At 45.3% G+C, this 118,515-nt stretch overlaps 1 protein-coding gene and 1 long non-coding RNA gene across 8 annotated transcripts; one reads left to right on the top strand and one right to left on the bottom strand.

Moving 5' to 3' along the window:
- Positions 1 to 14,833: 14,833 nt before the first annotated feature.
- Positions 14,834 to 27,604, bottom strand: NR2F2 (nuclear receptor subfamily 2 group F member 2). Of its 3 annotated transcripts, none has more exons than XM_033100029.1 (3): positions 27,195 to 27,604; positions 18,976 to 19,503; positions 14,834 to 16,297 (listed from the first exon to the last, which is right to left on the bottom strand). In XM_033100029.1, the coding sequence occupies exons 1-3, from the start codon at positions 27,235 to 27,237 to the stop codon at positions 16,023 to 16,025; spliced, it is 846 nt and encodes a 281-aa protein (XP_032955920.1). In that variant the 5' UTR covers positions 27,238 to 27,604; the 3' UTR covers positions 14,834 to 16,022. The 3 variants fall into 3 exon arrangements, with proteins under 3 accessions (XP_032955920.1, XP_032955919.1, XP_032955921.1); XM_033100028.1 differs by lacking the exon at positions 27,195 to 27,604 and adding an exon at positions 21,105 to 22,197; XM_033100030.1 differs by lacking the exon at positions 27,195 to 27,604 and adding an exon at positions 19,746 to 20,442.
- Positions 26,326 to 105,457, top strand: LOC117018817 (uncharacterized). 5 transcript variants are annotated; one of them, XR_004422330.1, is made up of 5 exons: positions 54,791 to 54,872; positions 61,458 to 62,966; positions 64,713 to 64,843; positions 87,834 to 87,940; positions 104,614 to 105,457. It is a non-coding gene; the product is annotated as an uncharacterized LOC117018817 (long non-coding RNA). The 5 variants fall into 5 exon arrangements; XR_004422331.1 differs by lacking the exon at positions 104,614 to 105,457 and adding an exon at positions 90,521 to 90,623; XR_004422332.1 differs by lacking the exons at positions 54,791 to 54,872; positions 104,614 to 105,457 and adding an exon at positions 26,326 to 26,552 and having other exon boundaries at positions 87,834 to 88,107.
- The last annotated feature ends 13,058 nt before the right edge of the window (positions 105,458 to 118,515 follow it).

Genomic DNA, 118,515 nt, shown 5'->3' with positions numbered 1-118,515 from the left:
CGCCCCAGACGCACTGTGGTCCGGAGTCAGCGAAGCCAGCGACAAGGCACACAGGCCGCAGAGAGCGAAGGGCCGCTCCCCCAAGGCCGAGCGGGGAGACGCACAGTCGTGTGTGGCAGAGAGAGGGGAGAAAATCACACGAATCGCACCCTCCTTCCAGTCCCCCAATTTGCGATGCGTCCAAAGCCTAAACCTAGCTCCTTAGGCCACTGATTTCTTCCCGACTCCCTCGCTCGAGCTCTATTAGCTGCAAATTAGGCCAAGGTTTTGGCGATTACGGCACAATGCGGGCCTCGTGACACGCGCCGCTGGGCCTGCGCCTGGGTCCCTCGCCCCGAAAAGTGATTAGGAAGCAAAAGGGGATGGGTGGATGGATTGACAAGACATTTGTCATTTTTAAAGGGGTCCACATCCAAGAACATCCACCAGCCTGGGGGCGGGGGAAGGGGACAGACGCGGGGTGGGGAGGGTCCGGGTCGCGGCGCCGCAGGTGATCACCGATCTAGGCGTGGCTCTTGCCGCTGCCCCAGGGGCCTGCTGGGGCCGAAATGTCGTTTGCAAAATAATAACAATAGTATTACTATTACTGCTGAGAAGAATCAGGAAGGCGGAGTTATGTTTATTTAAGGTCCTAAGAGGACTTCCGGCTACCTGGCGCTGTACGTGTCTCCGACCACTCATTCCCAGGCCGAAGAAAGGCTCACCCAAAGAATTGTTTCTAGAAGAAAAAGGTGTCATTCCGATGCTTCTGACTCAGCTACTGCTGCGCGCCCTGCCTCGGCTTGCCCCTGGTCCCCCCACCTTCCAACACACACACTTTTTCTCACGAAAAGTTCCCTTTTCCGTTGTTTGTTTTGAAACAACGAACCATTCTCGCCCCCCCCCCCCCCCGGATGGTATTGAGCCGAAATGCCCCTCCCCCGGCGCTGACCTGGGCGGGCGCATTCGGGTCCTGCTAACACTTGCTTCAGGCCCGGGGGAGGGGGAAGGCAGGGCAGAGGCCTGGGGGGGTTCTTCCGGCGTGTCAGGGGTGGGGGGCCGTGGCTGCAGGGCTCAGAGCGGCAGAGGGTGGACGGCAGCCGGCCTCGGGTCCGTCTGGGACACATGTGTGCGGGAGAGCAGCTCACAGAGCAGCCAGCGGTGCTTACCGCGCTGACTGAGAGCAGCGGCCGCTAACGTTTATTGAGTGCTTACTATGTGCCCGTCACGGCCTCCGTGCTCCTGGGCGCCTCCAAACCTGAGGGCAAAGCACGAGGCCAAGGGCAGGCGTCCCAGTGGGAGGCGGAGGTTGGGGGGGCAGCTGACTGGGTAGGGGGGATGGCATGGCTGGGGGCTGAGGTTTCTCGCCCGGAGAGGCAGGGCGCTGCGGGCAGCCAGGAGCCGCGCCAACGTGGCTTTGATCGTCTTCGGACAACTGGCCTGCCCCGCTCCGCGTGGCCATGCAGTTGTGTGGGCCCCAGGCCTGTGGCCGGGGACAGCAGAGACCAACAGGTTCCAGGGGCGCTCCCGCTGCTGCTTCGTCGCTCTGGAATGCTGGAGAAAAGCAGGCTGGGCCGTGAGGGCCGCGGAGGCCGGGTCTAGGTCCTGGCCGTGGTGTTCCAGGGTGATGCGCCTCCCTTGCGGTGCCAGGGGCCGCTTGACCGACCCCGGGGCCTTGGGAGCCGGAGGAGGGAATCTTGGGCCTCGGCGACCTGGTGCGCACCCCGGGGCAGGAGCAGGGCGCGGGCCCGGCCGCGCTCCTCGCCCACCCCGCCGGGGTGCTCCAGCCTCCGTCCCAGGCGGGAGTTTGGCTCCGTTCACCGCATCGCCTTCCCATCCCCCTAAAGCAGGCGCTGAGACTCGCTGGTGACCCCGTGCCGTGCCCCGAGAAAGAAGCTGGCGCTGCGGCGCTCTGTGTGGAGACAAAAGGCTTCGGCGCTCAGGCTCCTCCGGCCTCAGCCGCTGCGCGTTTCGCACCCGCTTCCACCTTTGCAGAGAAGGCGGGAGCAGGTGAAAGTGTCTTTGTAGGGGTGGCTCGGAGTAGAGAGCCTTGAGTGACCCCCCCCCCCCCAAATTGGACACCTCCAGAAATTGGACATACTCACCGCCCAGAAATAGAGTCTGTCCCCAATACCCCCCCCCGCCAGCCCCCATCCAACCACCCTCCTGTAAAGGGGTCCCCTGGCTGCTGGCTTTTTCCTCCTAGTCTCACAGCAAATCACTTGGCAGCTGGAAAACGCTTGCTCCGCTATCGACCTGCAGAGGTTACCTCTTTCCCTAAAAAACGACTCTGCTTTTCCATCTACTAGATCCGAGGGAGAATTCACTGGTTTTATCATTTAAAAAAGTCTTTAAACTCTCTCTGGGTGTGAGATGTGGCGGGAACGCGGGGAGACTCCTGCTTCCCCGCCCGGACTCCCAGCCGCACCTGGAACGCTAGTCCTGCGAAGAAGAAACGGTCTTTCCCTGCAGTCTATCGTTTCGGGATTACAAATAAGCACCGCGGAGCCAGCAATACCCCCGGCCCAGGACTATTGATAGATGATAGGAGCGATATTCAGAATCGATCGTTTAATAGGCAGACGTCATCGATCACGTTCAATTCCCTGACAGCACTTAATAATATAATTAAGATGAAAACTCAAGAGGTAGTGGAGGCAGCCGGTATTGATAGCGTCAAAAAAACTGCATTCTGGATATGATGGTGGGAAGGAAAAGGGCCTTTGGAATATATCACCCCCTTCCCAAAAGGTCTTCTGGGCGCTCCAGAGGTGGGAGCCCTTTCGGCCCGGCCCCCTCCCGCAGTCACACACCTTTCCTCCCCCCACCCCACCCCCCCACACACCACTAATCCCCAAAGAGTAAGACCGCTCCTTAGAAATGGTATCCGGAAGGATAAGGAGAAATAGGGCTTGGCTTGGGTGTGTTTCCTGGGTTTAGGAATCTTTTTCAAATCCATCCCTTTAGCCTTGAATCTGAAGGGGAAAAAATGTTCCGGGAGACCTAGGTATGCAGGTCGTTTGGTTCTTTTCCATACAATTAACTTGCTCGGCCCTGTTTTCAAAATTACATGTAAATCACTGAACGTAGGCAGGTCTGCGGTCCACACCCCCCTTGCAGTTCAGCTGCCTGTGAACCTTTCTAATACTGCTTCCCGGTCAGAATTCTGGGCCTCGGGATGAAAACCAAAACTTCACATGAAGAGTAAAAGCAGAGGGACAGGGTCCATGCTCTTTGCCTCGTGGGTAGAGCTGACTGTCAGAGCGGCTAAAATTATTTCAAAGAGTGGAATATTAATCAAATCAATCAGACCTGACAAATGAGAAATATTTGAAAGTCAGTGGTAATTTACTACTTTGTTATTAGTTAAGAATCATCTGCCTTGTAACAGTAATTAATAATACTTAGAAGGGAACCATTTGGAAACCACCACCCCCCCCCCCCCGCCATTCTTTTTCTTTTCCTCTTTCTCTTAAGGAAGGAAAGAGAGAAAGGAAGCAAATGAGTGATCAGTAGAGACAGGAAAACCAGTGAGCCGGCTATGGGGAGAACAAAACTGGAAAATATAAAAGAAAGGGGAAAAAAAAGATTAGCCCCCTGGGAGGTCATCAGGAAATAAAGAAAATATAGGAGGAGGGGTAGGAAATCAGAAAATGAATTCTGTAACCATACCCCCAGGAGCGGGCTAGCTAAAGGTTGAATTTCAAATGGTCCAGAAACCCCATGAAAATGAACAGTGCTGCTAAAAAATCTTGAAAGTAGCCCAGCTCCGAGTCAAGGCAGAGCCCAGGGTATTGTCTGTGGTGCCCTAGTTAACAATGTGTTTCTTTACAGCCCAGGAGCAGACGTGTGCAGGCTCTTTCCCCAAATTCCATCCCCGGAGACCCGACTGGCTTTCATGTTGTGCTGTTAACTGTCCCCTTGGTCACCGACGATCCCCTCCCCCCAGCCTTCCATTGATTATTAGATGGTCTCAGCCCCACCTAAACAACACACCAAAATAATGACTTGTTGAAAAACTATAAATCATTTTAGTGTCTGAGCTTAGAAACCAACCCACTTTAGTCAACAGGCTTGTTGTGAAAAGGTAAAGAAATTCCAACCTTCTGCTCTGGCAGGAAATGCGCCTACTAACCTAAACTTTTATTGGCTGGATGGGGGCATTTTTCAGGGTTGGCAAAAAAAAAGGATGGTGAGGGAAAAAGATAATAACTTGGGCAAACTTTATCTGGTCTTTATTATAATCCCCAGTCTTGTGTCACCAAGCTCAGGCTGGGTCTACAAAAGGTATCTAGAGAAGGAGATATATTGGTCTCTAAATTAAAAGATTCATTTGATATAAGAGGTTAACTGAAAGTCCCTATACCATGACTGGTTTCAGCAAATGCCACTGTCCAGTCAGCACAAAGGCAGTTCAAAGAAACCTTAAAAACACACGCAGATACAGACACACAAACACATTCGCCCACTTAAGCTGCAAACGCAGTTCTTTTTTCTTTGTTGTTTCTTCTGTCATTACAAACCCCCTGCTTCTTTCTAGGTGGCTGGGATGGGTGGCTCCGCCCTGGCACATGCAGCTGAACTTGGCCATTTTGTAGCTTTTGCTTTTATTTAAAGAATAAGGGCGGGGGAGAGAAAGTAAAAGGGGGGAAGTGAACTAATTGAAATAAAGCAGAATATGTTTCTGTAAATGACGAGCATGGAGGACAGAGAGAGACGTGGATGGAGGAAAGGAGCGCTAGGATGAAAATAGGCAAACTGTTTGGAAATCGATGGAGTTTCAGTGATTAGTCTAAGGACCCAATAGGAGTCTGGCACAGTGTGAGGTTGTGAAGAGCGGACCTTGAGTGAATATTCGAGAGGGAAGCAGGGAGAAGACAGGGCCCAGATCCGGGCAACAGCAAACTATGGAGATGCTAATGAGGGAAAAATTAACCTTCGGGCTGGGTCTGTGACATGGGCCCTGCGTTGAATGCTTGACCCAGGGGCTGCAAAGGGGCTGCAAGCGGTTTTGCTCTGCGCCAGCGAAATGAGATAATCGCCCTGCAACCCAGCAGCCTTGGTGCAAACAGGCTCTGAAACCCTGTTGTGGAGGGTGGACAGTAAGAGCACCTCCTCCAAAGAGAAGGAAAACAAATGACAAGCAACCAGAACCACGACCAGGCAGAGGGAGCAAACCTAGGGGCGTGGGGCACCTTTGCCCAAAGTCCGGAGCCCCTCCAGGCTGGCACTTTAAAGAAAACGGAGGAGCAGGGCCTGGGGAACGAGAAATAGCTTCATCTTTGTTGCTCCAGGCTGTCACCAAAGGCCCAGATAACTGGGGGTAAATGGATTTTATCGCCAGGGCTGTGGCCACTGGGCCTGCAGAGTGTTGCTTAGCCTGAGAAAATGTCTGGGGGGCGGCGGGTGGGAGAAAGAGGGATAAAGAACGGAAATTGAAGAGGACAGACACTAAAGCAAATAAAAAAATTCAAAGGGACATTTTAAAAGTGGAGTGCCTGTGGTTACACGTCATAGACACCCAGACCTTAAAAAACACCGGGATTTTATTAAACAAACAAGCCAACAACCAAGCACACATCAAAACTCCATTAGCTTCTGCTGTCCTAGGGGAAGGGGGTTTGAAAGGATTGTGGGGTTCTGCGAGGGACCCTTCTGGCAGAGGTTTCTCTCTCTCTCTCTCTCTCTCTCTCTCTCTCTCTCTCTCTCTCTCTCTCTCTCCCTGCGTTTTCACAGAAACCCTGAGCTCCCTGATGCAGAAGGGGCCTCGCAGAAACTATACAGGGAGGGCTCCCTGTTGGAGGCGGAAGGGTCGTATTTCCAAGTAGAGACATCAACAAACCGCAATCTTAGTGACAATGACAGCGCAAAATTATGTTTAATGTTGCCAGGGGGAAAGGGGAAATATAAAATTAGTGCAGAGAAAATGTTTCCCAGACCTTCCTTCCAATCAGGGCAGAGCCTGTGGGCGGGCACAGCTCGGGTGGAGGCAAAGGTTCCTGCCGCCCCAGGTGCCCAGGAGGCCACGGAAGCTTCTGGAGAGAGGTTCATGACACTCCACCCAATCACTTCACTTGGTTCAGAATCTTTTTTTTTTTTTTTTTTTTGAGACCACAGGATGTTGTAGACGTCCATCCTGGTAGAGATGACAGTTGAACGACTGGCCTGGTCAGTCCCAAAGCCACAGTGTTTTTAAATTAGCCAGGAGGCGGTGAAGGGGTGGCTGGGCCTGGAAAGCAGACTAGGAAATGGGGGGGGGTCTTTGCGCAGCCCCTCCCGTCCACCCACCTTCCTTTCAGGGAACCTGGGTGGCTGTCCGGAGAGGATGCTGGGGGAAGTAAGAATTATTGAATATATTAGCAAGCCCCTCTTTGGAACTTGCTATCAGCTGCCGGGTACAGGTGGGCAGGACCCACAACCTTCTCATGAGCCCCCAGTCTCCATAGGTGCACCCCCACCAACAGCCAGGGTCAAAGGCAGGAAGACGGCTGCTAGGCAGCCAGAGGATTGCCTGAGAAAGCCAGGCAGTGGGAACAGTGGCATTTTCGAGGAGGAAGCAGTTTCTGGTCAATGCAGGAGATTATTTCCTAAGATGCTTTATTTAAAGAGACAGATGAGAGATGCGGAGTGGGGGGGGGAGAGACTATACCCCCTATCTCTGTCCTGTTGTGGTTATAAAGACTATAATTTGCCTTTGTCTGGAAACCACTGTATCATTGTGGTTATTAACATAGTTTTCCTTCTTAGTGTCAGGTAAGGGGAAGAGGATGAATGGAAAAATTCATTTTCAAATAATACAAATTAAAAATCAATGTATTTTTAAAAACTAAATCTGGCTGGTAAAGGCAGGAGAGGAGAGACTGCAGTCAGAGCGAGACAGGGGAAAAACAGAAAACTGTGTGATTTTTTACAAAAAGACGAACCTGTGCAGGGTAATCAAGAAAAACACGTTGGGAAGCCATTGACATGTTGTGTGTGGTGGTTGCAAGACTCCAGGAAAAATGGGGACGCAGCTATAGGTGGGGGCTGCAGTTCTACACTTTGATTTTAGCAACAAGTATCCAAAGATCTAAACTAATTGATTGTCAAGTTCCTTGGCCCTTCTCCAAAGAGCAATATAGATTTAATTGTATGTTGCTTAAAACTCCATCTCTCGAACAGTGTGAAACATGTAATAAAAGTCATAAACCCTATCGGGGATCCCCCCCCCACACACACACACACAGATACACAAGCACAAATACCCAACTGACACTTGGAAATCTTAGCTAATACTCCTAATGGGTTAAAAAACAAAACGGCCTCTGAGAAGGGTAGCCACATAATAAAATCTAAACCGTTCATCCATTTTAACTCATTCAAAAAGAACCTGCGGTTGTGGGTGGGATGCTTTTCAGGGGAGGGGTCCGGGGGGGGGAGACCCCCACATCAGACGTCCGACTGGTTCAAACGCGGTCCAGCTAAACCGCACTCCCTCACAGAGACGCAAGCCCTGGCCTTCCAAAAGCCACCAGAAATGTGTCTCCCCGGGAAGCCGGGGCTGAAAGTTGCAGCCGCACGGCCTGGCGGGCGCGCGCTCTCCTCGCTCTCGCTCGCGGAGAGGCTGGGACGCCACCGGCAGCGCTGCCGCTCTCAGCCCGGCTTCCCCCGAGGGAGACGGGCGACTGGCGGCGGGCAGAGCGCTCCAAATCGGCTCTGCGAACCCCCCCCCGCCCCTCCCAGGCAGCCTCCCCGCATTGTCCGCCGTTCTCGGGACCCCCGTGGCTGTTGGCGTCTAGAACCGGCCCCCCGTGTCCCCCCTCCCCTGGCCCGGGGCATCTCGGAGCAGGGACGAGCCCCGGCCCCGCCTCCGATTCGATCCGAGATCAGGCGCTGCCGCCAAGTTCGCCGCCGTGCCCTGGCGTGGCCACGCGGGCCGGCTGCAGGCGGAGATCTGTAAAAACCCACGTGAGCCGCCCCCTCCTCCCGCTGCCCGCGGCCCCTGACACGGCTGCATTGAAGCCCGCCCGGAGGTCCCCGAGGTCTCCGAGTGTGACAGTACTCAGCATAGCGGGTAGATGGCACAATTTTCTAACATTTAGAGAGAGGAACCCACGCTGGGAGCAATAAGTCCATTTAAAAGCCCTTTATTTAAAAGGAACAAAGATAAGTGACAAGCGAAGCACAGAGACATCTCAATGAAATTTCCAAAGAAGAAAGAGAAATCAGAGGCCAAAGCAAATGCGAACTGGCCTTGATGGAACAGGCCAGCACTTTCCTCCCCCTCCAAGAGAAAGATAAAAGACAAAAAGAGAGAGGGGGTGGTCACTGGGGCCGTGCGCATTAACGCTCACAGTCCAAACCAAATTCTAAAAATCCACAGCCACAGAAACTTTGAAATGGCCGGGTGGGCTCTGCCGGGGCAGGTGGGCAGAAACCTGGGCTGCTCAGGGGACGCGTCTTGGAAGTTCTGCCTCCGTCTTCAGGCTACACTCTAACCTTGCATAACAGCCGCCTCTGCTTTGGCTTGGCGGGGTCCAGGGAACCCAAGGGGAGCGGACACGCAAGGCTCTGGGCACAGCCGGGGCCCCTCCGCGGGCCTGGGGACCCACGGCCTCCGTGGCCGGCCGCCTCCCCTAGAATGGTACCCAGGGCTGGGCGGCAGGCCCAGCGAGGATCCCACGACCTAAGATTCGGTCAAAGCCAGGGCCCTCAGGAGTCCCCTCGCAGACTCAGGAACAACTGTGACCCTTTCAAAACCAAGCGTGGCACAAGGGCGTCCACTGAGGTCTCCCAGCAAAGCCCCGGCAGGCCGCACGTCACCGTGCGCTCTCGCACCGCCACCACCCGCTGCCCACCTCTCAACCTACGTGCCAGGTCCCCCACGCCAAGCCACCACGAGACCCGCAGGCCGAAAAAAGGGACAGCAGAGGGGAGGGGGCCGTGGTCCTCCAGCTCGGTCCAGGCCCGCCAGGCGGGCGGAGGAAGGGGCGAGGCGGCTGGCGCCCGCAGGGGACCAAATGATTGTATTTGGGTGGGTGCTCGCCGACATATTTGCTGAGTAAACCTCCCTCGCTGTGCCGAAGGCGAATCCCCGTTGATAAATCCATCATTACCGTTCGGATTCAGGGAGGCAGCCGCGCCACTAAATTCATCTTACATTTGTAGCGCTTTAATAGACATTTATTAAATGCTTTTAGAGAGAGGCATGGGGCGCGTGATTACATCCTAGTTATAGACAGAACATAAAGACCCACGTTAACACCCATTTGCAGGAAGGAAGGAAGAGGCGGGGAGGGGGGAGTAAGGCCGAGGGATGAAGCAAGGGGAGGCCAGGAGGGGGGGGGGCTGGCGGGCGGGGGCACAGAGCCTGGGCGTTATGAGCCAGGGCTGCCTGGCGGGGAGCGAGGGGAGAGCCGCGGGAAGCCGCGGGCCGCAGAGGAGAGAAGTCCCCGCTGGCCTCGCAGGTCCCTAGGCATTCCCTTCCCTTGCACCCCTACCCCACACGGTGTGGGGGGCTCGTGTTCTCTATGCCAGGGCACAAGGGACGTCCGCGCTGCCTCTGACGACCCCTTTCTGCCCCCACCCCTCACATTCATCCTTCACTTTATTCCAGTCCTCTCCAACTGAGATTCCTTGGATCAGCCAAACTAGGGAGAGAGGGAAGGGACCCCCGCACTTCAAGGCCCTAAGAGCTGCTTTAAAGCATCCTCTCTGGCTCAGCCACCCCCAAACCAGTTAGCCAGAGAGCTGAGCCAGGCCTCCCTCCGCACAAAGCAGACGCCTGGCCACGGGGTGGGATGGCCTCGGCGCTCCAAGGGTTCCCTGGCCTGACACGCTCCGCTCGTGGATCCCTCCTCCGCCCGGTGCCACCTTTGCACCTCTGACCATCTTGGACCTTGGGGACCTGCTCTGGGCTTGTCCCGCGCCCCCGCACCTCAAACGCTGGGAGCTGGGCCTGCAGGAGTGTCTGGGCCTCCAAAGGGCCTAAGGCCTTCCTGGTCACCCCAGGGCCTCGCCTAATAGGCCCAGTCCCCGAGCTCCGTCAGTTCTGCGCGCGTCCTCGCTCCCCGGGGACGCCGCCACCGACCTGGACCCGGAGAGCCCGGCCAGGACTCCTGGCCCTCCCTGGCTCCTGGTAAGGAACACTTCCGCTATCTCAAAGTTGCCGTAAGAAAATAAATACAAGTGACACTGTGCTGGGCCAAAGCTCATTAGTTCGTTGTCCAGGCCTAATAAAGGAACAGAAGCGCAAATTATAGAGTTCAGCTTCAACACACGCTCTGTCACCCGAGATCAGCGTACCTCGAGCCTGATTCCAATTGCTGCGAACTTACTGCGCAGTTCGCCCCCCACCCCCCTGCTCGCGAGCAGGAGGTTGGGTGGGAAAATATAGTCCCAAAGAGGGTAATGATCAAGCTTTTCCTCTCGGAAGCCTGCGCCACCTCATTTCCCATCAGTAATCCCAATAAAATTAACGTCGTGGCTGCAATTGAAAAGAGGAGGGCCCGCGACACTCCTGAAATAACACACTCTCCCCCAGCAAAAGGTAAAAACCAAAACGGCCCTTTGTTCAGCTAATTAACGAAGGCCCAACTCCGAAAGCAGATGTGTTTGCTTAGCTAATCACAAGCATGTTTCTTTCAAGGAACGTCATTTCGAGGGGGCCTACCCCCCAGGCCCTCTCTGCCTCAGGGGTGTCTCACCCCAGACTAAATCTCGAGGCTGAACCCAGGCAGCCCATCTCTCACACCTTTCTCCCCCTCAGCGCTACCCCATTAGGCACCTCGGCACTCGCCCCAACGCCAGGCCTGCAAGACGCAAGGGAAGAAAAAAAAAATAAAAGTTTTAATGACACAGATGCCATATTAAATGAGGCAGTTTTACAATTCACTTTGAATAGGACGCTAACTTATTACAAGTGTGTTATCAGAAGGACGATAAGATTTATAACTCCAAGAGTCAGCTTTTCGCCTTAATGACAATGGATGTGAAAGGGAGGAAATCTGTTCTCTATTTGAGACGAGAGTCCCTTCCCTGTTTTCGGGCATTTACAGATGCGTCCAGGGGAGCAGATACCAGGCCCCTTTGTGTCTCCTTAGGAAAAATTCTCCCCTTTCTCTTTGGTTATCAAACCAGGTCTCCTTGCTGGGTTAGCACCTCGCTCAGCTTCTGAGCCTGAGCTTGGGAGAGGAAAAAAGAGAGAGAAGGAGATAGAAGTGGGGATGGAAATGGAGGTGGCGGGAAGCGGCTCTCAGGCCTGTGGTTCACGCAGCAAAACTATTTCCCCGTCTTTCTTTGCCATACAAAAGATGGCTTTCCCCTAAACCAACACAGTAAGCAAACTTTAAAAAACTGGGGTCCTATTACAAACCAACGCCCAGCACTAACTGCTTTAAAATTACTGCATAATTAGATTTAGTTGAATTTCACCATTAATTAGGCAGCCGCACTGCAGGGAGCCTTTGAAATCTGAGAAAATGGGAAAAATCATCTGAAGCACGTTTTTTAAACCCAACTTCAATAAATCTTGATGAGGCCCGGAATTCAGAGAGTACCTCGCTTCCCTCCCAGGCGGCTGAGGGTAGGGGTCTCCAGGCCCGAGCTGAGGCTGGAATTGGATGGATGGGGCAACTGCCTCATCCGCTGAGAGTTCGGTCTCTGCAGAGGCCCTCGGAAGACCCTCTCTGGGAGGCCAGGTCTCTCCCACGGCCGGCCTCGCCCTCTCTCAAAGCGATTAGAGAACGGGGACCCTCCGCTAAGAGCGCGCTCCTGCCAGGGGCGCCGTCCACGCGGGTTCACACTTCTCTAGGGCCTGCGACCACCCGCTTGGAGCTGACCCTCAGCCTCTGCGCGCCCCCAGCCAGCCCTCCGCCCGGAAAGCCACCGTCACTACAACTTTGACCTGCAAGCAGCAAGTTCTGCTCACGTCCGGCGGGGTCCGCAGCCGGGCCCCCACCCCCAGCTCGGCCCGCGCAAAGCCCCGCGCAGCCCCTGCATTAATGAGCTCGAGAAGCCACCGAGGTCTGCACACACTGGCCTCCCCTCCTCCTCCCCCTATAGCATTAAAACACTTAAGATCGTTGGAGGATCCAGACTTTCGCTTTTCCTACTATGATGCTTGTTGAGAGGAGAGGCATGAAATAAACTCTCCTGCTTATTGGGGGCGGGGGGCTGGGGGCGAAAAGAGCAGGGGACCCTGCATGACCACTATTTCCCCTACGAATTCTGCTGCTTTAATTACAGAATCACCGAGGACCGCACTCCTCGGCCAACGCGAGTTTAAAAGAGTGCTTTCCGCCTGCAGATGGAATGGCCTTTAGCCGCCCCCCCACCACCACCACCTTTTTTTTTTTTTTTTTTTTTTTTCCTTCTGTTTGGGAACCAATGTGTTTCCTATTACCCGGCCCTGCCGTGCCTGGCAGCCCGGCGCTCGCGGAGCGATGGGAGACGCCATGTTGGCTCAGCTCATAGCACCAAGTCAAAAGCGAGCTTCGAGGCAGAGTTTCACACGCTCCGGCTCCCCCTGACCGCCCCCCGCCCCCGCCCCCCGCCTGCCGCCGCCGATCGCACAGCCCCGGCGTGCAGCTCCGCGCGCCCGGCACCCCGGACTTTCCGGGGGCGCGGGCGGAATTCCGCCGTGCGTAAGTGGGGGGTGGGGGGTGGGGGCGGGGGCGGGGGGGGCAGGCGCTTTCCCGCGGCTGCTGCCAAGTCCAGGCCCCCGGCCCCGCTGCCGCCGGATGCTACCCCGGCCGTGTCCGCGGAACCGGCCCCGGACGCCGCCCGCTAACTTTGCGCCCCGGCCCCTGGCGGCCCGGCCCAGGCAGAGCTCCCGGTGGAAAGGCCGAGGCTGGGCGACCGCGCGCCGAGCGATCCGGCTGGAATCCCCCCCGCTCAGCCGTCCCCCCACGTTTGTTTGAAAGTGGCGAGAAGCAGCGATCGCCCCCCTCTCTCTCGGACTATTGTTGCCTTTCGCGTCTAACTGGGTTCTCTCACACCCCCGAGCGCCGAGAGGAGGAGGGGGAGCGGGGTTGGGAAAAGAAATAAAGCGAGCTCAGATCAGATGGGGGAAAAAAAAAAACAGCAAGGAAAAAGAGACACTTAAAGGGAAAGAGTCGCCATGTTTAGCAGCTTTTTTTTTTTTTTTTTTTAAAGATCTCGTCAATTTCACACAGAACGCACTCGCTGGGTCCCAGCCCTCGTCTTTTTTCCAATTCAGTCGCAGCAAAGATCTTTTGTTCTAACTCAGCGTGAAAAGAAAAACTTTCTTTAAATGCAATAAACTTAAACCAAGCTCAAGACTCTAAACAGATCCTCCTCCGGCCACTCTAAACGTATACACGGGGTTTTGTTTTAACCGTTTGAAAAATTGGGGTTCCTGTTTTTCTCCCTCGCAGACCCCAAGCTGACTGCTGAAACTTAGTGAGATTCCCAACGTCTAGAACACATGCTTAAAGCATAATAAAACAGGGACTGTCTTTTGCTTTGAAAATCATAAATTATAATTTAATGCCAATAATAATTTACAACAAATGGCTGTTTACAATAAACTAACACAAAACAAAGAAGGAAAAGGGCCTGTGTTTTACTTATTAGAGAAACTTCACACACTCACATGGATAGCACTTGCAAGAGGAGAAAATAAACAACCTACAAAACCTCCATCTAAAGGTCAGCGATATCCTGTGGTAAGAACACACTTATATTTGTGTATGTATACGTCTACAGAAAGAAGCTCAGGGTCAGATGGAGAACTGCTCAAATGCACAAATCAGACAGATTTTTCTCGTCTACAGGTATTGACTGGAACTGAGTACCAAAGTTTGATACGCTTTACAAAATGACCCCTTTTCTTTCACCCACCCCTTTTAAAATTAAACCACACAACATAGTGAAATATGGGGAGGAGGGTGGTGGAAAGCCTCAATAGGAACCAAACTGCACGCTCCCACGAACTGAGCTTTCTCCAAACCAGGAAAAGAGAATGAGGGGAGGGAAAAAAAAGAAAGACTCCACAACAAAATAGTTCCTATTTCCAAGTCAGCATACCCTGTAAAGTTTCCTTCCTTCTTTCTCTCTTTCTCTCTCTCCTTTTTCTTAATTTGGCTTCTAAGGACAAAGGATCCCAAGAGCAGTACAGATTGTATCTACACAATCTGAAATGTCAAAATGTCGATGTGTTTTTATGTACATAACTCCAATGGAAAAGATTCTCTTGACCTGTGGTCATGCTTTCACAGAATGAACGTAAGGGGGGGAGGGGACAGTCAGACCAACTGCGGGTTATATATACATTAAAAACAGACCCTTCAGCGCTGGAAGCTGTATCACTGAATTTGAAATCTCTCAACAACCACGCTAGATGAGAACCACAGAATATTAAAAAAAAAAATCACACCTACTTCAGGAAAAACTCATTGCAAACAACTGCCCTCTATTTACAATACCGTGATTAGCTTCCTTGAACCGTCTTCTACATAACTGTCAGAAATGTACAAAACACTTTTTTCTGATCATAAAATAGATACTGATCTCAAGATTTCTAATACTTTCACAATACCTTCCCTAAGCAGGCACTTAAGTGTGACAAATATAAGGGCCTTTTTTTTTTTCCTGGAAAATCCATTTTTAATTAAAAAGAGGATTAGGTGAATGGGGGTGGTTTACTATATCAGTATGGCACTTCCTAAACCATAGATAAACCATTAACTTCAGCTTCCCCCACACACACACCCAAATTAAGCAGACAAATACACTAGTCCACCTTTGAACAAACTGACTGAGGATCAAAAACAAATGGACCTCCCAGCCCCGCTCAGCAAGAGCTCACAGGGGCCCTTCATAGAAATACAGTGAGTGGGGACAGCCAAACAGGTTTCAGATATCAAATAATATTTTAATTTCTGAATACTTTCAATTTTCCTTGGAATATAACACACAAAGACTCGACCAAACAGTTCAGTTATTATAACTTTTACAGTATACAGAAATGTTGCACTTAAAAAAAAAACCTTCAGTTTTTTTTAAAACACAAACTGTAAACTCTAAGATACTGAATCAATCACATTACCTATAAGTGCCAACAGTGTTATTTTGTCATGCTGATTTCAATGGTATTTTTTAAAAAGGGACAATATCAACAATTATAATACAAAGGGTTTGCAAATATACAAACAGATATAGGATTTTCATAACAATTCAAGAACTAAGCGGGACCCAATTCAAATTACAAAAGTTCACTTTTTATTCAAAACCTCAGCGTGTGTCTTGGACACATTCCTTGGCTGCCAATAAATTCCACAGTTCATTCTCTTTCTTAAAATATTTTTTAAAAAGCTAGGTTTGTCATGGTGTCTTTTTGGGGGGCAGGTAGGGGGAGTTAAGTGTTGTAATGTGGTTCCTCCAGTTCTCAAATTAGAGAGCTCAACTTCACCTAAATTTTTTGGTCACCACTTGTAAGTGCGTTTCCATCATCTGTGAGTTGCCTTCTAAAGTTTTATGTCTTCCTATGATATTTTCATGGACTCAGTTTTAATTCTTGCAGAACATATATTTTAAGGATACACAGTTTTTAAGAAGCCAAGATTATATCAAAACTTATTAAAGAACCACAGAATAAACTGGTTTGGAACCAGGAAAGTACAAAAAAGAACAGCTAGAGGTACATAGACACAGGACAATTAATAATTTGGAAAAAAAAAAAGACTTACTTTCTCCATTCTGCTAATTTTCTCCCAATCTCCTTAAATGCACTTTTAGCAATATTTTTCAAAAATTTACCAAAAAAAGAAAAAAGACTAATTTCCTTTTTATACAAAAATGATAAGTAGCAAGTTGTTCTGACCGACACAGGAGTTTTTTTTTTAATGCATTCTGTAAAAGTTCATTTGACAGTCTTTTAATTTTTTTGAAATTCACAGTCCATTAAATTCTTCCCCTCTCTTCTTTTAGCAAACTTGTAACATCCTTTTACATCCTTCCTTACAGAAGGAATTTAAGCAAACAAACCAGTCTTTTGCCTTTTCTTTCTCTCTGTTTCGCTCCCCCTTCTTATTTTGATTTATTTATTGAATTGCCATATACGGCCAGTTAAAACTACTCCCGGATAGTAACATATCCCGGATGAGGGTTTCGATGGGGGTTTTACCTACCAAACGGACGAAAAACAATTGCTCTATGACTGAGGAGGAGACGGTGCGGAGGGAAGGGAGACGAAGCAAAAGCTTTCCGAATCGCGTTGGCTGGTTGGGGTACTGGCTCCTAACGTATTCTTCCAAAGCACACTGGGACTTTTCCTGCAAGCTTTCCACATGGGCTACATCAGAGAGACCACAGGCATCTGGAAGAAAGTTTAAAAAAAGAGAGAGGGAGAGAGAGAGAGAGAGAAAGAGAGAGAGGGAGAGAGGGAGAGGAAGAAGAATTTAGTCATCAGATTAAGAGGTTTGAAATGGGTCACATGAAGTGTGTGTACAGTGCTGTCCAACTGCCCCGACCAGGGTTGGAGCAAATGCCTATGTACTCAGAACTTGGGGGGTGGGGGCGGGGAGAGCATGAAATGGTCCTGGGCTATTTGCTTAAAAATAAAACACAGCTCAGTACGCTGCATGCTGTCACCGTCCCAATCCTCAGGCTTGGTCACTGGGAGGCCCAAGCAAAGTGCATTGGGTGAAATCTGGCCCAAGTCAGTAAACAGAGAGACAAACAGATGAAACCCAAACTGCCAGCACCCCTCCCCTTCCTCTTCTGTAAATAATAGTTAGGCTTATAATTATATAGTGTGTGTGTGTTGGGGGGGGGCAGCAACCTGGCTCAGCCCCGAGTAATGGCGTCCACGACCCAGCTTCAGATTCTCCCCAAAGAGGGCGACTCATTTTTCTCCAGTCTTTGAAACTGATTTAAGTGGCCCTTTAAAACTGATCTTGTCAGTTTAGCCTATTGAAGGGCAGCCATGCAAACTGTGATCTCTCTGTTCATTTGAGCTGTTTCTTTCCCCCCTTTTCTTCTCTCTCCCTCTTTCTCCTTACCACCCCTCCCCGTATTTTTTTTTTTTAAAAAACCCAGGGCCCTCCAAGAAGGATTCCCCTCCCCGTTATCTTCAGGAAAACACTTTTTCGGATACGTGAAAAGACAATGCGTGCCTTTGAAATGAGGCGCGTCTCAGGGAAGATGGTGCAGGTTGTGAGCTGACCTTTCGGGGCTCCCCACATAAGACATGCATACTGTGAACCTCAAAACACGTCCTCGAAAACAGCCGCTGCCACCGCCACCCCAAGGACCAGAACACATGGGATCCTCTCTGGGACTCTCTGCATGGCTACAGGCTGTCTAGGTGTGAACGATCAGGAATGGACAGATCTGTTTGCACAGGACTCCTTCCCTCTGCATCGGCCTCTGAATCAGATAACAGGGACCTTTATCTCTTTGGGGGGTGATTTGCATTCTCCACATAGGCCTCTACATTTTGCAAATAGTAAGAAATTAAAGTGTTACGACAGTACTAGGCATCTTTCCTTGAAAGACCAAGGGTAAGGCTAAGAGCTAATATCAATGATATCAAGAAATTAACAGCCAACCCCATCAGCTGGGATGGTAGGCTGGGTCGTGGGGTCGTGGGGCTGAAGGTGGCTGTGGGGTAGGGGATACCCTGCTCGTACATTTGCATCAGGCAAACGTTCCAGCTATGACAGGTCCCCCGAGAAAAATCATCCAGATTCTAGCCTCTGCATACAGCTCCAGACACTGCCCTTTAATTGATTACCCAAGGACTTCTGAGGGCAGACTTTGGGGTGGCTGCGTGGGGGTTTTCGGGAAAAGGCACCAGTGTATCAAAGACAGTGGGTTAAGGGCTCAGAACCTGCAATAGATTCAGCGAATGACTTGGGTCCCCAGATTTCCTTCGAACAATAAGGAAGAGATTGTGGACTTTTTGTCTGCCACATGAACTACAAAGCTCTCTCCTAGTGTCCTGATTTCAAGCTGGAAAAAACAAACAAACAAAAAACAGTGGGTGACTAGGTTGCAAGCCCCACCACTGTCCAAATGGTCGTAATGCTGAATTAGGAAGCTGAGAGGGGACTCTCAGCTGTGACAAAGGGATCAGCTGACAACTTCGAACAAGAAGGTGGGGGTGGGGGTGGGGGTGATTTCCACCCACCTGGGCTAGGCTGCACGCGCAGGCTGGAGGCAGCCAAAAGGCTCAGGTGTGGCCCAGAGTGGAAAGCCAAACACCTTCAAAACTCATTTGGTCTCAAGAGTTAATTAATATTAGATCTATTACCCACACAGGTTAAACTACATGCAAACTAATTAGATTTCATAATACAGACAATGATGGTTTTATATCTCCGGCAACATTCATATCCAACCCAAGTTGGCAGACACTTTGGGTTGTTTGAAAATTGCCTTAAGTGTTTGCCTGGGCAGGAGAAGCAAGAGGCCAGAGTCTTCACCCCCTGCAGACATGCTGAAGAGTTATGATGCCCCTTTCTTCCTCTTGCCCCTTCCGGGCGGTCTGCATTGTCTTAATGAGAATAGGATTTGGAAAACTGGTGCCCGTCAGGTTGGACGTGCCTGGGGCCCCAACTCCTACTGGGCTAACAGGCAAACTCTGCCCCTGCACGATGATGCCAGTCCGGCCCAGGGCATCTCCCAGAGGCTCAGCCAGGGTGGCAGACAGAACCATGGGGCAGAGAAGATTCCACAGGCTTAGCGGGCCCAGAGGGCCTGGGCTGAGGGAGGTTAGCAGGGGGATGCATCCCAGCCTGGCAGGAGGGGGCAGGCCCGAGAGGCATCCCCGTGGCCCATCTGAGAGTCTGTGTGGCGCATCACAGCCTTCCTGTCCTCTCCCCGACAGGCCTGGTGGGGCCCAGCGCTATGCAAAGTTCTCACTCCAAGTTGCACTCAACAGTTTGGCCTCTCAGTGGGGAGCTTGGGCTGGCTCTGGGGACTCCCAAGTTTTCTGGGCCCTAACTCCGGGCTGGGAGCCCTTGGGCGGGAGGTGGCAGGGCTCCTTCCTACCTGAGGTGAACAGGACTATGGCCTTGAGGCAGCTGTACTCAGCGGAGTCAACGTGCAGCGCCTTGAGCTTCTCCACTTGCTCTTGGAAGATCCGTATGTGGTCCATAAAAGCGACCACCCGGTCGGCGGACATGGGCGAGGCGTGTAGGCCGGCGGCGGCCAGGAGCGGGGCGACGTGGAGGGGCATGGAGCACTGCGCTGCGTTCAGCACGAACAGCTCGCTCCAGGTGAGGCGAAGCAGGGCCACCTGGTCGGTGATCTGCAGGTCAGGGAAGAAGGGGATGTTGCGGGCCCACTCGACGGCGCTGAACAGCATCCGCGCGGCCAGTTCGCAAATGTTCTCGATGCCCATGATGTTGTTCGGCTGCATGCACTGGCTGCCGAAGCGCGACGTGGGGTAGGGCTCGGCGCGCAGCAACAGGGAAATATATCCGGACAGGTACGAGTGGCAGTTGAGGGGGTCCCCGTTGGTCAGCGCAAACTGCCCGTGGGTCGGCTGGGTGGGCGGCATCCTGCCTCTCTGTACCGCTGTAGGGAGGAAAGGAGACGGTGCGACGTTAGTGGCCAGCCTTGGTCCCCAGCGCCCCTGGCAGGGCCTGCCCCAGCCCCACCCCCACCTGACCCAGACCCTGCGCCTAGAAAGGACGGGCCTGCCGGCCCCTCCAACAGGCGTGCCAGGCCGCACAGCTCTGGGAGTCGCCGGGAGCCCGGCAGCACTCCTCTCCCACCACCACCCAGGCCAGCTCTGGCAGCCACAGCGGCACACTTGCCTCCGAGGCCCGCTCGGGGCTGGGTCGCCGAGGACCCAGAATTGGCCACTTTGCCTCGGGGTCCCCGGCACGGTGGGTGGGAGGTAGCATTCTGGGGACATCTTTCTTCTTTACTGCTAAACAGCTGATATTTCTTATTGATTGGAGGAGAGGGAGCGGGAGGGGCGAGTCTGGGGAGGAGGAGGGAGAGACGCTTTTGCAAAAGACACAGGGCTCACCCCAGACGGCCTGAGGCCGCCCCAGAACGGCTCTCCCCCAAACCCCGCAGTCCCAGCCCCAGCCGGGCGGGGACTCGGTGAGAGACGAGCAGAGAGCCGAGGTCTGGCGGCAGCGTAATCAGTGCTCGGAGAAAGGGAGACGGAGGGAGAGGGCGGAGAGAGGCCGGCCGCAGCGAGAGGAAGCCGGGGAGAGGCGGGGAGCAAGCGGCCGGCGCAGCCCGCGCAGGGCCCGGGAGGGCCGGGGAGAGCCGAGGAGGCTCGGGCCGGGGCTGTTATCTGACGCCGGACCGGGAGATCCGCTCTCCCAGAAACACAAAGAAACCCCGGAGATCGCTCGCCCCAGCCCGGAGCCCGCGCCCGGAGCCCAGCGCGCCATTGGCCGAGCCCGGCTCGCCGCACTCGGCGAAATTTTCTATCACAAAGACCCAACTCGCGCAGAGCGAAAGCAGCCGCCGAGGGCCCTCGCCCACCCTTTCCCTACTCCCTATCGCGCTCTCCTCCTTTCAAAAGTGAAAGGAAAAAGGAAAATAGAGGATTTTTTTTTTTTTAGCAGAATGTTAATCCACGGAGGGTCACATGAGCGGGGCCCGGGCGGCAGCGTTAATACGGCGAAGTGCATAAAATTGCCATTTGTAATTTGAACCTCCTGTACAAAAGTACAATCTCAGGTTGTGTGTGTTTTTTTTTTTGAGAGGGTGGGGGCTGGGGAGAGGGGTGGGGAGGAGGGACATATGTTGAACATGCAGGAAAAACCAGGAGAGAGAGAGAGAGAGAGAGAGAGAGAGAGAGAGAGAGAGAGAGAGAGAGAGAGAGAGAAGTAAACCAGGCTTTAAAACAACAACAGCAGCAACCACCACCCCGTCCTTTGCAGAAAGGCGAACTCGAATGAACTCGCAGTCCACGCAAAGAGCAGGAAAACGGCCCAAAGAGAGAGTGGAGGAGGAGATCAGTCGGCCAAAGCATGCGGATCTGGGGGGTCTGGGCTCCAGTGCAGAACTGGCTTCTAGTATAGAACCCCTTCGAGCTGCAGGGGAAGAGAGGAGCTTGGGGGCTCCAGCGTCCTTACCCAGAGCAGGCTAGCCAAACGCACCCAGGGCCCCGGGACCCCAGGCGAGGAGGGGGACAAATGAGAGGCCGATACCTTCCCGTCTCATGCCCACTTTGAGGCACTTTTTGAGGCGGCAGTACTGGCACTGGTTGCGGTGGTGCTGGTCGATGGGACAGTTCCGGTTGGCGCGGCACGTGTAGCTCAGGTTCCTCCGCACGCTGCGCTTGAAGAAGCTCTTGCAGCCCTCGCACGTGAACTGGCCATAGTGCTTGCCGCTCGACTTGTCCCCGCACACCACACACTCGATATGCTGCTGCTGTTGCTGTTTGTCGCCGCCCGGGCCGCCAGGGCCGCCCTGGCCGCCGGCCGCCGTCTGGGCCGGCGTGCTGGCCGGGCCCCCTTGGCCCGGCGTCTGTGGCGTGTGCGGGGCGCCGGGCGGCGGGCCCGGCACGGGCGGCGCCTGCGAGGCCTGGCTGCCCTGCGAGCCGGGCACCTCGTCCTGGGGGTCGCGCCACGTGCTGACTACCATTGCCATATCTATGGGGGCCGCGTCCGGACTTCCTGCTCCCGGGTCGCGGGCTCCGGCGCGCCGCCTTTTGTGTGCGCGCGGGTGCGGGAGGGCGCGGGAGGGCGCCCCAGGGGCTCGGAGGGGGGGCTGGTTGGTTGAGGTTGGTTAGTTTTTCCTTTTTTGTTTCTGCTTTTGCAAAGTTTTGTCGATGGCTTGTCTGGCCCGGTGTGTTTGTTTTGTTTGTGTCCCTCGGCTCAGCTTGGTTGGTTTCGGGGGGCTTTCCGCCGGGAGGGGAGGGGACGGGGCCGGGGGAGAGCGAGTGGGAGCAGAACGTGGAGAGAGAGGGAGGGGAGGGAGAGCTGCAAGTCGATTGTCTGGCTTCAAGACAGAAGTAGGAGGAAAAAAAAAAAAATCTCTCCGAAGACCTCGCTCGCTCTCACTCGCTCCCTCCCTCTCTCGCTCACGCTGTCGCTCTCAGAGCTGCGGTGCCGGAGAGTCGGAGCAGCAGGAGGAAAAGGAGGACAGGCGACTGTCCGGGGGCCAAGTCCAGGGCAGCCCACAGTCAGCCATTCAGGAAAGCCATCGCAATCGGGAGGACTAGCAGAGCGGAGGCGCCGGTCGCGGGCGCGCCCGGAGGGCCGGGCAGGCCGGGGCGGAGGCCGGCGGCCCGCGGAGTGGCCGGAGCGCTGCCCGGGTCCGGGGGAATCAGCATCAAAGTGGTCCGCGTCGGGCGCTGCGCGGCGTCGTCCTGGCGCTGGGCCGCCGCCGCCGCCCGCCTGCGCCGGATGGAGGCCGCTCGCCGCTCCCTGCGGGCCGCCGGAGCCGCCGGAGCCGCCGCCGAAGCCGCCGGGTCGGGCCCGGAGCCGCCGGGTCTAGCGCCGCCGCCGCCGCTGAAGCCGCTGCTGCCGCTGCTGCCGCCGCCGGAGCCGCTGCTGCTGCTGCTGCCGCCGCCGCCTCACACACATAGGGAAAGAGTCAACTCGCCGGCGGCGCGGGAGAAATGATAAAAGAGAGAGAGGAGGGCAGATCACCACCTAGAAGCACATCCTTCGTGCGCAGAGCGGGGAGAAAAAGACGGAGAGAAAGAATGAAAGAGGGGGAAAAAAGGCAGCACGGCACCCAGAGAAAGGAGGCAACTCGGGGAGAGGAGGAGGAGGAGGAGAAAACACACACGCGCGCACGCACACACACACCGCGGAGAGAAAAGAACAGAGAATCAAAGTGATCAAATATGCTAAAAAGGGGGGCGCGGGAGGGAATGCGATTTATAGGCGCCGGGGCTGGCAGAAGTGGCTTCTCCGCGATCAGCTCACTGAGCTCTCTATATAGTGAACTTTGACACGACTGCTGCAACTTAGCGCACGTTGCCATGGCGACGGCGCGCCTTATAAGGCAGCAGCCGGGGTTGGCCTGGCCAGGCGCGCGCGCGCCGCCCCCTCGCCGTCATTGGCCGGAGCGCGGCGGCCCCGCCATGGCGGCCGCGGGCTCAGCTCGGTCCTAGCGCGAGCGGCGTAGCGGCCGCGGCGCGGGGCGCGCGGGGGGCGCAGGGGGAGGGGAGGGGGGCGGCCGCGCCCCCGCCGCCCCCGAGCGGGGGATGGGTTCGGGCCAGGCCGGGGCGCGCGGCCCCCGCGCTCTCCGCGCCCGGCACCCCGCACCCGAGGTTTCCGCCCCGGCGGGGAGAGGAGCGCGGCGCGCACACACAACGCCTCTTAAAGGCTCCGCGAAAGGCTTTGGATGGAATCGAGGACTTCGCCTCTCGCAACTTGGCGATGCCACGAAATCCGCCGCTCGCGCACCACCCGGGACTCCCGGCGCACGATGCCAGAGAAAGAGCAAAGTTGCCTGGTTTCTTTGCAGAGGGGTAGTGGGTGGGGGTGGGAAGGTGCCGCGACCCGAGCTGGCAGGCATTTTCCAAACGCAAGATTTGGCCAAACCCGGGTGACGGTAGACCCTTTTCTCAGTCAACTCTTATCACTTGCTTGCTTTGGTGACTTTTTTTTTTTCCAAGAGGAAAAGAGCCATTCTGTCTTTTCCTTTGTAGGGTTAACATTTCACAGGTATGTGGCCTGACATTTTAATTGCTCAAATAAAGCATCTCGGATGCTGAGAAGCAGAAATAGACTTCAACTCATTGTCATGACGCTATTAAAATCAATTTTCCTCAACTTTAGCCTCTTTCGTTGGTTTTGGCGAACTCTCCAGCCAACGTCCTGCCACGCAGCCAGTCGTGGTGACAGGGGAAAAGAGCGACCTGCCCGCTGACGGACAAGCAGAGGCAGCCCCTCTGAACACACATGTAAGCGCACACGTATCACAGGCTCGTTCGTCAATGTACACAGACAAAGACTTCAGCCACTATGCTTCTGGGTCATACAACAGTTGAGCACGGACTTGCTTGCTCCTCAAGTTTCTTTAAAGTATTCATATGGCCATGAAAACACACCCAGAGGTCCTGCCCTAAATTGGGAATAAGACCAGTCCAACTCACAAGAACCTCACACCAGCCATATTCTATGTCAAGAGAGCCAGTGCAATAAGACCAACTCCATAGCCTCTGCCATTCTGCTCAATGGGCTAGAATCATCTGGAAGGTTGTGTCTCTGAATTCCAGGGCATTGGGTTTTAAACATCAAACATCTAGAACTGCACCCCAGAAGGCACTCTGTTCCAATGCACTAAACTTTCTCTTTGGTTAGGACAAGTTAGTGGATTATGAGTATTCCATATTCACAGAAGAAAACTGTGACTCCATCATACACATTTTGCACCAAGAAAAAAAAAACTGTACACTGGTAAGCCAACTAGGTTTATGAACAATTACACAATATTTTACAAAAGATACGGTGAGCTGCAGAAAACATGAACACATAGAAATGGTAATTAACGACCCGAGGAAAGCATCTTTGATAGTTCAAAAAACCGAGACGACGGATTTTTAAAAGAAAATAAACCGTACATAAAACTGTCACGTGCAGATTGCATTTTGCATTCACTATCCCTTACAGACACAGGCAGAATACAAAGGTAGGGACCAAGTGGCGAGGTAGGCAGATAGGGAATAGATTTTAGGGAAGGAAAAATCCTCTTTCCGCTTCATTTCTGAAACCTTAGCTCTCACCCTTTCTCCTCTGAAATCACATATTTCACAAAAGCTGCAGGTGTTAGGATTATTTGAAGGTTGTTAAAACACACACACACACACACACACCCTATAGTGGACACTGAGCTATCATAAGCCTGGTGAGTAAAGCAATTGCCACAGAGCGAAGCCAGGCTGAGAATTTCAGGTTGATTAGAGACTCAGTATAACTTTCTCCTAAAGAGAACAAGAAGGATGGAAAAGAAATTATTTCAGGGAAGGTTTTCTCCCCCCCACCTTTCAATCTCCATAATTCGAGAAATTGACTAATTTTACAAATGTCAGTAGATTAGGGGCAAACTCAGCAGAGTTGTGGTGGGGCTGGGGTTGAAACAGGAAATCTGGTGGGTATTCCCTTCTCAATGTAACAGAAGACAGAATAATTGGTTATAGGGGAATCTTTATCTTGCCTGGTTGTACAGACACTTCCATGGCAAGATCACACTTTACAAACATAGAGTGGGGAAAATTTTGAGGAGGAAGAGTTTTCCCAGTCTACTTAGAGACCTTCGGAGTTTGATGAGCTCAGATTTAAAATGAAGAATTTCCCAGCCATCTCCAACACGACTGGAGCCGGCTAAGCACACAACCACAAAGCTGCCATGAAGTCAGAAGTGTTTCACTCTGTATTAAAAACTGTCCATCTACCCATATGTATCAATATATAACTATATACATACAGATGTATATATATAGCAGTTAATGTTACTGCATAGGACTGCAGACTGAGAAGAAAAAGGGAACAAGTTTAAAATGTCTTTTTTAGAGATGCCCGTTTCCCCTGAACAGCTCTAAGACTGAGTGATAAATATCAATATATTGTTACTGTTCAAAAAAAAGAAAAAAAAAAAGAATCCCAATCCAGTCTTTTATTGCAGATGTAAATTGATTTTAATGAGAGGAATGGCAAGCTTTAATTTGGCTGGAGAAAGTTAGAAGAACATTTGTCTTACTCTGGGAATGAAAAGAAAATCTGCCCAGGAATATTACATATATATATATATATATATATATATATATATATATATATATATAAAATTTACAGAAAGCGAGCTGACGGTTGTGATTCTCCACAGATTAAATCACGATATGAACACAGACCCCACCAAATGCCGAGTGTAACTCTGAACTCAGTAGAAACCAGTTCTGTCCACCAGGATTCATTCAATTCCTCCTTTCCCTCCATCCAGTCCGTGTGTGTTTTTCTCTCCCACCCCACTGGAGCTCCATGAATAGGAAAAGGGGCTGCCATTGTGTGCCTCTCAAGTTCCAAGTCAATGCAATTTTTAACCACTGGCTTGTGGTACTTTGAAAATCACCAGGGGCTGTCAGAGTTGGGTCCTCTGAAAAATTTACAGTGCTAAATCAGAGCATATGCTGGGAGGGAAAAAATTGCTTAAGATTGGAGCAAGTACAGTATCTGTCTGCCCCCTAGTGTAAGAGTCCTCGCTGCCTAAAATTCAACTTTAAAAGAAAAGAAGCTCTTAAAGGGAAACGACTTGAGGTTCACGTAGGCACAGGAGAAGGAAACTTCTGTACATTTTAATCTGAATAATTCTCCAGGATTTAAAATTAATTGGCTCTGGCTTGGTCGGACCGGACCTGGGTCTCACCACCTCTAGAGTTTCCCGAGTCACTGGCGGAGAGGTGATGATTTTTTTTTCCCCCCTGAACTGGGTTTATGTGCGTCCCCCTCACCCCCTCCTCTTTTTTTTCTTTCTCTGTCTCTGTCGTCTCTCTCGCTGGCTTTTTAAAAATGAGGAACCATTCCCTGAACGTTCTGGACAGAGCCCAGAATTGCTTCTTAAAGTCAGCCCGACGCGGTTGCAATAGACAGCCAAAAGGTACACGTTTGCCTGAAACCCGCACGCCAGCTCCATCACCCCGCCCGACGGTGAGTACCCTTCTCGTTGCGGTTCCCCTTGTAGCTTAACCGAGCTCTCGCCTCCCCGAGCCGCGGCCGAGGGCGCCGGGCACAGCTTGCCTCCCTCCCTGCCTGGCTGGCTGTCAGTTGCACAAGGTTGCAAAATGCAGCTCAGTGGCAGATCGAACAGTAAATTCTGATACTTAGCGCGAGCCTAGCAGCTCCTTCGCTAGAAAACCGAGTCGTCTGTTGCTTGGAAAAACACGCTTAGAGGACTGGTTTGCAGTTTGCTCTATCGGAGGCGATGAGTTTGAGCAGACAGGACGAGCAGAGAGGGGAGGCACCGCAGTCTTTACGCTTTGGTTTAATCATATTTTGGCAGCTTTGCAATTGTATTTTCCCCACTCTCCTCCCTCCTTTCACACACATGTAATAAAATATGGCAATGCATTGAATTGACTGTACCCCCTTCCACGAACCCCTTAAACCACAGTCCTAGGCATTTCATACACGATAGCAATCCGGTTTTTTGAAAAACCCCAAGTCACCCCCAACCCCACAGAGCACAAGGAGGAAAGTGAGAAAGGGGAGAGAGAGAGAGAGAGAGAGAGAGAGAGAGAGAGAGAGAGAGAGAGAGAGAGAGAGAGAAATAAATACTGTAAGTAAACATACCAAAACCATATTTGCTTTGTTCAAGGTCCCAAATTGCTTGCATCTTCCTTCTAAACTGGAATAACTCTCCTTTAGTTTGGCGGGTGAAATAAGCGCTTTGTTGGACCCCTGAAAAGATGTGTCTTTGATAATTAAAGAGACTCTCTTCCTCGGTGTTTATCTAAGCGATTGTGCAAACTGATAAAAAGTAGGCACCAAAGGAGAGGAGGGAAGGAGAGGAAAGATCTTCCACCTTAAGGAAATGCTTCCCCATGTATCAGGCGCTCTCAGCCTTGGAAAACCCTGCACACTAACTTTAGACAGAGGAGGTTTCAGGGAGCTTGTACATAGCTGCTGAGGAATGCAAGCCTCGCCTTTAAGAAAAAAACCCCCAAACCGTAGGTAGGAGATGTCTGGAGTGATCCTCGTCTCTCATCTCATTCCTTACAAGGAAGAGTGCGTTGTTACACCTTGTTTGGGGCTGGAAAGACGAGACTTTAAAAACACCCGTCCAATTGAAAAAAATCTCCCAACTTAATGAGTTTAGTCGGAGGCTGGAGCAAACGGCTCAGCCTCAGCAGAAAACTGCCAACAACTCTAGGCGATATTGCAAAGCAAGACGACCGGAGGCACAGCCAAATTCCACTGTTTGGGGTCGAGAGGGACGGAGGCTAACCTAAAGCAAGTTGGAAAAAAACAGAGGTGGGAGAGGAGGGGGAAAAGCAGCAGTCTTGCAGACTGGCCCCCCTCGCCCTGGATCAAAGATAGAACTTGAAATAGGAGGGCTGCGTTTTTTCCTAGGAATCCGTTGGAATCCTCATTTTCTACTTTTAACTCAAGTTCCCCCAAGTGATTTTTTTCTCTTCCCTGTAGATTCGTGCCCCCCTTTCCCCAGTCCCCATTCTAGAGCTTTCCTGAAGAGGGAACCTATTTCTTTGGGGGGAGGGGTTCCCCATTTCTTGTGTTCAGATAATGGATGCTTAATTCACCCCTCCTTGCCTCCACCCCCCCCCAAAAAAAATGAATAAAGGAAGCAGGAATACAATAACTAGAGAAAATGAGAATAAAGTATGCTGCCTTTCGCAGTTTAATACAGTTTTAACTAATGGATTTTTGTTTTGTTTTGTTTTAAGAGAAGAATAATGGGGAAACACGGATCTTTTATTTTAGGAAACTGTTATGGTAAGATGTATGTCAGACTTGACAAATGGAACTAGAGCTCTTGGCTGCTTCTTGTCCTCTGTCTTAAACAGGAATTAAGTTAAACACAGCGCTGAATGTTAATTACATGTTTACTGGCTAATGAAAATTACAAATGGTTTTGCCACCTCAAACAATGATGAAAAGTCTGAAGACACTGTAATTATATACTTTGAGGGAAATAACTCAGAATATTGATCATAAGACGTGTAAATCTTTTTTTAACTATTCATTAATACCATAAATATGGGCTACAGAAGTTTTTTCTTGCGGTTTGTCTCATCAGTTATACCGAATGGATGGATGGTGAGGCTCCTCCGGGAGGGGGCCACTGGGGTAACTCGGGGGGTGCCCCCTCCTTTCCTGTCCCCGCCTCCTTTAACCCCAGCCCAGAAGGTCGAGGGGCAGTTGAACAGGGGGCTGGGCTCGGGGCAGGTGAAGGTGATCACAGCCCAGCCTCTCCTCTGCCCTTCCTCTCCCTCCTCCCTTCCCTGCCAGGTCTGATGGATGACCGCCTTCGTCAGCCTGGGCGCCTGTCGGATAACCTGGCGTGCGGGTTTCTAATGCAGGACAACTCACTGCAACCCGGCGATGCTGCCCTGACAACTTCAGTTTCCTCCTGCAGAGGTGGCTAGGGCAGTTCATTGCAAACAGAAGAAGAAGAAGGGAAAAAAAAAAAAACTTGAGGGTGGAGGTGGTTCCTGGATGAGGTGGCTCAGGCGGCGGAACCACCGCCGGTGTCCCTGGGTTTGGGACTAGAGAAATATTTTCTGGTTTTGTTTTCACTTCGGCCTGAATGGTGGCTCCGCACCCTATGGCAGGCACTCCGTTCTCGGGGGTCAAAGGTGAGGGCTGCACTAACCCCAAAAGGCTGGTCTGGCCTGGCGCGAAGGCCGAGGCCCGGACGAGTGGGGGTTGTCAGCCACACACCCGGGCGCTTCCGAGGGGGTGCCTGTGAAACCCGCACTGGGGGCACCGCTCCGAGAGCGGGTTTTAAGTGCAATATTGAGGATTCTTAAAAAGTGCCCTAGGCTTTTTCCCTGAGAATTCCCAAGGCGCTGGTCTTTGTCTTAGAAGGAATGGAGTGTCTGAATGGTGTGAAAGGGACAGAGAGGGTCGCTTCAAATCGATTTTACTTGTCCTTTCTGTCTTTTCGGATCAACGCCCTTCAATGGGCATAGAGGTGCTCTTTCAACCAAAAACTTGTGCTACATTTTCTGCCTGTATTGGTGCTAAATAACAATGAGTACTGGGCAGATTTTTTTTCTTTGCTCTCCAAAGCAAGAAAGCACCCTAATTAAATTGTTTTATAAGGACAGTCAAGACGGACCAATTAAGTATGCATTAGTATAAAGATATAGTCTGCAGATAAGGCGGTTTAGAAACTCATGTATGAGACAAAGGAGAGGGCAGTAGCGTCAGGCAGGGTGCGTGGGCCCCGCGAGGTCGCTCACTTTCTTCCCCGGGCCCCGGGGGAATTGCAGAGGCCCGGGCCCCAGGTGAGAGGGACAGGCCCGGTAACAGGTGGGCGATAGCGTCCCGGGCCGAAGAAGCTCAGGGGCCTGAGCTACATTCTCCTACTCGGACAACGTAGCCGTCCCAGGTGGAGGGTCCCGCAGGAGGTGGCGAGTGCGTGCGGAGGCCCGCTCTGGGTCGGGCCTTTGCTTGGGGTCTAGGTGCAGCGCGAGGCCCTGAGATAAGGGGAGGCCAGCAGGGCCGGGGGACACGGACACTGCCACTGTCGCGGCCGCAGCCTTCTGGCAGCCAAGATCTGGGTAGGATCCTTCCAGCACCTCCAAGCTAAGAGCTTTTTCGCTTCTAAGGAAACGGGAGCTCCTCGGTGAGGAAAGTAAAGTTGCCACCCGACGCCATCTGGCCCAGGGACGTCGAGGCCCAGCTGCAGAAATGGGGGGATGACCGAGGGCTGGAGAAAAGGTAGCGAGGAGAGCGGATCAGGGTTGGGGGAAGCAGCGCGGGGCTTCTCCACTCGGTCTCCGCCCTCTGAGGTGTGGGCGGGCGGAGTGCATCTGGCCCGAAGGCCACGACCCCCAGAGCAGGGCCTGGGCCTCCCCGCGTCGCAGCGCAGGGCTGTGATAGGTGGGTCCCTGGCCGCGGGGGCGAGAGCGCAGCGCGCTGCAGCACGAAGGGCGCGCGGGGCGCACAGGGCGCCCTGGGTCGGGGGCGGGCTGGGGGGAGTAGGGGCGAGAATTAGAGCCTGGAGAGGTGGCTGAATGTCAAAAGTAAAAAGGTTGAAAAGCCAATTTTCCAGGCGCGCTTTCGCCCCCCTTTGCTGGTTGCAGAGGCCGTAAATCAGCGGCCGGCGGCGAGGGCGGGAGGAGCCCCCTCGGCGGCCCGGCGCGGCCCCGCCCGGACCGTGCGAACCTCCCGGTGGGCCCCGAATCGATCCGAAGCCTAGCTGAGGATGTCACCGCACTAAATATTTACTGATCACACACAAATAGCAGGGCTCGAACGATTTTCCTCTGTGCGGAGCGCGCAGAGACAAGGGTAAATCATTTTATTAGTGTGGATAAAGCCCAGAGCACACTCCGCGCTGGAGTGTTTTAAGATGTGTCTTCAACGGGATGAAAAGAGTTAGGGAAATCGATACCGAGTGATTAGAAGCCCCCGGGGTGACGAAGGGGGCCAGGGCTTTCAGGGATTTGGAGAGGCTGAGAGGGGGGAGTGAGCCTCGAGGGGGGCGGCCCGACCACCGCCAGGGAGCTCCCGGGCGCAGGCCCTCGTCCCTCCCTCCTCGACGGGGCGCATGAAGCGGCAGGGCATCCGCCACCGACCGGCTGCGTGGGGACGCATGAGGGCTGCGAGGGCAGCGGCGGGGCCGAGGGATGGGGAGCCACGGGCTCCATGCTTCGAGTGCAGTGGCCAGGTGGCCACTGGAGTGGATCGCAGGCCCGGCGCGGGGACCCAGGCAGGTTCCCCCTCGGCGCGCTCTCTCCAGGCAGCCTCTTGGAGCAAAGGTGTGGCCCAAACGCGTTGCATTTCTCCGCGGGGCCGCAGCATCCCCGAACTTTCTCCTAGACAGATCTCTGTCCCTCACCTCCCTGCATGTCTCTGAAGAGGATGCAGCGGCCCAGCCTGGCAGCTGTTTCTCCCTCCCGCCCATCAGTGTCCAGAGCGGCCGCGGGGTGGCGGAACCCGCTGAGGACCGCAGGGCGAGTGGATTCCAGGTTCCGGGCTCCAGGGTAGGTGGGAGGAAGTCTGAGGCCGAGGAAGAAGGCAGGGGCCGGGGGACACACAGCAACGAGGCTCCCAGGCCGTCTCCGTTCTCTCCAGGGTGGGAAACCAGCTTTGGGGGGGATCAAAGCCACCCTCCAGCAATGGCAGTCGGTCTGGGGCCCCAAGGCGGGGTGCAGGAACCTGAAAAGGTGTAAAGGCTGCAGGGTTTGCAGAAGTTAGCAAGGCTTTGGGGGGAGTTTGCTGGGAAGGGGGGAGACGAACACCTTCTCCCCGAACCCAGGCAGCAAAATCCTGGGGCTTTTGCATATCTGGAGGCGGGAGCCTCGCTGGCTACTGTGCACCAACCTTGAGGTTTCAAACAGCTGCAAAGAATCAGGGAGGCACTAATTTTTTTGGGGGGGGGGGCGCAAGGTGAGGAAGTGGGAAAATCTTTTTCGTTTCTTCTTCCTTTTCCCACTCCTGAGTTTTCCCTAAAAATCTGCTCTTCCTGGAGAAACTGATAGCTTGATTGATTATTTATTTATTTATTTAATTTATTTCTCCCCTAATTGCTCGATCTTCTCGGCAGCTGGAGGAATTCAGTTCAGGCTACCGTATCTGGCTCCTCGGTGCAACAGGACGTATAACTGCTGATCCAATTAATCGTTTTCCAGAAGGGAGATTTTTTTTTTTTTTAATGGATTTTCCCAGTGGTTTGGAGCGAGCTGTTCAGGTGTGAGGTGATTGGTGCCTCGAATTCCATCCCTGGTAATCTTCTAATTCCTGCGATGGAGCTGGGACATCGCTGCCCTGGGGGCTATCAGGAACCAAACCTCCATTAACCCTTCTTGGTCTTGGCCAGCGAAGGTTAACTACGCTAATATACCAAAGGGGTTGTAGAAAGAAAAAGAAAAAGGAAAAAAGGAAAAAAAGAAAAAAAGGAATAAAAAAGGAAGGAAGGAAGAAAAGAAGGAAAGAAGAAGGGAGGGTAGGAGGGAGGGAAATCCCTTCTAGCTGCAAGGATTTTAGCGTTCTCGGCCCTTCTCTCCTCCTCTCCCACCCCCACCCTTCCTGTGACAACCTTCTCATCCATCAAGGCAGCTCACGTCTTGGAGATGGACTTTGGGGAATAAGAAAACATAATGTAGAGAAATATTTTCTTCCATCTAACTGACCATCCAGTTCACTTAAACAATATTTCTCACATGTGTACAACAATAGATTATTGTGCGTGTGTGGGGGGGAGGGGTTAAAAGAAAAACCCAAACCCAGTACATATTTTACCTCCTTTCACTTAAGCTAATTTAGAATCTTGTCAGCAGCCAAATTATAGCCATAAAATCTGGATAAGATTAGGATATATTCTGCTGGCTTCCACCCTGGTGGCATTTAAATGCGTAGTTATGTAATAGTTATGTGTGTTACGTACGTGTATAAGGTGACTGCACTTGGGCGTGTGTATATTCTTCTGGTGTTAGAAGTCCCATGATGGATTAAAGGTCCATATACCAGGCACTAGATAGAGGCTGTCACTCATGTGTACATGCGGGGGGGGGGTCTCGATGAGCCCCTTGGAGCCATCGCTATTGTTGAAATACAAGCTGAAACAACTTAGCAATGGTAAAGCCACTGTACCTTGCAGAGTCATGGAAAGTAGGAATAGAAAGTCATTCAAAGTAAGAATGTCAATTTTCAGTGTGGTAGCTTTGGCAGGGCATTTAAATGAAAGATGACCATCTTTTGCCTGATATATTGATTTAAAAATTCAACAATATGCTACTCTGTGTATTTTACTTTTCAATGAGTTGAAGACTGTAAAGAAAATAGGCTTTAGCTAAAGATGATAAGGAGCTTGTTGATCATTTAACCAAGTCAGATGTGGGCTATCCATGCTTTTAATATTCTATTGCAAGGCTACTCCTGCTGAGAAAGTTCTAAAATGACATCTGAAGCCATGGGGCCATCAGTTCTTATTTAGAAGTGGACAGAGTGAGGAAAGATCGTCTGATTCTGTGTTTTTCTCTTTCTCAAGAACCTGGTAATGAGATCTTTAAAATGACAATTCATTTTTGATACGTCCAGAAAAGCATTAATCAAATGGTATCAAATGTCAGCCATTTAAATGTGAAGGTGTTAGTAAGGCAAATATCCAGAGAAATTAATACTGTTAATTACTTGCATCCATGTACTTAAAGAAAACACAAACAGAACAAAAAAGGGGATTTACCTGCTTTAATTTCCTTCAACCACAGATTCAAGGTGAATTTCAGGAGAAAAATAATTTAAGGACTATATTGGTTTTTAGAAGGCGGAAAAACCCAGTTTATGTTGATAAAGCATATGATTAGAGAAATAAGTAGAAGGACAAAGACAGACACGCTGCCATACTAGAGAAAACTTAGGTGTGACTTTAGAAAATATGACTAATTATTTAATTACCAACTGCATTTCTCCTCTTAAAAGGCTGACTTCTTGAAATGTTGAAGGTACACATTAAAAATAAAAGAGTTATGTGCAAAATTAAGAGTAGGCTGTTGAACATAATATTCAGCTTCTTGACCAAAGGAAGTGTCTGCTTGAGAGTTTACAAAGTGTAACCTTTAAATAAAATTTATATATTTATTAATTTTAAACACAGGATAGAGAAAGGTACTTTTCCTATTTGTCCATTACAATTTATAATACATTAATCAACCTTATCAAAGAGATTACGAGGTGCCTGACTGAGGCAAATTGATTGAGATGATATCACTTCAAATAGTTTAAAGCAAAAGTGAAAACGTAAAAGGCAGGGAATACTGACTTCTGTGAAAACTGTCACATTAGGTATTTCTTGACAGGACCACATCATATCACATGTCAGGAAGAAGAAGTTAAAATTAGGCAGCCTTTTTCTCTGCAGAAAGTAGATTAATAACTTATTTATTGATTCCCAAAGTTATGTTGCAAATTTTTATTTGCATATACTTTTGTTGCTCTATTATCAAGAAATTAGAAAAGCTAGCTTTGTGAAATTTGAACAGGGAGAGAGGGGTGGTTTAAAAAGATTTTTTTTTCTTAGTCTCCTCTGACTTACACTTATTTAGTCATTGATTTTTCATATGATTTTGGTTCCTTTAATGGCTTTTAAAATGATATCCTACTTTGCTGAAATCTACATTGTCTATAAATTAAAAACAAATTCAAAGGCATCAGATCTTTTTCAGAAAGTGTACTTGTCCAGTTATTGAAGAGTCACTATTTAAATTTCCCAGGTTCTGTTAAAAACAAGCATACACATAAACACCTCAATGTATTCTTCTTTCCCAGCAACTCTTTAAAATTGCAACTGGCTTGGCTGTGGATGGATATCTTTATATAGGAGCTTTTAACCCTGTCTTTTTTCTTTTTTTTTTACCGTTTACCCTGTCTTTTATGCTTAAGAACTTTAAAAAGCACTAGCTAATATGCAAGAATTATTCACCCCCCTTTAAAAACCAGTGAATAAAAATTCTACTCACAGAAAAGCGGTGTGATGTTTACTCTAAAGTTACAGGAACATATAAAGTTTTCTTAATAAACTAGAAGAAACTCTACCCTAGATAAACTTAAATAGGGCAGCTGTTGGGTATGGTTTATATCCGTATCCTTCTGCCTCTTGGCTTTGGCGTTACGGTATCTGGGATTTTGTCTTCACACACTGTCTATTGTTAACAGAGTGGATTTTTGAGATTAAAAACTATTTTCAGATCGTCTTGCCTTTATACCTTAATGCATTATTAAATTGAAAAACAACCTTTATTTCTGGGTTCAAATTTGTATGTCCAGGCAATGATGAGGTGAGGTTCTCTACACCCAAACCAGAAAAGCAAAAGCAAAAACATTACATAGATAGGCTAAAGAGGTTTCAAAAACAAAACAAAACAAAACAAAAAAAACCCCTTAAGATTCAGTGTATTGAAAATATAGGCACATTTTTGTTTTTGTTTTCAAAGTGGAGAAGGTTTTTTCCATCTTAATTCCCTACCAAGATGGGACACTTCAGTTTTACATATAAATTTTGAATCTTAAGCAAGTTTTGACAACGTATCATCACAGGCTTTTTGAAGTGAAGGAAGATTTGAAAAACAAGCCTCCAAAATGAAAGTCACAGTAAAGTGACAGGGCACGATGGCATGCCTCAGTTTTTAGAGATGTTACAAAAGTTTTACTTTAAAAATTACAATAGCATGCTGTTTTCACTGAGTGCAAAATGGGATGATAATAGGAGAAAAAAAGAAGAAAAATATGTTGTCCCACTCTTCCGCGAGTAAAAACCCAAACCACCACAACAAACACCAAACCAAGCCCCAATCGTAAGCCCCTTACCACTGTAGGGAAAGTTTCTGGGTAACTATGGGTCATGCCAAGGCTGCCAGTTGGGCTACTTGTCAAACGCTGGCAGACGGTGGTCAGACTGTAGTCAGCAGCCTGGGGAAGCAGGCCGACTCTCACAGCTTGACTGCTGAACACCTACCCAACTGGGGAAAAGCCTTGGGAAGCAAGTGTTGGAAGTTCACCTCTCCTTTCCAAAGGAGGTTTTCAGAGGCCAGGCAGTGAGAGCTGATATAACCAATTTTATTATTTTCGAAGGCGTTCCTAACTTTTATGATCCCCCCCCCTTCCTTTACTATCTATCTTTGTGCCTCTAGGGCCAGTGAAAGAACAGGGCAGATTCTAGATTGCTTTTCAGAGTTTGCCTTCTCTGATGATGGATTACCATGTCAATTTAAACGGCACAGGATTAATTTGTTTCAATGATTTCTCTTTAGGCTGAATGCCAGCCGTTTTTCTATCTTTCCCCTTGCTCTTCAGAACAACCACCACCACCAAAAAAAAAAAAACCAAAAAAAAAAAAAAAAAAAGACTTCTTTCCATATTCTAAGTTAGGAGACAATAATAGAAATAGACAAGTTAGGTGTAATGTTGCAACACATTTATAGGCCTGAGTGTTTTTATCTCTGCCTAAGAGGCTGAAACATACAGTCAGTCACATTAAAATGAAATTGGACTCAACATTTATTCAATAAATACTTGTCTTGTAGATAATCCAGTGCCGAGTGCTTTTGACACATAAGGACTTAATTTGTCTTGGATAACAAGTTATTAATATGGCACATTTAAACCTGCCACCTGCAATAAGGTTACTGAGATCGATAACAAACTCAAATGATTATTGTGAAAAATAATTTGCATGATAGAGGGAGACATTTTTGATAGTATCTATCTTTATCATATATATAGATACACATACACACATCCTAGTAACACATATATATTTCAGGTCACGTATGGACAAAAAAGTTCAATGAAGTTAAAAAATTCCATTCATTATGCAGCTGTAGCTAACCTTTCCAAAAATAAGAATGCGTCAGAGAGTTTTCCCTTTGGAAAGATTTTTTAAAATGCACAAGAAAAATGCTGTGCAAATCCTATTTCTTTGCAAGATCAACCCCATTACGAGGTTGAAAATGGCACAAAAAAGCACTTAGGTGCAATCCAAAATCCAACACCCGCTCCGCGTTTTTCACCTAGACTAACCTTGCAGCCAGACAGAACATGCTGCTTGGAGAATAAAGGTGATTTGAGTAAAATGGTCTGTCCCTAGAGTGATTGTTGCTTTTCCTTCTCTAACGGGATGTCCTCCAGCAGATGCGAAGTTTCATCCTATGGACCGAATATGTTGAGTGCCTGCAGATATTTAAACACAGGGTTTCTTTTTCACCACCTCTTTTCCTAATTGCTTCTTCTTTTCCCAGAATTCCCCTGTACTGAAATTAAACATCACAGTTGAAGGTAATAAATTGCGCTCTGAATATGAGCACAAATGGATTTTATAGCTTTCCCCTTCTCCTAAGCTCTCTCAATGCATGCACGGGCTTTATTTGAGCAGGTTTTACTTTCTACAGACACACAAAATCAGAGGCCAGTGACTGTCAGAACCGGAATCTGAGCAATTTTAATTTGTAAAAAAGTTGTTGTTGGTTAACCTTGGGGGAGATTGTGCATCTCTGAGAAACCACGTCTTTGAGAACTCTCCCTTGGAAATGATGTTACACATGAACAGAAAATCCAGGCAAGAAAGGCTAATTGAATGAAGAAAGAGAATTAGGTTAAAAAATAGAGTACAATCTAGTATCACATTTTCACTAGTGTAACTTGAAATGAAGGTGTCTTCAAGTCGCCAGTGATGCCAGAGTGTTTAGATGTTGGCCACAGATGGGGACACCTATTGAAATGTGTCTGAAGAAGATTAATAGGGCTTGTCATTGTTGGGAAAGCACTGCTTTGCTGTAAATTTCTACCAGCACAAGATGAATTACCGATGAATGCCCACTTATCAACTCCATCACTATGGTTCGACACTAAATCAAATTGAGAAGTTATCTGCAATCAGAAAATTTCTTTTTAAAATAGACATACACCTTTAGGCCCCAAGTCTTTAATAATCTGCTCTGAAAACAATTCCCCATCCCATGATGCCTTTTTTTTTTTTTTTAGCTTAAAATGATATCTCCATAATGAATATATTTTTAAGTTCCCTCTCAAGGGACAGCTAGTCAATAGCAAAATTTGACAGTATTTTAGCCTGGGTCTGAAGGCTTCCTGGAAGCTACCATTTACTATCGCATAAAATGTGTTTACTTTGAGGGATTTCTCTCCTTGGCGGGCAAAGAAGAGAGTAGGTTTGTGTTTTCCTGTTCTAAACCCATCCCTGCGAACTAATTGTCATCTAATCCTCTGGTAAGATGAAATTATGAGAGAACAGCAAGTTTAGGTAGAGAACAGGAGAATAGGATTACATGCATGACAGCGATAATCAAGGAAATGCATTTATTCTTGTATGATTTCATGGTGTTTCATATATCTCATTTCTAGGTGATTTGTTTGAGAAACAAATCAGTGGCATTGTCTCTTCCATTATCTGTTAACTGACTCCAGAGGCTTTTCAATGTAGCAAGAATAATGTTTCCATACAAGCCACAACCCTTGTATTTTTATAGGGCTCAACCTATTTAAAAACTTATCTCACATGCATAACTCATTGGATTTTTACTGAAATCCTGTACGGGCAGATATTTTGAATTCCCATTTTGCTGACGAGTACACTGAGGCTCAGAGAGTTATCTGAGGCCAAGAAACTAATGGGAACACAGTCAGAATTTTGTATGTAGGTCTCCTCTGTTCCTTTCAGGATCTTTTTACTCCAAGTCATTATGTAAATGGCGAAGAGGATACTAATAGCAACTAGCATTTACTATGTACCAGAACTATGGTAAACATATACATATGTTACTTTATTTAATCTGCATACAACCCTCTGAGGTAGATACTGTTATTATTTTCATTATCCAAGAGAGGGGGAGAAAAACAACAACAACCAAAAAAACAAGGTCATGGGGCTTAGGGACTTGTCTGAAACTGACATTGCTACTAAGTTGCTGACAGGTTATTCAAATCCAGGAAGTCTGAATTCGAAGCCAGCGCGCGCGGTGTCCTGTGTTTCTGTTTCCAATTATACTGAGAGGTCACAAGAAATCCCATTCATTTTTGGAATATAATAAGCTGAGGTTTAAAGTCTAACTTTGCCAGTTACTAAGTACGTGAACGCAACACCCTCGGCCTTGACTTTCCTTATCTCTAAAATGGAGTGGTTAGGTCAAACGAAATGATGGACATTGCTCCGGGGTGCTTCCTTCTGTGATGGTCACTAGGAGGAAAGAGGAGAGGATGAGAGAAGCAATATCCATCCCTGAGCAGGCGCGTGGGGACGAGTCACAATGAAGACATTCTGAGAAGGCCTGGCTCCTGTCTCTGAGAGACTGGCAGGGGGACTCTAGGCATTTGATGATGGCTCTGCGTCTGGAGAGCACTGGGTACTTGACACAACGGTGGTGCTTTAGAAAACTGCAGAATTTAAAATCTTACAAAAATCTTTACCTCCCTTATTTCACAGATGAAAGCAAGAAGAAAGCCCTGAGGCCTGGAGAGGTTAGGTGACTTATGTAAGGTCACCCAGCTAGCTGTTTGGTGACAGAGTTGAAAGTAGAGACCCGTTTTCTCTTGGTCCTCAAACCAGGAATCCACCCCCACTGTCCCCCAAACACCCCCATGCTATGCTCTCTCTCTCATTCTCTCTCTCTCTCTCTCTCTCTTTTTAAACAAAAAACATACTTTAGTTCATCTGGTCGTGTCCATATTGTAACTACTTTTCTATTTTATGATATGGTAACTTGTTGGTTGTAATATGAAATCTTCCTAAATCTCTCCCACAATAATTTTTCATAAAATCTATTAGGCTAATCAGCCAAAGAGTCAAAGCTGCAATGAAAAATCACACAATAATAAGAATATTCTGTAATTTCCATTAGGTCACTCTAATATTTCAATCTGTATTTATTACAACCCTCCTCTGATGCTTACATAACCAAAATTGCTAGATTTATATTGTCTAATGGTTCCCCAATGGGAAAAACCTGTGTTTTTTATCTTCCCTTTCCTGTCCCAAATCACCCTTCCACATACATTGCCTGCTTTGGGAACCCCCGTCTGGGTTTAATCAGAAGTTGCAAGACAAAATGTGCATTATTAAGAAATATAAATATTTTCAGAAGCAATCAAAAGGATGAAAGATTGATTCAGCATGTAGATTGGACTTAATTCGAAGCAGCTTTGTCCTAATGAGGGCTACTGGGATACAAAGTCAGGAGCTGCGGTGGCCACCAGTTGGAATTTCTGAATCATTACAATCACGTCAGGATTTGTCTTGCTAGGTACGCTGAAATCATTTTTGCCAGGGGTATTCTCTAGTCTCCGGGGTGAACCCCCTTTCTTGCCACCCTCAGGGACTTGGACCAGTTATCTTTGAGAAATTATGACTAATTTCTTCTTCTCTTTAGAGTTCAGATCAGTGAATACCTCCCTTTTCACAACTCAGGAAGTTGGCTTAGCGTTAACTTTCATAAGAACATTTTGGCCCGGAGGCATCTGTATTACAATTTCTTGCTTGGCTTAATAAAAGGTATCATATTATCTACCTGGTCCATCTCTCCTGGCTTTCAAAATAGAGACATGGAAAAACCTAATAAACCTCATTAGGATATCTGCTTTAAAACAACAGGCTGCCTCATTTAGCATGTTGCTTTGAAATGTCCCAGCAGAGATGGGTGGCCACTGCTTGAATATAGGTATTGCTAATTTGGGATCTTTGTCAGTCTGGTAGCTCTGGAAAAAAAAGAAAGCCTAATGTGTAGGTGGAATTTTAACACACAAGGGATCAAACCCCGATTGTTGTCTTTTGTTTTTGTTTTCTTTCTTTCCTTTAATCCCACTTTTTGTCCACATGGCCATGTGTGATTTTCTTGATACGGTTCACCCATCCACAGCTGGAATTCCAGAGTACTGAAAATGTCTTTAAAATCAACACAACTCAGGGAGCCTGAGAGCAAGTTTTCCTTTGTTGTACGGTATAGTATTATTTGGTGTAGGTTTTTGATATACATTCTAAATTAGGCCTGCTTCATCTTTAATTCATCACTCTCAGCTGAAAGAGATTAGCAATGTCTAGCACGCACAACCTCGTGTGGTGCTGACCTCATCAAGTATGGCCTAAAATTAATTAGCCTCATTCATTCCAAATGGACTAGGATAATGGAGCAGCATTTTAGCGATGACCATCACAAATTGTATGCAGCATATTTTAAAGGCCCCTATTTTCAAACCATGTAGATTAAAATTCTTTCCAGGCTTACAATATGCCAAGTTATCAAGCACCCAGAGCAAAGCCTGGTCTGGTTTCGCGTGTACGTTTGTGTGTGCACATGCGTGTGCGAGTGTGCGCACAGGCCGAGTTGTTGGTTGTGTGAGTGTTAGAGCCCGGCCGCGTATAGACGTGTCCAAATGTCGCTTTCTAGGATGACACCTGGGATACTAGGCCAGCAAAAAGCTGATGTTTAATACTGTTTTAGATGATCCAGTAACAGAATACATGAGGTGGACTTTTTGGTTTGTTTTGCTTTGTTACCATGAAGTGTGGGCATGCCAGCACAAACTTTGCTATTTTCCAGTAAGATGTTATTCATCCTCTAATTTAGAAACAGAAAAGCCTCTTAAAGAAATGCTCCATTTTTCTATTTTGAGTTATTTTTGAAACTTTCTGTGTTTTTTCCCCAGTCCCTACTGTTTGATCATATTTTAAAACACGATCGAGGGCTAACTTGAATTACAGAATCGCTTAAGTTTACCATCTTTCTAAGATTAGCTGATTTTGCTCTTTTGGGGATTGGCTAAGAGGGTGGGTGTGCAAATGTCTGAATATTAAAACTGCTTTCTTTTCTAGCCAAAGAAAATTTTGACCGGGTTCTTTGGGATTCTCAAAGATGTTGTAAAGTTATTTTTATGAGCAGTTGTTTGGGGACTACAGATTAGAAGAAGAAAAGACCCCTGACTTGTTTTTTTTTTTTTGGTCTTTTCAGATTTTAATTTTTTAAGTAATTCAAAATGTGGTCCATTTATGAAAAGGTATCAGGACTGTTTGGGGGGGAATTTTTATCTCTTGCACATTTCTTAAGAGAAAAAAAATATCCCAGAATAAGTTTGTATGGTTAAATTAAAAAGTAGATATTCAAAGCAATATAACTACGAAGTTTCCATATAACTTTTGGAGTGAAAAAAAAAAAAGTGCTTTTAGGCAAGTGACCTTTTTCGAACTCACTGATACATTAATCTCCGTATGTAAGTTATTTAAGGTTATTTTGCCTTATAATAAAACTGGAAGCATGTTGCTCATATCTCTGCAAATGTAGGATTTAGAAATTTCTTTAAGCTCACTTTTGCCTAATCTTCTCATCCCAGAAAGCTGGCTGATCTAATGGGCATATATCACTTATATGTACAGGATCATGAATCAGAGACTGGGAGCCTATCATTTTTGACATAAAAGAGCTATCCTCAAATCTCCCCCACCCTCGAGCATATAATTTGAGAAAATCAGCTAGCTTAAAGTCTGCGTTTCTGACTTTGGGGGGACGAAGTGCAAAAATGGAGAAAGCTTAAATTAACACAAATTTAAAAATTTAAAGTCACAGTTTAACTGAGCCAGGGATAAAAGGTGATGCCACTGGATATCTGTAAATGTCGACAGAAATAAATGCTTTTGTTAATTATCATCTGATCAATCTGGAATTTCCAGGCTAATAAACACAGTAGGCAATATTTGCAAAAATAGCTGGACTCCCTGTTACCGAAACTATATTTTCCATAGTAACTATTGAGACAAAAATGCATACATACTAGACTATTGCAATTGGCTCAAATACTGTACAGCAAGTCTCAATTTTTATTTATTTGTTTGTATCGACGGAGGTGAAAATGGCAGAAAGACCATAAATATAAGGATTAAGGCTGCATGAAATTTGAGTTCATTCAAATGACAAACCCGAAGTAAAACTCAGATGAACTTCCCAAATTTCATTTGGTATCCACCTGAAACTATAAATCGTCTTTTGGCGCTTGAGAGTCGAAGGAGGTTCACTTAAAATTCAAACCAGGTTTCCCCAAACCTAACCCAGACTCGCTAACTTTAGGGTAAACTACAGTTATGTTTTGGATTCATAATAAACCTTTCATCCCACTTTAGCTAATGATGAATATATGATGGGCCGGGGAAGAGAACTAGAAGATGTTTTTGCGACTGCTGTTTTGTCTTATTTCCTATTTCCTGTAATGCTCTGAAGTAGGGAAAACATGTATGAAACAAATTTCCAATGATATCTGTGGAAAGAGGACCACATATGAGAACCCAGAGGGAAAATCAACACTTAAATATAAATAAAGTTGTTCTTGTTTTGTTTTTAAAAGGAGAACCTAGATGAGCTATTATTAACTAACATGTCTTGAGTGTTCACTGTTTTCGGCACCGTATTTACTCAATTCGTTTACCAAAACCAGGTAAAGTAATACCAGTGTCAGGTAAACACTGTTATTTCCATTTTGCAGATGAGAAAGACTAGGCCCAAGGAAGTTATATAACTCGCCCAAGGTTATACTGCTCCTAAAAGGGATTTGAACCTCAGGATGTCTCCTTCTGGAATCTCTGTGCTTAAGCCACTGCCATGGTGCCTTCCAGAGAAAATACGATTACGATGTTGTTGGAAAAGCAATTTTGGCTACAGACTATGAATGGGAGAGAGATTCCTCCATTTTTTTAACTAGAAGGAACAGTAGTAAATGTAGCAGGAAAAGCCCAACGAGAGAAAGCTCCTCCTTGTCTAATCTTCGTCTCCCAGAAGAGGGGAGGGAGTTGACTTCCCAAATCTCCCAGAAGTCTTTGCTGGCTTCCACTTGGAACGCTGCCTATGTAGGATACTTTAGTGCCACAGGGATAGAGATAAAGGGAGTGGAATTCAAAGAAAAAGAAGTACAAAAATGATAGGCCGAAGACAGTAACCTGGGAGGAAAGATCAAAAGAACTAAATATGTAAAACTTAGAGAAGCAGTACTTTATTATAGAACCGAATAAATACCATTCTAGAAATTTAGAAAAACGATGAAGGCCTGAAAATGTCACCAGGGAGACTGGAAAGAGGTAAAGAGGAAGATGTAAGAGAAAAACAAATTACGGCAACTCAGATTTTGTCATTGTCTTACAAGACCCATAATACGAGCTATATTTTCTTGGAATACTAAAGCCCACGCCAGAGATTTTTGCAGGGAAAAAAAAAAAAATTGTTCCCTGCCTCGTGTAGGTGGAAACACAAAGGCTTAAAAATATGGTTTCAAAAAAAAAATGCTTTTTTAATAGTATGTGGAATGCCCTCACTTTCTCATTTAGTCCTCATACTGAATTTACAAAGGGCACTTTACAGATATGAACACCGAGGCTCAGGGTGGTGGTGTAACTTGCCCAGGTCACACGGCCTGCAGTCCCCCCGAGTCTCACCCACATAGCACACCATAATCTCTCACACAACATCCCATGACTTTGTCCAGATGATGTAAAAAAACAGTTGGGTTTCAGCCAAATTGATTACGGTGCTTTACCCCTAAGGAACATACCGATAAGAACACATTATACTGGAATGTATAGCCTTGCTCCTGAAACCTGGCGGCCATCCTGTAGGAGGTGGCCCAGTCTGCTCAGCTCTTGCAGAAGCTGCGGATGTTGAGCAAACATACCACAGTTTGGCTTGGATGGGGGAGCGAATGATAGATGGATGAACATACAAACACAGAACGAAACTCTCAAAGCAGGCCCCAAGTTTCCTGTGTTTACAGGCCCCCAAATGAAATCACCTGGCTGTTTATAGGAGTCTTAATGCTGATGAAAAGACTGTTACACTCTAACCTTTTCCCTGCCAAAGGAGAAAAGTTCCAGGTTCTTCAAAAGTATGTAAAGCATCTGATCTGAAAAGTGGCAACAGCATTTGGGACCAATTACCCAGATTAAGAGGAAACAATGTTCTGTTTACACTTTGTAGCCAAGAGCTGTTTGACTCTGGCCCATAAGCTGGAGATTGTAAATTACAGAAATTTCAGCCTAATGTTGACTTATCCTGTGAACTGCGTGTCTGAGCGCAGAGCACAGCAGACGGAAAATCCCTGTTACTCGCCCTGAGACTTCACTGAAGGGGGAACGGAGGATTGTCTTCCAGGTCTATTGGACACACAGGTCCCCTGCAAGGAAGCATGGGTTTCCCACTCAGGGAAGAGTCTGACTGTGTATGATGGGTCAGGAGGCGGGTTTTCAGCTTGCCACTCCTAAACAATGATTGTTGCAAAAGAAGTTAGAAAATAAAGGCTCTCTGGTAGCTCTTGCTTAATTACCCTTGCACCCCGATTTAAGTCCATTTTCCAACATACTGTGGATTAATCAGTAGCAAAAGGTGGATGGTGAAGTTAGTACCAGGAGAATTAATGCTGCTGAAAGAGGTTAGATGGAGATCATGGCAAATACAGCCATTGTGGGCAAAAATGACAACCTTTGGCCCAGACATGGAGGCCGAATCATCTGGGCTTGAGATTTAGGCTTTGCCCTTTACAGAGAAGGGCCATGCCCACTTTGCACACCTTTGATCATTCCAGAAATTTTGGGAGAATAGTCCTCATTTTTTGAACATGTTGTTAAGGGCTTGACCTTGCCAGCGGGAAAGGAACCACAGAGGTCAAGCAGCAGAGAGAAGAAATGGGAGGCATCCAATTCCTGAAGTACCAGGCCTGCCGAACGCAGCCTCGTGGGAAAGGCAAGTCCTCATTTCACCGGCAGCCGGAATGCATGTGTGTTCAGAGTTTTATCATTTAACCACTGTCAACACTACATTTAGACGATCGAATTGGAAATACCCACAGGTAGGGACCAGGCTCTCCTTTTGAACGTCCTATAGGTTGGACAGTCATTTAGATGAAAACGTGATTGAGGCTGTGATCATCGAGTATTGTGGGAATCTTAATATATATATTTTTATCTAATAATCCAGTGTCCACTTAATGAAGGGCTACCCTCTGAGGCAGCTCAAATTTGATGCCACTCCAGTCCCTTCTCATGGCAATATATATATATATATATATACACACACACACACACACACACACACATACATATACATATATGTGTGTGTGTGTATATATATATACATATATATATATAGATATATATATATTTTTTCCTGATAAAAACTGATCAAAAGCAACTTTATTCAATGTTGAAATTTTCTGACCCTGGTTTATCTCAATAATTGACATTTTCTGCAGTGTCAGAGCTTCCTGACTTTTACAATTAACTCACAAATTAACTTAGAAATGATAGTAAGCTCTCAGCTAAATGACATAGTGGCCACTGGGGACCAGGCCAATTTTCTAGAATAAGGTTAGGACTAAGTTGCTCTGTGACAATGCTAAGGTTGGTTGTGTAGAAGTAGTTATTCAAGTGTGAGAAGGAATCTAGGTGTGAGAGGGGAGACGTTATCTGCCTTTAATCCCGCTGGTTACTCAGCCCTCTACAAAACAGGGGCAACCGGTTTTAAAAAATGTTTTGGAATTCAAGGCTCCATAATGGAATCCAGAAGTCGTGGAACTTCCCCTTGGAAGGAAGCTTGGAGAGCATTGGTCCAACTTCCCAAAGAACCCAGAGGTCAGGAGACAGGCAGATGGTCAGGCAGACACCGAGTCACCCATTTTCAGGAGTTGTACCTTCAAGGCAGGTAGGAAGGGCGGGTGAAGGCTACCAGTTGGGCCAGGGCCAGCCACCCCGAGAGATGGGAGGGACATGACTCCCTGTCCCCATGGTTACTGTGATTGCGGGCTTAGTTTTTAGAAAGGTTTGTTCCTTGGACGAGAGCCAGTCTGTGTCTCTGGGCCATCTTTCCTGTGGGTTGGATCTTGTCCTCAGAAGGAATACCTCTGAGCCTCATTTGCTTACCAGGCAACAGACTTTCAAACATTTGAAAGTTACTTTCATTCTTCCCCACCCCCTCAAGCCACCACTGTGGTTTTGTTCACTGAATCCCCCATATGACATGGACTCAGAGCTTTTGTTTTCCTTCCTGAGTTGGCCTTGGTTTGCCAGAGTCACTTAAGAAGTGTCCAGACAAGTGAAATATTCAGAAGTCCAGTGGTCAGCATGTCCACCAAACCATGTGACTGGCTTTAAACAGCCCTGAGTCAGAGCGGAGCCCCCATACGGGCCAGTCAAGTGCCCTTCCTCTAGGGCTGTACAGCGGACCTGCTGCATTGAAAACATCTCCTGTTTAGTCCCATTAAGCTGCATTTTGTTTTGGCTTTTTGGGAGCTTTTAGAGTCTGTCTCTCATTTTTTACTTTTTACAAATTGACTAGCTTGTCTTTTACAGTTTTGCCCAATTGTTGATCTAAATACTGTAGAAGCCAGGCTTTGTGGGGTTTTAGGGTCTTTGATATCACTAGTGATTATGTTGAAAATAGTTACGGGTTTATTTCTTCAATTAGCTTGTATGCAGTAGTTAGTTGTAGGGTCTCTGGAACTGGATTAAATCCTGGGCCTGCTGATCTACTAGGTGTGTGGCTTTGAGCATGTTGATTTACCTGTGCCTCAGTTTCCTCATCTGTAAAATGGGGGTAATAATGTAACTACAAGGTAGATGGTTGTTTTGATGATTAAATGAATTAATATAGTAGAGCACTTAGACTAGTGACAGGCACATAGCATGCAGTGTTTATTACACAAAGAAAATAAGACGAGACCCCTGAAGACAGGGAAAATATCTCGTGCATATTTGGATCTCCAGAGACTAGCGATGTGTCTAGAATGTATTTGGGGCTAATAATAGATGGGGTATATGAATGAATGCGTTGCCATAGTGTTCTAGACACCAGATGCAGAAATAACATAAGCAATGCTATAGTTTCTGATACTTACAGACTTGCAATATGATTATGAAAAAGATCTCGACCGGGGAAGGTTTAACCTCAGACCGTCATCGCGGCGGTCATTTGGCTGCTACTTTTTCTGTGAATGGTCATCAGCGTCACTCATGCTAATCTATTATGTCTCCGTTTAGTGTGGAAGACCAGAAAAATCACACACTTACATCCACTCTCAACTCGGAAAAAGAGGAAGGGCTCTGTCAGTTTGCTTGCATCAGTGTGAGAGGGGAACCTGTCTGTTTTTAGCCTGAGAAGGCGCTTCTCCCAAGAATGCTCGTGTTCTTGTGTCAGATGTTCCTGTTGTCTACATGTTTGTAGACTGCCGGCCATACGCAGGCTCAGTCAAAAAGATACACTAAAAACATGAAATGTCTCCAACATCACCCAGGGCATGGAGGCTTCTGCGTCCCCCCCACCTTTCCATTAACACCCCAAATGAAGTGCTGACATCAGGGTCGGTCTTGATTCAAGCTTAGCCACACAATGCTCCCTTTGGTGTGGCTTCAGGAGAGGTTAAATCGAGTTCTCGTCTGGTTGAAAACTTAAATCTTTCAGAGATATCTTTTACGCATAATTCCCTTTGAACTTCCGTCCACACTCATTTAAACACGGCCGGTGTTTTCCTCCTTCTCTGTTAATACAGCCGAGCTCCAAGCAGAAAACTCGCCAGTGTTTTCTCCTCCGTGTATGTTCAGTAGGTCCCCTGGAGCAACGGGGAGGTGTGGGAGAAGCCACTCTGTGGGAGCAGGGGCCACCTGTCATCCGATATGGGCTTGTTGTGTGGAATACTTTTGACAGCAGCCATCCTAAAGGGGTGTAGCGAGTCATCTGAAATTTGTACACAGACTGCCCTATCCATTACCCGTCGCCCGTATCATGCCCGTCATCTCCCAAGGCAGATATGCTATTACACTCAGCGGGCCCAGCTCTGCCCGCACTTATGTACACACAACTCCCACTGACTCGGTGCCACCGTGGCACTTCAGCGGGAGTTGTCAGCAGCAGAAATGGAGCCCAGGCCGGTCACAGCCGCCGCGGGCGCAGCTAAACGGAGAGACTGGGCTGTGTGTTTAAAAGGCTGAGGAAGAACAAAAAAGCTGCCAGTTTTCCTAAGAAATCTTATCCCTCGGGCCCTGAGAACTGTAGCCTGACACTCTGCACGCTCTTCTCATCCCGCAACCTGCTGATCCCAGGCTGGAGTAGGAAGCAGCTAGAAGAGAGTGGGCATGAAAAAGAAGGGGCTGCCACAGGGGATGAAACCGTGCTTTGCATCCAGCCCTGTTATGTGAGGGGAAAATTCCCCACAGGGGCTCCTCAGAGCACTTATTTATCAAAACTTAAAGGGATAGCTTAGAACCAGTGACCCTCTTTAAATATAGAATATTTAAAATACATGAAACAAGGGTAGGAAGATGCCACGCTTTTGAAAGTCGCTGGTGTGTCCCTTTTGAGTTACAGAGTGTCGGGGGTGTTAAAATAACAGACATATTGTCACGCTAATATGAGAATCGCTGTATTAGTCCTCTCCTAATGTTTTCTGCCGTGTTATCTGATGTGATTCTTTGTTGCCTTTCACACATCCCCAAATCACACCTTTCAAGTGATCAGGTGTCACGGACCTCAAGCCCAGTCTGCGGTAAACTCCAGGACTTACTCTCTACTCCGAACCCTCAGCAGTGGAAAAAGAAAAATGAAGTCTGTTCATCAGCAGTGGAAGTTGCTGTAGTTTGGCGAGCAGAGCCTGGGTTCAAATCTCGACTTCCTGCCGCACTCACTGTGTGTCTTGGGCATGTTGCCTCTAAGCCTCAGTTTCCTCGTCTGTCTCCTGAGGGGAACGATGTCTCCTTCGCTGTGATATTGTGCAGACAACACCAGAAAAGATGTGTGAGGCACTCAGCAGAACAGAAAAGCTCCGTTGGAGACATGGACGCAAAAGTCATCCTGTGTGATACACACGAGGCCCTCAGTAAAATCTCCCCCTTACCTTGTAGTGAGTCAACCAACACTCACGTATGCTACGTATGCTAAGAAAAGCCTACGTATGCTAAGAAAAATACTGCCTTTCAAGAAAATACCTTAATTAAATATTACCCCATGAATGACAAATGACCATACATTTCACAGGACACATTTCAAGGTATACTCATCCTTCGATTGTTGTGTGATGGAACAGATAAGGATGAGCTCGTCAAAAGGAAAATGGAAAAATAAAGAGTAAGCAAGGAACCAAATTAGACCGTCAGTCAAGTCTGATTAATGGCGACTTCCAATGGAGATTGGAGCTGAGTTTAGGATCCCTGCCTCTGACTGTGAATGTAGGGAGGGACCATTTTAACACGTCAAATGTGTACCTGATTCAAGGTTCACGTAGGTTTTTTTTTTGTTTTTTTCTTAGTGTGGGGAAGAGCAAAAGTCAGGTGCAATTTTAATGCTTATAAAATTGGTATGTTTCGTGATAATGAATTCAGATATCGAAAACTATCTTCCTCTTGAATAAATTAAATTTTTCGTCATTTCTTCGTTCCCCCCGCCCCATTTCTTCAAGACGAGGGCCCTCATAGGGAGTAGAATAGAATTAATCCTGTGTTGAAAAATGACATCACGCTAAGTGATTTCCACTCATTCTAAAAAAAGGTAGACTAGGTCACATTTAACAAATAATGCGTTCTTGAATACGGAACAGTGCAATAGGTTAATTTGAAAAGTATGAATAATTCAATACAGAATCATGCCTTTCTTTTTACTTATTTTCCCATATAAAAATACTGCTTTATCACTGTTAAGTAAATTCTCTTTGACACTTGTAACTCCCTGAGCTAGCTCAGCTAGGAGATGCAATATTGTGTTTATTAGAAGAAAGTAACAACTAAAGTTTAATAAATTTGGAAAAAGCACATACATATTTTTGTGTGTGTGTGTGTGTGTGTGTGTCTGTGTGTAGCCATGGACTTTTCTCAGTTCCCCATGTAATCTCTGGTTTGAAGCTGCAGTTAGCAAAAGTTAAAAGGGACCAAAAAATTGAACAAGATTTGCACAAAGTTCAGGGGCTTTGAAGAGCGTGTGTGTAAGATTTTGGTTGTGGTGATATAACAACGTGACCACTTCTGTTTGTGTAATACCATCAGCAAAAACAAAACAAGATTTACTCCAAATCGAAGTTGAGGTAGGACGTCAAGCTCTACGTGGGAAATACGATTGAAATACACACATCCAAACATACACAATCAACTCTTTCAATTCTTTTCATCTTAACAGAAAAATAATACAATGAAAAGCTACCTTCTGCCTCCCAACCTTGCTGTCATGTAGGGCTATCACAGTCACCTCTCAAGCTCATTTTGTGGTCAGTGAATCTTGTTTACGAGAAATTCTTTAAGAAAAACAACCAGGCACTCTCCCTGCTCATCCCCATTTTGTCTTCATTTTACATATTCCCTCCACCCTCCAGGGCATGTCCGATCCCAGGATCACATTGGCCTGCATCGAATTGATTTAGGACACTAAGCATATTCCCCAAATTTAAATTCCCCCTGAGAGCTCCAGGACCAACAACAACTTAGCAAAGCATTATGGGAAAAGTGCCAGAAGTTGAGTTGAAATGAAGACAGAATTTTCGTATCAGGAAGAAGGGGAAAAGGGTCAGACAGAACGCGAAGCGAAAGGAAAAGCAGGACAGGAGGAGAGAGACACGAAGGAGAGAAGGGACCTAAATTAGAACAAGAGGCTATGTTTATTGCTGACCCATGGGCCCCTGACACAAAATACATTAAGTATTGTTGGGACACTCTGCTCTATCACTCAAAGGAGGAGCAAATAAAATGGTGATGGAAGCTGCGAACTTTTCCAGAACAGACTTGCCAAAGAAAGGAAAAAAAAAAAAAGAAAAAAAAAGAACAACAACAACAAAAGGCCCGAATAAGGGGAAGGCAGAGACTCACAATTTTGAGAAGCCTGGGTCCCCTTTATCCTCCTGTAGCATCCTCTCCTGGCAGTCTCCCTTAGACTTCCACATTTCCAGCGAACTAGGACTTAAAACACAGAAAAAAATATTTTTTTTCTTGATTGCAAATATAATACATGTCCATGTAGAACATTTGGAAATTACGGAAAAGCACATAGAAGTCAGTAAAAATTGCCTATAGCTCCATTGCTGGGATGTAATCGTTGTCTATATATAGTGTCTAATCTTTTTCCTCTACTTTTTAACCCATACTTGAATGTTCGCAAAGTACGACGGAAGCCCTGCTGGAATCCACTGTATTGGAATCTGGTTTTCCCATCTTACAAGTCATAATGCATCTCTCCTCATGTTGTTAAAATACTGTAAAACATGATTTTTATGACGGCATCATATTTCCTTATTTGTAGGTACCATAATTCATTTGACCTCCAGTTAGTTATGTACGGTGTTTGAAATTTTTCGTTTTTCTAAAATGTTTGTGTGCATCTCCATTTCCTCTGGCAATGACTGCAAGCAAAATTTCTGGGTCCCAAAGCATGTTTTGGGGGCTACGATTTGCAGAGTTGCCCCTCCCAAGTATTAAGGCCAACTTACATTCCCGTCTGTAGTGAATGTAAAATGCAGAATTCACAAACCATCATCAGCTCTGCCCAAACTAAGATAAGAAACTTAGAATTATGATTTCTGTTTATTTGTCATGTCCACTTTCTTCATGGTTCTTGCCTATTTGACTTGTTTTGTGTACGATTTGCCTGTCATTTGTGTTTGTTTAAAAATTGATTTTCTATTACACTGCAGAAGTTATTTACATATGAAGTTCATTAACCATTTCACCACCATCTATTGCAAACATTTGCTTCATTCTGTCGCTTGATTTTTAATTGTTAATGGATTTTTAATGTATATGTTTAGGATTTTAAGTACATACACATTTTCTTTTATTCTTTCTTCCTCTGCTTTTATGTTTAGAAAGACCTTGCACATATTTTCTACTAGTGCTTTTGTGGCTCTTTTTATTTTTAAAAACATTTAAATCTCATTTATTTTGGTCCATGTGGTAAGAACCTATTTACTAAAAGCTCTTTTCCTCATTGACCTAAATACTGCATACCATTGGGCCTATTTCCTTGTTTTAAAATGTTATTTCAACATCTTTTTGTCTCCATCACTTTTTTTTTTTTGCCATTACCTCCCTTTTTGTTATTATACTCTATTCATATCCAGTAATGCAAGTTCTTCCTCATTACAATAATTTTCTGGATTATGCTCCCCTATTTGTTATTCCATAAGAGCTCATCAAGTTCAAAATGTAAAAGAATGCAATTTGTACATTAATATGTGGGGATTTGAGGTCTTTTAATATTGAGTTTTGTCAGGTAGAAATAAAGCATGCCTTTTCATTTATCTTTCCATATAAACTTCTGTTAAGTTGTAGTTTCTTCGTGTAGCTTCTCAATATAGTCTCAATTTTATTCACTGTTATTGTGAGAATTTCTCTATTAAATTTTGTATCTGTTTGCCAAGGAAAGTTATTTACTTATGCATTTTCATTTTGTATTTGCCACTTTACTGGTTTCTTATCAGTTTTCCAGTTGATTCTTTTGAGCCATCTAGGTAAATATTGTCATCTGAAAACAATGATAATTGTATCCCCTTCCTCCAAATTATATACATTTTCTCATCTTTTCCTGTCTTACTGCAAAATATTAGAACTTGCAAATTATTTTAAAATATTTTTTATTTGGAATGCCTCCAATATTTCACTACCAAGTATCATGGCTTGACATTGTACTGCTGAGCAGTTCTGGCTTTTAGAATGTGTTGTTGGCTTCAAATTTAAATTTTCCTTCCTAAATCTTCTCCTAACTGGTCCCCTGGTATGGCTCTAAAGTCTTCCGCTCAGTACTGCCAAGTCTGACCCTTTTAATATATAAGAGTATTCTAGCTCTAAACAGACAATCTTATTACATACCGATTGAAGCTCTGTTCTAGTCGAAACACCCACATTTTACTGTAGGGGGGCTCTCCTCCAGGTCTCAGAGCCACACATTACGAATCCGAACCCCTGTTGTTTTATTTGTGCATGAAATGAACCTCTGAGGCTATCTTCTGCCAACTTCAAACTTAGGGTCTTGTGTAAGATTTTTGTTTTTATATTTGCATTTTAAGAAAATGCTGAACTATTTTCTCATGTAAAAATTATCATGTCATTTGAATTTGCTGACTTTTTGCCAGTGAAAAGTAAAAATAAGCTGGGATTTTGCATCTGTCGTGCCAAAAGGATTGGGTTCCATGGGTTAGACTGGTTTGAACAGTAGGAGAAAATCGATTGAGGGAAGGAAGAGCGGCAACAGTTCCAGGTTACCCACGGGGAGGGCGAAGGTGTGTGCCTTTGAGGTGGGCCCGGCCTAACACGGTGAGAACTTGAACACATCTCTGCCACGCGCCAAGGCTCCATTTCTTCAACTGTAAAGGGAAGCTCATCACTGGCCTTGCAAACATAATGTGAGAATGAGAAACAACGTGTGGTAGGATACTTGGCAACTTGCAGGCACTTACTGAGAGAAACTGTTAGTTAGGTTTGAAGGCAGGGATATGGGACATATTGTAGACAACAAAATGGAAAGAAAAGAGCCTTCTCTCCTACGAATTTCTACGTAGAGTTAACCCCAAACACGCTCAAGAATTTTAGGATGTAGCCAACAAACCGTGCAAAAGGGCCACCTCTCACCCCTGCCTCTGCCCCAGTCTTTTTTCTCCTCTGTTTGGCCTGGCCTGTGTCCTGAATGACAAATATCATTGGACCTTGCTTTTTGTACTGCTCTGGGGGGCGGGGAGGGGAGCATGATTTCGGCTTCCTCTGAGGGGGACAGGACACTTTCCTTACTTTGATGACATAGTCAGATCCTTGGGGCCGTGTGCCTGGCGTTTGAAAATTTCCTGGCGGTATGTCTTAATTTTTCCAATTCGTTAACCTGAAAAACACCTTAATTAGGATCAAACTTAGGTCTTAACAGGGCAGAATAAAAATTCTCTTCTATCTTTCCCAAAGTACAGATAGAGATCTGGATTTCTTTTTTTTTTTTTTTAACTTAGTGGGAGGTTTCTGTATTATTATTGTTTAAAATCAATTATCCTTTAGTCCATATTCTTTTTCTGTTGTTTGTTTTATCTGTCCTTCTCTCTCAGAGGGGCAGAATTAAGGCCCCCATTTGGTTTTTATTAGCGTAATCAGTTAATAGCTGTTCTATAATGCTTTACTTATTGTGTTAATTTTCTGTAGCTATGTCCAGAGGCAGCTTTCTGGAACACCACATAAAAAAAAAAAAAAAAAATGAAGAAGATCTAACTTCTTCTTTAATGGGTCCAGTTACCATTTACAGTTTCAGCTGAGATTATTGAACACTATTGATTTCCAAGGTCATGGAAAATATGTATAAGCTGTAGCTACTATTTTAAATATATCGATGGCAAGCCTAAAAAATTCCATTAGAATGGTGACGGCACAGAAATTAACCTGAGTGTGTCTGCTGATATTGGCTTGTCATACCGGTTCCCGGATTTGCCTCGAATGTGACAAAAGTGTGGACATACGCTGTCCCCAGGCAGCGACTGCCAAGTCACCACAGTTCTGTCTCCTAGGTGGCTAAACCCTGGGTCCCAGGGACCATTGTCCAATTGCTGTTGGGCATTTTAACGGGCATGTACCTTACGTGGACTTTAGTCTTCGTGGGGGTAGACCTGCAATTAAAATGGAGTTTCGTAGCAGAGCACAGGAACAAACTAACTTCCCTGAAGGGTAACAAAGGGGATGTTTGTGATAAATGTGACAGATTGGGGTGTTAGGTTGTGTTCTGGATCAGATGAATGTACTGAAGTGAAGCGAACGTGACTCAGTGATCAGAGCATGGGTTCTAGACCTGCCTCTACCGTGAACTAGCTCTGCGGCTTCTCAGGAGTCGGCTTCCTCCTCTGGGAGGCGAGGAGAGGTTGGGGAGGAAGTTCTAAGGTCCCTCCCAGCATTTACGTTGCTCTATGCAACGTCCAGTGATGACTGCGCATCACCTCAGGGACCCGTCAGCAGGAGACTGAATCAGAAAGCTCCCCATTCATTGCTGAGTCACTGGAGATGGGTGACACTTGGCTCAGAACTGGCGTCCATCAACGCTTCTATAATCAGTTCATTCTGATTATGAATCCTAAGTACAACCCTATTTTGAGAACTTTTATTCGTACAATACGATGGCTGGGAGTGGAAGCAGAGAGAGTCAAAGGGCCGGCTGTGTGACCCTGGTCAAGTCACTTCTCACTCTCAGTCTCTTCTCTTTCATTTGTCAAATGAAGGGGTGGGAGAAGAATCACCAAAGTAGCTTCTAACTGAGAAAGTCAGCGACCTTTGTTAAGAATCGCCTGCTGTGAAAAGCCAATGAGAAGGTTCATTTTCAGTGTTCCTCCACACCCAGGGCCCAGAGCAGGTAGAGCACATTAACTATGATTTAGAGCTGAGAAGTACACCAGCTTGCTAAGGGGATCTCTATGCTGAGGCCTGGCTGGGAATTCTATACAAAGAAGAAAATGAGGTCGCCTGTGATTGCCTGTTTTGGAGCAACTTCGAATGAATGTATCAGATGCTGCGTTGAAATCGGTGCAATGCCTAGTTCTTAGCACAGCACCACCTGTTTTGTCTATTTCATACCCTGCCGGTGGTGGTGGTGGTGCTATTGGAGGACTTTCCTTTTAGGCAGTGCCATCAAAGAGCAAAGGAAGGCAATGCAGCAAAGTCAAAGCATATTTGAAAGGAAGAAGGAAGAAGCCCATATACATTTCAATGGAAATACTTTTAAGGCATTTCCAAGGTGGAGTCTGAAAAATAATTACAAAGCTTTAAAAGGAAGAATCTTAACTTTGATCTGATTTTCTTCTATAAAGCAATTAGGTACATCATTTTTCAAGTGCTGAGCTGAAAATTCTAATGGCTGGACCCAAATGCTTTCATTTGCATCTTGGGACTTCTACGGTTCAGGAAAAAAAAAAAAAAAAGTTTAAAAAATTAGTAAGGTGATTTTTCCAGAGACACTAATGCATAAATCATTTGCTGGTCAGCTCTCATAAAAACGACAGCAGCGTAGAATAGATTTAAGTCATGCAAGAATCCAGTTAATTGAACTGAATTAAGAAATCTGGAAAGTTGATTCAATGGGGAAAAACTGTCAAGGTGCTACTGGAATTTTCCCTTTCATTTGCTGTTCGGGGTGTGATTGGGAAGGTACCTTACGTGGACTTCAGTATTTATGGGCACGTCCTCCAATTAAAATGGAGCTTCAAAGCAGAGCATAGGGACAAACTAACTTATGTGAAGAATAGCAAAGGAGATACTAAAATCCAATGGGGTGGATTGAGCCCTGATGTTAGGTTGCGTGTCTCTTTAGTTTTTCAAACCTGAAATTCTTCATGGTTCACATATATAAATGCTAGATTGTCGGTTCCTTGAGGGCAGACAATGGATCTTGTTCTTTACTGTGTATTCCCAGTGCCGAGCACATGGTTCTCAGCACATGAGAGATTTCCATTACGTGTCTGTGAAATGGCCAAATAAAAGGACGTTGTGGGGGTCCATCGTCTCCCCGATTACCAGGAAGCGTAGCAGAGGTGGCCTGCAGGCTGAGTCTGGCCAGCGTTTGTCTCACCTTTAAAAATCGAGAATCTGCAATTTCACGTGATTGTATGGAGTTCTTGATTCTTTGGAAAGTTCTGTCACCTGATGTGGCACCGCGTGGTCCACAGCTGCACGTGCTGACAATTAGTGGGGGCCCAGGAACAACGGCCTCCGTGCCCCCGTTGCCACCATGCCCAAGCATGTACCTCTAGGCCGACTTCACCTTCTTGGTAACCAGGCTGGTCCCTGGGACAGGCCCTCAGGCGGGGAGAGAATGTTTGGTTTGCGTTTCACCGACGTTCAATTTGTACAAGTTAAAGGTCTGAGTGTGGCCTGTCTTTTCAGCCCCACAGAAGGGAGTCTGAGCAGTGGGTTCGGAGGGAATGTGTGTGGGGGTGCCCGTCCCTATAACAGCAGCGTGCTGGGGGGGCCCTAAATTACCCTTTTGATACAGCTCCTCAGGGACTTGTGTGAGTTGGTCAGAGCACCTTAAAAGGCAGTACGTCCTCATCACCAAAAAGGGCTCATCCGTCCCCCTGTCCAGAGATTTCTGATACTAACTTTGTCTGCGGCCTTTTCAGAATGACGTCACCTGCCCATCCTCCCTTCCTTAGTGAATAAAAATGGAGAAAGAATGGAGAACACATCAGAATAATGCACATTGGTGGAAGACCTGTAATTGACATCATTATGGCTTAAGACACCATTGCTTTAATCAGCCTGATCATAAATCAATGCGTTTCACATGTGAGGGCTTATAAAGTAAAGTGCTGGGAACCAGACCGGGCCTCTTAAAAGGCATGATGCAATTGGGAAGCTCCTGAAAATGGAGAAAAAAGTGGTTTCTGAATGGATACACTGTTCCTAGCATGGTATCTTCCACTTAATTAAAAAAAAAAAAAAAAAGATCGCCTGATCCTTTCTTAGAAATGGCATATTGGAGGGCTATGATGGCCACGCCGTTAGCCCATTAAACAAATTTACTCCCAGGAACAGTTAATATTTGACGTTTAATTGCTTTTTCTCGTTGGGGAGGAAAATATGGTTCTTTCCTTCCTTCCTTGATTGACTTTTCTGCAATCACCTTGTGGGCTACAAAGATGGAGAGGAGTAAGGGATTTTCAGAACCACAGGTGTGTGCACACGTATTCCCATGTATGTGTATGTGTGTGTGTGTGTGGACATAGAAATGTCCCGTGTACCGGAAGCTGGTGCTTTCCTCACAATAACCCTGTACGGTAGGTGTTACTGCAGGGGCCCAGAGAGGTTAACGGTTTACAGAGGGTCACACAGCTAGTAAGCTCTGAGTTAGTGGCGGCCCAGGAACAACGGCCCGCCGTGTATTCCTGCCTCCAGGTGTGCTGTGTAACCAGGTGTGCAGATATCCACGGAGCCAGGACGAAACGCCCTGGCAAGGGTCCCCAGAGGACTGATTAATCCTCTCAGCTTGCTTAAGCAGCACCAGATTCTGGACCTTAGCAAAACGTACCATGATTTCTGCCTTTTATTTGAATGCTCCTTTGTCACTGAGCTGGGAGATCCAGTGGAATTAGCCTTAGAAGTGACGGCGACTTAGAGGACATTTCTCATCGGCGTTTTGGCGGATGAGCAGGGAGGTCAGACGTTATCTTATGAGAACAATGTCCACCCAGATTTCCAATGAATTTTCGGGACTCATCAGAACTTGTTTCAAGAGAAAGAAGGAATCAGCAGGACACTGGCGTGGAAGGGGTAAAAAAAAGCCTCTGTTCGGTCACCTCCAGTGGAAACGTTTCCATTTCAAGATTGTCGATCCCTCACCTTTCACATGTGGTAAATTCACTACCAGAGGCCAAGGTGTTTTCTTTTTCTTCTTTTCTTGTCTTTGTTTTTTTCCTCTCCCCACAGAACCCAGGTATTATTTAGGTCTCTTGCAAAGCTGCCCGAACCAACTGTTCCTGCTATTATCCGTGTCAGAGCTCAGGGAATAGGCCTCCTTGGGTTACACCTTCTATGTTTTGCGGTCAGATGTGGGCTGTGTCCTTCTATGTTATTCCACCTTGCAGGAAAATATTTATATATCAGCCTCACCAGGTCCTGTTTCCTCTGGGCGTGGTCCTGTCGGACTGTCTTCATGCCAGCGGCAGGCAGTTGAATCGCTGGCCTTCCTGGGACCCCTGGACGTCTGGCAGAAAACCAGGAAACCGTTTCTTCCCCGCTGTGACTTTGCTCAGTCAGAAAAGTACGAGCTGTGTGAGTGTGGGGTACGTTTCTGAGACGTTGAGTACGATACCTTAAGAAAGTGCTTAGAAGGAAACTGGCTGATTTGAAGGAATAGAAATTTGCATCCTTCACAGAATTCTTTTTCCTAGGCCTGGACACACAAAAGCTTACTTGTACAAGTCTTTTTGTTAATTTTTATATTTTTCCTTTTTTATGCCTGGTGATTGCCATTGTTCACCAAGGAACAGAGAAATGGATATTCTTCTATTGCTGCGGTAGGGTATCTCAGCAAAACCCTCTTGGAAACTCATTTGGCAGTGTGTAGCCGTAACACGTTTTATAACCTTTGACCAAATCATTTTACTCCTGGGAATCCATTCTCAGTACCAAAAAGATGACGGCTCAAATATATTCATCAAAATATTGTTTACAGTAGGTAGAACCTAAATGTAAACCTAACAATATGGGAAATGGAACTATAAAATATTTGCTTGAGGTTGATTGCGACACGAATGATGTATCGATATAGAAATAGGATATAAATTCCAAACCATTACAACTACGTAGGCAAAATATTCACAATCATAATACTAGGTAATGTTTACTGTCTACTGAATATATGATAGAATGTGTCGGTACTTTACGTCACTGTCTCCTGTAATCTGCTCCCTAGATCAAGCCAGATTTTATTATAGCTCCATTTTACAGACAAGGAAAGAGAGTCAGGAGAAGGTGAATTCGTTTATCTGAAGTCACACTACTGGTTTGAGATTTGGCCATCCTGGTTGACTAGAGAGCTTCTACTTTTAACTTATAATTCCTCATGATATGTGGTTAATTTTAAGTATAATAAAAACAAACATCAACCACCAAAAAAAGAAACATCGCCCCGCAAAATCCCAACCCCAAACAACTCAACACCAACAAACAAAAATCTGACAAGTTTTATGATAATCACATGAAAAGGTAAATAGGAAAGTTTAGATCAAGAGAAGATAGCCCAACTTGAAAAGGCTTGTCTTCGACCAGCTAATAAAGGGACAGCTATCTGAAGCAACATTGAAATGTTTTAAGGTCTCTAGTTTGGATGGGAATTTGATACTCTATGTACAATCTTATACTAAGAGAATCTAATTAATATTATTCTGCCAATTTAAGGAAGCAAATCTTGCGAGGGAACAGATCTTACAGGCAGATTGAAGGAGTTTGTCTAGAGGGACTTAAAAATTTTCTGTGGACTGGCTCTTAACATTTTTTGTGTGACAATATATTTGAAAATATTACTGGTCTGTCTCTCTTTCTCGCTCTCTCTTGCTCCAGACAAACTACATCCATTAACATTTATACAACATTTTTGTGGTGTATCTATTTACTTTTATTCAGGGATCTTTGATCTTTTAGGTCCACTGCTGGCTTGAGGTTTTAAATTAAATTTCCCTTTCTGTGTTGGCTTGCGGAAGGTTCTTTGTCCCCCAGTTTGGGGGAATGTTCTTTCGTTAATAGTTCCAACACCGATAGTTTCTTCAGAGCCTTGTCTACACCTGGATAACTAAGGTTTGGAAAGTCAATGTAATGGATAGTTTCAATGTTTTCTTAAACATGATAGCATATTATTATGCGCACTTGTATTCGGACGCCTGGCTAACAACTGCTTTTTGGGTTTTCCATTTTAGGATGAAAACCATGAGCGCCATACATCACCAAGAATCAAAGGTTGTGACTGGCAGTGTGAGGTAACTCTGTAGCGAAGAGAACAGCTTTGGACTGTGAGTGGACAGCACGATGACCAGTGTTCCCGAGCACACCTGCAGAAGCGCACGCTCTTCACACACACGTGTCCAGTGCACGTGCATACGGCCCAGTGCTAGATGGACTTGAAAGTGGGTTGACCGTGCCCTGGTATGACATTCTCCCAGGACTCTGATGCTCTGAGTTTGGATGGTGCTCCTGGCACTGTCGGCCGAGCCACTGAGATCACAGCTAAGACATGGTTCCTTCTCCGTGAAAGATTTTCATCGCCAGGAAGAACATTATTTTGACTATTTCTGGTTCCTGAAATTGAGCATTTTTTTTTTTTTCAGGCACCAATCCCGAAAGGCTTTATGTGTCCTCTCTACCTCCGATCAGGACTGTGCAAGAAGAAGACAGAAAAGTCCTGTGAAGAGGTCCCTGGTCCTGGGTCCTACTGCAGAACTTGCCCCGGGCAGTGGCCTCTGCCTGGGTTACCCAAGGTGGCTGAAACACACACCATCGTGCATCTGGCCAATTATGCAAAGCTCTATCACAAGAGGAAATTCCTTCTTCACCCCAGCTGGTGAACAGCTATGCCTTGGAGCCCAGGACGGACATGCCTTGTAACTTTTTAACCTAGTTAGTGTAACTGCCAATATAATTCCTATTCATATAAATGTCTAATCCTTTCTTGAATCTCGCTGGACTATTTGCCTCAATAATATCCTGCGGCAGTGAATTCCACAGGTAGATTACACGCTGTTTTAAAAAGCACTCCATTTTATTCGTTTACAGTTTGTTACCTTTTAACATCACAAGATGGCCGTTGATTTTGCTTTAAGTTGGCACAGGGAGCAGGCATTTCAAACGGAGCTTTAATTCTGCTAAGCACTGGCCACAATGAAAACCCCATCTTCTCCCTGTATTTTCTATTTGGCCTATTTAATCTTGGTTCCATAAGATGATCGGTGTGTAAACACATGGAAGGCACTGGAATGGAGAAAGCGCTCCTGAACGAACAGTCACTGAGCACCTACTGTGTGCAGGAGCTGCTCTAAGCATTGGAGAGCGAGCTTTCCATGAGACAGGCTCGTAAAATTAGGTTCTCAAGGACCTAATTTTCTAGAGAGAGAAGGCATACAATAAAATAGGCAGTGAATACAAATATGAAGGACATGGTGTCAGGTGGTCTCAAGGAATATGGGAGAATCGGTCACGAGTGTCGGGAAAAGGATGGCAGGGGCGACTTCAGATTGCACGGTCAGGGAGTGGCTCTCTGAAAAGGGGACAGTTGAGACCGGCCACCAAGGAGCCATCGACGTGAACTCTCCAGGAAGATGAACTCCAGCCCAGAGAAACTGCCTGGCACTAGTCGAGACGCCATCGTCATTTGTGGAGTGAATGAATGACTCAAGGTTGAGAAGGGAAATCCTAGCAACAGAAATCATTTAGTAATTTACTCAGAGACCCTGCAGTATAGTTTCTGGAATGCCTAGCTTCGGTAACTCTGGAGACTGCTTGGAAACAGAAACACAGGGGATTTAGGTAGTTAGACTCGGTGTCAAGACCTGCCCATGTCCCCAGCTGTATGACTTTGGGGACATCCCAGCTGTATGACACCTAACCTCTCATCCGGGCAAACGGGAGTAAAACTTCCGTCCTTCATAGGGGCTGGAGACTTAGAGGTAAAATTCTGTGGCAGTTCTTTACAACCTGCCAAATGGTGTAGAAAAGTTGGTAATTTTCGTGGGAAGCAGTTATTCTCAGCATTCAGCAGGCTTCCTTTCGTCTTTCACTCTTTCCTTTGCCTTCCTTGGTTTCACCATTCCCTACTTTTAACCCTGCCTCTGTCTGAAGCTGCTCAGTGGCGTCCGGGTTCCTAGCTTCTTCCCCATGGGTGGCTTGACTGGAGGGGATGTACGTTAATGAAATTTTCGTCTATTTCTCAGGGACTTTAAAAATGGGATCGGATGGAGATCACTGTTGCTTATTGCAACAGTGGCCTGGAGGTGTATTTCCAATGTGACGGCTTGCTTTTCTTTTCTTTACAGCTTAATCTTCTGGGCTCAGGTTAACCAAACTTCTGTATATGAAAACAGAGGCCGTGCCGGAATTTCTGAGGGCACCGCCCCCCAGAAATGGAGACTGGTTGGGATGATTGGATCACCTGCCTGCACTGTGATTAGGCAGATATACCATTGCCTCACGTTTCCTTTTGTTATTTTTTCTAATTGTCCCTTAATTTCCTTTTTTTGGGGGGGGCGGGGAGGACAGGCAATTTGAAGTAGAAGCAAGTGCAGCTCTGCATAATAATGTATTAGAAGGGCATTTCAAGGAATAAATTATTAGAATTGTTTACATGCATGGCTCAAATTTACTGGCAAATTGCTCAGGCCTCAGTTTTACGAGGTAGCTGCCAGCTAGTCTCCTTCCGGGTAAACCTGAAATAGGAGAAGTTTCTTTTGGGAACCCTCCTCAGCACTTCTTTTGCCTGTTCCTCTCCTTTCAATGCTCCCCTCCTTTCCCGCCCCCGTGAAGCTGTCAGGCCTTTTGCATATGAATATACAGGCATTTCTTGCGTTTGCCCCAGCCCAAAGTGGCACCCAATGAAAGTGAGGTGTGCAAAGGAATAAATCTTCAATGGTATAATTTTAGACCCTGTGGCAACTGGGAAGGGCAGCTATTTTGGGCTGTGGGGCTTTCTCCTTGACCTGAGATGATATTATGGCCTGCCACGGGTGTGCTAGGCCAGCCCTGCACGTGGTCCTTTCAGCAACGTGTTTGCCATTCCTGGGGTTGCCTCTCCAGCCCTCTGCTGAGCATGTCTGCACTCCAAAAGTGTGTGCATTTGTGCCAGGGCACGGATCTGTCACTGCAGCCTCCTAGGCTGTCACAGGCCACATTCTGAGGGTGGTGGCTCAGGCTACCCCCGAGGGACAGCGCAGATGGAGTGCAGGCCCTTCCACATAGGGGGTGGGGACATTTTCTGGTCTACTTTTCGCCTATCCCTCAGCCGCTATGCTCTATCAGCTGTTCAGGGGCCGTTCTGCGTGCCACTCCCTCTCTGAGCCAGGTAAGCCACGCGGGTCTCCAGGCCACCAGGTCTGAGCTTCCCTCCCCTAAGACATCACCTGAAGCTGCACTCAGGGCGTCCCCACAAGGATCCTGACCACCCCGCTTTCTGTCTTCCCACCCAGGCTCCTGATGTAGCTGTGGGCTGCAGGCCCCCTGGACTGCCCGCCCGAGGAAGCAAGTCCTGACCCCTGCGGCGGATGGCTGGACAGCTATGACAGGACACAAAGGAGGCCAGCACAACAGCGCTTTCCAGGTGAGGGTGAACTCACAGCCAAGCTCGTCACCGGGTAGAGTCTCTTGTTCTTAGTTTTTACAACCTACAAAGTACACGCAAGACTCAAAGATCGTTCAGGAAGGAGGGATAAAGTCAGTAAAGAACAGGACAATGGGAACAGTTCATTGTTTTAATGACTTGGGCTTGTTTTCTTTTCCCACCGAGAGAGAAAACGAAGGCCTTTTATAGGAATAGAGCGAGCCCTGGCTATCTGGATGGTCGATCTCTCTTCTGTAACTGCCCTGGCCATGAAAAGGAAGGGGAGAGTTCTGGATTCACCTAGAGTGAGAGAGAGAAAAGAATACGAGTGGGGAGGAGGTCAGGATATAAGGAGAGCCTGACGATGGAACAGAAAATCAGGCAGGAAAGAGGGAGAAAACGATGCCTTCCCTTATCGGCTGTTGAATTAAAATGAACACTTGTTGAGAACCAGCCATGTCTGTTCGAGTTACCTATTTCTGTATGACAGATGACTGTGAGATTTACTCGCTTAAAACCACAACGATCAGTATCATCTGCCATGGTTCTGAGAGTTGGCTGGGTACAACTGATGGCTCCCACGCAGCCTTTCACGAGGACGAGGGCTGATGGTGGCCGAGGCGAGAGCCACCTGTCACTCACATGTGTTGCGACCTCAGCTGGGGCCATCCGCTGGCACATCAGCTTCACAGCTTCTCATCCTTGTGCTCCTTTCCTGGCCACTCAAGGCTCCAAGGACAAGTGTCCAGGAGAACAAGGTAAAGGCTAACCTGTCGCTTATGGACTAGCCACGGCACACATTCTACTGGCCACCAGTCACTCAGGTCAGCTCAGATTCAAGGGCACAGAGACCCCGTCCTCTGGATTTGAGGAGCACTGAAGGACTTGTGGACAAGTCTTTGGGCTCAAGTGCCCAATCACGATGTCAGCTGTCCCCACCTCCCCATCTCCAAGAGCTTCCTGCCTAGTGGGCGCTACGACTGTCAATTACGTCATCCATGAAGAACAGTGAAAAATCTATTCTTCAGAAGAGCGAGGTGATAGATAGAGGAGCATGTACCAAATGGGGCAGTACAGGAATCCTTGCATGCACAGAGGCCACGGGCAGAATGTCGTTAGTAGTAAATGTGAGTGGAACCCATAAATGCAGAGAGAAAAAACATGGAAAGGACCACACCAAGGTATTAACAGCGTTTAAGTCTGCAACATTTGTCTTCTCATGTTTGCTTCTCTATGTGTTCCAAATTGTCTACATTTGGTCTTCAAGTATCATTCATTCTAGACGTTCATTTTTTCATCCTCGTGGAAGTTGGGCCCCTTTTCTCCCCTTAACAAAAGCGATGCATGTCCACTGTGGACAACTTGGAACACACAGAGAAGCAAAAATAAGAAGGCAAATGTAGACGTAAACATTGTTAATACCTTGCTGTAGGGGCTTCCCATCTTTCCCTCTCTGTATTTATGGTTTTTACTTACAAAAGATAGAATTCCTACTTAGATGGGCAGTGCTTTCCTGCCAGCCTTTTGCTATTTTATAGAATCAGTTGTTACCGAACGCCAACCTTTGCTCCCTCAAGCTGACCGGACCTGGGGTGGACATCGGGCCTCAGCTAAGTCAGCACCTAATGTTTCCTTAGGATTAAATCAGACGCTCTTGGGATCTGGAGCTATAATATCACGTGCCAACCTCAGGACTTCAGATTTTGTCCTATGACATCCGGATCTGATGGTAGATATGAAAACAGCCGACAGAGTTTCTTCTGACAATGCCTGGACTCCGCGGTGGAACCTTGCAACGCCTGCTATGTACAGAATCTCATTAAATCTTTACACCAAGCCCATGGGGCATGGACTTTCATTATCCTCACGTAACCGAAGAGAAAGTGCAGGGAGAAGGTGGTCGGTTGAGTGACCTTCCCCAAGGTCACAAGCAGGAGGTAGACCCCAGGCCTAACTACAGAGCTGGCAACTCAGTTACTAGGATGCTGTCTTACCCAGCAGACCTCGGGGCTTCTGAACACGACCCCAGAGGCACAGTCAGGGCTGCACTGGGAATGGGTGGGGAGGCTGAGAGCAGAGGTGCGGGGACACCACCGCGGGGACTGGGCGAGGCCGTGGAGGGTCTTTCCCAGGGCAGAAGGGGCTGGTTGAGGGGATACATGGAGGAGGAGGATCCCTCACGGGACCTGCGAGCCATAGGAATCCCCTCTTCCTCCTCTGAATCCTCAGAGCACTTTGTGTCTCTTTCCCCGGGCTTTTGCCATGTCCCCACAATAGCTGCGCACATCTTACCGCATCTCGTATATTTTTAAGTTTCTAAAGGGCAGGCGGAATTATGCTGTATTTGCCTTAATATATATATTTTGCATTGCTGAGCACAGTGCTTTCATAAATGAATGCATTCCCGAACTGTCTTTTGCAGATCATTTCTCCTTATGTATGCATTTTAGAACTTTGTGGTACGTCAAACACTTTCTCTTTTAAAAATCTGAAAACAAATTCTTCGTACAATCTACTTACACTATTTGAAAATATGAGGGAAAAATAAGACTGGGAAGTTGTTTAACAGCGGCAAACCCTTTAAGAGTCAATGTCACATTTATTGCTCTAAAATATTTTTCTCTCTCTGCTAGACATCTGGTTCCCATTACACAGAGTCTTGGGTACTTGAGTTCACCAGCCATGTTGCATACCAAGCAACGTGTGTGTGAGATTCTCATCGACATTCGCCGGTGCGGATTTGCACCATGCAATTCTTACTCTACATTTACAGACAGTCCTCCCAGCACCCACTGAATTCTGACCAATACACTTTCGAGGTTATTTCGGTCCTCCAGGACCGAATTGCCTCCAACGGAGAAACGAAGAGCTTTGAAACCGGGCGGTCTTTGCCGTTCTGATTTGTAGGGTCCTACTATCTGCAACCTAGTACGGAGGCCAGTGAAACAGCTAAAGCCGAAGTCTGTATTTCCTAGTTAACATTGACTCAGAAATGAGAAACACAATATGGAATGTTTGGTAATGAGTCATGAATTTCATTCTGATTGCTTCCACATTCAGGAGTGCTTCCTTAAACCATCTAATCTTGACATATCCTACAACAACCCCATGTGTTGTAAATGATTTTGTTTCATTTCTTAGGTTACTGTTAAGGGCTTATTTTATGGTTCATTTCATTTTCTTTCCGAAAACCACACACGTGCACACACACACACACACACACACACATCATCATCGGAGCTTTTGGCTCAATCTATATTTTTTTGAAATAAAATAATTAAGAAACCAAAAGGCGCCCTCATCATTTGGTTTGGAAATAAAAATAAACACATTTAGGAAGAAACTTGAAATGTGGTCTATTGTAGAGATCTAATTCAGGTCTCTGAGAATTGAAACCAGAATCGGGCAATGTGTCAGCAAGCAGGAGTCTGCCCCCCTCCCGCTCCTCCCATCCCCCCCTGGACTTAAGAATCTATGATGGACACACTACCATGCAGTACAGTAATAATGGAAAATTAAATACGACTTTTAAAAACTGCTCACATTATAAAGTGATCTATTAGCATTATACGACTTCAGCACTTAAAGTGACTGATCCTAATTGCACGATTTGGCCCATGGCAAGCATTAAAGAGCTGCCGAATCTTGTGGGTATTTTATCTCTTTCGGGATATTTTAAAGTGAATTTGCTTTGGAAGAAAGCTGTGTGACCGCCACACAAAAGATTGTGTAAAAGAAATCTCTCCGTTCTGATAGAACCAGAGGTAATTACAGTTTCTTCTTCTTTGATTCATGAATCAATAAGCCAAATATTAAGAACAAAACAAAACAAAAACATTCTTGCATTTCCCACCCCCCTCCCCTTTCCTTTAGTGAGTGGAACTCTGTCTTTACAGCTCGTGGATGTTATCCTGAAGAAGTAAAGATGGATGCCCTCCTCTAATGAGCCTTTCTAGCAATCAGAGAGGCATTCTTTTCTGGCATCTGGTTATCATACTGCATCCTTCACAATCTTTTCAGGATAAGCCTGAGATGACATTGCTGTGCCATACCTTGAGCTAAACTTAATGTACAGAGGTTTAAATTAAAACAAAACTACAGGGACTTCTGAGCAGGTACGCTTCTTAGATATACCTACTAAAGCATATGCAGTTTTCAGGAAAAGAAGGGAGACTTTGGGGAATGTGATTCATTTTTTGAATTTGACTTTATGTTTGTAATATCTGCAGGCGTTTTCTTACCAGGTTTCCCTGAAAATAAGACCTAGCCGGACAATCAGCTCTAATGAGTCTTTTGGAGCAAAAATTAACATAAGACCCAGTCTTACTTTACTATAAGACGGGGTATGATATAATATAATATAATATAATATAATATAATATAATATAATATAATATAATATAATATAATATAATATAATATAATATAATACAATATAATATAATACCGGGTATAATATAATATAATATAATATATAATATAACATTAGGTTTTATATTAATTTTTGCTCCAAAAGATGCATGAGAGCTGATGGTCCGGCTAGGTCTTATTTTCAGGGAAACAGGGTAATTGTCATTATATGGATTACAGAAAGCTTAGTAATAGAGTAGTATTGGCAATTGTAGCTCTTTCTGCTTTGGAAGTCCTTACTGAACTTATATGTTTAAGCAGTTAAGATAAATTGGTATTTTAGCTACATCTGTATCCATGTGGATTTCTTGTTGGTGGTTTTCAGATCTCGTAATAGAAAAATTGCCTACTATGCTTCAGATTTTTGATGTAACGACCCACATTGTTCTCCCTGGGCTCTTAAACCCGTAACTTAAAAACCCAGTAACACTGTTGGAGTGTAAACACCAACCTTATTTATTTAAACCATCTCTTTCTAAAACTGACATTTTTTTCTTGAAAGGACAATGCTAAGTAGAAAGCAGTGTAAAAGCACTCTGGCTTTGTGTGAATTTTTCACTCACTGTTCCCTGTAGCTTGTAATTGCTCTCTCTCTCTTCCTAAACCTGGAAGCTGAAGAAGAGAGCAGAGATACTTGTTATGGACCTGAATTGGGATAAAAGGGAAAGGAGGGAAGTCAAGATCATAGCTGTCGGCCCTTTGTTTATGAAAACATCGTTTGGAGCATATGCTTGAATCAGGCAAAAGTAAGGCACTGCTCTTCTCTCCCAGCATATTTAAAATGCCAACCTGGCCAGACCAGAAGAACTCTGCTTGGAATTAGGGCATTACCTTTCCTGTATGCTACTGTGGTACATGAGAGCATCATTTAAGTATTGCCATTTTTCTCTTTCTAGAAAAATATTATGCAATCTGTGCTAGAAGTATCTGTGACGATAAAAATATATGACTATAAAAGTAAAAAATGTATAAACATGTATAAATGTAAGAACAAAAATATGTTTTGTTGATTTTAAAGAAGTTATAATATTTTAGAACAGTTTTAAGACTCACAAGAAGTTGTAAAAATAATTCAGAGAGAGCCTTACTTCTTTCATTCAGTTTCCCCCTAAATGAACATCTCACGCAACCATAGTACCTTGTCAACAGTAAGGAGCTGTTAACCAGTTATAGGCTTTCTCTGGACTTCAGCAGTTCTCCTGTGCATTCTCTTGTTGGGTCTATACTGATACGTGTGTAGAAATAAACTAACCACCAGTGTTAAGGGAAGATCACTCACCAATGAGTACTGATGGTATGTGTGCAAGAGTTTCAGATGATGTGATTTTATACATCCTGTGGCTGACTAAAAAGGAGGTCGAGTTGTTGGCATTAATGAAGAGGCTTTATATTGATCGCTTTATCCATATATTAATTAATGGGGAAAAAAAAGTCTTTATCAAGGGCCAACTGGAGAGACAAAGATGGCGGCATTGACCCTGCTCTCAAAGAGCTCAAATAAGGAGAGAGAAAAACATGCCAACGAGTACAACACAGAGTGTGGTACGCCATGGCACACATGAAACAAACAAGTGCCAGCCACTGGACCAGGCATTAGCCATAAAATGGTCAATAAGACGTATGCGTCGTCTGGTCTGTGGATCTCACTACCGAGTGGAGGAGAGAAGACTACTACTGTCGTGCAGGGCATCCTGCCGACTACGCCAAGTGTCATGCAGGGTGTCAGGCGGGGTCTCTGGTCCCACTCCCCACACAAGAACGCAGGACACGGTGAGGCCAAAAAGGAACACCCACGGAGCCATAGGTAGGGGAGTCACACCACTATACTGTCACTGGCGGCTGGGTTGGAGACACAGGAACCAGGAGCAACACAATTCTCAACCCTCACTGCGCCGCTTGCAGGCTCAGCCACCATCTTCTTGCTAGCTCCCCCCTTTTTTCTGCTAGCCTCGCCACGGCAGTTATATTCATGGCTAATGGCTCACTGGTTACAGCTGACGGCCAACTAGCCACAGCTGCTGGCCATTTGATCACAGTCGATGGCCATTTACTACCTGAGCCAGCACCTTTCTATGTGAGGCCGAGAGCCTGGAAACTGCTTTTTGGGGCCCTGTCCCCACAACTACCAAGTAACGACAACAGAGTGCTCTAGCGGGTGGGGATGCCCAGGTCAAGGGGTGCAGGGAAGGAGATAATGACACATCCTCCACTTCTCCCATGAGTTTAGGTAATGTCAGATCTGGGATGTGGACACATCTGTACACTGTCTGCTTTGGGATCATTTGTTTGGGGCTCATGTCTGGGTTTTTCTCTTTCTCCTGTTCAGGCAGCAATAGTTTTTCATAGGAAATCATGGCTGATGTGATTTCGCCTTTGATTTTGCCCATGGCTTGTGTGTAGTTGTCATTTCCAGGCCATGCCAACAAGGGGTAAACCCCGGTCAGCAGCCTGTCCCTCATCAAAGCGGTGGCCATTCTTTGCAAACAACAGCCCAGAGCTGGTTTGCTAATTACAGGGTTACAGGGCTCTGAGCACGGCATTTTGGTGAGACAGGGATCCTGAAAGCGGACAGCGCTTCTGCACACGGGTACGGCCGGCCCTCCCTGGAAAGAGTTTGTATCTGCTGGATGCTAGAGCCAAATCCCGTCTTCACTGGCTTCAAGACGGGAGAGGCTGTTTCTGGGGTGAAGAGGGCTCATTTGTGGAGATCAGATGGAAAAGGTATGTGGAACAGGGACACAGGTAGAAGTCAGGCTCCATCTGCATGAAGAAGTGATCTCTGAGCTGCTTCTAGGTTGATGGTCAGAGCTGAGTCAGTTCAGCGGGAAAATGTGACACCAGGAAAGGGTGGAGCAGTGCGGGTAGCATGTACAAAGGTCTTGGAGAGACATTTGGTGAAAATACTCAGCAGAAATCTCTGGAAAATGTGGATGCAAACCCATGTCTCTTGAAGAGAGTGGTCCTCCACCAGTCCCTCAAATTTGAATTATTTAGATAGTTGCTTCAAGTTTGTGGCTCTCTACCCAACGTAAGCATATATTTGTAATCAAATATAGATGATTTATCTTAAATTCAGGTTGGTAGGTAACATTGCAATGTGAATGCCATCACTTTCTTTGTAAGCTTTTAACAAGGGGTGTGTGTGTGTCTTTATAGTCATGTGTTAGTCTTGTCCAGGTAAAAATAAAGATCACAAGATTTGTTTGTGGTAGGAGCTGTGAGAGTCTGCTGATGGTGAATGTATAGCTAGTGAAGAGGAAGCTTGGCCTGCCAGAAGGAGCTCAGATTTTGGAGTTAAAGGCCTGGGGACACGGTTCAACTTTGCACTTACTGGTTTGTGACTTGGGGCAAGTTACTTAACCTCTCTGAGCCTCAATTCCTCTGCCCGCAAACTTTAGGGTGATAATAAAATTATTTATTTATCTCACAGGGCTACTTATAGGATGTAATTTATAGGAAAGAACTTCAAAAATTACGAAGCACTCTGTAAATAGGAGGCATTTTTGTTATAGAATAAATGTACTCTTAAAAAATGTGACAAGTACTCTACGTCTCAATGTCGCTTGAAAGTTTACAATAGTGTAGTTCAAATATGGCAGCCAGACATTCAAACATTTCTAGGAGGAATGGAAATTTACATGTATTACGTTGCAGGTTTATAATCCATACGGCAGTTCAATGTTGTAAAAATTAAAGAGGAAGTCAACCCCAAATGAAGACTGGTAAAAAAAAAACCTCTAGATTTTTAGCGAGAAAGGTATCAAGTGAATTTTCCTGAACTATTTCTGGGGAACTCATTTTGTATTATTTTTGGAAATCATATAGCATTAGAATCACTTTCCAGGATATAGTAATAAACTTTCTCCGAAGGTTTTATTTAACCAGGAAACGGCTAGAGTAACTGGGAAGAAATGCAAATATGTTTTGTACAGAACAAAAGACTATCTCATGCATTAATTGAAAAAAATATAACAAATCTGAAAATTCACATCCAATTCAGTATTAAAAAATGAGATCTGTTTTGTTTTGAAAGGGGTTTTCTCTAGGAACTCCAATGGGGTTCATATAGAATAGGAGAGGCCCAGGAAGCCCACCACAAGCCCAGGAAGTATGTGGTGGGTGGTACAAACTGGTTATTGATGAGTGGAAGGCAACTGGAATTCGAACTGGACATTCACGAACATTTCGATAAGTAATCCACCATCAACCACTGCAGACCGAGAGAGATTTTTTGTTTTCTTTCTTTCTATTTCTATCATGGCAGTAGGGACACTGTTTTTCCCCTTTACTCTCGAGATCCTCATGAATAAGAAGAAAACAAATGTTCAAATATTGCCTAAGAAGAAGACCAACAGCTTTGGAAATGCTTCACTTCCACGTGACTGCGCTCATCGGCCGACTGGTCCAAACCTCTGTCAGCTGGTGCATGGAGGAAGCTAAGGAATGTGTCCTGGTCAACTTATGATATCAAAGTTTTGGATCTTGAAAAGATACGACTTTTTTTGGAGCGTGGGTGGTTGCTGCAGCTCACTGAAAAACGGCTGTAGAACATACAAAATGTGTAGGGTTGCCATGAGTTGGTGTTCCATAGTGGACCGGGGAGTTGAGGAGCTCATTCTGGTCAGCTGGAGTCTCGCTGGGCATAAAGCCACCGCACGACCTCACTGACCCTGAGTGCTGCCATTTGTATTTTGTCACTCCATTCACCCCGGAGCAGTCCAGCACCTGGAATGTCAGATTCCTGCTCTCTCCCCTCCCTGGGAAATTAGTGTTTTATTTTTCCTCTTCTGTAACAGAAGAGTCCTCTGCATGGAGGTTAACCCACAGTGAGGGTTTGCTTAACTCAAGCCCACACACTGCATCTTTAAGAAATAGTTTACTTGTGAATCAGTAAACGTACCAGACAAAGCAGCCATTGCTTATGTATTCCTGCATACCCGGCAAGGTGAAAATAATAGAATAAACATCATATACTTCATTATGATATCGGTTTACACTTCCAGGGTACACAAAAAGAGGCCATTTCATCAAGCTAATTGCCTGAAAGTAAAAGAGAGAGAACTTTAGCTATTAGTCTATTATGGGGCTTTTTTCTTAATCACAAATAGGGGCCGTGTGTCCCTGGGGGGATGTGTATTCTAATTTACAATTGAACTACAGATCAGAGCAATCAATCTCGGGCAGCACTTTTACAGTGTAATTGCTGCAACATAGCAAATAAAAAGAAGAAGAAGAAGAAGAAGGAGGAGGAGGAGGAGGTGGTGGAGGAGGTCTGAACTGAGCTTCAGTCTGAGCTGGAGATATTTCCAGGCACCAGTTCAGGGTGGGAGGGAGAGAAAAAACACCACAGACATGAATATGCAATGAGGGCTCATTAGTGGGCTGGTGTTGCCATGACGAATGGCATTATCCCCGGCCTGGTGCTGCCTAAACATGAATTTTATAACGACCCATTTATCATGACTTGTCATGGGCTTCTGTACTGTACTTTCTTCCAGCTCACACACCTTTCCCTATTATGACCGGTGAAATCTTTCCTTTTATTATTATGGTTTCCTTTTGTATTGATTTTTGGCTCTTCAAAGCAAGTGTTCAAATATAGCAACATTGCTAATGAGCGATTTGTGACTTTGAAAAGTTGAGGAACTAACACTTGATTATTCATCTCATCTTCTCTATGGACACATAATTGAGAAAAAAGTTGGACTAAACTTTTAAGGAAATTTCTTAATGTGTGAGCTTTGTTTACTGTGGCATTCTGACACTGCAGAGTTTTTTGTGTTTTTTTTTTAATTTAACGTGAACTACATTGTCTTCATTTTATTAATGGTATTCCTTTTTTTTTGTACTTCAAGAAGCTTCCCATAGCTTAAGAGTAGAACTGAAAAGTTTTGAGTTGTTTTTTTTTCCTCCAAAAAATCTGGGAGTTGTGACAAAAAAGCGTAAGATTAAAATGCTTGAAAGATTTTTAGTGTTAGCATTTTACAAGGACATGAGTTGATTTTGCACTAGAAACTCTCTTATACTGTGGGGAGGGACGTTGGCCAGTTCTCAGGATGTACATTTTACCAACAGCCACAACAACAACAACAACAACAAAAACAAAGAAAGCAATCTCCCTTGTTAGAAACTATGAGGTCTGTTTGAATATTTAGCAGCCACAAAATTGCTGTATGCAAAGGCCTGAGTCTGCCATTTGGCCAGGAGAGCGTATGAGTCCATCAAAGTTAAGTCGACCAGTTGGCCAAGGAAACAGGTCTAGATTGGCAGACATGCCCTATGTAATACAGACCCAATCAATGGGCTCTATGATTAGTTTATTTAGTTACCAAAAGGAGAGTATCTCTAAAACGATTTCTCCATTCAGGTAGGTGAAGTGCAGGGAGGGGATAGGTACAGTCTGGTATTGTTTTGTAAGGATATAGTCATTCCTGTATATCCTTTGTAACTGATAAATAGTTGACCAGATCTTTTTGAGCATGGTTATCTGTACTGAGCCCCCGAATTCCATATTAGCACTAGCGATATTTTTACATAGTAATATTAACATATTGCTAATACATAAAATTAATGATAAAATAGTTTATATATTAATGATGGTTTTATATTTGCAGCTTTTTGTCATTCCAAAGTTCTTTTATTAGATCTTCAGGTCAACTAGAGACAGGGTTATTAGTCCGATCTTAAAGAAGAGAGAATTGAGGCTCAGAGTTTTTAAGTGGTCACACAGTTAGAAAATCGAAGTGCTGGGATCCAATGTCAAGTCTTTAAATCCTCGGGCCAGTGCTTCTATGTACCCAAAGTCACCAGAGCAGACATTGTTCCTAAAAGGTCAGATCTTCTCGTTGGGATTTAGTAATAAGTGAATAAGTTGGGAAAGGGGCCCTCATTTATACTTGAGAGCCTGTTATTCTCCCAAGCTATTACTAGAATTGAAATTAGCACGTGCAGGTCAATTAAAATTAAGTTGCCATTCCAACAATTTAAGTTGAATTATCTTCCATCATTTAACAGCGCAGATAGGAAGTGTTTTCCAACATAAAGACGTGGGCACCATTCTGGCTGGTTCCCTTATGTTATGAGTCTACTGGGCATTATAGTTTTGTTCCGGAAAAAAATATCTTTGTGTTCCCCACCCCCGCCCCGTCCCACTGTGAATGAATTAAACAGCATTTTTAGAGATAATTTGGTGAAGAAGTTTTTCAAATATTGGTAAATGATATTAAAGGACATGGTGATTATGACTGAAAGATTAAGACTGTGTCCATATGACACTAAACATCTGGATGAAAATCGAAAAAATTAGTAAAAATCCTTGATGTTTTATTTACTTGACACCATACATCTGGGTCTTTAAAAGCATCTGGGGTTTTGACTGTTTTTCTCCCAGGTTTTTGGCATCAAGTACAGAAAGGTGGGAAGAAAACTAATACCATTATTGCTGAATTAGATAAGATTATTGTATTTAGTTAATCTGCAAATATTAACTAATTATTCTACTGAACATAACATCTAATGAATAAAATTCTCCACTAGGCAAATAAATACAGAAAGATCAAGATGTAATTAGGTGATGCTAGACTAAAACTGGCCTTCAAGCATATTTAAATCTTGGTCATAGTTGACTGACAGCAATTTCCTTGGGCAAAAATCTTTTTAGGTCTTCAGACAATTTTCTCTCCTGGGGAGTAGTTTTTCCATGTGTTATGAGGGTCCGTTAATTTACAATGCATTTTGACAATAGTAAAATTTTGTAAACACTTAGTAACATATGAGATACATCTAATAATAGACGTTTTCTTTGCCAAGTGAATTATACAGACTGATAAAGTCAGTGTAAGCCCAGTCTCTAAGGAGACTTCTGACATGCCCGAGGCTGAACCCCGAAAATGAATCAACTCAAACAGGACTTCAAAGCTTTCATTGCCATGAAAAGCACCTTATGTGACTGACATTTTTTTGTGATCTCATCTAAAAAAAGTTATCATAATTCTTGAACATTTCCTCTGTAGCTTATTCTCAATCCAATCAGTTATAATGAAAATAGTCTGCTTGCTTTTTCTATTCTCAAGTTTTCGAAATGATTGGTCTTTCCTTGAGATATGCCATTAATTGGACACACAAACCAGATGAAAAGGCTGAAACCCAAGAGTATATAAAAAAACATAAGGTTGTTGCAATTTAAGTGCCTTCAAAAGATCTAATTTGATTTTTAAAAGCAATTCTGCAGATGTGAAAATTAAAGGCAGGCAGAAACAAGATACGGTTTAATGAATGTGTAGGTTGAGAAACATTTAGAGGTTTCAGTAGCTTTACTCCGAATTAAAAAAAAAAAAAAAATTTAGCTGTTAGGTTGGAAAGATTGGGTCCACAACACAATGGGAATTGCTGAATTTTACGGGTGGCTATGTCCTTATCACATTGCCCTGTTTTTCTTACTCAACATATTTCTGAAGCAACGTGGCATTTCTGTCTGCAGATCTTCAATCCCAGGACCTGTCAATCAGATTTCAAATTCTAATAAAGGAAAAGGGTCTCTCCCTTGGTTTGTCCTAGCTGTTTCATCAATGAGCTTGTCCCCTCCCACCATGGGCGAACTGTACATTATTCCCACTTAAGAAAAAAGAAAACGAAAATTAAAAAAAAAAAAAAAAAAAACACCAAAAAAAAAAACCCTGCCACTCGCTCTAATGACATCTTCAGTCATTAATGAGTTAATAAAAATCTCAAAGTCATCTGGGGCTAGATAAGGAGGAAGAAAGAAAAGTATTGTACTGTAATGACAGGCTCCCTGGCTGCCCTCGGAGATGTCATGGGTCAGTCATGTTAAGAATGTGTGCATCCAATGATTTGCTGATTTTTATCAGCCAGCCCTCCAGCAGCCAGTGACAAGGGCCAGTTTGGGAGTCGCAATGAATAAACAATGACTTTTTGGATTGTTGGGGGCTGTGTCATAGAGTGAGGGGTTTATATATACTAAAACATGATGACATTAGCAATCAATATGCCAATTACCGGACAAGTTATTGGAGGAGGCATTCACAGGGCTTCAGTCTCCCGGCTCTTTGAAGAGGCCTCCGGTCGGGAGATGCCCTAGGCTCAGACGCAGGCAGGGGTTCGAGACCCGAGGCGGCCCTGATCTAAAATGCAAGCCCTGCCGTCTCTGGCTAAAGTGGTCCAGACCTAGATGTTTTGAATCGCTTGGGGAATTTACTGAAAATACAGATTCCCGAGTCTCCTTCCTAGAGATTCCATGTCAGGCTGTCGCTTGGCACTGGGAACTTTGACCAGGCAGCTTCGGGACTGCTGTCCAGCTGTCATTCCCAGAGTGGGATCCCTGACTAGCAGCAGCACCAGCACCGCTGGGGAGTTTGCTAGAAATGCATATTCTCAGGCCCACCCAGACCGGCTGGATTGGACACTTTGGGGGTGCGGCTCAGAGATCTGTGTTTTAACACGGCCGGGGTTACACCGTGTTCACTTGGTTTGGGAACCAAAGCCATAGAGTCAAGGGGTTGCAATGCAGCGCCATCATCCGTCACCCCGGAGGCTGCTCGTGGGCAATTTGTTACTCGTACTCGCCGAGAGGCTGACGTGCACAGATGATTTACTTACAAGTTTAGATGAGGGCAGATCCCAGCTTATCTCCACAATCATGCCACTCTCATTCTCTTGCACACCGCTACGTTTCCCTGAGTGACCCTGATGCTTGAGTGACTCTGACTATAGAAATGAAAGAATAAACTTTGGTCTGTTATGGAAAATAGAAAAGGAAAGTAGATGTGTTCGTAATCTTAAGAAACAAAAAAGAATCCAAGAAAAATCAAGGTATGTGAAGCTTACTTACTCATAACTATAACTAATATTCATCAGGGCATTTGATGCTGAATGGCTCTTGGATTGAGTAGTGAGCAAATAGCACAGAACACACAACCAGGCCAATGAGGAGAGGAAAGGAACACAGCCCAGAGCCGCCATATCTCAGGGAAAGGGGAGCAACGAAGGCCTTCTTGCCGTGTGGTCAGGGAATTCTCTTACTTTTGGCTGAGCATCTTACAGAAAGGGCAGCCCAGAGCCGGACAAACTTTCAAAGGAGGTGGAGAAGTCTGCCAGACGAGTAGTAGGTGTAAACCAGTGTTTCCCAGAGTATGTTTCAAAGAACAATCGCAAGGTTCTAAGCCTTAATAAAAAAAGAAAAAAGCCACGGGGATACGAAAGACAGTTTGGGGAATATAATCAATAATGTTGTAAAGATTTTATAAGGTATCCGATGGACACTTGTCTCGTTAGGGAGACCACTTCATGGACGGTGTAGGTGCCTGACCACTGCGCTGTACACCTGAAGCTGAAGCTGAATAATAATGAATGTCAATGATAATTTTATATATAGATAGATATATATAGATAGATATAAATCTATCTATAGATATATCTCAATATATATCTATATATCGATATCTATATATCTATATAGATATATATACTATACTCCACATCCTGTGACTGTATATATCTATATATCTATATATACAGTCACAGGATGTGGAGTACAGACTAGGGAATAGAGTCAGTGGGGGAAAAAAAAATCTGGGGTCAAGTGAGAAACTCTAGTTAAGTTTAAACTGAGTTAAATCAGATTGTTTGCAGCAGCAGTCTCTCACACATGACTATACCCCAGGAGAGAGTTGCCCATTTGATCAGCAAAACCCTTTTATAAAGAGTAATCTTGTAGAATTGGTGTCCCGAGGACTACACTTCAGGAAACATGGATTGACATCTTTTAAGGTGGTATACACCGACGGGCAGAAACTAGTTATTCTGGGTTGTTAATAAGAAGCCTCTTTCTTTGTTATAATTTATGAAACGCTCTATGCCGGGCGTCAACATTAATTACGTGGTGGCTTGAAGCCAACAGGAAGGTTCATGTAACATCACCAAAGAGTTAAATAAGTCGTCCAGCTGTTGATGGTCTGGTTAAATCATCCCTGAATTATTGGCGTATCCCCCAGAACAGGTACTCATTTAAAAAAAAAAAAAAAAAGCCCTGATTTTACTAGTGAGATTACGTTATATTTTCACAAATGAGAGCTAATTCCATTGCAACTCGGTCCATGTACTCAGAAAGTTCACGGAAACTCCCCTTTTAACACAACTGCCCTGGTTATGTCACCTCGCTGGGTTCCAGATGGCTGGGGCAGTGGCAGCATCTTGGTTCCCACACTGGCTATCCCTGAAGGTGACAGGAGGTTGGGGACGTGTACCACAGAGGTCAGGCCAGTCGGATCTTAAGCACATCCTTGGTTGTAAAACTTGTTCTCTTGAAGTGCTTGCCAGAGCTGTGTTGTTAACGCCAAATGTTAATTCTTGCTGGGGACATGATGTCTTATAAATGTTATGAAAGAATATCATTTTTCCTGCAGAAGTAAAGGTACTTTTAAGGCCATGTTAAGAAAGGGATTAGTTTCCCCAGTAACATCTGTAGGTCACATGTTTGCCTATAAATCGCTTGTTTGCTAAAATCCCCCCAATTGTTGCACAAGAGTTGGATGGAATTCTCACATGGAAGAGAGCACGGCACGTCACTGACATGTGAAAGATGTGTAAAGATTAAAAACAAACAAACAAAACAACCTAAAAATAAAATAATCCCACCACCCGGGCTAATACTTGTCAGCTTTTCTCTGGAGTCCCACAAGGCCACGCGAGACTCAGAATTCATTAGGATGTGTCTCTGAACTAAAAATAATAGAGCAAAGTCAACTTCGGGAGGTCTTCGAGCCCTGTTTTCCATCTCTTTTGTAACGATATCCTTGGTGACACCACATGTGCTGGGGAAAGTTTTGGAGACCTAGGCGTTGGCAGGAGGCGCTTCACTCTACGCCCCTGGAAGGAGCGGAAGTGCAGCAGTTAAGTGAGGTCTACCCACCAGTCATCTGGTTGGTTATGGAGTTGAATATTTCTCCCCTTTCTAATCTCTGAAATGTTTTGAATTAAAATAGCTTACTCAAGGTCACTGAAGGCATATGGTCCTGCTCAAAACTTTAAACAAAACATTAGTTTTTACAACCTTTTGTAATTTGGTATTGTATACAACATGGTTATATGTAGAGTTTCTGTAATCTTTTCAGTGGGTGACAGAAATATGAGAAGCAAATTTATAAGCCATTTAGTGAAGCATTTAATCAATTTCATGCATAGGAAATAACTCTGGTTGCTTTGCTTTATCAATCTTTCTCTCCAGGAGAATTGCAGTCAACACAATCTCCAAACACTGGCTGGGGGTAGAAGTGGGGGTGGGGGTGGGCGGAGAGCAGGGACAGGGTGGGGACGGGTGGAGCATGGAGCACAAACCCTTTCATGCACGTGAAATGTCAGGGATTCTGAAGTCAGCCTAAGAGAATCACCAGCATCTCTGAGCCTTCTGCAGGCTGTTAATGTGTTTCAGAAAGAAAGCATGGGTCTAATGTTTAGAGGAAGTTTTCAAGGCCTTTTCACTGCAAAGTTATTTATTAAATACCCTTTTCCCAGAGTGCTCTGCAAGGCAGACTGTATTCAACGTTAGGCTCACAAAAATACACACATATTTTTAAAAACGTGTGTCGGTGCTTGTTACTTTCAAACCCATGCAAAATAAAAACGACTTACATGAAAATTTGCTTTTGAATTAAGGAGGCAAAGCAATAGGACCCAAATAATTCAAAATCCACCCAAGTGGCCAGTTGCAAGTAGAGATATTTGAGCACTTTTCAGAATATGTGAACGGCCTTCTAGGGCTCACGTTCCAATTCTCTTCTGAATTGCTCAAAAGATTAATCCAGCTCTTGGCTACACAGCGGGTTAATATTTTCTTTTCTGGCATGTGCTAGAGTCCCTCTATAACACTTTACCTCAAACACCATCAAGTTCCTAAGTGAAAAAGTCCTAAGGGGGCAAAAGAAGACCTTGTAATAATCACCGTCTGCTAAACTATATTAAAATCACATTAGCTCTACCTTGTGCTCTAAAATCGGAGCCGATATAAAGGTACTGTAGACACCGTTTCTAATTTAGAAAATAATTGACTTTCATTTCTTTCTGAACTCCCCCCCCATTCCAAAAAAAATATTTCAGTGAATAAACTCCGGGTGAGATTATATCGTTCTGATTTTCAATTGGCTCCATTTGAGGACCTCCTCTCAGGCGGGTATGATGCTTGACGCTCCCTTTTAAATATGACATACACACAGAGATGTTCCTGCCTTGGCAGTTCACTGGCATGCCATTTGATATTTGGCCGTATTATTAAACTGTGGGGGAGGTGCACAGTTATATTGAACAGAATTGTCTTGGTAATCCTGCACAAAACTGGTAGTTCTAATGGGGATTAGCCAAGGGGAGTTTTGTTTATCTGCCTGTCTATCTCTATCATCCTTCCATCCACCCATCCATCTATCTATCTATCTAACTATCTATCATCTATCTATGTATCATCTATCTATCTATCACTATTCAACCATTAATTTTTGGATTAAACCAGTGCCTCATTTTTTTTTTTTTAAAGTGAATCAATTTAGGGGAAAGACGTCTTTGATATACGATCAGATATCACCTCAGAAAAGCACCTCCTTAGGAGCAAGGAATTTAAAATTTTCAAATAAAATTGGAAACGCAAAACAATAACCACACACTTGCTCTCTTTGTAAATATTAAAATATTAGAAGATAAGGACTCCCTGCCACAACTGCCCACCTTCCCTGTTTCCATCCAAGCGAACCTCCAAAACATGTGTCACACTGGAGAGACGCTGTGCACTTGACGTTCTCACTCATTGGTGTCTTGGAGGTCTCATCTTGTTAGTCAGTAGAAACAGAGATGCATCGTTTTTTCTAAACGTTTCGAGAATTTCCCACGGTGTGGCTATCTCAGTGCTCCCGGAGTCATTCCCACGCAATATGCATGTAGATTCCTTCCAGCTTTTTGCTATTATATGCAATACTGTAGTGCATATGCTGTCATACTTCTTATGTACTCAAGTATTTCTCATATACTTACATACGTAATACTCATAATACTCATGCCATGAGTATTTTTCTAGCATGGGTACATAAAGTGACATGGCTGAGTATGTGGGTTTTATGTTTTAATCCTTACTGCCAAATTATCTAGTAATTTTAATTTTAAACGAAAGTCCTACCAGACTCTCTGAGACAACTTTTCTCAACTCTACTCAAACCTCCATGCCACTCTTCTTCTTTGTTAAAACTCTGCCTGTTTTTCTCCGTCCAAAGTGCCTTTCCCACTGAGTTTTCCTTCTTCCAGGGCACGCGGGGTGTAGCAGCCTGATCACTGGCCTGATGTTTAGACATCGGGTTGCTCAGGTCCATGGAGATGGTCAGATACTCAGAGATTAGGGGGGATTTGGTCCAAAAACCCAACCCTACCCTTAGTCCTCTATAACGGTGTTGATAAAATCAGTGATGCATTTCCATTTCAATCAGAGCATTGGTGTCCAAATTCAGACAACAGTTTCAGCCAGTTTTATATCTGAGGTCTACAGACTTTTACTGTTTTGGAAGATGGCTTTTTAACAACATGGTGGCTGCTTGGGACCGAGATCACTGGAAGGAGGTGGTCCTGGGGACATTGCCAAGAACTGCTCTCCTGTCCCCTTACACAGTGGTTTCTGCTCCTTTCTGTAGCGTCTGACACCCACGTCCCCTCTCCGTTCTCATTCCTGCCTCTTCATCCAGACCTCCCTACTGGCTTCTCACCATTCTGGTAGCTCCATTGCCACTTTGTCTCTGTATGCTATTCTCTCTTCCATCCATCTTACCCAACTCAATCTTTACGGAGCACACATCTGATTTTGATTTGCTCTCGCTTAAAACCATTTCTTATTCTCCAGACTCTTTGTCCTGCCATCCAAAGCCCTCCACGACGTGTCTTCAAACCAGTCTTTTAAAATGCATTTTTCTCCTTTTCCTTTATGTAGCTTTTACTTAGCACAACGAAACAGTCCCACTGCCTTAAACTTCTCTGTCTCTGCTTTCCCCATGGCCTGCCATGCCTTTCCTCAACATCAGGAATGACCTTGGAAAGTTGGACTATTACCCGTGGCTTCCACTGTCTTCCTCATGCTCCAAAACGAGTGTCAGCATTATTAGGGGACAAGGACAGGTACTTGAATGGCGGGGGAGACGGGGCAAGAGGGGGACAGAAGTCAGACAGATGTTGGGCCAGCTCTATGTAAATGGCTGGACTCGTGGAATCTAACTAAAGGTTAAGGCCATTCTGCGTTTTCTTGTCTATCATCTAAAACAGAAAGTGACAGTGTAATCAGATACTCGTTGTATTAAAATATTTGGCTACAGCAAGTCTCTATTTAGCTCAGTGCAGGCATCTAATCAGGAAGTGGCCTACTATCTAACCCACGAACTGTCTGAAACTCAGAACCTTTAAGTACAGGGAAGCTCGCTCCATATACATTAATAACATATTTAGTCTATATTACGTCTAGTAATTAACAGATGAAAATGATCCTTTGGGTTCTCTTAGGAGAACATGTACTTTCAGCTGATTTTGAAGATAAAAAGGAATGATCTTTTATAGTTTTCTTTATGCTTTTCTGCCTGTTCCCCCTCGTGACTAATGGTATATACTCTTACGATATTATACTAATGGAAGTTAGCTAAGTAATCCTGGCCGTGGGCCAGCCTTTGCTATTTTTTAAGGATAACTGTCAAATATTAGAAAAGATAAATAAATCTATGCACATTGGGATTGAATATTGGGATCGAATCTCTAAAATATCTAAAGTTAGCTTTTAGAATTTATTTCTAATAATGAATAATTGGAAGCCAGCTACGTATGTCAGATTGATTATATACACATAGCCCATCAATATTGCAATATTACGCAGACATTAAAATGCTATGAAGTCTAGAGCACTATTGAAAAAGGGTTTATGATGTACTCTTAAGGAAAGTGAAAAAACAAACCCATACCTAAAGTTAACTTTCCATGGATGTGGACCATGCATGAACTTGTCGGGATGGTAGACTTGCAAGTAATTTTATTTCTTTAAAATTTCTTTGACTGTTGTCATAATGGATGGATATAAAAATCCCAGTGTTACCCCAGCTGTATTGCTCCTAGTTGAGTGGTGAGAGTTGGACTGGAGGAGGATTCCTTCCTCCCTTATCCCAGGATGCCAGCTGGAGGGCTTGTCCTGGGTAGGAAAGAGTACAGACTTGCAAACAAGGAGAAGCTGTCTTGATTCCACTCAAGGAACTTCACACAAGCTTTGCCAGCAGCTGGGCACACACCCGACTCTCTGACCTAGCTGGACCTCATGAGCGGCAAAGGAAACTAGCAGATGCGCTTGCCCACGTGTTTTACTACGTTTTTGAGGAACAGTGGGACATGGGAGGACGGTTGGACATTTAGAGATGTGCAGATGGTGGTTTGCGTTCCCAAATCTTTCGAAGGTGAGTTTTGGAAATGCTCCAAACACTGGATAGTCCTTGAATCTGATGTTGAGCTTTGACAACATTTAACTGGCTATTCTGTAATGCTTTATCGGAGGGTCATGGAAATCTCGAGTATTAGACTAGGAAGGAAGCTGGAGATGGAAGCAGAGCTCGCGTGGACCCCTCATGGGCTCACTAAGAGTGATCTATGTCACACTGACCTATTTCTTTTCCTCACGAGGTGAATGTACAGTAGAAGAGGGATGCCACAGACCAGTGTTCTTCAAACTGAACTGGGTAGAGGAAAGGGGGTGTTTGGAGTCCGAATGCCTGGGTGGGGTGAGATTCTTTACTCCCGAGAGGCTCCCAGGTGACGCTGCGGCTGCTGGTCCATGGACCACCCTGAGCAGCAAGGCTCCAAACCATGAGCTCCAAGTAGGGCGTATTAAAAACCAGATTCCCATGCTCTTTGTCCAAAGATTCAGTAAGCACAAGATTCTGTGTTTTCTTCAAGCTCCTCAGGTAATTCTATTGTGCCAGCTCATGAGAAACAACAGCTCTAGACGCTGTGCAACCAGTCACACTATGTTATAGTTCTGATCACAACACTGTCAGGTGCCCTTGTAGGTCAGGTGTCCTTGTGTCCTTGTAGGTCAGGTGTCTTTGTGTCCTTGTGGTCAGGTGGACCATCTAGGTCCACCCTAGATGGAATGAATTCCTTGGACCGCTGCACAATTTCTTTACCTTTTGTTCCTGGCACAGGCTATTCTCGCCGGCCTTCGGTTCTCCTGCCCAGATCCCCCTTGTCACCAAAGCACCCTCAGTGGACTTCGTATCCTCAGGGATGCTGTGGGGACAGAGCCCCAGAAAGCAGTTTCCAGGCTCTCGGCCTCATGTGGAAAGGTGCTGGCTCAGGTAGTAAATGGCCATCAGCTGTGGTTGGTTGGCCGTCAGCTGTAGCCATTGAGCCATTGGCCACTAATATAACTGCTGCGGCTACGGAGGGAAGTTGAGGAGAGAGGAGGAGCGAGGAGGAGCGAGGAGGAGAGAGGAGGAGACTGAAGGAGAGGGGAGGAGAGTGGAGGAGAGGGGAGGAGAGTGGAGGAGAGTGGAGGAGAGTCGGTCGGTTGGCAGCAAAGCGGACAGCAGGTCGCACGTCGTGTAAACCCAGTGAGACCATAGTGGTATGACTCCCCTACCTATGGCTCCGTGGGTGTTCCTTTTTGGCCTAGCCATATCCTGCGTTCTTGTGTGGGGAGCGGGACCAGAGACCCCGCCGGACACCCCGCGTGACAGATGCCCCTTGGAACAGAACTGGGCACTGACTCACTCTGTGCCCCAGTCTCATGGGGTCAGTGGACATGGTAACACCTTCTCTATCTGTTTCGGTGAGGATCGAATAAGAAGACGCCCAAAAGAGTGTTCAGAGCCTGGGGTAAACCAGGAAACGTTCTAGGCTGTTCTCTGTCAAATCGGATGCGACCTCAGACAAGCCATCTGACCCTCTCTCTTTCACCAACAGCAGAAAAGTTTTAAAAAGTATGAAGCGCTAAATAAACTTGGGAGAGTTTCATTATCAGTGGTAGGAAAATACACTACTTTGCCATTTGGCAAAATTACCATCCCAAATTAATGAAGCAGCTCTTAACTAATATGGCATTCGTTTTAACGTGAAGTCTCCTCATTAGCAGTGTTTCTTACGAATGTCTGTGAGAGGGGCCCAATATCAAAGCATTGATCAGTGGTACATGATTTTCACCTGATGCATATGCTAAATCCTCTTACAGGATTCTAGTGGGGGACCATAGTTTTCTAGCCTTAGTGGCATCGAGCTGGGTGAGAATTGCTCTCTCCCACTCTGTGCAAACCTATTGCGATGGATCACAGACTGCCTTCAGCCCCTGCCATTTGTGCCTCGCTAGAATTAAACTTTTCAAGACCTGTTTGGCTTTGGCCAGAGAAAGGAGCCAAAGATTGCACGTTGACTTTGCCTGCTGTCCCCAGGGGCCCCTTCATCCCACTGGACTGTGAAATCAGCATTCCTGTGATGCTAATCTCATTTGTCCCATTCTTTGCCTAAACATTCTTTTCTATCATTTTTGAGAGAAGAGATATAGACTTTTTTTTTTCAGGGTGACGCTGCCTAACTGAAGACTTCTACTGAAGAAAGTCCAGCTAACTACATTTAAGCATTCACTTCTCAAAGACCCAGATTAATAGGCCACTGAGCCTGGAAAAGGTGAGTTGGAAATAATAAAGGCTTGAGAGTGATGGTGGGTTAAAAACACGGTCTCTAGTGGCCTGAGCTCTTACTGTGGCTTCCACACCTTCTCACTGGCTGATCCTGGGTTATTCAGCTCCCCTCTCAGAGCTTCAGCTTCTCTCTCTGTGCAGAGGTAAATAAAGGAGGCGATCAATTTTATTTTTTGTTTTGTTTTGTCCTCCGATGTACTCCAAATGCTTAGAAAATTTCCCTGCGCATAGTAGGTGCTCAATTGATATTTGCTGAATGAAGAGCTTCCTTCCAGAGTGACAGAAACTACATGTCTTGTTCTCTGTTTCCTCAAAGTGTTTCTCCAAACTCTCTGCAAATGTGGCTTCACTGGAATGTTCCGTTCTGTGCTGTTGTTCTTTGACAGTTAAATGGCCCCAGGATTTTGTGTGCCAGGCCAGACAAAAACTAGTGGCACATTAAAAAATCTAAACACTGTGGACTTTTCACATAATCTAAAGTGTTTCCTGACTTGAACTAAAGTAGATGCAACAATTCGAAGGTTAAACCAAGTTTAGTCTTTTACAAATTTTTTATTTTATTTTACTGTTTACAGAACAACATATTTTATGGATGCAATTGACACATCGAATAGAAGAGGGCTATTCCTGATATTATGTTTATCTTAGAGACGTAAATAACAAACAACTCCTATAATAAAAATTTACTATAATTGTAATAGATTTTGGCAGAGTTTATGTATTGTATGCAACGCTAACATAACACTGACTTCCAAAGATAGAGGCCCAGGATTTCTAGGTTAGTTTTGTTAAATGGGAAAAAAAAAAAAAAAAAAATCCACTACTGTATTTGTAGTTTTTACTACATTCAAGAGATGAATTCTCGTAAATAAAATTGTTTAGACCAGTTTCTAACCAGAAAGTTGAAATTATCTGTGGCAATGTAACCACTAAAAACTTGTATACTATGAAAATATTTCAATAATTAATGCATGCTCCATCTAGCGTAATTGACAGGAGGTCATAAACGTAATGGGCCATCTGTGTTTGATTTGTACATGAAAATGCTTAAAGGTCTAGGCAGGTAATTCAAGCTTCTCCAGCGAGGAAGATTTGTTCCAACTTTCCTAAGTAGCAGAGCCATTTACTAGGTTTTTCTTCTTCTTCTTCTTTTTTTTTTCTTAATGTCTTTTCCAGATTTCTACTTGAGCTATCTACTTCTCACTACGTCTCATGCTAATGCAACAATCCCTTTAGAATTTTTGATGTATATGTGGATCACAGCAATTACACTTGGCTCTCCTAACCATTTCAATGGCAACTTGAAAGCCACATGTCTGATTAAAAAATATCAGAAACTCAGGCCAACGCTATGACTTTATCATTCATTCTGCCCAGTCTGACCACTTCAGAGATTTATTGTGCAGTTTCGGCTCTTCGGCCAGTCAACAAACAACCTTGCTAATATCTGTTAACAAAGAGTAAAGACCATTAGGAATTTCAGTCAGATTTCTGCAATCACTCCTTTGGGAGTGGACCAGAATCACCATATTTCTGGTTGTAAAATGGTCTTGGTGGACATCAGAGGAAGTTCTAAAATGATTATTTTGAAAGCCATATGTCTGATTGGTTGAACTGAACCAGCAATGTCTCTGCTGTTAGTACTCTTACATTCTAGTGAACATAACTTCTTTAGATGTCTTATAGGTACCTATAAGATATTTTCTATGCCTAGGAAAATGTACTCTCTCCCCTAATCACCACCCTCCAAAAAAAAAATTTATATATGTTTTTTCCTGTATTGCCTATTTGGGAAAATGTGCCACCACCTACTCAGTTGCCCAAGTCAAGAACCTAGGATTATTCTAGATTCTTCTCTTCCTCTTTTTCCTTTACCAAAGCAGTTCCCAATTCTGTTAGTGCTATAGCTACTTACTATTGCTTGTCTCTGCTTCCTTTTCTCCACCCCATAACCTTAATAATTATTTTTGTCTGGAATATTACAAAAGCCTTCAGTATTACTTCCTTACCAATCTATTCTTCATACTGTTGCCAGAACAATATTTTAAACATTAAAATGCTAATAGCATTATGTCATTTCCGTGAAAAAAATCCTTACAGTAGGAGTTCTACAATCGCCTTGGGGACAAAACCCAAACTTCTTTACATGGAAAAGGAAGACTTTGGCTAATGTGGGCTGGACCTGATGCTACAATGCCACCAAATGCCACCTATCCTGCTCTCTAGTCACACAGATGCTTATCGTCTGAGCACATCAGGATGGCTTAGTGCCTTTGAACATGCAGTTCCCTCTCGCTTGAATCCTCTTTTCCGTATATTTGACATTACAAAACTATGTCTGGATGTTCAACTAAAATCTTCAGTTTTCAGATACATTTTAATTTTTGAAAGGGCCCAACCCTGTCTTTCTTTCCTAGAGAAGTACATGAAATACCAGCTACCCTTCTGATTGTAATCAGAGAATGTAAACATAAAATATAAATTCAATAAAAGCATAAATTCAGCTCTTTGCTATTTCCGGAACATGTGTTCATTATCTTTTAATATATGAAGTGTACTTTCACAGGGATAAGAAAAACGAGAACTTGGAAAATTATTAATGAGCATGAAGCAAAGGCAAGTAGAAGAATCTCCAGTTAAACCAGGAAGAAAATGCAAGGCAGTGAAGGTGGCATTTATGGTGGTTTTAAATACACTCGAGAGCACTCGGCGTGCCACGCTCTGTAGGGGACAGAGGACGATGACGCGGGTCAACCTTTATTTCTCTTTGTTTACTGAGCTTATGAGGTTGATTTTTCCTTTCAACACACAAGACTAGTTGTTCTTGACTATCCTGAGGATCAGAAGATTTTTTACGTATTTTTCTGTATATTCAAACACTAAAAAAAAACACAATATTAGACAGCTCCGGTCTTTGCCACCCAGATGTTTCAAGTTCAAAGCAAATAACAATATGACAGGCCAGAGGCAACGGAGCCATCTATCAAACAAATGCACGGCCTGATGAGATGGCAGATTAAAAGGCTTAACTGAGGACGGTTTCGGCTGGTGCAGATAAGTGCCCAACTGCGGTTTCCACCAAAACGTAGTTTCTTCTATTGTTTTTTGATATAGGAAAGCAATGAAATGCGCTACAGAGAAAAATTAGGAGAGACAAAGAGCAGGATTAAGAACACCCCAAAAGTGAATTTTCCCTTTCATTACTCAGCAGCCATTGTGACGGCACTGGAATAAACCCTTGCAGATATGGAAATCTGTATCCTATCTGCGTTTAGGTTGTAAGCAGCTTTTTCCATTGCATGTGACATCAAATATCTCCTTTTCACTAGACCTATTTATTTAGTATGCTTTTTATGGATTCAAACTATTCCACTGTCTGGATTTACTCATGTATTTAAACAATTCACATTTATTAAACATTCAGGTTATGTCTAGCTTTTCTCTAAGTCAAGATAGTGCTTTAAAATATGTATAGGAAGACATGTTGATGGGTGCTATCATCTCAGAAGGTTTATGTGCCTGAATTGGAAACTATTGTTTGTCAAGAGAGGATATGCCATGAGACAGAGCAGCTCCTATACCATATTTAAAAAAAAAAAAATTAAGTATTATTTCTTAAACCCTGATTCTTGAATAACTTGGGGATGGTGGGAGCGAGGTGAGCCTGGAAGGAGGATGTCAGGGGGAAAAGGAGGGAATCCTTTAGCTTCCGGCAAGTGCGTTACTTATTGGCGCTTATTTATGTACTATGCAGGGTACGTAAGTGGAAGAGAGCAGTGATAAGGAAGGAGTGAACGGACCTGTGCAGAATATTGATCGTGTCCCAAACCCTTGGCGAGGGCCTCTGTATACAGCGTCATTAATGAAACTTCAGGTCGGGGTTCGTACCCCGAGTGCACACACACACACACACTCACATCAACAGAATGCCTTCTAGAAACATCCATCACTTAAGGAACAAAACCCAACCTACCGTTTTAAAAAAAAAGTAACTTAGGAGAGGGGCTTATACATGGAATGTGATTATTGAAACTGGCCGCAAACAAACAGTTGAAATATTTTACTGATAGATGTCCTTCATGAGACCAGACACGTGAGTTCAGAGAGCCTGTCACTGCTTTGTAAGCTCATCAGAACGGTCAGAGGCACAAATAGTCATGTTGCTAAGACCTCCCTGCTCACCCTGATTTTCTCAGTGTCCGGGGTGGGGCCACCTCTGAGTGGAGAATCTTATAACCTCACAATGCCAGGGCAGATGCTTTGTTTTCTGTCCAGCACCGCTCTCTCTGGAGCCCCTCGGGGACCTGGGAAGGTGGGTGGGTCCCAAGAGGACGGAGGAGACCTCTGGGCATATTTTTGTCACAAAGCAGTCCCCCAGTACATCCCTCTGAGGATGCTTTCAGCTGCATTTGTCTCTGGCATGGTCTGGATGCTGCTTTCGAGGATTCCTCCTCCTGTTTGATGGAGAAAGAAAGAGGGTGTGCCCTTGAGACCTGGTCCTTCCTATGGGGCGGGGAGGACTTTCTCACGGTGCCTAAGAACAACCAGGCAGAGCTCTGGCTAGAAGATGTGGCTGAGAAAATCTAAACAAAGCAAACTGGGGACACCTCAGATGCAAGACTTTGTAATTTAACAACTTAGAGCCGTAACTATTAGGTCAGTGACTGGAAGTCTGTCCTATAAACAAGGATTATAAGATTTAAACAGGGCTTTGACTCCCAAGAGTTATGTCAGCAGCCAATGGCGATAGCCGGGCAGCCACCCTGTCTTTCCACTCCTTCACTTAAAGTGACAGCATCCAGCTTTCCACTCCGCATCTATCATAAAGACACATTGATTTCCTTTCTGGAGAAACACATATTACTTTTCTCCTGCTAAAAAGATAAATCTGACAGACTGTAATCAAATGTAGTTGTTCACAACTACAGAAATGCGTTCAGGGCCACGCATGAAAACAAAAATACATCTTAGTAACTAAAGAAAGAGTTTTGTGGCCAAGTTTATTGGTAGAAAACACTTGAATTTACACACACACACACACACACACACACACACACACCTGTGAAGCCTGAGTTGGTTAACAGGTTTCAAGCTAACATATTATTTGTGGTGACATCAGTAACTATTACTCTCCGTTAAAATATCCACTAAAACTATTCTGTCCACCTTCTCTGTTTAACCTTAAGATGCTGGACTATTGGGGCTTGGTCTTTAAAATGAAGCGTTTCCCAACGTGAAACTTGGTTTTGAGAGGAAATGCCATTTGAGATGTGGTGTAGAAAAACCAAGGGTCTCTGTGTTTCTTATCCACCTGGCTCTCATAACTGTAGTTTTGCTCAGTATTTGGCTATGATTCGGCTACATGTGTATGGAATATTTACATGATTTCATAAATTTATATATTGAATAGCTCTTATTCTTTTTCAGTGTGTCTAAGGAGAGCCAAGATGTCACATATATACATACATACAGTTGGTTTGTTTCCTGAATTTAGATAGACATTTAAATAGATTTTTCTTAACTTTTTTTGATATAAGGAAGTCTGTGGAAGAGGGACTTGAAATCAGTGAGGCTTGATGCCTTTTGGATCTCATTCATTGATTTAGTTCAGGTCCTCTCACTATAGGTCGAGCTGATTTTTAATGGAACTTTTCTAAATATTTGAGCCTTTGGCATGTTTTGTCTTTTTTTCTCAGTATAGATATGACTAATTGTATTTTCATTAAAAGGGAGAGAGATTGGATGTCTCTTGTTCACACCTAGTGGCAATTTCCTGCCCAGATATCTTGGCATAATATATCTTATTTCAGCTAATTTTCAGAGGTGAAAAAAAAAAAAAAAGAAACCACATAATGAATGGAAGTGTGGAGGTACAGTTTTAATCGACTATCAATCCAATCTTGCCTTAAATGGTCCATCTTTTCAATAAAGTTTTTCCATTCTATCCTCATAATTTTGAATATTATATTAAGATGTATGATTCAAGAAGAATTGTAGTAGGAAAGAAAATTATTGAAAGTTATTTTAATAACCCTGCACATTGATTCACAGTGTATATACATATATAATTACATTGAGTTTAAATGGGCAAACACTGAGAACTATTTTTCTTTTAAAAATGTGAGCTTGAAAAATTTTCCCTTGAGTGGGCTCCACTGTCATTTCTAAGTTTACAAAATCATAAAACATTATTATTTATATGATAATGTGTCCTACAAGTGAACAGCCCTGCAATGCATTATGGGGTTAGTTTTGACAACACTTTGGTTTAAGAATCATCTTACAACTCTGATACTTGTCCTTGATATACCATTAAGATATATATATGTGTGTGTGTGTGTGTATATATATATATATATATATACACACACACACACACACACATATATACACACACATATATACACATATATGTTATTTATTTATTTATTTATTTATTTATTTATTTATTTATTTTTCTAAAAAGCATAGTATGATATGGAAAAGGGGAAAGATAAAGAGTAGCCAAATCAGAAGTTACCTTGCAAGAATAATATCAGCAAAGGTTGGCATTTAAATTTTAAGAGGAATAAAGTAACTTCTTAAAGTAAAAAAAAAAAATAAGAAAAGGAAACCAGTAAAAGTGGGTGAACTCATTCACTTGAAAATTATGGTGTCCTCATTAAGCCTCAGCCAAGTGGTTAAACATTTGTCCCAATTTCTCTCTGGTACTGGTGTCATTTGAAAGTTTAACCCAAAATGAAAGGCCTTTCTGACACAGGAAATATGTGATTCTTTCCTGAAAGAATATGTGTGATCCCCCAAACTCCAGACACTGGAAGATGAAGGCAAGCACACAATATTACCCAGATCGTGATTTATACGTGCTAAACAGACAATAAACTCACCACCATCCTTAGTCCCCACAGAAAGTGCTACCGGCTAGTCCTAACTCCAGCACAATATTTCAAAGCAATATTTTCCGAAGTTTTTTCTTATTTACAAAAGAAGCAATTCATTTTGTAGGACATTTCAAACTGGCAAATGGCCAACAACAATTTTGACCAAAGCTGGGTGTAGAAGGTATTGCAAACACAAAGCGAAGGAATATTTAGGAAAGATGGAAACAAAAAGGAAGATTATTCATCCTTCCATACGGCTTTTTAAAGCCATTTGCAATTATGGGCTGTGTCTGGTAGCTTCTATAATTTTTTTTTTTTTCCATTGAGAAGGCAGAAGACTGAATAAGTTTGTGAATGCATCGCAAAAGAAAGGGAAGAAATTCAGCCCGACAATGGAATTTAGCTGATTGCTTGAGGATCTGCGTGTGATAATGACACTCTTAACCAGGAGAATGGAGGATGTGGTCTCATTTGGTTTTCCAGGAAGGGATTTCAAGGACTTCACCAAAAATTAAGTTCCTGGTGGGAAGGTAGAGTGGATCAGAAGTATTAGAGTGACAAATGCACTTCAAGAGAAAGGAGAAAGAGTGGGGTTTTTCTCAAGATGTAGTTAGATAATACGATACACAGACTGAACCACGCTCCATGCTTCTGGACTCTTACGATCCAACTGTAAGGAGATTTCTAGACATTTGGGTCTGAATAGGATTCTCCCCAGTTTCATAGTCCATTCCACAGTTACCAAGTAAACACTTTCTTAGAAAATTCCAGCTAAGTTGCAAGACATTTTAGGTGTCAAATTATTCACAGATCTTCACAAACACCCCTACGCCCCTAACACAACACTACTTGACAAAGTCTCAATCTTGTGTCTTAGCGATGACATTTTCAAAGTCTCTCTAGAAGGGCTGGTGCTCCATTTGTTTTGGAAATGATCTCTGGAACCCTCCCCAAAGTCTCCGTACGTAAGTCCCGCAAACTAGGAAGTCAAACATGGCATTTCCTTAAGAGTACAACCACTTTCTCATCTGGAAAATGGGAATGACAATGCCTAACTCACAGCAAAGACATGCATGAATGCAGCTAATGTATTGAAAGCACTAGCATAGCAGAACTCACTAGAACAGCAAGCTGCAGACAGAAGTAGAAAGAAAGTGGGAGACAGTGACTTGTGGCTTTGAGGCATTCCTCAATATCATTCCTACCGTATCCTTTCATTTCTGCAATTTTCATCAACGGTGCTATCTATGTACGGAAACATTTGCCAGATGCTGGTATCCTTCCCAACTCCCCGCGCCCCCGCTCATCTTGTTTCAGACCACTCTAAATCTGCAACCTCAGAACCTCAAAAATGAAATCTTCTCTGAGTAAAGTATGACTATGATGTAATAAAGGACGCCCGGAGGCTGGATCCGGGGAACCCTCTGTCCAAAGCTCCCAGCCTTCCCCGGGATTAGTCACTTGGCTGTCTCACTGTGCAGCTAGTAATTCAGAGACAATCATGTTACCAAGATGGCATTTAATCTGTATTTGGCATATCTCAAGTTTTCATCTTCATTAATAGAGCCATCAAAGTTTCACCGGGCCTGACTGGTATTGGACACACTAGTGATTCACCCAGAGAAGAGGTTTGCAGTTTGCCTGGAGAGACTCTGCTTGCCAGATGGCAGCTGTTAATCTGCCTGCATCGGGATGTGTGTGTGTGTGTGTGTGTATGTGTGTGTTTTTGGGGGGGCGGCTAAGCACCCCTGGCCCCTGGCCAACACGGCTATCCCTCACCTCTGATTACACACCGCTGCCGACCCCAGGCTACCGTGTTTCCCCGAAAATAAGACCTGGCAGGACCATCAGCTCTAATGTGTCTTTTGGAGCAAAAATTAATATAAGACCCGGTGTGATATTATAGTAAAGTAAGACTGAGTCTTATATTAATTTTTGCTCCAAAAGACACATTAGAGCTGATGGTTCGGCTAGGTCTTATTTTTGGGGAAACACGGTAAGGTCCTGGGTCCTTGTGGCAGGGTGGGGCCTCCACCCCCTCTGGGCTGGGGGAAGGGACTCTGGTGAAGGGAAGGGATGGTTTCCTGGCCTTACTGTGTCTCTGCTGCCTGTAGCACAGGCCCTGGAATCAAAAGACCCCCATGGAAGTCAGGTAGTGGGTTCGGTGGAAGGGCGCAAACCTGGGAGTCAGAGAATTTTACGTAGGTAGCTACATAAAATTAAGCATCAAATGAACCTCTTTGAGCCTCAGATTCTCCCGCGTACATGGTAGGAACCTGATCGCGTCATCATGGTAGGCATCCCAGAGAATAGTCGCGACCGGGAAACAGGTGGAGACCCATCCCACTGTCCCCTGGGAGATGAGGCCAGAGAAACTCTCCTACAGGTACTGAGGGGACGAGACGAGAACATGGTGACGACGAGGGGTTCAGCCCTGGGGGACACAGATCGTAAGACATCAGGAGGCTTACGTGCAAAGCCACGCAGCAGTTGGAAGCGGTGTAGCTAGATCTTAAAATCCGTGCTGGGTGAAAGAGAAAGAAAAGGAACTAGAACAAAATCTGTGGAGATCCTCTGTATCCATTAAAGATATGTACACTGAGAAGGAGGACGTACTCTGTGTTTCATGATGCGATATAGAAATTCCAGGATATCACCAAACCCGATAGCCTTCAAAGCCGAGGGGTCAGGGGAGGAAAATAGAAGAAGGGAGATGAAACAAAAGGTGATGGACAACTGAGCTGAAGGGCCTGGTACAAAATTATAATGATAGCATGTTACAAAGAGAGGAGCATGAGTTGACTCAATGCTATTGCCTCTGGATCTAAAAAGATCCAAGGGAAAAAGGAAATATCAAGGAAAAAGTGATGGTCTCAATTAAAAAAAAAATCATAGGAACGGAGAAAATTTAATAAGAGCAATGCTGTGGGGGGTGTAGGATCAGGGCATGGGGACATTGTCCCCTGGGCTGGTTGGCCTCTCTCTCTCTCTCTCTGAAAGAAGTCCAGAAGTCTTAGTTGGAAAAATAAGAGACTGGAATGAAGCAGAGTTGCCTGATATTCATTTGCTGCTATCTGAACGCTCCATCGCCGCAGACCCTGGCTGCCTGAGGCACTTCCCTAATTTTTCCCAGTTCTCATTTTTTGTGACTTGTTCACTGGCGAGCTTTCAGAAGGTGTGGTGCCCATTCTTGTTGAACCAGTTGAGAATTTCCGGGATCCCCAACCCTTTGGCCCTGCAAATCAGTGTAGCTGCTCTGCCAATCAATGAGACCTTTGTGTGTAACAGGTCAGAGGGATGTGCCTGTGTGAGAAAGAGCCACAGGGGAACTCCCATCGTTTTTCTGGAATCTGAGAAAAAAAATTGCAAGTGTGTAATGGGGCACGCTCTGTAGTCTCCTTCTGCCAATTTACAGATTGAAAGATGAGTGTGGATTTATTGGAATGGTATAATGAAGTGCCATGGCACGGGTCATAATTTCTACCAGGTATAATGGAGCTGGGAGAGAAATAATTTCCCTCCCACGGAATAAGTTCCGTCATCCACGTAAGCCTTGCCTTCTTCAAAGCTCTGTGTTCATTTCCTTTCAATACAATAAGTAATCTAAACATGAGGATGGAGTGATCTATAATCCACTTCCTTTATTGGGAGCTCAACTTTTGAGATAACACTGAAGATAAAAATTAGCAGGACACCTCTGGGCAAAGAGAGCCTAGCTAGTCTGGGTCACACTTCTATTTATCACCAAACATCTCCTTCTCCTCCGTAGTCCTCAGGCTTCTTTCCTCCCTTCCTTCCCTTACTTCTCGGTTGGCCAGTTGGATGCCTTATGCCTCTGAAGGCTGTGATTAGTTCAAGGACGGGTATATGACCCCGCCTAAGCCAGTTCAAGACTTCCCCGGGACTTGGGTGGGGGATAGAGAGAAAGAAGTGCTCTCCTTTCTCGAGGAGCCACATCTAATCCAATAACTTCTGGTGAAGAGAGCCTGACAAAGGAGGAAGCCAGCGAGAAGCAGAGTGGAGCAGAGCAGGAGTTACTGGGACATGGCCGTGACCAAAGCCAAAGCTTTCTAGACGCGTCACTCACGTGAACTAATCAATTCCTCTTGGTTTTAGCTGGTTTCAGTTAACTTTTTGTCATTCATTTTAGAAGATGGCTTGAGCATAGAGTGAGATTTGGTGTCAAAGGGTAAATAGACCCGGAAGTTTTATAAAAAGTTGCTTTTGTGATTATGACTCTATTGGACTCTTAAATTTACTATTAATAGAGACCATCACAGAAAGCAGATAGGAATTTAAAGAAATCTGTGAAAGAGCAAAGTAACATCCTTGCATGGTGATTTTTTGGCATGGTTCAGATATTACGAGACGTTGGAGTGTTCTATAGTCAGTGATTTCTGCATGATATTTACATAGAGAGAACTTTAAAAAGGTTACATTTCCTTTCTACTTTTATATTTACTTTGTGTTAAGGTTATAGGATCTTGTTGGCAATGTTGCAGATGCTATTTTTGTAAACTCCAACTCAGTGCAGTAGGATGGAAATTTTAAGCCACAGCAACAGTACATATATTTTACGTCCCTGTAACATTCAAGCTATAGTATGTCTGAGAGTCAGTGAAGGTTGCTTTTTGTAACCTCTGGGGCAGAAAAATCCAGAAATCTTTTGTTTACAAATTTCAAAGATTTTTGTCTTTGCACTTACAAAAAGTAAGTGCACAAAGTATATCCACAAAATCAAATGCAGATATAATCTGCTTTAAGCACTTTTGGCAATGTATCAACTATGCCTGTATTTTGATAAGGAAAAAAACACAACTTTTGGTCAACGCAAGTCCTCTGCTGTGTGTTGCCATCTCTGACATCTGTCCATCAAGCGGTGAGCTTGGGATGTAGGGCCACCTGGTCCTGTACAGGAAGTAAGAGACAGATATACAACCTGGGACTTCTTTCTGATGAATTTTAGTTATGGTTGATTCTGAAATAGCTCTCACACAATTTCACATAAAGGATTCTGTTTATATATTCTTCATTCCTCCTTTCTAAAAGGGAAAATGGTTATAGACTTATTTGAGTAGAATGGTCTGAGGGTATTAAAAAAATCAAACAGAGGTGATTTAGTTTGTATTTCAGTGGGCTCTGTATTGGTTTCCCTTACAGAGATATTTGCTAGCAGAACAATTGTGTGCGTGTATGAGTTTTTTTTTTTAACTCAACGTGCTTAGACATATATACTAGACTACAAGCACCTTGAAGGGTGGTGTATTTTTTGTTTTGTTAACCCTGTCACAGCTAGTGACAGGATTCACAAAGAAGGCTCTTGAGAAATCAAACACCAGTTTATAATCGTATAGACTTTACGCTCCTGACGATGTCTGCTGGTGACGTGTATGGTTCCTAAATCTATCTGGTGAGTGGACTTGGCAAGGCTTACAATCATTACTTCAGAGATGATGAATCTGAGCCTCAGAGAGCGTGAGTGATGGGGGTTCCCCTCCATGTCTTTCATCCACCCATTTCTTGCATCCTCCCAGCTGGACGCCTTATGTGGAGTGGAGAACGTTACCATGCGAGGGAGGCAAGACAAGGACTGATGACAAATGGTGTGTCTGAATTCACGTGTCAGGTCAGTGACAGTTGATGAAAGTCTTCCTAGAGTCACAGGAGTTCTCCCATCACCGCTGGCACCTGACCTCCTGGGCTGGAGGGGGTGTCAAACTACGTTCAGCATAGCCATGAGCAGACCACGGTGGAATTGGCAGTGAAGTTGCCAAATGGATGGCAGTAGACCTGTGTCTCTGGCCTGAAAGTGAGCTTCAGGTTCAGTCCTTGGGTTGCTGGACCATCTTTACCTAACTGTTACCTGGTCTCTTTCACTGTAGGTGGACTTATCACTCAGATAGACAAGCAGCTGCATTGAGAAGGGGTCAGCCTCAACGAGCACGACTCATGGAGCACGTGCTACCTTGTATCTTTGGGTACAAGGATTTATGTAACAAAATGTTCTGGTCTCTCTGAGTTGTAGCTGAGAGGTTTAACATTCAGCGGAGTCCCAGGTTAATTCTGGGACGGACAATGTAGCAATTTGGCTTGTCCCTTGTATGAGCTGATACACATGTTTCACAAATGGTTTACTGAACCATTGGCTCAGTCCTCTGCTCCCCTGTGGTCCAGCAGAACTCGCCTCAGTGAAGGATGGAACTCATAGATGTTGCTCAGTGAGTAGCCACTGAATGAATGAAAGAATAAATTGATAAGTAAAGCATTGCCTTATTCCAAAGGTTCCCCTTGACATTGCCTGATGTGTTTTTATTAAAAGAAGACCATGGCAGGTGAGCCATGGAGACTTTGGTCGAAGTCACAGGTGTTTGCCCAAAGTTGTGTCCTTTTCATGCTGAGGACAGCAAGACTCCCTGGGAGACCGTTCGTCACCTGTTTTATGGTTCTCACTTTCCTTAAAATAGTAATTAAGAAAACAAATGAGAGCTTTTCCTTGAGGGGCAGCCCCTGGTGTACCCCGGGAGGTGCACCCACTCTGACGAGAGTGGTACCCTGGAGGATAAAAAGATCCCACCTCTCTGAAACAGATGCTTCATTGGATGATGGAACTGGAGCAGCCAGATCCTGCAGGTGTGGGCTGGGCTGTGGAGAATCATTACAGCCTCTTCAGAGATGCGGATTTACTCTGCGTTTCATCAGCCACAGGCAGAGAAATAGCTTCAGTTCAGCTCGATGAGAGCCAGATCACAAAAGAAAGATAGATGGCCAGTGTGGTTCGTCACTACAAGCATACTGTCTTCATTTGAAGGAACAGTCTGGCACCCGTGTTCATCAAGGAAGAGAGTTAGCTCGGCGGGCCAGCCCGTTTAACCCTCGGTGCGCCCCTCAAGGGAAAGCTCTCATTTGTTTTCTTAATTACTATTTTAAGGAAAGTAAGAACCATAAAACACATTACTCAATCATTTAAGAAGTTCCTGGCTTGGACTACGAGATGCTTAAGGAAGGGCTTTTCATACCTGGAATGTCTGAATCTCCACCTGGAGAAAAGTACTGTAGCCAGTGAAGGAAATGTGTTAGAAGGGCAGTCATTTTGCTGGGTGCTTTTCATACATGGTCGTGTGTGCAATTAACCTGGAAACAGCCACATGGACAGACGCTGTCCTGCCTACTCATGTGAATACCGGCTGTAAGCTCACCTGTGGACTCTTGTGTTCAGTGGCTCAGTCCTCTGCTCCCCTGTGGTCCAGCAGAACTCGCCTCAGTGAAGGATGGAACGTGGAATCTCAGGCCAGCCGCACACAGCGTCTCGATCACCTAAAAATGCCAGAAAAGGGGTTTGCAGTTTGGGTGGGAGCAGTAGCCCGTATCTGCACTCAGCATCCTCCCCGGCCCCCCTACCCCCCCATCTGAAGTGAAGGTGGATAACGAGCGGTTTGGGCGCTTACAAACAAGTGATGCCTTAGCATCGTTTGGTACGTGTCACATCCACGTTTTCGGTCTATCCCTTCCGCCTTAACAAGGAGAGCTATGCAGCCCTCCAGAAGTTCTATTTTCCGGATGTGCTCAGACAACATCCAGCGACCCAGTGTACCTCTGAGAGGTGTAGACAGGTGTGTTTCCGGGGAGCCCGGCTGAGTGAGACCCTGCGAGGCCCTCAGTGGCTTAGTCCTGGATAATCTCCCATGAACGTGGTATCGACTCTGACTTTACCCAGGGGCACGTTGACTATGGTTCTAAGAACACGATATGCTAAGCACGCCCGAGGTGCAGAAGAAACTTAAGAAGCTTAACTATGGCTGTGGAAATGTTATCATCCGCTATCGGGCAATGGCCAGGGAGTCTACAGCCACAGATCTGGGCTTCAGGAGATGATGACAACACAGGAGAAGCGTGCGCTCTTAGAGTGTTTCAGCCAGCGAGTCACGGGAAAGGAGTGTGTGAGCACAAAACCTGAACCCCTGTCCTGGGCTTTTTGGGCCGAACATGATGGAAACCAAAGCACAATCGGAGAGATGACAACAGCATACCGAGAGGCCTGCTCACGTTTGGTACGGATCCTCTCGGGGAAGCAATAACCCTGAAAGGAGGGGAAGCTGACGTTTGTTTTGTTCTTGGCACACGGGCAGCAAATACCAGAGCAGTTCCCGGGATCAGGAGCCAGCGCTTGCCTCCGTCGTGGAGGTGAGCCATTTCTCAAGGAGAAACCCTGTTGCCTTATATTCAGTCACACGAAAAGAGCCACTTCCATTGGGCATCAGGCGACATGTCAACATCTGGCAGGAAGGTAGGATAAATCGTCCACAGCACATCTGCTACGTGGAGACGTGTTCACCCCCGCCCCGCCCGCCCCAACCTCCAAAGGAAGCCACATGCCAAAGCTTTGATGTGAAAAGTACTTAACATTCTCCAGTGTGTCAATCACCCCGTGGCCGCCAGTGCAAAAGGAACAACCTTCCTGGCATGACTTTCACGCTCACCGGCACCAGCTCGCTGCAGTCATCCTGCTGAGGTCCTTTACACATGAAAGGGAAAGTGAGCACGTGCGAGAAGCTCGGAATGCCTGCTGGGGGCCTGCTGTGTAGTAACCCTTCACAGAGCAGACTCTGGCGTGGGGCAACACCTTGCCAGCTAACAGATGAGTTCGGGATCAGATGCCCCTGCATCAGTTGGAAGGCTTGGCCAGCACCGACAGGCTTGTCTAGCCCGGAACCCGGTAAAGAAGCACCCTTCCCACCTCCACGGCAGCCTGGCTGCCCACTGGGGATAAGGTGACCCGCACGTCGCTCTGAAAACTTGGGGTTCTGGAACATTAAGGCTGCCCCGTTTGAGTCAGTTGTCATGGCGGGTGCTTTTGTGATCCCTGCAACCGATCTGCTCGTAGAGTGAGAAACATGAATTCCATCAGCCTTATCTTAACATTCTTAACCGTCCATGTTGTTCTTGGTCGTCAAATTAGCCGTTTCCTCTCATTTCAAATCCACTGACAGTTTGGGGCGGTTTGAGTTGAGTGGGTTGGACAAGGGGAAATAGGCGATTTCCTCTGCCTCTTGGAGAGCAAATCTCTCACCCAGATACTTCTAAAGCATCTCTTTCAACAGCAGTCTTTATTCCTGGTTTAGCAGCACAAGTGTAAAGAAAAAGTTTCTTCTTTACAATGCTCCAACTCAAAGTCCAAATGAGAGATGACTTCCTGGTCCTGAAGAAGACACTTAAGCACTTGCCTTTCTGTCAACAAGGTATCCCAGTTCGAGCACGACGGTTCAGCTCTCAGGTAGGGAGGGATGAGAGGGCAAGCAGGTTCTGTGGGTGCCGACACAAATGTCTGGCGTCTCTTCAAGGGCCGGGTGAGAAGAAGGGCCTGGAAAGAATGTTACCAGCCAGAAACATCATGTTTATGTCCCCCTACGTGATATATGGGGGGCTTCTCTTGTGTCTGCACACATTTCCTCTGTTCTTACAAGTCCGATTTGGGTCTGCTGAGAAAAACTTTCTTAGCATGGGCTTTAGAGATTTGCTTCGTCTACTCTGGTGGCCCCAACAGAGGGCACCTCTGGTTCTTCATCTTTGCATTCTTTTGTGATGCGTCAACACCTCATGGTCCCCAGAAACTCCCACCATGTCTGCCCACCAAATAGCTATTTGGTCAAGTTGACCTGGAATCTAGAATGTACCCACCGTTTTGCCTATTTCACGTTCCCCTATTCCCGTAAGTAAAATATTTGTGTCATGTTACGTGTTTTGTTCAGGGGCACTAGTGATTTGAATAATCCTGTGACAGGTTTTCCAGCTGGCAGGTGTTTGGAGGACTGAGACCTGCTTCTTTCCTGGGTGCCTCTCACGGGAACAATTAGAATCAGACGAGATTGGTGCGTCTCTCCTGGATTCATAGTAAGCAAGCGGAGTCCAGGCGCCCAGAATTCTTCCCCATGTTGACTCCTCCTAGAAGGTGGAACCATCCTAAGTCTAAAGAGGAATCACCGTCACTCAGAAAACTTCTATCAGCTTCTTTCTGGGGCTGTGTGAACGTAAGACTCATCTCAGTAACGTGTTATGAGAAAATTCATGCCTCACCACAAAGAAACAGCTGTGTATTGCCGCAGTCACTAACTTTTGAAAGATGTTAAAGGAAGGTATTTATTTCACGCCAGTCACTTCAGCTCCAGCTTCCCCTTCAAGTTTTAATATCATGGTGTCTCCTGCTGGTCCTGTAAGTGCTACCTTGTTTCTCTGATGAGCGTGGGGAAAACCAGGCCCGGTAATTTACGGCTCCTATTAAGAGGGTTGGCTGGACGAGCGGACAATACGTCAATAATTATTTCTGGTGCGGCTCTCACGGCGGAGGAAGTGCAGTAGAATGGCTTATTTTAACGGAAGACAGATACGCCTGACCTGGGTTTTATGACAGATGTCAAGTATATCGAATGTGTTGTGAAGCAGATCGCCTTATTGGCAAAGAAATGAAAGACCTCCAGGAAGATGGATGGGAAGCTTTCCTCAAGGGGTTTCCTGTCTCTTGGTGTAGGGAAGGCCGAGAACTTGAAGACGGGCCAGTGAGCAGGCAAGAGTGGAGACTGGGGTGAGCAGTCCAAACTCCTGCCTGTCCCCGAGACTTGGAAACAAAAGTCCCCAAACCCTGGAGGGCTGGTGGGAGAGTGAGGGGTGGGGTGGGGCAGCAGGGTGGGGACCGGACAATGTGAACAAGGACACCCTGAGGGCCTCTTTACTGTGACACCTCGGTGCCTCCTGGACCTGCTCACAAATGTGCTTCTCCAGCCTTCCTTCCTGAGTTCAGTTCGACGAATACTTCTGGAGGGTCCTCCGTGTGCTGAATCCCACGGGTTCCTGCTCCAACCAGATCCCTCCACCTTCCTTCTTCTGGGTCCCTCTAGCTTGGGAGGACACGGGATCTTGGGGTCACTTATTAGCTGCTGGGTGGCTGGCGTAAGTCGATTTACTTCTGGCTCATTTTCTTCCGCTGGAAAAAGAGGTCTCGGACTCGTGCCTCACAGAAGTGAGAAGACTTGAGGTTAGAATAGAAGTACGAAGGGGGAAGTGATGGCCACCCCCTCTGGTCACCTTGTCTCTTGTAAGGACTGCTTTTCACGCTGTTTCTGTCCACCCTCCGTGAACATCTTCCATTAGGTTACAAGCTCCTTGTATCCCCACGCGCTGAGCTGCTTCTGTCAAATCAGGTTATCCGGAAACAGATGAATTACAGCAGGTACCATTCCTCCAGGTGTAACCAGCACCAGGTGTTTGGCTTGGTGGAAGAACAAGCTGGATTTCAGCTGTCCCTTCCGCTGGGCACCCTCGGGTTGGGTGCCACCTGTACAGCTGCCTGTGGACGCCCCGTTGGCACCTCACACGGTGCTCGGCTCAACGTACGTACTACGTGAATGTTTGAAACTCAGTGATTATAGTCGCTGTTATGCCTAGAATAACGGCATTGCGTTTTTCAAAGAGATGGCTTTTGTCACTGGAAACACTTAATGGATGAATTGTGGATGAAATGTAAAAAGTCACCACAACAGTATCCGTTTGTTCTCTAAACACGATTCTTCCTCTGAGCCAATCATGGAAAAAAAATCCAGTATTTCATTCCTTCTGGGTTCGCTGGTAGTAAACCATTAGGGTTGTTTTGTTTGTTGGTGACCGGGGCCTGTGAACCACAGAGAATCAAGAGTAGCACGAATTAAGAGGAAAGGGTGGAGAAACCGAGGTGACACAAATAATTAAAGAATATGTGTGTGTTTACACATATGGGGCTCCCCAAGCTTAGGTAAGGGGGATGAAATAGAGAAATTGAGAACAGCTTTCAGGGAACGTTAGTTGTGACACGGACTCTTTATTGGTTTAACTATTGTTTTCCTTTGGCTTCTTCTGTATGCTTTAGATGCTAAAGTAAAATCCTTAATACGACGTGGAAGAGGCACAGTCTCTGTTTTGCATTCTTATTTCGTCTCATTCTGTGGTAGCGCCATGAAGAGAAATGTTAAGACTACAGGTCTTTCTTGCTTTTTCCCTCCTGATGTGCTGGGCTTTTGACCACGACTCCCCCTAAGGGGACAGTCTGTGGAAAGGGACCTGGGATGGGAACTCTTTTCATAGGTTTCCTCTTCCAAGCCTGCGTTCAAGGTGGTTCAACGCTTTCTCTGCGGTGCAGAAAACTCACGGCTCTCTAGAAGGAAGAAACCTGGATCCGATTTCATGTAAAAGACATGGAAAATGGATCCGAAAAAGGCACTGCTGCTGAGTGTGCTAAGGCACTCACTGCATTAGTGACATCCCAAGGAAAAGAGTGAGTCACCTGCAGACAGACATCTAGCTCTTAGGCGGGCTTGAAGTACCAAAGGAGAAATGATTTTGAGATTGAATTGAGAAAATGTAGACTCTGTCCCAGGGCCGAAGGAGGAGCAAATGGCTTCTCAGCCACAAGCACGTTCCGCAAATTCATATTCTTCTCGCTTCTTCATTCGAATATTTTGGTTTTTTTTTTTTGGCCCCCTTGCTCCTTTTATTTCCGTTCGAATTTGTATTAAATTCGTTACAGGCTCTTAAGGGAGAGAGGTTCTCAAGGGTTTAATTGAGGTTGGAGATGCTATGAATAAAAAAAGGTGTGTGTGTGTGGGGGGGGGTGGGGTGCGGTGGGGAGGGGGTTGGAACTCGCTGTCGCTTCACTGAACCAAACTCTGGCTCCTCTCAATATACCCTTCTCCTCCAGGAAACGCTAAGTCTCCAAGCCCTTGATTAACTCCATCTTTGGGAATAATGTTTTAATTTTTTTCCATCATCATCATGCAAATTGATCATGATAATCTCTGGGAAGGAAAATAAGGGAACCAGTGGCCTCATTAACTGCAGTGCTAGGGGGCCCACGTTCCTAAGCACTGGCACCCTTAGCCTGCAGTGGCCCAGACCTTTTGTGCGTGACTTGGTCCGGCCCCCAGTGACAGCTGTGGCGTGTTCCTTGCCCAGTTTGTGTAAATTGCCTCATGCATTTTGCTCCCTTCCAAGAGAATGGGGGAATACAAGCTCACGAAGGAAACACTGGCTTCCTGTGCCATTCGAAGCAGCATGTCTAACTCGCCTATGACAGAACCATTCTATGGATGCGCGTGTCCTATCAGAACCTTATTTTACAGACATTGAGTTCTCACATTGCTAAACTTTGGACAATAAATTGAGTCCATCAGCATTAAAATGTACGGCTCACCCATATCATTTTGAATGCTGTCCTGTTGAATTAGCAGGGCTTTTTAAAGAGTGTGTTTTAATTTTAATTTAACATCGAGAATGGCAGAGACAAATGGATCTGTCCAAAACATACTTAGTAACAGATTTCTGAGTTTTATTAATTTCATGTAAGTGGTTCCTCTTTTTATTTTTATAAACTGTAAAATTCAGGAGAAAGCAGAATCGAATCACTTTTACTGATTGCCTGCGACGTGCCAAGCAAGGTGTCACATGTCTTCAAACGCTGCCTCATTCATCCTCATCTTCCAGATGAGGAAAAGGGATGTGAAGAGGTGACAGAGCTTGCCCAGCTGGAAAGTGGCGGAGTCTTTTACAGCTCGGCTTCATCATTAAAGAAAGACTTGACACAAAACTCTTTGAAAATTAACTTCTTTCCAGCCACGCAGAGCTAGAGTAATTCTCAGTGGAACTTGCCCTACTAGGAAGTAGTAAGAAAGCCCCTATAACGCGAGGACCACTGAGTTCCAGGAACCTCTGGCTGAGGACAGCCACTCAACAGGCATCCGCCGCCAAACCCTGTGCTCAGAGCGTCTGACATGCCTTTCACTGATGAACTATGTCCGCGGCTGAAAAACGTCTCTCTTCCTCTTTGGGGGAAGACTGACCTCTTCTAGTGAGGTACAGATGCGGAAAGTACACTCATGAAGTTGGGGGAGGCAGGAATAACCAAACTGCCAGAAGGATTCGCAGATGGAATCTTGTTTCTCAACACAGAGCATGCACACATGGCTCTCCCTCTGGGAAAATACCTTTATCTCAGCTGCAGTGAGGATGGATTGCAGGTTCTTTAAAGCCACTGTGACTCCTCTTGGGAAATTTTATAATAAATATGCACTGAAACCTCCTACCGTGTTTCCCCGAAAATAAGACCTAGCTGGACTATCAGCTCTAATGTGCCTTTTGGAGCAAAAATTAATATAAGACCAAGTATTATATTATATTATATTTACTATAAGGCTCGGTCTTATAGTAAAATAAGACCGGGTCTTATATTAAGTTTTGCTCCGAAAGATGCATTAGAGCTGATGGTCCGGCTAGGTCTTCTTTTCGGGAAGCATGGTATCTGTGAGGTATTGAATTCAAATGCAATAAAACATACCTTCAAGCAACATTTGTTGAGTGTCTGCTCCCTTCTGGGGATTGGGCTGCGTGCTCCAGATACAAAGATAAAAGGGCCCAGTCGTCTTGGAGAGAAGGTGAACTTCAGAACAGATGTGGGCAAGGTTTGAAAGATGACTCACAGCGAAGCCAGCGCAAGGAACAACTGGAGGCAGGCTTCAGGGAGGAGTAACATTTGAGCTGGGTCTTCAAGTTATTAGGAAGAGTCCTCCAGGGTGAAAGGCTGGGGAACAGACATTCTATTTGAAAGAAGCCTCACATTTCACTTGAGAGTACGCGGTCGCCCCGGCAATGGCCACGCACATGGTACCACTGGTGCAGGGAGGTGGTGCTTATTGGAGCAGAGCCGGCACTGTAGTTAATTTAGCGGGTAGGATGGTATTTTCTCAAACCGCGCTTAGGAGAACACTTGTGTTCACTGGTATTGTCTGGGGAAATGGGGGGTTTAAGGGCAACCCCCCTTATGGGGAACGCTGGGCTAGGCTGTTACATGGGGTCCCTTCCTGTAGGACTTCTCAGAGCGTCTGACATGCCACTCTGTGTTATAAATTTCAAAGAGCTTGTCTTAAACCCATTTGTCTTTCCCTTTCCACGGTTTTTAACAGAGTCCTGTGGATCTCACACTGGAAAAGACTGCTTTAGGATAGAGGCAGCTGCCAAAAGTCTTTCAGAAGTGAATGGTTTCTATTTCAGAAAGAAACTCTGGGCACCTGGGAAGAAGAACGCCGGTGGTAAAAGACCAGATGCAAGGCTGTGAAATTCTGGGCGGGAAAGAAATAAGGATCAGAATTCAGGCACCGAACATATAAAGGCGGGAATGGAATGGGAGGGTACTTAGCAGGTGAGATGGCTAGTCTATGACCTGATGGAAGATGAATGAGAAAAACGGGAGGGTGATGTCCTCATCTCTAGTTGGGACGCTTGTACAGTAAAGAGAAATGTTGGGCAGAAGATGAGAGAATTAATTGACTTTGGGACATGATATAATTGAGACCTATAGAGACAGCTGGTCAACTCAGCCACCAATTGGAGATACATTGTCTAGTATTTTTTTTTTCTAGCAGTATCTTGGGGTTGCTGACCATAAACGTATGGAAATGCAAGTTATAGAGAGCTGTGTTTATTAGAAAGCTGAATACAAATGATTTGTTACCTGTATTTATTGAGATACTGACATGTCCCTAGCACAGCAACAGTGCATAAAGAAAAAGCAAGCAAACAAAAATAGAAATCAATAAACAAATAAATAAGAGACGATACAACTCTTGCTCAAGGAGCTTATCATCTTAAGCTTACAGAAATATTCCAAGCGGTCATCTCACCTGTCATATGTTAGGATTCTGGGTCTCCTACTTGCTAGATAATCTCGGGCAAGCTAACTCTTTAAAGCTTGGGTTTTCTCATTTGTAAAATATTATTGGTAGAGTAACTCCTAATTAAGGAATTGTGAGGATTAGCTAGGGTTAAACAAAAATGTATTTACTGTGTTTTGAATGTATAAAATAAATTTCTTTAGGAAATAATGTATGCATTGTAATCTATTTAATAAATTTTACCATTACTTTATTTGATTTCCAGTTAATACGAAATAATAACCTGTTTATTTGAATTGCAAAAATGAAGCTGGTTTGAATTAAAGAAGTGTGAAAAATTCTTTGGTTGGCAAAATACATAACACTTTCATCAATTAAAAATAGGTAAAATGTGTTAAAAATAATGAAAAGTTCATGCTTTAATTGAACTGGCTTTTTCATGAGCTTATATTTTTATGAAGCTTAATGAAAGAAAAACTGAAATGGTACCCATTATGAAATCTGTGTTAATTGCTATTATTCCTATAAAGTTCACATGATTACAGAAAATTTTGCAATTATGCCAACTAGAAATGTACAGTACCTGCCTTTCATTTTCTCTGGATTTATTTTTGGTAATAAAGACCAATATTCATCTTGGCAAACAGAGCATTTGCTAAATTGAAAACTTCCTTTAACACACCAGAAACTTTTGACATAAGGTTGCCAAAATCGCGGGGTTTTCTGTCGGTCTGACAAAACTGTCTTTGTTCTTTCTGGCTTCGTCGGGAGCAAGACTGTTCCTTCAACTCGCTGTTATTCCAAGACTATCATAATCTTAAATATCGTTGTGCTAGAAGGCATGGCAATATTAATTAAAAATATAGTCTAATTATTTACCCTAGTTGGTTCATACAAACCTCTACAGTATAATCAGTGGACCCCCTAAGGAGTTTCACAGTATTTTGGAGTGAAATAGGAAGGTTTGTACTGACTTACTCTTGGCTCACGAGTGTAATGAAGTATAACCTACAATTCACCTCTAGGTCACTAGATCAAATATAACTTATCTGGGCAACGTCCAAAGGTATGTGTTCATGTTGACTGACTACTGTTAGTCAGCGTACACAAATGAATGGAACTTAAAATTTACCCCCAGGCATCTCAGAGAACATTCTGGGTGTTTCTGGAGACCGAGGGAAAGCAGAGGATGGCCGAATTGGTCATTCATTTTTAGACCGTTCTCAACACACCATGAACCACACCTGAGAAGGCTCGGCTGGGCCCGGGGACAATCTCTTCCCACTTCTGCCCTAAGGTAGCCTAGAGTTGCACAGAATTATCTTCTCGCTGTGAGACGTATGGTGTGGTGACGCTTAGGTGTGCCCGGGGCTGAGTCATCAGGGGAGACTGCTGTCTGGAAGCAAAGCAGAGAAAGATTTCCAGGCCCAGCACCGTGCACATATCTGTCTTTCACTCCTTGTGTCTTTGCGCTTATTCTTTAATAAGGGAGAAATTTCTTCCAGAAGGAGCCTCAAAGGACCCACTGGTCTCCTCCACAGATAGCAGCAGTAACAAAACTCACTTAATGGCATCAAGTGTCCAAATGTCACCTGACCCCCATTCAAATCAGTATCTATGAGCCCTCCCTCCTCAGTTTGATGCAGCAGCTTGGCTGGCCTGAGAAAGAACTCAACAGCACGAGCACCCACAGAAAGTGGTAAAACCGTTTGGACAATGCGAAACACGAGTAAAAACGAGATACGACTCTAGATGTTGAAACTCTTTAGAAGCCAGGGTGGCTGACCTGTACATTCACTGAGGGACATCGTGAAAGATGAGAAGAAAATTGGTAGTTGGGGCTACACATGGGAGGCTTTGGGTACCTTGAATAGTCTTTGGAAACAGATAAACAAATGGTGGTGTAGTCTAACCTGCATAAGCAATTCAACTGGAAGGTCTCAATTCCTCCAGAGTCCGAGGTGGGGACAGGTATGTGGAATTCCATGACTGAATTCCACCTGAAATTCTGGCTGCGGAAAGCAAAGAATTCAGAGTAGAAATAGACTAACTCTGTTTCGTAATTCAACAGGTGTTAGCAGCGGGGAAGGTAAGTCCAGATGCTACAGGTGTACGTGACAGAGATAGTGGATGCTGCCTCCCGGGGGTGATCTGTGAATAGGAAAAAGGATAAAGGCACCCAGGATTGTGGTGTTTGGGTTTCTGCCTGCTGAGAAGTGACAAATAGGATCCTTGGCAGCTGCAGGCTCTGACTCACAGAAACATGAGAACTCACGTGAGCTAGCAAGTCAAACAGAAAGAGTTATATATGCACTCAGAAGGTTCTATTTTATAATGTGTTAATCTTGGTATTGGGGGACTGTTCTGGAAGTCGGCTGAGTCCACTGGAAAGCATTCCAAAACACACCACGTCTGTTCCAGAGGGTCAGCCGTCCATCCATCTATTCACTTAGCGATGTTTGTGGAGCCCCTACTATGTGCTGCTCACCAGGATGAGCAGAAACAGATGCGTCCTTGACCTCATGGACCTTACAGTCCAGTGAAATGTCCAAGGAGGGAAGGCACTTGCTGTCCCACCGGGAGACCGGTGGGAGGCGTGGGGGCCAGTCACACAGGGGCAATACTTCATTTTTAATATTAAGGGAATTGAGGCCACTGATGTAGGCAGATGATACGATCAGTTAGCTTCTAGGGCTTGTCTTTCAGGTTCTCACAGGGTTCTCTAGATGCCCCATTTCTCCCTACTGCCCATGGCCATGGCGTTTTCTAACGACCTGACAAAATGAATGAGGGCGCAAGAGCTACTGTGGCGAGAAATGGGAAAGGATGAAGACACTCTTTTTTCCCAGTTGAGTTTGGACCCTCACGCCCTTGCAGCTGGACCACATTGGTTGTCCTGGGTCTGATGCTTCCCTCTGCTTCCAGAAGAGTCTTTTCCAACAATTGGTCATGTCATGTCCTGTCTGGAAGCTCACCAGCTCTCCGGTCTGTGACCACAGAGCTTCTTAACAGAGCAACCAGGCCCTCCAGGAAACGGCCCCTGTCAAGCTTCCCTATGCTGTCGCCCAGGATTTTTGCACAATAGCACCTCCCAAACTGCTTCCACAGAACGCCAGTTTGATGAGATGTTGTCAGGTGCTCTGTGAAAAACCAAACAAACGAAAAAAAAACACAAATGGGGTAGGGGAGGTGGTGCACTAGTCAAATAAATTGATAACACAAACCCAGCATTTTATTACTATTATTACCACTACGACTTCTGTTACTATTACCGCTACAAAAACACCCTCCCTTTTATTGTTATGGGGACTGTACGTGTCCAAAATTCCGGGACATTCACTTTTTTTTTTTTTTTAATTTAACGCGCTCCAACCAACTGAGCCATCCGGGAGCTCAGCGGCAGCTCAGCTCAAGGTGCCGTGTTCAATCTTAGTTGCAGGGGGCGCTGCCCACCATCCCTTGTGGGACTGGAGGAATTGAACTGGCAACCTTGTGGTTGAGAGCCCACTGGCCCATGTGGGAATCAAACCGGCAGCCTTCGGCGTTAGGAGCACAGAGCTCCAACCGCCTGAGCCATTGGGCCGGCCCGACATTCACAATTTTGAATATTCTGATATTGTGGCATCTAAAAAGGCTGCCTTCCTTTCTGCAAGGCAGAGAAGGTACGTTAGATATGTCCCTTGCCTAGCAAGGGATGGTCTGCCTCCAGAGGTGAAGGGCCCGTAGCTGTAACAGCTGTGCTTCCTGGATTTTCTGCTCCACCCAGATCTGCATAGTAAATTCCATCAGCAAACATTGATTTAGTCCACTGCCTCTGATTTCTGGTTCAATATGAGTGCCGTGAGTTGTGTGAAGAGGTGCTTGGTCCCTGTTTGTGGCTGACGTGACCGCCTGGCTTACGTGGTCTGGACATCGATGAACATGCAGCTAAAAGTCACTGGCTGGGCAGAATCACCACTTTCGTGGTTAGGTTCCACTTGAATCTTGACATGTGATTGTGTAGGATAGGATAATTTGGCAAAATAAAATGTCAAGAGCCCTTTGATAGTTTCTATAATAACTATATGCAAATTAAAAAAAAGGAGCACTATACACGCGTATGTATTTTTTCATGTTACTATTCAAGCATCAAATGTTATGGAGTACCTACTATGTGCTAACCAGTTACAGGTAGTTGTGATGCAAAAGTACACAGAAGAGAAACAACCCTCTCGTTATGGGGCTTGCTCCTGGCTGGAGAAGACAGAGAACAAACACTACGCAGATGAATGTAGAACGTGCCAAGAGGTGCTCCATGCTACGAGAAAAGCAAAGCAGAGTCCGGGGCCTGGGGCGTTAGGGACATCCGGGGAGCCCTCTGGGTTAGGATGCCATGTGAGCAAAGGTGTGCAGGAAATGTGAGAAGGTCATAACCCTAGGAACTCTGAAAAGGAGAAGGAGCCTGCCATCTAATAGGCAAGAGAAGAAAGCCGAGGTAAGGGAAAATACCTGACTTGACGCTAGGGAAAGAAGCAGGCCAGATTTTCTGGCCAAGTCAACAAGTTAGGATTTCGTGTGCAAAGGAATCGCGGTGCCGTCGGTGGGCTTCAAGGCGAGGCACTGCATTTTAGTTTTTGAAAGCTCCTTCAGGCACTGTGGAGTGGAGGGTGGGTTAAAGAGGGTAAAAGGGTTATGGAGAGCTGGGTTGGGGGGTATGGTAATAGAGAGGTTACCCCAGGGTACGAACGGGATGACGGTGAACAAAAGGAACAGAAAGAGAGAGGAGGCCAGAAGCAGGCTTGCTGCAAAAGACGCTCACTCAGGTCAGTTCTAGAAGTTCATGAGACACCCCCTCCTCTCCATGTGGCGAAGGGAGCAGCAAGTTGCACTTCCAGGCCTGTAGTGCAAGAGAGACACAGAGTTTTAAGTTGGTGGCTGGTGACTGGCGCCATCGTGGGAGTGGAAGGGGACATTAGGAAGCTACTGGGAGGGAGGAAGGAGAGAAGAGGACCAAGGATAGAGCTGCAAGAGAACCAGAGAACTAAGGACTGGACGAGCAGCCAGCAAGTTGGCCGGGACACGGCCTGGAGCCTGGGATCACTGCATACTCGCTGCTCAGGAAACAGCATGGTGGTCAAGGTGGGGCTTCGCACCTGCAGCCACTGGACCTGGTTTTGAATCCTGATTCCAGCGCTCAAACTGGCGTGACCCTACGGACACGACTTAGCCTTTCTAAGCCTGGCAGTGCTGTGGGGAGGGATCATATCTGCTGTATGTCAGATCGTCCGCACAGTGGCTGCCTTGTAGTGGATGCTCAGAAGAGGATTTGGGGAGGTACAGAGGGGTGGAAGGCGAACACAGACGGGGACAGAGGTGCATTCTGTCCAGATGTTCAGCTGGGAGCCGGGGAACAGCAGCGTCCCGGCTGGCTCGCTAGCCCCCCTGAATAGGAGCCGCTGTAACCTTACACAGCCCAAAGCCGGCGTGCCCGCAGGTAATGTAATCAAAGGCCTTTCCTCCCTTCAGGACGGGTGCTCAACTGATACAATTTAGAGTCTCAAATTCCAGCCGCTTAATTGTTTGTTCTACATACAAGTTAGCCCGTTCAGAACACCTGTGGACTAAGTTCTTTTGATGCACGAAAGCCTGTCTTTTATTAAGCTCTTTGCGAGCAGTCAAAATAAGACCAACCGTCCATGTGTCGCGGAATATGCACGTGGACATAAAACACGCCCGCGTGAGGACGGCCCGGTTAGTGCTCACAAGAGCAAATGAATGCTGGGGCTCTGGAGATTTATGGGATCCATGCGGCCAGCGTTAGATATAAAATAAAATTAAATATTATATATGTATATGTAGGTATATATACAGAAACCTGCCTTCACACCCCTAAAATTCCCTATTAGTCGTATGTGAGGTTGAGCCGTGTTGAATCGATAAAAAATGGTTTAGAACGGATGGCTTTCGGCAGCTGGTTACGCTTTCAGTCTTCCATAAAGAAGTGAAAATTAATTTGAATATGTTGGTGGTGCTTTACTGGTGATAATATTCATAACAAATATCCACTGGAAAAATTCTCTGGCCCATGTCTGTGGCAGAGAGGTCAAGGATGTTAACGGCAATCACAACTACAAAGCGCAATTCAGTCAATTACTTTAATTAAATCGACAACTACTTTATGGCTTCTCATTTATATAGTAAACTCATAGTGGGGGAGAGGGGGTCATCTTTATCTGGCTCCTTGACGAGTTTGAAGAGATGGTCTCAGGTGGTGTTTTAACGTGTGTAGCCCTTCTATGCTGGTGGAACATTGAAGGTAATTATGGGCCGTACAAGTAACGCTGCTGTTTCTCTAAGGGGAAAAGAAAAATAGCGATTTCCTTCTGAAGGCAGTTTTATGGAGGAGAGCTTTTCCTTCACAGATGCTAATCTTATATTTACAGACTGGGTCATATTGGACAGAGCCCACATTCCAGGGTGAATGGTAGGAACGTCTGTCTACATTTCAGTGAATCCTCTTTAATGGTATTGTTTAGGCTCAGAAGAAAAAGAACACAGCTGCCTGAAGTTCTCACTGCCACACAAGTTCAAGTGCTTACAATTCAGTCGTTAAGAGGATACAAAAAAAATGCTTTTTAACGTCAATTGTGGTATCATACAAAACTTTGTATTCCTTATGCATTTATGTTGTTAAACTTGGAGCATAGAAGGGTGAGTGTTATAAAAATGAGTCAGTCAATTAATTAAAAATTCACTCAGTCTTTCAACAATAGCTATTTAAGGCCTACTATGTGCCAAGTAGTGTTGTGCCAATAGTGCTGTGAATCACACAGACAAACTCTGATCCCTACACTCAAGGGGTTTCCAGTTTAGTCTGAAGGAAGTGAGAAGACAAACAAGTAAATAGAATTCTATGAGACAGCGTCAAAGCCTAAGAAAGCAAATAAACAAAAACAAAGGATGACGCTAGAGTAACTGATTTTTCCAAGTTTGCCCCATGTGTCCTGGGTGTAGCATAGAAAGCCTGCATTCTAGGCAACCCCTCGGTTCCAGGTAAACTGGGATGATTGGCCACTCCAGTTATGGTAAAGAGAGTGACTAAGAGGGGGTATCTTTTGGGTGGGTGGTCAGGGAAGTATTCCCTGGGGAGGCGACACTTCAGTTAAGAATGATGCCAAAGAGATGTCTTCACAAATCTGTGGAACCATCAGGATAAGACTCGTTCCCTCCTGGATATGTTCCAGAAAGGGATTTGTGCTTTGAGAACATGAATAAACATTTATGGAGTGTTTTTCATGGGCCAGACAATGTAAATGTTTCATCTCATTTAATTCTTACAACCCGTGTGGTAGGCATGAGTATTTTTGTGAGTCAGACAAAAATTGATGACTGTGTCTGAAGTCTTGAAGTTAAGAAGGAGAGAGTGGGGACAAAAATCTTGCTCTGCCTGAGTCCAAAGCCCACGTCAAGTCGGGTGAGGAGTGAGTGTGAACGACTCTTGGGAGGAAGAGGGGTTCAAAATAGATCGTTTATTTCATGGAGCCCAAGCTCTGCTACCCAGCCCATTAAACCTCCATTAAACAGGATTAGTTTGGACATTATTCTTAACCTATTCTAGACCTGACAGCTTTTGGGTTAAGTGGGGTCTAAATGGTGGGATACCTCCTGAAGAACTCGGGATTTCTTGGGGAAATATGAAGGTGTACGAAGGTGAGAATTGGAGTTTCTGCAAACTGCGGATGAAGGAAGAGGCAAAGAATACACACACACACACATATATGTACATATATACAGAGGGTGTCAAAAAAAACATATACACATTTTAAGATAACGTCTTTTAAAATGTGTATACTGTTTTTGGCATCCTCCAGTATTTGTACATATATGTGTATGTATTTATAATTCTATTTGTTTCCTGGGCCTGTATGTATCACGTATGAACAAATGGGAGGCATATATCTTTGTCTTATTATTTAGCTTCTGATGTGTACAGTCCTGAAGTCTTTTCGGAGCAG

Source organism: Rhinolophus ferrumequinum, chromosome 28 (assembly GCF_004115265.2).
Source record: "Rhinolophus ferrumequinum isolate MPI-CBG mRhiFer1 chromosome 28, mRhiFer1_v1.p, whole genome shotgun sequence".
In the NCBI taxonomy this organism is placed as follows: Eukaryota; Metazoa; Chordata; class Mammalia; order Chiroptera; family Rhinolophidae; genus Rhinolophus; species Rhinolophus ferrumequinum.
The sequence above is the reverse complement of the archived record's forward strand: the minus strand, read 5'-3'. Positions and strand labels throughout refer to the sequence as shown.

Excerpts from the sequence above, each read along its gene's own strand:
- NR2F2 (XM_033100028.1), bottom strand. The coding sequence starts at position 21,546 with ATGGCAATGGTAGTCAGCACGTGGCGCGACCCCCAGGACGAGGTGCCC. Across the intron at positions 19,504-21,104 it reads AGTGGGCATGAGACGGGAAG|CGGTACAGAGAGGCAGGATG; the intron begins GTATCGGCCTCT and ends TCCTCCCTACAG. Across the intron at positions 16,298-18,975 it reads CATAGTCCTGTTCACCTCAG|ATGCCTGTGGTCTCTCTGAT; the intron begins GTAGGAAGGAGC and ends ACTTTCTTCCAG.